Source organism: Macrosteles quadrilineatus, unplaced genomic scaffold (genome assembly GCF_028750875.1).
Source record: "Macrosteles quadrilineatus isolate MER2022 unplaced genomic scaffold, UCM_ALF_1.0 Scaffold_6__1_contigs__length_79288215, whole genome shotgun sequence".
Taxonomy (NCBI): Eukaryota; Metazoa; Arthropoda; class Insecta; order Hemiptera; family Cicadellidae; genus Macrosteles; species Macrosteles quadrilineatus.
Genome location: NW_026542599.1, coordinates 17539981 through 17684159, shown reverse-complemented (window position 1 = coordinate 17684159; position 144179 = coordinate 17539981). Strand labels below are relative to the sequence as shown.

At 28.0% G+C, this 144179-nt stretch overlaps 1 long non-coding RNA gene across 1 annotated transcript; it reads right to left on the bottom strand.

Annotated features, from left to right (window-relative positions):
- Positions 1 to 97519: 97519 nt before the first annotated feature.
- LOC128996258 (uncharacterized) lies at positions 97520 to 98932 on the bottom strand. Its single transcript, XR_008491036.1, has 4 exons — positions 98817 to 98932; positions 98474 to 98591; positions 97774 to 97935; positions 97520 to 97583 (listed from the first exon to the last, which is right to left on the bottom strand). It is a non-coding gene; the product is annotated as an uncharacterized LOC128996258 (long non-coding RNA).
- Positions 98933 to 144179: the final 45247 nt, after the last annotated feature.

The following is a 144179-nucleotide window of genomic DNA, read 5'->3' as shown; positions in this document are numbered from 1 at the left end:
CTTAATTTGACCGAGGTGGTCTTTAGTGTTACTAGTGAACACATGCCACTTATGTGCGAGATCAGAAGGGAGAGGGTCGTCCCAATCAAGACCTTGAGTCCATAGTAATTGCATGAAGCATTTTGCTACCATGATTAATGGGGACAAAAATCCACAGGGGTCATATAGTTTGGCAATAAAGCTGAGCACGGAGCGCTTAGTCAGCTTTTCAGACGGGGGGTTGAAAGCGTAACAGAAACAGTCTTCTTCAGGAGACCAATGGAGACCTAGGATGGAGTACTGGGGAAGCTGAGCGTCTTGCAGGAAACTTGGAGTCTCTAGATGTTCCGAAGGAAATTTTTCTAGAAGAGCAGAGGAGTTGGAGGCCCACTTGCGAAGTTCAAAGCCACCACGATGTAGAAGTTGGATAAGTTGGTCCTGTAGTTCAAGAGCAGCCTCAACGGAGTCAGCACCCGTGATAATGTCGTCCACGTAGGTGTGATGACGTAGAGAGTGAGAAGCCTGAGGGAAGGCATCACCTTCGTCTTCCGCTAACTGCATTAAAGTTTTAATAGCAAGGTAGGGGGAGCTGTTCATGCCGTAGGTGACGGTAGTAAGTTGAAACGTAGAGATTTCCTTTGAAGGGTCGTCACGCCACAGAATCAGTTGAAACTTTTGATCGTCAGGGTGCACTTGTATTTGGCGGTACATTTGCCGAATGTCACATGAAAACACAATTTTATGAGAGCGGAAGTTCAAAATTACGTCACAAATGTCAGTTTGTAATTTACGTCCTGTCAAAAGAATATCGTTTAAGGAGTGACCGGAACTGGTTTTGCTACTGGCGTCAAACACTGTCCTTAAATTGGTCGTGCTAGAGTCCTTCAGTACCCCATGATGAGGTAGGAAGTAGTGTGGGTGTATGTCTTCAACAAAATCTAGTTTTGTCATATGGCCGAGAGTTTGATATTCAGACATGAACGTCTTATACAAGTGTGAAAAATGGGGTTGAGCTTTAAATTTCTGCTCAATAGACAACAAGCGCTTTTCAGCAATGGGCCTAGATTGGCCTAGAATGGAGGGGTCCGTCTTGAACGGAAGTCGCACAACATAACGACCTGATTGATCACGAGAGTGTGATTTTTTATAGTATTCATCACAAAGAAGCTCTTCCTGTGACTTAACCTGGAAGTGAGGGGGTTCCTCCTGTTGCCAAAAACGTTGCAGGGAAGAGTGTAGTGAATTATCACTAACAGAGAGAAGAGAGATCGCAAAACCTGACACGGGTTCCGAGTTAGTTGCACAGGGAGCTTTACCCATCAGAATAAAGCCAAGATGAGTACCTATCACATGAGGCATGTGCGTGCCGAGGGAGTAACTTTCATGAGTCCAGAGGAGGGGTAGCAGAGAACTACCTATAAGCACGTCAATGCCACCAGGCAAGTGAAAAGTAGGATCAGCTAGAACATAGGGCTTGATTTTTGTTAGCACTTCCGGTGATATAGGGGAGCGAGGTAAGTCGACGGAAATCTTATCAAGAATATGGAATTGATGGTCAGTGGCTATTACTCGACCTGAGAGAGTTTCAAGATTCAAGTAAGTTGACCCTTTAGTACAGGAAGCCATTTGAGAAAGACCAGATATTTTGAGTTGAGAAGACTGGCGTTTTATATTCAGGAGATTCGCAGCGCGTTCTGAGAGCAGATCACACATACTGCCAGTATCTAGTAGAGCACGAAACACATGAGAGATACCCTGAGGGGAAGTCAACTTGACCAAGGCGGTGCCGAGTAATACAGTATAATTACCCGAAGTCGTACATGAGTTATTTTGGGCAGAATAATTGCTTACATCCGCGACAGTGGCGGAGATAGAGGCTTGTGAATTAACATCACCAGTCTGAGTGTGAGATGGACCTGAAGTGGTCGGGGAAGTTCTTTGACCTTGAGGTCGAAAAGACATCTGAGAGGTTTGATTATTATCACCAAGGTGTAAGAGAGAGTGGTGTCGCTGTTTACATGTGCGACAAGTGAACTGAGAGCGGCATTCTTTGGAGCTATGTTCACCCAAGCAAGAAAAACAACGATTATGTTTTTTAACAATGGCGTGTCGCTCTCGAGGAGATTTATTTTGAAATACGTCACAAGTGTAAACTTTGTGATCATTTTTGTTACAAACAAAACATTTGTTATAGACATGACTATTTTTAGTCTGAGAGCTATGAGAGGGGGGAGCATTAGATCTCGAAGTAGCTAACATGGCTAGGCCTACGTCAGACCGGAAATGCACCTTTTTTGGTATGGTTTTGTGAGGTGAAGGTTGAACGCTTCTGTGGGCCGATGACATGTTATGTATGTTAGCATCTTCTGTCTGCGAACATTCTTGGTTAAGAAATTTTATTATTTCACCAATTTCTGGTAATGAATGAGTAACTGGATCTTCGGTTTGACTGGAACGGAACGATTCAAGTTTTTTACGTAGTTCCTGGTCCATTTTACGCAAAAGGAGTGCGGACAATAGGGGGTTGTTGTCACTAACGTCACAATTTAATGCCTTAAGAGCTTGTGTGTGTTCCGTAAACAGGTTTACAAATTGGCGCAAACCTTTGAGTGAAGTTGCCGTAATGTTTGGCAGGTCCAACAATTGGTTAAGATGCAATGATTGCAATCTTCGATTGTTGTGATATCTGTCACGTAACAATTCATAGGCGACTAGATAATTAGGAGCGGTGAGATTTAAACTCCTTATTAAATTGAGAGGCTCTCCATTTAAGACAGAGAGTAAGTACTGGAATTTCATAACAGAGGATAATGAAGCATTACGGTGGATTGCAGTGTCAAAAAGATTGATAAAACTTGTCCACGTTAATGGATCGCCAGAGAATTTTTGTAAGTCCAGTTTAGGTAATCGTACTTGTGAGCTTGGATGAGTTTCTGAAACAGAAAACGATTCACTGAACGCGGAAGGGGTTTTTGGTGGTTCTGAGGGAACCAGGGTTTCAATCGTAGCTTGAATGTGAGAGAACATGTCTTCAATAGCATCTTGATCATTGGAAAGAGTCTTATCATCGATCCCTTCATCTTCCAGAACGAAGGCACGTTGAAGGTTATTTTCAAATTCACTGCGTTTCTTTTTTATTTCCAACGCGTAAGCGGATAATTTCTTAAGTTGTAATGGTGTTAGAGGGTCGATTTGAGTTGATAATTCATCTACTGTAGCCTTAAGTTTTTCAAAACGTGATTTAATCAGCGCCGTAGAACGGGTGTAGATTGCGGACTTAAAATCAGATGCTTTAGGAGGCATTGTGAAGTGTTCACTTGAAAGTATTCACACGAAAATGGAAGTTGTGGGTACACAAAAGGCTTGTAGCTAGGCCTATGAATGATATTAGCTTAACAATGTAGTAATTAATTGTCCGCTGAATAATATAGAGATAAAATATTATAAATATCTAAAACATATATCCACCTACTTTGTAGCTTAATTGAGGCAAATAGTGAAAAACACTAAGTTATCAACACGTTAAATAGCAATAAAATATTTTTAAATGAGTGTGGCAGGTTTAATTCGATTTTCAAACTATAAATCAACAATTGAGCTTAGTTGAAAGTATTCAAGTACGGTAATAATAATGCACAATAAAACAAGAGATATGATAGAACAAATGAATGAGTCACATGAAAGTTCACCGTTATTTACAAAAATAATAAATGGATCTAAATAAGTTTAATGAGAGTAGGCCTCATTAATGAAACAGTGTAGAATAATCCTTAGTAAACAAGAATTGCAACATAAAGAGTAAGTTATTACCCTAATAAATGAGAAAGGAACATAAAATTATAACCATCAATGAAATATGAATCACAATACAAATACGCTAGCTAACAGTTTTGTTTATATGTACAACACTAGTAATAAGAACCAGTAAAAACGGTTATTTTGAACTATTTATTAAAATGTTAATTGACAAGATAAAATTACCTTAAATATAATATCGCACGTTTGTCAACCAAAATTACAGAGATGAACTAATTTAACTTTACTTCATTTAAAATCAAAATTCAGAAAGCATAAACAATGTTAAATAACAATGACAAATTATTGTTTATTTAGTATGATATTCAAAAGAGCAATATTGTTTCAAAGAATAATAGTAAATACCTAATAATAACCTAATAGTTGGTTATTAATAATATCAATCAACCTTATTACACAATACACCTTAAATGAGAAAATGTAAACAACAACAAACGCTGTACAGTGAGTGACAGTTGAGATATGCGTCTGCTACTAGTGTCGGCCGTCTGCACGCGACTAAATCCCGCAACTAAAACTAAATCCCGTTTTCGGGATAAAAAAGCCAAGTAGGGAAAAATTGTCTACTACTAGAGAGAACAGCAAATTGTACATGATTGTGACCTGCGCAGACGCGCGAGTGGAGAGAGATTGCTAAACCACGCCCACGAACGGAACGAACGCGAGCCGATATTTTACCAATATGGCGAAAATTGAAAATTGCAGATCGCTAAAAATATGGTTGATGATGAAAATTGGCTGAAATTAATTACCACAGGACTTTAGACAATGAATCCGGCTCGAAGGACCAAATGTTGGGGGCGTAATGGGTGAAAATGAAAATAATTAATAACTCGAAGGACCAGAACTAATTAATAGTTCAAGAGAAAAATAATTATTTTAAAGAAAATGGCGAATCTGCAATTTGAAGGGCACTGAGGTCCCGAGATGGAATAAAATGTCTTGTGAGGGGCAAATGAGATTAGTTTTAGAGTCTAATTAAAACACACACAAAACTTTAAAGTTGTACCTTGAGTCCAATTATCCAAAGGTGGAGAGTATGGCAGCGGCGTCGTCTATGGTGGAGCGATGGCGGATGGCGGAGTCCTTAGACCGAGTGCTTCTGTTTTGTAGAATTTTGGAGAACGCAACGCACCCAAGTTCATAATCACAAAGAGCTCACTAATACGCGGAAGTCGCGGTGAAAACGTACGGAAAGTCTAGAAGTAATACACGGACGCGCACACACTGTCTTGAGGTTTGAAGAGTCTGAAATCACTAGATCACAATTTAAGTAATTTAATCACAAACAAAAGGGGGAAATTAAAATGTATATATAGTTAAATGTACTATAGAGGAGAGGGAGGCCAGATATAATTAATCTATAGCCTAAAAATACGCTTAAGAGAGGTAAAATGGGCAATCAATGTCCCGAGATACGAGAAACGGAATACACCGTGAGTTATGGACGCCGACCGTGGACAGACAGACGCCGATCGCCGGCTTCACACTTTGAAAAATGCAATTGCGGTTTAGAGGGGTCTAGGAATTCGATGGCCAATAGGAAATGCGATTGAAGCAAACGCGGCGTCAGGTGATTCATGGGTATGTAGTACAGGAAAATAGGCCTTACTGTGGCGGGAAATTCGAGCAGGCTTAGCAATCTCATTTGAATATTGAAAGCGGGAGTCTATTTACAATAAATTGTTACTGAGACTAAATAATATTACAATAAATGTGGTGATTTATATACACATTAGCATGATTAATTAACCAGTGACTTAATTAACATAATGATTAATTTCTAAATACTCTAAAAATATGAATACCGAACAGTAACAATTTAATTTATATTTCTAAATTTTATTTTTAAGAAAGTTTTAAAAACCTCTGAAAAATGTATTACAATTTACAACTACATCAGTCAGTCTCAATCATGGATTCAATTGATAATTGTTCTTCCTCAATTAATTATAAAAATATGTGGAAAGAGAATACAGGTTGTATAGTTTTGAATTTAATAAAAAAGGGAGAAATAATCCATAGAATTGATTTTGATGGAAATCCATTGAGATTAGGTATTTATTTTGATACAATGTCTATACAGTTTTTTGATGGTAATGTAATGATTAATAGTGGTATTTCAATGTCAGAAGCTTTAGAAAAGACCAATACCTTTTCTAAATATAAAATATTAGATATACTAATTTACAGCAAAGCTGGTTGGTATGAACAAAAGTCATTTTGGGTGAAGCCATTTAATGATTTAAAGGATTTAGATGGCTCATACATTACATTGGATGAATTAGAAGAGATTAAAATAAATGATGTAGATTTCTTAATTGTTAAATTTAAAAAACCTGGATATAAGTATATGTGTTTGGAGGATAACAAGGAAGAAGGGATTTTGATGAGAAAGTGGAGGGAGAATAAGAAGATTGTCACCATGCAGGGACGCAAATTATTTCATAGATTATTTTTTACAAATATTTAATGTACTCTATATATTATTCAATAACAAGTATTTATAAGAATTGTTGTAGTGACTGGAGTGTAACAAAGTTGGACAAAATGACAGTATCACATCTAGAGACCTAATGGTATTAAATTATGAAAAATTGTTCATTGAAACTCTTACCACAACTCACTACTATATTAGTCAGTCTCAATCATGGATTCAATTGATAATGTTTCCTCAATTAGTTATGAAAATATGTGGAAAGTAGAAACTGGTTGGATAGTTTTAAATTTAATCAAAAAGGGAAAAATAATACGTAGAATTGATTTTGATGGAAATCCATTGAGATTGAGCATTTATTTTGATAAAATGTCTATACAGTTTTTAGATGGTAGTACAATGTTTAATAGTGGGATTTCAATGTCTGAAGTTTTAGAAAAGACCAGTACCTTTTCAGAATATAAAATATTAGATATACATGTTTACAGCAAAGATGGGTATCATGAAAAAAAGTCATTTTGGATGGAGCCATTTGATGATTGGAAAGATTTAGATGGCCCATACATTAAATTGGAGGAATTAGAAGAGATTGAAATAAAAGATATAGATTTCTTAATTGTTAAATTTAGAAAACCGGGATTAGATATGAGTTTAGAGGATGGCAATGAAGAAGAGGATTATGTTGAGGAAGTGGAGGGAGAAGAGTAGGATTTTCACCATACAGGGACAGAGAAGAGTAGGATTTTCACCATGCAGGGACACACATTTTCCATAGATTATTTTTTATAAATATTTGATGTATTTTGTAATCTTATTAAATAAAAAGTATTTATAACCTTACAGTGTGTAATTTAAATTAATAAATATTTACTTGAATATTAAACTAACAAAAAACTATGAAAAATAAAATATTTGGTTTGTTGGTTTTTAAAAACTATCGTATTAATGAAATGTTACAAATTACTTTCTCAAATCATATTAGAGGGAATTGTCCTATATGTTTGGAGTGTAAACAATTATGTCATATTCAGTGTGGTCATGTAATTTGTCAAGAATGTTCAAAACAAATAAATACTAAATGTGGAATTTGTAGAGATACAGGATTGGTTTACTATAATTAAATTTATAATATTAATATTATATAAGAGACTCTTGTAAAATCCATTTATATATTAATTTTAATTTACTGTTAATACAGTATATACAATGGATCTGTACTGTTGTGAGAAGAAGTGTTTTTTGGTTCCTGATGATCAAGTTGATGGTCAAAGTTGTAGCCAATGTAAGAGTTTTTCATACTGCATTTGCAAATGTAAGTCATTTATAGAAAAAAAAAGAAACACAGAATATGTAATATATTAAAACTTTGTACAATAGGTTTCATTTGTTGTTATTTAGTGTTATATATCGTTGAATATTGTAATAATTTTAATCACTTTTTTGATCAATAAATCTTTCATGTAAAATTAACTTGTTTCATTATTATTTCCTTTTCGCTTACTTTCTGGTGATCCATCTGGTGATCTCTCTCGACTTCGTTTACGAGGTACATTTATACTTTCAAAACTTGTACTCTCATTTAGTGATTGTACATCTCGTTTAAGAGGAAGACTTACACCAATTTTTTTCTTAGCAGAAATTTCACTATAATCATTCTGCAATACATCATAATTTTCCTGTAACTCATCAAGGTCTTTCTTAAGTTCTTCAAATTGTTGTGTTTTCTTTTGTATCTCTGAAGATTGGTTTTCTTGAAATATTTCAAGGTTGTATTTTTCTTCTTTTAAAGCTTTAATTTCATCTATTAATTTTTTATTTAACTCTTGAAACTTTATTTTCTCTTGTGATTCAATAGACCACTCTTTTTCATTTTCACTTATGGTTTCAACTAATTTGAAGTTTTCTTTTTTAATTTCTTCAAACTCAGTTGAAAGTTTATTGTAATTCTTAATTCTATCCAAGATTACTTTTATTGAGTTTTTATCTAATTTATCTTTAATTTTGGATTGTTCTACAAGTTTTGTTAAAAATTTTACCAGTTCATCAAATGTTATATTTGGACATAGAACATTAAGTTTAGCCAGTAAGTGTTTATTAAGATATTCTAATTTGTCATTTAAAGTATCTCCTTGAATTAGGTCAGTATTAACTTGACATTCTTTTATAGAAAGTATTAATGTTGTAACTTCAGTTAAAGAAAATTCTTCATCATATATATCTTTGAATCTATCCTTTAATTCAACCAACTGACCATGAAACAATTGCCAATTATCAACACCACTTATACTTATTACATCTTGTATCATCATTGTAACTTCAGAAAGAGAATTACATTTTAATATTTTAATTACATTTAACACTTCTTGCATAGTATTATTTATTGTGTTGTTAAGAGAATCAACATAGCTCTTCATATTTCTATTAAATACAGTTACATCTCCTTCTCCAATAATACTATATAGATTGTTAAGTTCTTTAATTGCTGTTACAATATTTAACACTCCAAATTGTTTAAGAAACTCCTCTAATACATTAAAATTCTGTGATCCAATTAATGTTAAAACATCAATTTTGAATTCAGTTAACTCACTATTGTCACCTTGAGAGTCAATAAAAGTTTGAATTTTTTTAAAACATATCCAATCAGTTTTGACATCTATTTCTTCAATATTTCGCAAATTAGAAACAAAATATTTTCTTGAATATAAATTTATACACTCCTTAAAGGATAAATTTTTAACATCTTCTACATTAATGTTGTAATCTAAAAGTAATTTGTTAAATGTACTTGATAATTTTATATCATTTTCAAAGGCAAATAACTCTTCAAGTTTTTTTATATTAAAAGTTATATTTATTTTTTCTATTAATTCTTTAAGATTTATAAATGAATCCACTTGTATAATATATAATAAATCTTCAGTATATGTATTTAAATGATTTAAAAACTGTGAAAAATCATTATAAACTATTGGAAAACGTGAGCCAATATTTTTTAAAATCATTAAACTGCTATTAAATGATGTAACAAATTGTTTAAAATCATCAAGACTGGAATCAGCAGATAAATTAGTGAATGTTTTTAGAGCATTTAATTTATCTATACAGTCTTTATCTTGCAAATATTCAATATCCATGGGCTGTGTTTGAAATAAATTTAATAATTTATGAATAATTTTAAATAATAATTTCTCATTTGAATATTTAGTCATTAATGGTGATGTTTGATGATAATTACTTAAAATTGTTATAGTTGATTTTAAACGATGAGGAAATTTAATATCTTCTATACATTCTTCTAAATTCTTATAGTATGAGTGCCATGACAAATATTGAGTTTCATCTTTTGTTAATAAGTAAAATATAGCATCAGTTACAAGTGTAAATGATTTAATATGATTATATTCTATATTTTTAATTAAAGAGAGGTGATTAAAAATATCTTTTAAGAATTTGCAAAGTAGTTTTTTTTGCTTTTTTATTTTCATTTTCAATAATAGACCTTAATATAAGAGATTCTATAACAACTTCTTGCATTTTTATTAATGATTTTATGTGTAGATGGTAACATTGCTTGTGGAAAGTCCACATTTTGTAATAATCTTTACAGTTTATTAAAATCAAAGGGGTTTAATGTAGTGTTATATACAGAACCAGTTGAAAAGTGGAAAAGAGTTGGAGGAATAAATTTATTAGAGGTATATTATAAAAATACAAAGAAATGGGCATTTGTTTTTCAAATAAATGCTTTATTAAATTTTGCTGACATTGAAAGAAATGCCCTTATACATTCATTAAATAATTCAATTGTTATTATGGAACGAAGTTCATTTAGTATATTTGAAATATTTTGTAAATATTTAAGTAAAAATATCTTTAATTCTGCTGAGTCTCTTATATTACAGGATTTTAAGAAAATATATTCTAGTATAATAGATAATTACAAAAAAATATTATTTATCTATATAAAAACTGACTATAATGTTTGTTATGAAAGATTGAATAAACGAGCTAGACGTGAAGAAAGAGGAAAAATTGATAAATTATATTTAAAAGCTCTTGAGGAACTATATGAGGAAAGTTTAGATAAACTTCATGTACCTTATATTATTGTAGATGGAATATCTTATGAAAAAAATTCAATTGAAGATGGTAAGATTATGTCTAAAAATCAAAATGTTGTCAATACAATTTTGACTTTTATTCAATCTTATAAGTAATAGGTGTACCTCTTACTAATAACAAAACCATTATTATAATAAACATTATTATTGACAAACTCAATGAAATTGTTCCCAATGGAAAAACTATAATTAAAGCTACAATTGTACATGTTAAAATATTTGGTTTTATATTGTAGATGGAATATCTTATGAAAAAAATTCAATTGAAGATGGTAAGATTATGTCTAAAAATCAAAATGTTGTCAATACAATTTTGACTTTTATTCAATCTTATAAGTAATAGGTGTACCTCTTACTAATAACAAAACCATTATTATAATAAACATTATTATTGACAAACTCAATGAAATTGTTCCCAATGGAAAAACTATAATTAAAGCTACAATTGTACATGTTAAAATATTTGGTTTTATATTATCTAATTTTATATTTTTTATGTTCTCATTCTGAGAAATATCAATATTTTTAATGTTCACATTCTGAAAATTATCAACAGTTTGATCATCTTCCATATATAACTTTACTATGTCAATAAACTTAGTCATTCCACCATATTTTAGGTCATAAGCTTTTGAGATTTGTTTTTTTAGTTTTAGTTTAACCACTTCAAAGTCTAATAAAACTTCTGGAGTAATGTTTTGAATTTGGAATTTATCATTGAAACTTGTATCAAAATTATTCATTAAAGTTTTAAAATCTGAGGAAGTTAAGGCTTTATTTAATTTAAGAGTATCTAATACATCTAATGCAAATCCTATAAAATACATTATAAACAGTTCCCAGTTACCAACCACTTCAGTACAAACACCTAAGACCTTTAATGTATTCAATAATAATGTGTCTGCCACTATATTGTTCATCTCAGCAAGAATTATGTGTTTCGACATATAATCTGTTATATTATTAGTAAATTTATAAAGATATTGAAGGGATAAATTACTAATATGAAGTGATATTTCTGGTATAGAACCAATTATAAAATCTTTAGTCATATTTGCAAACTCATTCATCACATCACTCAAAACTATCTCTGATTTAGTTTGACTACATTGATATTGGGAAATTAAATCTGTTGTTTTATGATAGAAAATTAATGTGGGATGTAGTATTGATCGAATTAATGTTTTCCCAAATGTATATTTTTCAAAAAAACTTTGCACTCCTGGAAGGTAACACTCATTATTATCTGAATTAAAAGATAAACCAAAATATTGACAATATTCAGGAGACATAAAACATTCATTTAGATTTTGATTCCAAATCAGTGGTGGAATTGATTTATCATTACTAGGCTTTAAACAAAATATCTTTTTTGGTAGATTTATTAATTTACATGATTTATTTTTTTTGTCAAAATATACATCTAATGGTTCACTTGCTCTAAAACAGTTATCTTGACAAAATTGTACTTTATTATTATTATAATTTGATTTACAAATCATATTGTTTTGTAGTGATGGAAACTGACAGTGGGGATACACTACACCTTCAATACAAAATGCAGCAATATTATTACATCCATCTTCGTCAAATGAAAATATATAATCATGTGGATAAGTCTTAAGAAAACTATTTGTTGGTGGTCCATTGTATTTGTTGTAATCCCATGGTATTTTTAATATCATTACATTTCTAAAATAAAAATGATTTGACATCTTCAGCTTAATAATTTGATTACTTATTGCAGCCCTCTGTGAATACTTAATACACTTGTTCATAATTATTATTCAATGTTTTTTTTAAATTTAATTTCTCAACTTAATATTTACTTTCTATTTAGGTTGAGTTAAAGTTTTAATATTTCTTTATTATTAATATAAAATAATAAATTAAATATTTATTGGAATTTAAAAAAATTTTAAATTTGAATAAAAATGTCCTATTTAAGTTGACAGCCATGAAATATTTCTCATATAGTAAAATGACTTCAACCTACTCATACATTGAATACCAAAATATACTAGCCAATGAAATAAGTGGTCGATTGTTTAAATTTAATAATCGTCCATCTGCAAATGTAAAAAATGGAATAATTTATGGATTTCAGAGATTTAATAGTAATAATATAAATGGAATATATGTAGAAAATATGTCTTTTTTTGAAAAATCATATGGAACTGATAACTCTAACATTGTAAAATGTAATTTTAGGGGACATGCTGATATTCAAAATGAAACATTAAGAAATATATTGACTCAAAAAATTAAAACAAATCTTTATGATGTTTTGAAAAAACCTCTTTTTACAGATGATTGTAGATTAGTACTTCGATTTGGTGGAATAAGTACTTGTTCAGGAAATCAAGAGGATTCTAGATATCAAAGTATACATTTTAAATGTTCACAAGCTAAAAAACGTTTTGAAGAAGTCTATTCTACACAATTGTGTTATAATAGACCAAATACAAATTTAGTCCCTTGTCTTTACAATAATTTTGTTTATAAGCATAAAGATTTTAATAAGCTACGATTTTATATTGATGAAAGTACGGGTAAATTTATTATGTTCAATCAAGAAGAACAAAATGAACGAAAATTTACAATATCACACCCTAAGATACATCCTGATGAAAATATTTACTTATCATATTCTAATAAATTATCTGGATTAATAAATATTCTTATAACTGGAGTTTACATAAAAGATGATAATGTTTTAAGTGATACAATGAAACTGTGGTGTTTAATACAATCATCTCATATGATATCAAATGTCTCTGATATTACAACATCAAGTGAATATGATGATGAAATTGATGATATTTAAATATTTAAAATGATTTTTAATCATCTAACTAATAAAAATATATAAATTACTTTTAAAATGAAAACTTAACTATTGAATTGTATATATTTATCAACATTTTTGATTTTAAAATAATTAATTTATTAAATTCAAATGTAAAAAGTTCTAGAATATAAAATTATTAGAATGTATATAATATATGAACAAGCAAATACTAGTATCAGTCTAAAAATCTAATTACTCAAGATGAGTTATACTTATATACTGGATTTTCAAGGTTTTAAAGACAACAATAACAATTTTATCATCAAAGAAATTGCAGTGACTGACATCAGCAACAGTTTACTTTTTCATTGGTTTGTTCAACAACCATATGTAATTTCAAAGTTATCACCAACCTACATGAGACAAGCAAACTACAATTCAAAGTTTTATCATGGCATTCCATGGAACTATGGCAACACTTCATTTAAATATGTAAAAAAAGAATTGAATAAAATATTTTCTTACAATTATGTTTTGATCAAGGGGAAAGAAAAACAAATATTTATACAACATCTTTTCAAGAAAGCATATGTAGAAGATTTAGATTACATTCCATCACTTAAGAAATTGAAATCTAAATATATTTATAATAACTGTCCTTTTCATCAATTTCATGTACCCCTTTTTTCTTGTGCTCTTGAAAATGTTCTAAGAATACAAACATATTTACAATTAACTAAGTTATAAATAAATGTTTTAAAATTTAATTAGTTTGTTTTATTTTACCTTACTGTAACTATACATGATATTGGTATCTTTTTTATTTGCTTGTAAAATTGTTTACAAATATAGTTGTTTTGTATGATAATATTTTGTACATTATTTACAGTTTGTAATATATCTAATAATAACCTTTCAAAATATACAAAGAATAAAGATGAAATATTTTTATTTATCATATTTATATTAGCTGAACTATCAGCTTCAATCAGTATTAATGGATTTATATTTATATATATCATATTATCTTCAACTTGTTCATGTTTTATTTTACTATCAATTACTATATTAATGTTATTTAAGTTGTTAGAAATTATTATAAATTTCTCAACTTTGTAGCACAAATTATCAAAACCATTTTGATATTTAATATTATCAACTACCCTATCTATTTGTTGAAGCAGAGTTATACTAAATTTCTCTACATAAACATTTAATATTTCATTAATTCTATTACATTTGTTTTCATCATTATTATTATTTGTCATATTATGTTTTCAACTGATAACTGATTAACTAAAATTTCTTTTATAAACTCATTTTTTAAAATATTAAGTTTATCAAAAGGATAAATAATAACATTTTCAATTTTATTTAAATTTTCTCTGTTATCAAATAAAGCAGATCCTAAAAATATTAGGTGATTTTTTTTTATTTCAATGGAATGTTGTGATTTTACAGTATCTATTTTACAACCATCTTTTTTAAAATCTTTTAGAGAAAAACATTTAGAATAATTGAGTGTTTTAAGCCATGTTTTTAAATTAGTTTGATTAAAACCAAAATAGTAATCTAAAACAATCGAAGGATTTTTGATTTGGGAATCATATGTTTCAATAACTAATATTATCATATTAAAAATGTACTTAGCTACAATATTATGTTTATATTTTATATTTAACTCAATAATTTTAGTTTTATTTCAATCTTGTGATGTAAAACAATTAATACTATATGGTCTAATGGGATTAGAGTTATTATTTTTATACCACCACATAAAATTTAAATATTATTTACTTTATAAAAAGTAAACAATGTTAAAAGCTTTTGTAAAATACCTTAAAGGATCTACCTCTCCTGAATTAAAAATTTACAGTCCAAATTTACATAGAATTCTATCAAAAAATACCATTAATGAAGTCAATATCAAAAACTTTATAAAAGAAATTGAAAACAATAATAATTTTGATAGTGCTTTAAAAAAGTTAATGTTAAATGAAAATCTTCCTAAAAATGAAATTAAACTATTTCAAACTGAACTTGAAAACTCTAAGGGTATAGTTTCTGCAATGGTGGTTCATGATTTTTTTAAAAAATCTCACATATTGGAAGATTTAAATCTACACATTTTACCAAAGAATGCTGATGAATTAAATTCATTAATAAATACAAATGAAGAGTTAAAGAATAAAGTAAAAACTTTTATTAAATTAGTCAATAGACATAAATTAAAATTATCTGTAATAACTTTAACTTTAGCTACTGTAGGAAACTACTTGTTCCAAGCAGCCCACAATCTTTCTGGTTGTTATCGTTATAAACTTACACCATCTGGAGAATATAAATTACTATGTAAAATCAAGGGTTGTGACAAAAACAGTGAAAGTCAATCTTCTATAAATGGAATATTTTGTAATGAAGTCTGTTTAAAAGGTTTATGTACTGAGAATAATTGTATAAAAAGAACAGATGATACTTTTAAGTATGTGTGTGTTGAATTACATTGGTATGATGTTCTTAGTGTTGTTACTAAACAACTATCATCATCTCTAAGTAATTTCTTTGTAAATATTTTAAAATATGTTCTTATATTTTTGGTTGTTTTCTGTACTTTCTCAATTCTAAATAACTTTCACCTTTATTATAGAGTAGTGATTTCCTTTTTAGTTTTTCTAACTCTTTTAATAAAATTATTCTAAAAACAATTACAGTGAAGAATAGATATTTGTAATTTACAAAGATTACAATAATCTAACTTATCAGAAAATCTTTCAAAATATTCACCTTTCATCTGATAAGTTTGATTACATTTCCAACACACTATAGTACTACAATATAAAACATAATCAAATGACAAACTAAAACATTTCTCCATAAAGTTTATATAATACCCTCTAGTTTTATATTTATTACAAATAATATAACATATATGATCTTCAATTAAATCATCCACAATAAAATTAGGTAAGTATAATTTTGTTAAATATTTTCCATTTTTATATATTTTTAATAATTTAAATTTACATAATTCATACAGTGTCTCCATAGGTATTATATATAAGTTTTGTCAAAATTCTATTCAACTAGTAATACTATGTCAGATGAAAATGTCTTATTGTATGTGAAACTTAGTGAATTAGCCCCAAGTCCTTATAAAGCTACTAAAAACATTGTGGGTTTAATTAATATAGCCCAACTTTTTATGAGTTACTACCAAAATCTATAGTTTTAATTATTTTGGATTTAGTTTTTGCATTCAGCTCATCAATAAATAGAAAATTAGTAATAAGATAAAACAAACAAACAAGTAAAACTTAACAAGTTACAGATCTGACTTCAACAGAAAAAATAAAAAGTTTTAGATCAAATGAAAAAAATTATACTTTTTAGATTATTTTAGGTACCTAATTTAGGTACCTCAACAGGCTCTTAAAATACCATATTTAGGTGTTTAAGGCTCTAATTTAGGTTATTTGGTATTATTTTTACCTAATTTATGTATTAGAATCTTAGAAAATATATTTTAAAAATTATGTCAATTGTAAGTTTAATTTAATTTTCAAATAAAAATGTGAAATAAATTTATTAAATGTATTAAAAAATATTTTAAATCTCAATCTATAATATTTCCATTGAATTTTAACAAATTCTAAATATCTTAATGTAAATATAAATATAGGTCCAATATCAGATAAACACATTAACCCATCTATTCTTTGAAGACACAAACTGTAAATATATTTATAAAAACTATCAATTTCTTGAATAATTGTATTAATTGAATCTATATAAAAGTCAATGTCTGTAATATATAATTTATAAAATTGGTTTACTTGGATGAATTCATCTTTAATTGACTGTAGAGTTATATATTGTAAGTTTTGACTAATTAATTTTTCTAAATTTGATTTCATCACTATATTTTTAAATATATTAATAAGTTAATACATGAAGAATTAAATAAAAAATAAATTAATATACAAATATATATTACTGTTTATAACTTTTATGACATTTAATAAATGTATTTACAAATATTTGAAAATTTTAATATTGATTTATTAATTTCATGACATTCCTTTAAAAGTATAAATAGAAAATTATTTTTTTCTGGTTTCCAAACAAATGTTACACCAGTTATACTAGGTGGAATTTGATTGATATTATTTGTTATTGTTGATATATAATTAAAAACCTTTTTTTCATATTTGATCATACACTCAGTACTGTTGTATATCAAAGATACAATTAATAATATATACTCTAAACTTTGATTTTCTTCATATGTATACAATTTTTTTTCTGTCATATGTATTTGAAGATATTCTTTCAATTTTATAACATTTTCTAAAATATTCATATAAGTTTTTATTAAACGTTTATGATATTGACACCATAAACATATCAAGTAAACTAGATTTTGTAATATTTCACTTATAGTTCCATTTATCATTTTTATAAATATACATATATATATATATATAAAACAAAACATATGCAAGAAAATTTGGTCTTGTTATTTAAAGTGGTTTTGATATCTATTGGATAAGGATTTATAATTTTTATACAATTGATTTTATAATAACACTCTTGAATGAAAATGGAAACCCTACGATCAATTATTAATATTTCAGAATCAAATATGATTTCATTACTTACAAAAAACTCCAAAATAATAGATGAAATAATATCATCATATTTTAGAATTATTGAGCGACGTAGTGTATTATATCCTAATCCTTTCAGAGTTTGGTCATTTGATTCTTTTTTCTTTGAAGCTTATTGTCAAGGAGGGTTTCAACGTGTAAAAAAATGGAATAAAAAAATAAACCTCTTCTTGAAAGATATTATATTTTTTCCAATTTTTATAACAAATGAGAGCCACTGGATTCTTGCAGCAGCTTGGCCAAAAAAAGAAATCATTCATTGTGTAGATTCTATAGGTAAATATAGACTAGAAATTGGCTTAAAACTAAAAGAGTATTTAATTTGTTTAGCAAATGAATTAAATGTATCATTCAATAAAGATATGTGGATTGTAACAGGATCCACACCTGCTATTCATCAATTACCAGGAAGTGTAGAATGTGGGGTCTATGTATGTTGGTATGGAGAACAATTAGCAATAAATAAACCAATTATAAACATTACTTTTGACAGTAAGTCTTATAGAAAATATATTGCTTCAACACTACGTTATTGTAGAACACTGAAAAAAACATATTTCAAAAATAAAAAAATTATGAAGCAACTGGTTATAGATGAAGATAATCTTAATCTACTTCCCATCAATCCTAAACTGAAAAATAACATGGAATTTAAATTAGTTAATATCAAGTGTAACATTCGTGGTGAAACAAAAACATTTGTTTCCTCATGGGATCCTCTCTTAGAAGCTTTAAATGAAGTAATTGATAATGATTATAACAATATCTATTCACCAATCACATTTACATCCACACCTCCTTTAAAGGGAACAATTAATAAAACTATAATTAGAAATGATATTGCTGTACAAACTGAATTAATATTAAATGAGGCTTTAAATGAAGTAATTGATAATTACTACAACAATATACATTCACCAATCATGTTTACATCAATATCTCTTCCAAAGGAGGTAATTAATACAACTGTAGTTAAAAATGATATTGCTGTTCAAACTGAACTAATAAGAATAAATATTGAAGATAAAAAATTTAAAGAATATCCATTTTATAATTTAATGGGAAATAAGACTTGTCATTTTAAAAACAAACAAAAATATGTTCAAAAATCACTAATAACATTAAAAAAACATAAAAAACATAAAGTACAAAGATTTAAAGTCTTCTTCCCAGATGGTACATTTCAAAGGATAAATATAAAACATTTACAACAAAAAAAAAGCATTGGCTAACTTTTGTTAAAAATATAGTTAATGTTTAGAGAGTTTTGAATATAGATTTCAAAAGAATATTTTTGTTTTATTATTGCAATTCTATTAATATTATTTTGATGATTTTAACAAAAAATTAAGTTTTTACTTAACCTATATTATTATAAATTGTCATGTACATTTTAAATTCTATTTATATTTAACTAAACAAAATCAAAAATTATAATAATAATTTAAAAATATATTTTTAAATTCAATCTTTGATTATTTAAGGAGTAATAAGTAACCATCTAACTACACTTACACTACAAATATCAATACATGTTCACACTAATACATAATATCTTGTACAAGATAGTTGTTTAGTATAAGTTATTTTTATTGTAAAGCTATTAGGTGATACTAAAAATAGAATAACACAAATATTACTTTAATATTTGTTGAAACTTTTCCATAACAACTATAATTCAATCATTCTAAATCTCCTCTCAAACTAAGTCACCAGTTATTTATTTTTGCCAAAAATAATTATTTCTAATTGTCTATCCTAATTTTAAGTGATATCATCATTTGGAATCCAAAAGTAGATAGTTACTAGTACTCTTGCCTGTGATAATGGGCTTTTTTACTATCTACTTTCAAATATTTTTTTATAAATTCCCCTTAAACTGTGTTGGCGGTTACAATCCAACACAGACATGTAATGATGTATGACTGGTGGACCTTAAAAGTGTCCTACAATCCATCATACTGAACATACCTCCTCTATGTCAGCCTGTGATAATGGGCTATGTCAAATCTTAGAATTCCAATGGTAATATCATAAATAAGCAGTTTTTTTTATTGTCTGCTATTGTGAGTCTTTTTTTATTATTTTGCTATCGAAACTGGTGCTTAGTTAATCTAATTAAACTCACACACACCCAAGAATATAATTAAAAATTAAAAATTAGGTAATAATAATGTTGGTTTTATTTTTACTATTGCCTTATAGTTCAATTTTGTATCTAGAGATAAGGAAATATTTGTCTGAAAAGTAAAGTTAGATGTACACTTTACTGTTCTATAATCAATCAAAGATGGTATATTATTGTAAGTAAACAAGGTTATTATATATTGTAAAATTATTGGGTAATGTTAAAAATAGAATAACATTAATATCACTTTAAAATTTATTTAAACTTTTCTATAATAATTACAATCCAGTCATATAAAATCCCCTTATAAACTTAGTTACCAGTTTATTTATTTTTACCTATAATAATAGGTTATTTTCAATTGTCTTTTTTAATTTTAAGTGGTGTCATCATATGGAATCAAAAGTAGATAGTTCCCCAAACCCTTGCCTGTGATAATGGGCTTTTTCTAATTTACTATCTACTTCTAAAATAATTTTTAAAAAAACCTTAAACTGTGTTGGCGGTTACAATCCAACATAGACATGTAATGATGTATGACTGGTGGACCTTAATAGTGTCCTACAATCCATCATACTGAACACAACTCCCCTTTGTCAGCCTGTGATAATGGGCTAAGTCCAATCCTAGAATTCCTTTGGTGACATCATAAAAAAGGTAGTTTTATTATTTTACCATCTAAACTGGTACTAAGTTATTCCAACTAAACTTACACACACCCAAGAATATAATATAAAATGGAAAATTATATAATAATGATAGTAATGTTTCTATTTTTAAAATTACCTTATAATTTAAAGACATAGTTTATTAAGTTACATATGTAAGGTAAGATGTAAACTATGATTTACAATATTTTATCTTAAGTATACAATTGTAAATAAATTTTATTCTATTTTCAATTTTTATTTCATTTCCTTATTACTTATATATTAATATATTTTTTTTAATATGACTCATTTACAATGTAATAAAATAAAATATAAAGCAAATGGGGAATGGGGTAGGGTTGAATACAAATACTCCTTCAAATACTTACATCACAGAATTGTTTATTTCTTAGATATAAATCAAAAATTATTTTAAATATAGTAAAATATTTAAATATTTTACAGTCATAAATTTATGGGAAATACTATTAAGAGAGTGTTAATATAAAATCTTTAAAATATGTAAGCAAGTCTTTGAATAAAATAGTTTTTAGTGTATAAATAAAATTATGAAAAGATCAAAAAAATCAAAGACTGCATTATGTACATGCATAAAAGTCAAAAGGAGAAAACCTTCTACTGTTGGATATTTAAAATATACTGATGAAAAGTTACCAAAATCATTTACTAAACTTAGAAAAAAAAGATTCCCAAGAAGAAAACAAAGAAGGTCAAGGTCACGTAGTCGATCTCGTTCTAGAAGTAAATAAAGTAGTAATTTAATAAAATAATATATAAAAAATGTCTGATTTATCTGAATGTGTATTCGTAAAATATAGAGATGTATTAAAATTTGAAAATTTTTATATGAATTATCCTGCTATATATTTACCATTTGTGATTTATAATTGGTTAACTTTGAGTATTTTACCAAATCTTTATGTTAATGAGGGAAATGGTATTGAAGCTAGTAGAATAGAACTCCTACAAAATGAAACTTATCTATTTGATGTTTTGACTTTAATTATTAATTGTGTTTTAGATATAGAAATAGAACTAAATTATGATTTATACAAACAAAATATACAAAAGTTAAAAAAAATTAATAGTTTTTTAATTAATGAGTTATATCCATTTGTAACAATTGAAAAATATATGTCTAATGAACACTCTAATTTATTTCTCAATACTCTTTCTAAATATTTCCCTATGGGTTCAGTGAAACAATCAATAGATGCAATTCCAAGCTATGAGCTATATAAAACTATAAGTAATAAAGTAAGTGGAACAGCTATTTGGGGTAGCTCATATTGGGTGGTATTACATTATACAACATTAGTTGTAGATAAGATGACTATATCAAAATTAAAAGAAAAATATCAGGAGTCTTTATGCATTTTAACTGGATTTTTAGATTTATTACTACCTTGTTCAATATGTAGATATCATTATTCAAGTTTATTTAAATTTAATGAAGAAGAAGATTTTAACCGACCATTTCAATTAATTCTTCCAATTGAATCATTAGTTTATGCAAAAAATAATAATCTTTTTGAATTTTATAGTTTACTTCATAATAATTGTAAACCTATGAATGAACGTGAGCAATTGAGTATGGACCAATATAAAGAGCAATATGAAAGGTTTTACAAACTTAGAAATAAATAATATACCAGAGTAAAATTATAATTAGGAATGAAATAATATTTGACTTAAAAATCATACTTGTACTAAAAGGAATATTTTTAATATTAGAATAATGTACAAAATCTACTATACAATTAGAAAACATAGTATGTTTTGTTATATATTTTAGTTCAAAATTATATTCAAAGATTGCTCTATTTGGATTAGAAAACTCATGATTTGCTATATTATAACAAGTTGGAATCCAATGAATAAGATGGGGATTTTTTAATACTAAATCAAGTCCAAATCTTTCTCCTTCAATGACTGCATTAGAACCATGAAAACGTTTAATAACCATTATTTTTAATTTTTTTTAAAAATAAATGAGTGTTAGTTTTTATGACTGGATATTTGTAATAGATGGTAAGAGTAAAATCTTTTCAGAATTATGTTCAATCCAAAATGGTAATAATAATTGTAGAACTATATTACAAAAAAAATTTGATAAAGAAAGATTTAGAAAAAATAAAATTGAAGCATACAATGGAGTAATTACCAAAGTCCTTATAAATAAAATAAAAAAATACAAAGAAAATGAAAAATGTTTTACTTATTTATATACCAACCAAGATATACTTTGGCAATTATTTGGAATTTCATCACTACCCGACGATAAACAAGAAAAATCTAAGTTATTAAAATGTTTTGAATTATACAAAATAATTAAAAATATTAAATATTATAATAACAAACTTAAAAATAAGGAATATTTTTTTAAAGCTATGAATATTTTAGAAAATTTTAATAAATAAAAAAATTATGAAAATTATTTCTGGAATTGAATTATTACAAGACAAAAGAATAACAAAAAATCACTCTATTACTGACAGATTTAAATTATTTCAAAAACATATTTTATTTAATGAAGTAGATGATTTAAGATATTTACTTTATTGTTTAAAATTCAAAAGAATATTTCACTGGTAATAGTTAACTAACCCATAAATTTCTTATATGCAATATAAAGTAAAACTCCAATTACTATCCCAACAGCTGCACCAAGTCCAAGAGACATAATATCAAACATGTTTCTATTTTTTTTATAAATAAAAAAACATTTTAGATATTGAAGTTCCTAACTAATATTATATTATATTTTTTAAATAATTTGGATTTATTTATTTTATCTTCTAACTTGTTGGTGGGGTTTCCTTTTTCTTACCACCAGCTCCACCTCCTGGGGAATTGGTATTACCAGCTCCACCTCCTGGGGAATTGGTATTACCAGCTCCACCTCCTGGGGAATTGGTATTACCAGCTCCACCTTCTGGGGAATTTTGTCTCTTATCATCTTGTTTCTTTTCTTCATTTACATCAGTTTTAGATTTATATTTTTTATATACTAAATATATACCAATACCAAGTACTATAACTAAGAAAATAATTACATATAATGTCATATAATTAATCATTGGTTATTTTTATTATAATAAAAATATGATCTTTGGCAAAACAATTCTTTTTACATCTATTGGGTTACTTTTAATATTATTATTTCAAAATACTGAAAAACCTAAAATTATAAAAAAATCTCTTGAATATGAAAGTGATAAAAATAATTTATCAATTTTTGATGATATATTATTAAGTGATCATAAGTATGAAATATCTGACTGTCTAATGAAAAAGTTTCATTGTCATTCAGATAAAGAATGTTTACAGGTTTGTAATAATAAAATATTATCCTGGACTTGTTCTGAGGGGATTTGCACTGAAAATATATTAAACACACCAAAACCTAAATGTATTTTTGGTAATCTAAGAGCAATATATGATAATAATAAAAAATTGGTTGTATATAAATGTGTTTGTAATTTGTTATATTATGGAGAAGATTGTTCAAAACATACAAGATTTTGTGATTATGTAATTAATGATAAATGTTTTTGTAAAAAGGATAGTATATTATTTAAATATTATGATCAAACTGATGTTTGTATTCCTCAGAAACATTACTTGCTGTTTTTAAAACAAGACCATTTCAAACAACAATGATATCAAAAAGATATGGAATAATTCTTATAGATAGATACTTGAAAAAGACTATAGTCCTAAGTAGGATTAATTATGCACTCTATAATCGATTGAATAATAATAATAATATATCATATGATAATTCTAAAATGGATATGACTTTTAGTATGTATATTGGTTATAATACTATTTTAGAATTTCCAAAAGGTGTACAAGAAAGAAATGAAACACCTTTTAACTGTGCATTGAGAGAATTTTTTGAAGAAACTGGAATTAATTTGAATTTAAATTCAATTAAAGTTATAGATCAAATTAGTTATAAATATGTTTCTGGTAATAATAAATCTTATAAATGTATTTATTTTGTAATTGATATACCATTTACATTTGACAATAATTCAACACAAATTTTAAAACTACATAATTTACCAATACTAAGTGATAATTTTAATATTTTACTTTGTACAGATTGGTTTAATATAAGAAACTATTTTCTTAAAAGACAATTTAATGATTTAGTGATACAATTAGACAAACTGTTTATATAAAAAGGTTAAAAAACTTAGTCACACACATATTTAACCATGGTGCAATCATCAAATACTACAGTATGGAGCTTAATTTCACAAGAACCTAGAGTCCCTCAAGGAGTTTTAACAGATGAATTTGTTCAAAAATTTGATAGATATATAGATTGGGAAATTCTTTCATTGCATTATTTTTTTACAATTGAGATGTTACGAATATATTTTCATCGTGTCATTTGGACTTATATTCTTAAAAGACAACAATTTCCAGAATATTTCCTGACTGAAATTACAAGCATTATTGATTTTAATAAATGTTGGGATGTTATTAGTGAATCTCAAAATCTTTCTGAAGACTATATTGAACATTTTAAAGACAAACTAGATTGGAAATTGTTATTTGATCATCAACATATGAGTGGAAAATTTATAAGAAAACATAGCAACTATATGACATTTATACAATTTAGTAATGAAAGTGACAGTGATATTGTAGTTAATACAAAATCAGGAACTACACAATTATTATTTACCACTTCTCATTTATACTTTTACTATTTTTATGTACTATGTTTATTAATACATAATCCAATATTTTATTTATTTGACAAATATATTGCATTTATTTGTACATGAGAACAAGTTTTTTTTCATTTATCATGATATTTATGAACAACAACAACTCTATTATTATTAAGTATGATTCTGAAAAAGACAATTTACCTAAACATCATTTAATTACAACTATATATATAGATAATATATATTATGGATTTTATTTAAATAAAATTGATATTGAAAAATCTAAAAGCATCTTATTTATTGGTAAGTGTATACAATTTCCAGAAAATTATAAACAACAATTCAATTTACTTCAACATGTTAAAAAATCTCCTTCAATAAAAGAAAATAAGATTATAAATGTCTCAAAGATTAGTGATAATCCTAGAAGCAATTTTATAAAAAAACATTTCCAAACACATGAAGATATTTTTAAAGCTTGTTGTATTTTTCATGTGGATAAAAATCCTAGTATGAGTATAAATTTAAAATTAGGTGTATTTCATTGTTTTAGTTGCAAGACAGGTGGTTCTATTACAAAACTTTTTAATAAAATTAACAAATAAATCATTGAACAACATTTTCTTTTGGTATCCAAGAATTCCACTTTGTATCATCAAACCCTAACCATTTTACAAATAAAAATGGTTTTTTACGAACTTTTTTTTCTTTTATTACCTTTTCCACAACATAAGTCAAGCCATGTGTAGCCAATTTTAGTTCTTGTTCATAGAAGGTTCCTTTAATAGGCTCACATTTACCTTCTGTGTCTTTTAATCTGTAAGTTATAGGATCATCTTCTAATACCACCTCTCTTATTTGAAATACAAGTGGTGTAAAATTAAAAGTTCCCTTTTCAAAAACATGTTTCTTTTTAGATATATGTACATAATCACCCACTTTAAATTTAGGTTTTTTTTTCTTTACTTTTTTTTTTGAAGACAGACGTCTTAGAATAATTTTTTCATTTGTAAATGACACCTTTGAAGGTTCTATTTTAGTTACACTATGAATTGTATTATTATATTTATCTAGTATATCCTGTAAAAAATCAATCCACTTTGGAGAGTTTCTGTAATATGTTTCTTTTACAATCATTTTTCGTAAAGTCCTATGGAATCTTTCTACAAATGAAGCTTTTATTTCTGAATAAACTGAATACATATTAATGTGATGTTTTTTCATCAAAGCTTTAAACTTCTCATTGTAGAATTCTGTACCTTGATCAACTTGAATGTTTCGAATCATTGGAAATACTTTTAATAATATTTTACTCATTGCATCTGTTACCTCTTTACTTGTTTTTGTTTTTAGAGGAACAGCATATGCAAATTTACTAAAACAATTTATTGCAGTTAATATATATATATACCCATCATTAAATTCCTTATACCTTTGCAAGTCCATTAAATCACATTGAATTAAATCATTTATTCCCTTTAATACATAACGACGTCTTGGAAACCTCTTCCTTACATCAGCAAAATAAATATCAATCAAATCATTTTTCACAGATGATCCCATTTCTTTTATTATACATAATAAATTAAATCAATAAAACCATAATCACATATTAAAGGTTTTTTAATTATATTCCCCTTATCTGAGTCTAAAAAAACCTCATTGTTGCAGTAAATTTTTACCATTGTTTCTAATAAACATATTAAACATAACCTATTATTGATTTTAATGTCTTTTAAATACTTAAAATTATAATATAAATTACAATTTTTACAATAGTATATTGCCATTTTTATTAAAACTTATGAATGTATTTTTACAAATTTAAAGTTAAAATCTTTTAGTGTATAGTAATCTTTTCCTCCATTACAGGGTATTAGATAATGTTTCATATCTTTCATATATAGGTTTTCATTATAACAGTTTATTTTTATTGGAATATTCTTATCAATATCAGTGTTGACAACAACACAAGGACTAGTTTTATCTTTCACAATCAAGTTTTGAGTATTTTCTGTACAGTCACATAGGCCAGTATCAACATTATATCCCTTAGTAGGATTGTTTATAATGTTGTTTAAGCAGTAATCCTTAACACAAAATGATATTCCCCCATTTAAAGTAATTTTTATGAGTTTGTTTTTATACTCATCATATAACCCACTACAATCAATTTCATATTGAGATGGATCATTGTAATCAACATGGTTTACAAGCATATTGATATTTGTGTGTGGATATTTTCCTGCTATTTGTTCACCAGATGTTGTAAATATCCCATTATAATTAGGAAGACATTTCCAATGCTTATCAAATACATAAGTCCCAAATTCTTGATTGCAACCCCAGTAATAATGTGGAATATAACAAAAGTAATTTATATTATTTTTATAAATTTTTGCATCTTTATTATTACAATACTCTTGACAGTCACACTGAACTCCTTCATGAGGACACTTCTTTGGTTGAAACTGACAGTTTGATTTTACAAGTGGAGACAGTTTACCGGGAAAATTTGAAAGGTTTAGATATATTTTCTTATCTATGACTAGTATCAGGTAAAAACATATTAAAATAATAATACTAATTATAAAACTCATATATTTTATTTAATCTTTGTAATTTTATATTTACACTCATCTCTAAATTTAAATATTTTAACTTTAAAACTTCCCTTCAGATTATTTGTTTTATAAAAAACATCACGAAAAGATAAATCAAACTCTTCACAATCAATCAAATGCTCACAGTCAAAAACACCATTGACACCACTATCTAAATGATGTATTTCCAATTGAATAAAATCATCAGGATATTTATTGGCTGCTATTTCACTAAATATAAAATATGAAAAATCTTTAGGCCAGTTTATGACATCTAAAAACATACTTTTTGTTGATACAAAAAAAATAAATTTAAATTTTTCTATTCCATATTTATTCATTTTTTTATGTTTTTTCAACACCACTGATATCTTTGATCGTGACTCATCACAGTAAAACATCATGATTATGACTGCAGTTGATTCTCTAAGTCTGCAATATAATCATGCATTGATTTAATATGTTGTTCACCTAAAACTAAAGCATTTTTAAATTCTTCATTTTCTCTTTGGCTGTCTGACAATTCATCATAAATATGTTCTTTTTCTAATATTAATTCTTCTATTATCTTTTCCTGCTCTTTAATCTTTTGATTGCAGTGTATAATATCAATTTTTAATTTATTAACATCCAATAATTCCTTCTCTAAATTTGCAATGTCAGTTACATATTGTATATTATCAGATTTTAACTTATTATATTCTTTTCTAGTCTCTTCAAACATTGATATTCTTTTTTCACATGCATTGAAAAAATATTTCACATCTATATTTAATGGTTTTTGTTTATAAATCCTATTTAGAAAATCCACTATTTCTATCAAGTCAATATTCATTTCATTTTCTAATGATAAAATTGGTTTACATTTCATTGACAGTTGTTCATATGCATATGTTTTAGTAGTAAGTTTATGTGTTAACAACTCAACTTGATCTATATCCTGTTTACATTTTTTCAAAATGTGGTTTATACTTTCTAATGAAAATACCAGTTTAAAATCACACTGTAAAAATGTATCAAATAATGTTTTAAAATCCTTAACCAATTTCACCAAACTGGTATCATTATTAAGAGATAATAATGTATTAATTTGCTCTTGTACAAGTTTATAATTTGAATAATTTAAATTTAATGTTTTAACTAATTTATTTTGTTGATCAATTAAGTTAAATAATGTTCCTTCTTCATTAACATTAAATAGTGTAAAAAGTTGTTCAACGAGATCATTGTTGGATTTGATTTTATTAATTACATGTTTAAAGTCCACTATTTTCAATTCCTCTTGAATAGTTGAAAATTGTTTACACATTTCATCATATTCTAACAATTTACTTGTAATACCAACATTAGGAATATTTTTTTCTTTTTCAGGCGACAAATTCTTTTTTAAATAGGAACGGACATATTCATTTAAAAATGATTGTATCATACTATAAGTTAATGTTTCAAACTCAACATTTTTTAAATCTAAAATATTAACAACTGTATCAGCAAAAAATATTTTACTACCATCTATAGTTAAATTACTAGTTTGGGTAGCTTTATCAAATAGCACATGTATATCTGTGGAAGTTTCTTTATCATGTGTAAATATAGTTGTATCCATTTCTTCTATTTGATTTTCTTGTTTTAAACGAGACCAATTAAAATCTAGCCCACCAAATAATTCAATCACTTGAATAACTCCATTTTTCAATTCATATAATGAAGAAGATTTAGTTTTTAATAATAAATCATTAATTATTTCTATTGACTGCAAAGGAGAAATATCCATATTTTTACTCAATTGTTTTATTTGTGAACTAGTTTTTACTAATGCTTTAATTTTTTCATCAATATTACATTTTATTAAAATATCGAAAACATCTTTTCCACTTTTAATAAAATTATCCAGTTCTATATAGTTTTCAAATATTAATTCTTTACAATTTAAAACTTTAAATACATTCTCACTTAAAAATTGTAACATATCTTTATATTGTACAATATTATTTTCTAATTGATTACAATTTTTGTATTGTCCTGTATGAGGTAAAGTGGTTTGATTAGAAAGTAATGTAAATATCAATGATGTTATACAACTATCATCAGTTGATAAAACAATTGTATTTAAATATGCATCATCATATTGTGATTGTAAAGTCTGTAAAACCTGTTTTAAAAAGATCAAAAGTTTTTTTTTTGCATTTGAATAACTATAGGATTTAATGTAAAATAAAATATCACTCTCATTTGTTTCCATTATATATTTTATTTTAAATTTTATCTACAAATTGTTTAAGTATATGATTATAAAACTTATTAAATAAAATACCATAAGTTCTATTTGTCAAATATATTGTATGATTAATAACAAGGTCAATCCCCTTCCTATATACTGGTAACAAATCACCATGTGCCTCTAAGCGAATGTTTTCAATTTCCTTTCTTATATATTGATTAAATTGATTAAACCCCATCTCTAACATAACTGCATATAGTCCAAGCTCAATTCTATTTACTAAACTAAAATCTGAATATTGAAGAAGATTTGTAAAATAAATTGGTTTAATTGGATCAATAAATATGATTTTTTTTTTATAATCTTCACTTTCTTTTGGAATAACTTTTAAACACCCATTTCCATAATAATTGTCATTTGTAGCAATAATCTTTATCTCTTTTATAAGGAAACATATTTGACCTGACAACTTGGTTATCAATTCAATGTTAGATGTAAAATCTAATAAGTAATCCTTTAAAATTGATTGAAAATTCTGTTCAGTTATTGATCCTTCTAATTCAGAAATTAATAATCCACATAATCTAAAAAATAATGTTTTTTGTACTGATTCAAAATTTTTCTGTTGTAAGTAAGGTATTAAATGTATTTTATTCTCCTGGTCCATTTCTTCTTCATCTGCCCATAGATTTAACACATCATTGTCGTCGCAGTCTAATATGTCTTGCTGTGCCATGGTTGTAAATTAATAGTGAGTACCGATTGTTTTTATATGGTTTAAATATGGTTTTATTTTCTAAAAGTAACTTTTCAGTTGTAAATATTCCAAATTTATAAATATTTTCATATGATATTATAGAGGGAATGTTATAAATATAAGTATCATATGTAAAGACATTCATTTTTATATTATGAATGATCTCATCACACTTATATACAAATACTACCAGCTAAACAATTTACCTGGGTTTCTTACAAATACAGATGACGATTACAATAGCATAACAAAATCAGATGTAGTTTTGAAAATTCAATCATATGTTTTTAAATGTAATGCTTGTATTTTAAAACATTATAATAGTAAAGTAATAGATTATATTTTATCTTTGTTAAATAGAAACATAGATTATTGTATATGTATAAATTTAAACCATTTAGAATTTCATCATGTTGTAATTGATGTTGATTTTAAAAAGCTTCAAAATATTGATACTAGTTTTGTAAAGGAAATATGTGATGATATTTCAAAAGTATGTAAAAATATTTTAGGAAGATTAACTGAAAGTAAAGAGTTTGAACTAACATTATTTGTAAAAAAAACTCTGGGTACTTCTGATGTTGACAATATTTTTAAGGCTGCAAAAGGTGGTGTACATTTTGAAATTAAAGATTTAGTTCTATACAGAGGAGACAATATATGGTTTATAGAGGTACTAAAAAAACTTTTACAACCTAAATACTCTGAACTAATTAAAAATAATATTATAGACCAGCCTACTAATTGGAACTTACCTCTCTCAAAAAAACTAAATAAACAAGTATACATTCCTGTGGGTACCTATAATCTTGCTGAAGAAATTCAATTTTGGCAATCAGGAAGGGAGTATATTATGAATGATGAATTTGATCAATCCTTTATAAAAGATTTTTCAATAATCAAAAATTATAAACAAGATTGTGTTCAATTATTTTTCCCTTTAGATTTTTTAAAACTATCTCATGGGTATTATTTTGGTCAATGTAATGACACTAAAATCTATAAACACTCAACACTTTTTAAAGTGGAAAATAATATTGAGGGTGTAATAACAGTTAATAAAAGTACAATTCCATTTGTTGAATATGCAGTTTCACGATTTTATGAAAAAAACTGTATGTTTATAATAGGTGAGTCTCAGTTAGAAAAGTCTCTTTCTCCATTTAGTTTATCTTATTTAAGAGAGGAACTATTATGTTTTTATACAGATATATCAACAAGTGATATAGTAGGAAAATCACAAGCAATATTTAATACATATATTTTTATAATATTGTTATATGATATAATTTGTAAATCTAACATCTCACTTGTTGAAGAGATATTAAATGAAACTTATAATAGTAATTTTATAAATTATTTCAAAAATATTTCTAATAAAATATCCAACCTAGTAAAAGAAACCGTTAAATTAAGTCAAAATTCTGAAAAGCCATACAGAAAACTCAACCCTTTATTATTTTTAAAATGTTTATTTGTTCAGTCTTATAATGAAATGGATAAAGTTGAATTAATTTTTGATGATTCTACAGATGAAAGTGTATATGTATCACTAAAAGTCTTAACACTGGTAAATGAAAATAAATTGTCTATTTTATAATTAGTAAAATTAATGTATCCAATATATGCCACTCAAAAAGATGGTTCTATATTCTATTATGAAAAGAATTCATGGTCCATATCACTTAATAGATTAGAACATGTGTTTTTACCTTTAAAAATATTAAAAAAATATGGTTGTAATGAAATAGAACTTGAAACTGAAAACATGAATTTAAAAAAGAAGCGAAAATTAAATAAACCAGAAGAGAATCTTCCAAAAATCTATAATTATTTAATACAGTTTTGGGGAAGAGTTAATACTATTGATTTTCCAACAAATGTTGTATCATTTAATGATTGTTTTGTATTAATTAGCAATGAATATTTTCATTTTACACATACACCCCTATTTAAAGGCTATCCATGTAAACTTAGTTGGAAAGGAATGAGGGAAAGGATTCAACATATTAGTAATTCACTTTGTACTTACAAAGGAATATTTAATATGTTAAATGAAAACACCTATTCCAAAAATGAAAGTTCACTCTGTCCCGATGGTGTTATTGATTATTTTCGATATAGTTATATTAAAGAAAACAGCCCAGAATATTCAGTAAATGATTTAGAGAAATGTGAAAATTCAGGTGACTGTCCTGTAAACAGTTGTTTAAAATATTTCCTGACACTGTTTTCAAATGATTTAGAATTAGTATTTTTTATGTTGTGGACACTTAGATTTGTACTTTTGGGAATTAGTATTAAAAGAGCATTCATATTTTATGGGCAGGGCCAAAATGGCAAAAGCTCTTTAAGTTGTGTCATGTATGCTTTATTTGGGAAAGCAATGAGTTTTATCGGTACAGATACAATTCGTGGAAAAATTTCAACACTTGCACCAGATTTATATAATGCAAAAGATGCAAAAATTGTATATGCTGATGATTTACAAAAAATTAATCCAACCACTTTAAAACAAATAGTATCAGGTGCTCATATGTATTTAAGAACATTATATAATAGTGGAACTGATATTCAAATGAAATGGTTGTTTACTGGAAGTTGTAACTCTCTAAGATTAAATGCTGATTTTGCTACAATGAAACGAATTTTAATGATTCCATTTTTAAACTTTTTTCCTGATAATTCTGATTATTATTGTAATCAAAATACATTTCAAATAATAGCAAGTGATATATTAGCTACTATATTTTGGTTGGAAAAATATGCTTCAGAAACAAATATTTTCTTTAATGATAAATATGATATTGTTAATCCTCCCAAGTCAGTAAAATGGTATTCACATGAGCTGATCTGGAAAAATGATTTAACAAGTGGAATTTTAAATGCTTTTAATTTGATTGAATCTCCTAATTTATTTATTAGAATAAATGATTTATATTCAGAAATTAATGCAATAAGAAGTTCTAATAAATGTCCTAAACTTCAAATGAGTCTTTATAATGCAGATATAGAGACTATAGTGAACTTATTAAAACATCGATATTCAGTTGGAACATGTCTTAATAAATCAAAAAAAATATATGAAAAGGTAATAATTGGCATATCTATTGATCGTTACAAAATATTATATGAAGAAGCATTTGAATTAATATAGTATTGTTCAATTTTTTATTAAAGAAAATGGATGAAGATGAATTATCTGAAAGTATTTATCCTGTTGAATTTGTAACTACTACTAAAAAAATTGATCAAACAAATGATTCTATCCTTCTCTCTACAATTGAATATTTATTAAGTTTAAATTGGCCCATAAGTCCACGACCACCACCTGCTATAGATATTGGAACATCTATGGAAAATTTTCTCACAAATATTATTAATAAAAACAAATTAAATATTCAAAATGAGACAGTGGATTCTAGATGTAAGCTACCAAAAGATTTTGAACAACCTTTAAAAAAAACATTGGATTACAATGAATTTCTCAAATCATTACAAACCATTTTAGACCAATCAAAAATAGTTTCTAATAAGATTGTAGATGGCAAAACGTCTTAAATTATCAAATGTATATATGGATGTATAAAATCTTCTAAAGTTTTCATATGCTATTATATCTAATCCATAATATACAGTACCATTATTATAATATAGTTCAGGCAGTACATAACTTAATTTATGTGTAGAGTATCCCATTATTTCAACTCCAGATTTTGAAAGATTTGATCGGCTACTAAAAGCTTCTTGCAGGTATTCTATTTTATTTAATCCTCGTAAACATTTTACAGTCAAGTGTAAATGTCTTGTATTAAAACGATTGTTATTTGAAATCATATAGTGATTAAATAAAGAGTTGCGTGTTGTATTATTTTTTGTCCATTCAATTATAAAATTTTCTTCATCATAACTTTGTAATAAAAATATTTTTAAAATATTATAAAACTCTAAATATGTAAATGTTGGTTTTACAACAGAATTTAATTTTACTAACCCATGTCTTAAATTTTCAAAAATTGTTAAAGCTGTATAAGAATTATTTAATAAATATTTTATATATAACCAATTATACAAATTTTGTTTTTTTATTTTAAAAAAACTAAACATCATTTCTAATTGTTCATGGGTTAGATTAGGTCTTATCTCCCCCATAGCCACAAAGGAAAATTCAGGATTTATTAAAAAAAAACATTCAGAAATTGACATACAACTATTGATTGCATAAATATTTAAAGTATCTCCATCAAAATCTACATTATTTTTCTCTGTTATTGATGTTGGGAGCCCAACTACTGGTGCATCCCAAACAGTTTTCACTTTGTGGAAAGTAAAAGCTCTAGTATCCAAAACAGGATATCTTATTGCCAATACATATTTAGGATAATTCATACAAGCCCATATTTTTTTATTGAGAATTATTTCATTTGTTTTACAATTTGGTGCTGGTATAATAACACTGCGTGCAGAAAAATATGATTTTTTACTCAAAAGTATTTTTCTAAAACAATTATTTTTACCTTGTCCAATAAATGATGAAGGGTCTGGCTTAATATTTACCTGTATCTTTTGTTTTGAATCGTATGGTTTATTATTATGTAAGAGTTTTTGTATTAGTTCACAAAGTACAATATTAGTGTTCCATAGAAATGATGGGGGATAGGTATAATGATTTACTTGAATGCGAAATTTGAAATTATCAAGAGCATTATTTAAGTTATTTTTAAATAATCTTAGTTTACCTTTATAAGAATTTTTAAAATTCATTAAAATACGCTCCATTTTACTTTTACACGTTTTACACTGAGAGATTATTTGAATTTTTAAAATTTTTTGTAAAATCTTTATAAATTGATCAGTTTGGGGCTTATAATAGATTTGACAGTTATAACAATAGTTATGTAAATTTGTACAACTACATTGTAAATAGAAACAATTTGGGCATATTCTATTTAGACGAAATGATAAAGACTTTGGAAGTTTTTTATAATTTGAAAGTTTAACTTTTTTGAATTTTGCATAAGAGGTTAATATTTCTCTTGTAACCCTAATAGGTGGTAATCCATATAAATCATCTTTTAATTGGTATGAGTTAGAATGTGATATTACACACGACCTTATAATACCATGTTTCATATTATAAAATAATAATATTCTTAAAACAAAGGTATATATATATAACTAAACAAATTTTCAAAAGTAAAAAATGAATATTCTTTTCAAATGATATATATATGGAAGATTAAATTTGACAGGTTTAAAAATGGTAGACATTAAAGGTTTGAAACTATTTAAATGGAGGTTAGTAGAAGAACCTTGTTATTGTTCCAGTAATGAAACTGTTTCAAATTTTGAATGGAATATTCGTGAATCATTATTAAGAACTCTACGAGTAGAACGTGAACAATTTGATAGTATTTTCAAAAATTTTCCTAATGTTGTATTTATTTGTGGGTGTAAAAGTATTGACTATTCAATTAATAAACGTGAAACAATGGGTGTGTGTGCAAAATATTTTGATCATCAATTGTTTAACTGTCCTGTTTTAGTTGGTGGTAAAATGTTTTCCTTACTTACAAAATATGATCATATAGATTCTAAGTTATGGAATTATTCCAAGTGGGAAGATTCATTAAAATGTTTACTATGTGGATACAACAACAAAGCAAAACCAACAACATTTTTCATTAAAGGTAAATGTTATACATTAGGACAGTTGGCATGGACAAATTATGAAAAAATTGTTTGTCTTAAAAAAAGAGGTGGAATTACACTATTTAAAAAAAAACCAAATCTTATAGTTTCAGTTAAAAATTGTCCAATTTTAAATGATTTTAACAATATAAGACATCTATTGGCATGTAGTATTGGAAATCGTAAAATATTTCATGGTGGTTTTATATTTACTGAAATGTTAAAACAAACTTTAAGTGTTGTGCAGAAAGTTTATCAGTTACCTAAAAAGAAATTATTTATAAACCAAATAAATAAAACACAAACAAAACGTATTAATACTGGAACTATTGATGCAGTTATTGGTAGAAACACTGTTTTCAATATGCAAGATTCTTTAGACTCAACATTGGGAGCGAATTTAAAATTCTATAATAGTAATATAGGCAGATATAAAACCCTATCAAAACTAGATATAACAACATATTCTAAAACCTTACAGTTGGACATATTAACAACAATGTATTCTAAAAAAATTTCAATTGATTTTAAAATTGAAGATTTAGGATTCATTGACATAACATCTTCAAGTGAGAATTCTCCTGGAATAAGTGGATTAGAATCAGTTTTGGGGACATTTATTTCTTCTGAAAAAGATTGTATGCCTCATGATGAAATTGAAACATGTTTAAGTAGATATGTACATTTAGAATTAATATCTTTTGATAATTATCCTGGTTGGTGTTTAAATAACTCTTTAAATTGGTGGTATGTGATAATTAATCAAAATATTTATACACATTTACCAAAATGTAATTCAGTTAAAGAATGGTCTGATAATTTGAGAAAAATATTTAAATCTATTTATCCTTGTGTTGAAGTTTATCACATCAGCAGTAGACTATATACAATATATTCTCTTCCTTTAACAATGTATAAGATATTACCTGATGGGTTTGCATACTCAGCAATGGAAGTTGCTCAGTCAGAAAAATTATTTATGGATATAATTTCAGAAGATTGTAATTTACATGGTCCCACATCACTATTAATATTCAATATAAATTGTAACAATTTAGTTAGAAACACAATGATAGCACATGCAATTAAACAATGTGTTAGTGGGTTATCAGCATGGCCATTTATAAAAAATGAAAGACTGTTATTAAAGAAAAATGCATATCAACTAATTAAAGGAGTTCCTTTTTATTGTTTAAAAGCAAATATTTTAATACTACCCCTAGAACACAATATAGAAGATTCTTGTGTTGTAAGTGCAAATACTATATATAAAAAAAATCTCTTCACAACAAATAACAAAGCAACTGTAACTTTACACTTGCAAAAAGTTTCAATAATAAAAATATTAATTCAAAAATTTCCCACTTTAATTAAACCTAATATGGTTTTATTAAAATTTAAAAGTGATAAAATATCTCATTTAGGTAAATATTTATCTACAATACCTGATCCTTTAAATAAAGAAATAACTAACTTGATTTGGACTCCAAATCCAGATTTAATAAAAGCTAAAAATGTATATTTAAATGAAATTCAACTTAATTATGATTCCTATGACAATTTATATTGTGATATTACAATTTCCTATAACCAATATGGTTGCTTGGGAACAAAAATTTTTATACTAAATGGAGCACAAAAATCTGTTATTGGGCATATTCTTGATAAAGATCATATGCCAATATTACATAATAGTTTGTCAATGGATGACATAGTACACCTTGATATTGATATTATTCAACATCCATTTTCACTAAAAAGATTAGCTTTTAATTTTCTCTTTACTCCTGAGATATCTGCTCTATATAATGAGTGTTTCAATTATACCCCATATGATAAATTAAAAGTTTTAGAAAGTAAAAAGGATTATTTTGTCAGTGACCCTATATTAAAGAATTTTTATGTAGATACTGATGGAAATCCAATTAAGGCAATACTATATGAGGGTTTTGTGGTTATAATGGGTAAACAAAACCCACATGCATTAATACATAGTGCAGAAATAGAGTCAACACCAATATCAATTTTGACTGGACAACCAGAAGTTAGTTATCAAAAATATAGCAATAAAAATAATCATGCATTTGGGTTGTCTGAAAGTGAAAGAGAAGTTTTAGTAGCTCTAGGGTTAAATAGTTTTATTGAAGAGATGTATGATTTGAGTGACTCAACAAATATAACTCTTGAAAATAACATAGGTGATACAATGTGTATTCCATTTTCTACATCAGCAGCCAGAGTTTTAGATATGTTGTCTTTAATTGGAGTGGATATAAAATTTTCTGTTGACAATACTGATGGAGTGGATATAAAATTTTCTGTTGACAATACTAATTCTGATTAATCAGTATCAAAATTATCCCTAAACCATAAATATAATACATTTAAATATTCATTAAACATATCATATGTAATATAATAATCATTGAAATACATTTCTCTGTTGTCATTTAAATAATATATTTTTTCAGCAAATTCATTGAAAACTATTTCTATTTCTCTAATATTTCTTAAATTAGGTGCTAACATTGTAGTATTAAACTGATCTTTTTCTATAATAGAAATTATTTCCTTTACCCAGTCAGGTGAAGTTAAATTTGGTTTTGTAAATACTAGTAAAATTAAATTTACAATAAATTTTTTATCAATATCAACATTTGATATGTACTCCAAAAATTCATTAATTTCATCAAAGTATAATAAATGCTCAATGTCCTCAATACTGATAGACATTTTCTTTAATAATTTAAAATTTATCATCCATATATTTTACAATTATTGTTGCAATATAAGAAAATATAATCCATAAAAGTAGTAGTATAATATTAGTGAGTGGTGAAGTGCTCTTTAAAGGTGTAGTAAAATCCATTCCAAGAAAGTTTGAGTTAGTTTTTGTTGTCATTTTTTTAAACATGGGTTTCTCATTCCTGCACAGGTATATTTTTATAACCATATTTTTATAACCATGTCAATGATAATAATAAAACTTGTAGAATATATTTTGATTGTACGGGACTATTATATCAAATGTCTTACTCTATACCTACCAGTGTCATAGAAAACAATGTCAATATCTTACTAGATACAATGGCAGAGAATTTATTTTATTTTGTTAACATTGTAAGACAGTTAACTTCAAATTCAATTTTAGTGTATTTATTTTTTGATGGAAAATCTCCAAAACATAAGCTGCATTTACAAAGGAAAAGAGATGAAAAGAATAAACAAATAATAATTAACAATAAAAAACAATTTGGGCTTAGTTTATTAACAGATCGAAATAAACGAAATATAATAATTTCTCATGTTGCAAATAATATTACAAGTAAATTATGTAATTTGAACTGTGAAGAAATTTTTCTGTCTTCGACAGATCTAACAGGTGAGGCAGACATTAAAATTATAAAAACAATTTTAAACCTTAAACCAAATGAGTCAATTCTAGAGGTAATAGTAACAGCTGACACAGATATATTTATTTCAATGAACTCACTTAGAAAAAGAAATGTCTTTGTAATAGTAAAATTACCACATATTGGTTTACAATGTCTCACATCTCAATCTTTAAATAACTGGTTAGATTCTAATGCAATATGTTATAAAAAATTTTTGTTTTACTATGTATTTTTTTGTGGAAATGATTATGAGTGTCCTATTATTTCTGGAACAAAAAAACAAATTCTCCATATATATGATTATGGAAAAAGGTGTAGTTTTAAAGTAACTATTTTTAATTTACTCTCTCTTTGGTCAATGTTAAATATAAAACCAATAAAGTCCATTATAATTTCAGGTTTATCACTAAATGTATTATGTAAAATTGTAAAGCTGAAAATTGAATCTACTAAACAATCCATAAAGTATTATAGTTTTGGATATGATTTGCCCAATAATCATATTACATTACTTCCTATATTTGACAGATGGAAAGTTTTAATTAAAAATATAAATCCTAAAATAATAAGTGAACAATTAAGACAAGTACATCATAGCAAGACTTGATATTTGAGAAACTACTGATGAATATAAAAGAAGATATTTTATAGTATGAAAATCTGATTCAGAATAATCTAAAAAGCAATAACATGAAATCATTATAAAACTAATATACATAAGTAGTTTTGCTAATAATTTATAAATAAACTTTTTTCTTAAAACCGCCTTAAAGTCTGTATTTTTTGAATTTTTTGCTTTATAATGTAACATATTTTTTATATAAATAATAGAAAACAGGGGCCATCTATCATTTAATATGAATCCGTCTTATGGTTTAAAATTTGACCAAAATAATAATATTTATAGATTTAATAACTACCCTGTCAAAATTACAGAGAATGATACATCATATATTTTTAAAAACTATGATACTGATGAAATGGTATTTTTTATTGATTATAACCAATTATTGTATAGAGTTAGTGAAGAAGATGTAATTAAAATAGCTATTATGTCAAATGGAAAACAAATGGTACCAACAATACTTTTAATGCCAAAGAATTTAGACTTATTTGTTCATTCAAATATCAAATCTAATTATACATCATTAAAATATCTATTTGCTTGGATAATATTTATAATAAAAAAAATCAATTCATTACAACCTGAAGGATTTAGACCATTTAATCAATTACAAATTGAACAAATATTTGCTAATTTAAATATTAATGAAATATCTGAAGAAAATAAAAAATGTTTTACAGACTCTGTAAATTTATTTGATTTTAATAGTAATTTAGAAAAGATATATTGGTTTGATGAAGTTTTAGAAAAATATAAAATAGTTATCCCATCAATTGAAACACTCTCTTCAATACATCCACGTGAAATATTTATATTAGCAAATAACTTAATGAGATACATATGTGTTTGGGAAGCAGCTAACAAAAGCATTGACTGTGTAATAGCAAGTAATATAATATTTATTCAATTTTTACAAGATACAGGTTCTTCTACAAACCAATATTCAGCACTATTACCTAGTATGTGTGCATTGGCTGTTATGGCTCTAACACCAACTACAGCAGAACCTTTTCCACGAGATTTAAATAAAAAAGCAAATCTGTTATTCAATAGGGCTAAATTTAATAGAGATGATAATTATGGTTGGTATAGATTTCAAATGAAAGTAAAAAATTCTAAGGCTATTTGTAGTCGAGAAGATTGTTTGGATATTTTACAATACCTTTTCTTTCAATTTAATATTTTTAAGGATCAGGAATTTGATGTAATTTTAGCATACATGAGAAAAGTATTCAATTTTTATGAAAAACCAGAACTTTATATTTATATTATTATTTTTGGAATGAGTCTATCAAGTTTACGTGTAGCAAAACCTATAAAAAATATTACTGGTATACATAACTTGGCTAATTTTGATATTAAAAACATTGAAATTCGAAATGTAACTGCTGAATTAAAACAAAATCTTTATAAACAAATGAAAAAAGATATATCTGTTATTTTTGATTTTATTGATCCTTACAAAAGATACATTTTAAATTTACAAGAGATAAATTCATCCTTTAAGATTGATAATCTTACAGATGAAGTATTATTTTATTTTATGAAAACAGATAATTCATTTTCAGAGCTTATAAACTATATATTGAAAACAATTTTACCACTGGTAACATCTCAGTTAATTTAAATTAATTAAATAAGATTGTAAATTAGAAATATATTTGGTAAAATCAGTGTAAAGAGTGTTAGTTTTTTTCATAATATTTGGCATATTATTTAAGACATCTACACATATAAAATTATGGATTGTATTTTTTAAATTAGTATTTGTATGATTTTTTGAAAGTAAACATGTACCAGCACATTTTTGATTTTTTTTCACTTTTGGGAGCCATTGTTTTTGTAATTTCCATAGAGTTCCTATTGTTGCAAAATAATATATTATGGAACTTAAAAAATGAACCCTATCAATAATAGCATTTCTTTCTATTATACGAATACATATTTGTTTCATTTTTGTTGGGTTATATAATCCAGTATTGGCAATGGTGTTATTACTATTATTTTTAATATGTTTATTATATTTTGAAACAATTGGGTGGAGTTTGTTTTTAAAAATGGTAAATAGTTCTTCTGGAATTGGATGAGTAATTGATACTATATAATTATAAGAAGGTAATAATATATCTTCACTGTTCTTGTCAACTAAAAAAAGATTTTCTGAAAAACAAAATACACTTAAATGATATTTTAATATATTTGTTAACTTATCTAAGTAACTACAAATTACATTTGGATTATAGGGTTCGATTCTAATATACTCATATAAAGTTAATAAACATCTACTATGTTTAAACTCATTAAAATATAAACCACTATAGGAAAATGACGAATTAGTAAATTCTTTAGGAAAAAAGCTTACCAGATACTTTTCATATTTTTCACCCCAAGGTTTTCCATCTCTATCATTTGAAACATTTATTTTATTTGTGACATATAAAACCATTTTTTTATCATCTGTAATGTATAAAGTTGTAATATTATTTTTACTTTTATTGCTATATAAATTTACAAAATTACATTTTCCAATCCATTCTGGATTAATTTGATCTACTAGACACCTAATATAACAAGCCTGAATATTACTATCTATCATTTTTTTTACTAGATGGAAAAAATAATAATATATAAGAGAGCCACAATGTCTATTTTATATTATAATCTAGAGATATTACCATTTCTTATTCCCTATGATTTTATTCTTTTTCATTACAATAGAGTTATAAATTTTGATGATGAAAATATTATTTCAAATATTGACTTTAAAAAATGTCATTTGTGGAATGTTGAAGAATTATTTGAATTAATAATTAGACAAATTACATCAATGAATTTAGACTTTATATTAGTTGATGAGTATGATGATCATTATTTAAAAGATGAAAATGTAAATTTAATATTAAAAAAAATCAAATCAAATATTATTAGACATTATATGGCAACATGTCCAATGTGGGCTTTAAACCATAGTAAAATTATAAAATTTCCAAATCAGATAATTAAAGAACTTTGTATTTTGAGAATAAAATATAAATCTAAGGAAGAATATATATTCAATCTAGTTAAGAGGTCATTAGTAATAAGAGATTTTCTTTTCAAACATGGAAATTGTGTGGAACAGAGAAGAAAAAATTAAAAAACTATCAGATAAATTGTATTTAGTAGGAATGAAACTGTTTGGCAAAAAGGTTTTCAATGAAATGATAAACATTGAAATGAAAAATGTAATTACTAAAATGTGTGGTTTTCCAAGTGGAAGAACTAATATAACAATAAATATGATTAAAAAATATCAAAATATACCCACACAAGAAAAATTAGATTCTGTACATATCTTAAAAACTGAAAGAGTGAATTGTTATAATGAACAGGATCAACGTGATATTAACTTGTATCAACAATTAAGTGATTTTATTGACCTTTTGAAGCCAAAAAATATTGTTGTTATTAAATTTCATGGAGAACCAAATCCAATATTTTGTTCTTATAAAAAAACCCAAACACATCATATTCCCTGGTTAACTATGTGGTATAATGATTACCCTGAATGTGGAATTGAATACTGTACAGATGTTCATAATTATCTTCGTGTAATGGGACCCTTATGTTCTATGATTAATATTTCAAACCTTATAAATAGAATTGAATCTAATGAATTGAATTACACTTTAATACTACTGGCATTGACAATATTTCCTGAAAGTGACATTTCTCCAATAACTAGAAATGCAACATTGGAAAAAAATGAAATTCTTAAATCAATTATGTATGAAGATGTTCAAAGGAAACTATTGCGAACTAACAACAAAGAAGATGGACTGACCTATTCCCGTAGTAGAAATATGTTTAATTTACCTGCTCTTTCTGGTACAAACATTTTTAAGACATAGGAACCACTATTCTTTTTATTTCATTTAAATCTGTTTGAAATGGTTGAAATGTTTTACCAATATTAAATAAAATTTCAGCTTTCATTTCTTTAATATCAGTTTGAAATTTTTCAAACTTATCTTTTGTTTGAAAATTTAATGATTGAAATTTTTGCTGTATTTCCATATTTATTTTATTAAACATTTTATTCATTTCTATAGATAATTTTGAGTCTAAGGTATCAAAAAATTTATTAACAGTCAACTTTTCATTCATATTTATTCTAAAATACTTTTTAAATTCTTCATTTAAAGTTGTTAGATTAAATAACATATCAATTGCATTTGTCATATCTGATTTTACATAATTTTCACGAATATAATGTATTGCATCTGATAACTCTTTAGGGAAAGAAGGTATTTTATCAAGTTCTGTTTTTATTTTTTCATAATCTGGTAATGTTTCTAATTTATTTGCAATAGCGTTTACATCAGTAGGAAGTTTATTAACTATCTTTATTTGATTATTCATTTGATTCTTTATCTTTTTTACAATTGCATCAACACTTAGTTTATGAACTAAAGTTTCTAGTATAACATAATCAAATTTATGTGGCATTGAAGCATTATACTTTTTTAAAAACACTTGAGACACTTGAGGTTCAACTCTTGGTAATCCTATTAAATCACGTAAGTGATTGTCAATATGAAATGGTCTAGAATACTCTACTACGCACAGGTTATTATCATAGGATATTTTAAAACTATTAGGATCATATTTTAATTTTGACCTTATAATTTTTTGCAAATCTTCTAAACGATATAATCCATTATTAAGGTTTATTAATAATGGTTCTTCATCATTTTCATTTTTAATAATTATTGCACCATCTTGTAATAAATTTCTAGCCCCAGGTTTTAGGACATCTAAAACCCTTTTAAATTGAGTTATTATTTCTTCAACATTCTTTTGAATTTTATTTAATACTTTTATATCGATTGATTCGATTTTAATTTTAACATCATCTAAAATAGTTTTCAATCCTGTCAGTAAAACTTTATTTTCAGATATATCATTTATAATTTGAGCAATATCATGTAGTTTAATGTTTTCAATTATTCCTTTTATCGTATTTATTTGATTTAAAATTGAATCCATACTGTCAAATGTTTTGGTAATATCATCTGAATATTTGGTATGAAAATTTGTCAATTCAGTTTTTACACCAGTGTCTAAATTTTGTGGTAGGGAATTAATTAACTGTTTAATTTCACGATTAAGATCAATGATTTCTGACAGTTTTTTTAAGTCTACCCCTATATTTTGAATATCTGCAGTTAGATCAACTTGTTTGATATTACCAACTACTTTTTGACACTGTTTTATTTCATTGCTAAATTTACCAATTGATTGTTCTACTTTCCCTAGTAAAGTCTTAATATCATCAGGTATTTTTATATTAGAAATCTTTGAATTAAAATCATTAAATTTTGTATTCAATTCTGACAATTTTGTACAAACATTATTATTTTCTAAACTTGTTTTAATATCTCTTAAAATATCATTTAATTCACTATTGCTTTGCTGATTTATAAAGCTTTCAATAGTTTCCAACTGTATTTTTAATTTTGGTAAATCATTCACTGATGTATTTAAATCGTCATATATCTGTAGTAATCTTTCAAGTAAACTAATTGTTTTCTGAATATTTGCTATAGGTGTTTTCATGTATTTTTCAAATTGATTAAATCCATTACTACATTCAATAGAAGACAATTGATTTAATGAGGGTTGTTCAACATTATTATATTTATTTTTGGTATAATATACTAAATATGTAATAATACAAATGAGAAATATTATACTAATATATATTATAATCATCTTTTTATTTATAGTTTGAATAAAAATGAATTTAATTTTAGATTTGAAAGGTTATACAAATGATAATGTAGTAAAGTGTATGTATGATAGAGGTCCTTTAGATTTTTTTGCAATTGTTGGAAATGATGAAGTTTTAAATGAACAGTTACAAATCTTAAAATGTGCTTGGCCAAATATTACAAAAACAACATTTTTAGAAGATGTTTGCTCTTCCACTTTAGAAAAACGAATATGGTTAAATCGAAAAAAATTAGTGTTCAACTGTAATTTAAAATTATTTATTAAAGAAATTGATATTGGTGATATTAATGATGTATTAGAATATAGTACATTAGAAAGACCATTTACTAACCTTGTTGATATAAAGGAGTATTTTAATAACTTAAAATACCCAACCCTTGAGGTAGACTTTCTTCCATTGATATTAAAAAAATGTGATCCCTATAGGGCTGGTTTAAAAAAGAACATGTTGTATTACCTATCAAAATCACCAGAATTTCAAGAAATTTAATACTATATGAATAAATATATTTTTAAAGATTATTTACTGAAATAAAAATGTTAAAAATAATACAATCAAAAAAATTTACAATAGGAAGTTATAAGTTTAATTCACAGTGGGAATATAGAATATTTAAAAAGATATATAAAATTCTTCCAATTGAATTTCATCCATTAAAGGTCAATAAAAAAATTAAAGGTCATAATTTTGAAATGGACATTTATATACCAAAATTAAAATTAGCATTTGAACTACAAGGACCATTTCATTTTCAAAATTTAAAAATAATTTATCATGATTTATTTAAATTTAATATTTGTAAACATAAAAATATTAAAATTATACATTTATTTTTTAATAAATATTATAGCAATGAATATTTTCAAAATTTAATTAAATTCCACCTTAATAAATACTTGTTCAATATAGCATCAGCTCATACAACTGCAATGACATCCAACAGTGACAACACTATGTTAAGCTCCTCCACCTTTCAAGATCAAGAAAATACTTACTCTTTAGAAAACTCTCCTACAAGAAAACAAGAACAAAGTCTAAAATGTGCTATTAATAATGACTCTTCAGATCTTCTTTTAGAATTGAATCCACAAGAAATATTAGAAGATTCATATAGTGACAATGATTCTGAAAATTCCTTATTATTAAGTGATACAAATGAAAACCCACAAAAGAAACCCAAAAGAAAGATAAATAAAAAAAATAAAGACAAAATACAGCAATATAAACGCACATTGAATGATCATTATAAGAATATTGAATCAATACAAACAGAAATTTACCAGCCAATTAGTGTTGCTATAAAGATTTTTCGAGACCAATGTCCTGAAACTACAGTTCATGATTCATCTATAAAAAGACATATTATAAAAAATTACAAAAATATATTAGATTGTAAAAAGATTAACAACAGATGGATGTGTAGCAATGAAAGGTTAGAAGAAATAAAATTTGATTTATCAAAATATAAAAATAGTATTAATACTGAATAAATAAAAAATACAGAACAATCATACAAGCAATGGATAATAAAGAGATTCTACTGTACAATGATTTAAAAACAGAATATGAAATATGTGTAAAAACATGTAAAACTATTCTTGCAACAAATCAATCAAGTCAAATAGGTTTTATATTTTACAGATATATTGATTTTGTATATATTTTTGAAATAAGAAAAAAAAATAAAAGTTTAAAAAATTTAAAACAGATTAATATTATTCACCCTTCTTCAAAAAAATACTCTGAACATCCATATAAATCATTTTGGATTGATAATAATAATTCAACTATTTTAAATATTGTATCATCCTTTGCATTAATTTATATTTCAAATCAAATATATCTACACACTCCACCTGTATGGAAATCATTTCTAAGAAAACTTATACAACTATTCCGAGAAGTCAAAGTTAATGATATTAGATTCTAAATTAGACACATTACCATCTTCTTGAACTTGAATTTTTTTCTTTTTTGGATTTAAACTTTGTTTTTTCTTAAGAAATTTATTTTTCTTAGAATTACATTTTATACACATGGCATTTAAATGATGTGTTTCACGTTTCACTATAACAGGATCTTTATTAGCTGTAAAATTTGTACATTTTATACAATAAATTGGAGTATCAAGTACTTCTGGAAGTGTTATATTCTCCATCCTTTTTATATATAATTAAAAAAAATGAGTAATAAGAATTTGTATAACCAATGGCAAAGATTTTGTGCAGCTTCAAATGTACCAAAAGATGAAGTAAAAAGATTATATGATGCTCATAAAAGTGAAATAAGGACATCAAATCCTACATTGTGGTTTAATTATTTAAATAAAAGTACATTTAAAGAAAGAGATGAGGATGACCAAGAAATTACAGAAACAATACCAGATATATTAAAAACCAATAATAATACTCAATTAAATACTAATAAAGATGCTCATGAACAAATTATTAAAGAGGTTTATAACACTCTTACAGAAATAAAATCATTTTTAATATTTCTTATATCGGAGCCAAGTAGACATGTAAAATCTTTTATTGAGCTTGAAGAAAAAACTGATGTTAATATTTTAAAAAGGTGGACAGATGGTATGACTATAATTATGAATAAATTAAAACATTCTGAAGAGTATAGTAATGGTAATTTAATTATAGATTTAAAACAGATATATTCTTTATTATATGAATACATATTTTCTGTACCTAAAATAGAAAAAATAGGACAAGTATCATTCATTAATGTCACACATGAAAGTGATCTTAAAATTAAATTACTCTTTGAATCAAAACGTAAAAAGTTTTCAAATGAATTAATTATACCAATTATTATAAAGAATGCAGTAGTTTTTTTTTATAATTCTAAAGAATTACTCAATTTAATTGACAATAGGTATAGATCAGAAATACTTTACAACAATGATTATATAACAACATCACCAAATAAATCAGTAGAATTTGATTTTTTCATTACTCATATGATATATTCTGTTTTACATGCAATGTTACACTTATACTGCAGTATCATATTTAATAATTCTTACATGAATCATGAAGATCATAATTATTACAAAACTGTTGAAGATATAGTTCCACGACCTCTCTTTAAATATTTTTTAACCCCAAGTATTTAATCTAATTTGATGCAATGTAATAAACACTTAAATAAAGAATCGACAGATGTTTTACAAATCTTCTTATGCTTGATATAGTAATAAATGATTTCCTTTAATCGGGGTAGAAAGCAACTAGTCAGTGGTTTCTTAAGATAGTTTGGTAATTGTTTTTCAATTTCCAAGGTTTTAACTAAATTTGATTTAACACAATGTAGTTTGTAATGAAAACAACACTTTTCTTTTTTATGATTATGATTATCATACTCTTTAATTAGTTGAGTGAAAAAATCTGAATATATAAATACATCAATTAAGTAGCTTGGTTTTATAGAAACTATATCAATCAAGTACCAAATAATAATTAAATGTTTAAGAAATATATTAGGAATGTTTTCAAATTTAATAAATGCAAAGTGTAAATGTTTTAATACATATTCATCATAAAAATTATCATCACAATCATCACACTCATCACTCTCATATGAGATAGAGTTAAAACTATAACAGTCACTAAAATCTTCACTTTCACTCATTTTTTCCATATGATATAAACATACACTTTTTACAGTTACACAGAGAACATAAAGCTTTCATCTGTGACCGTTTATTTCCTCTCACATTTATAGCTACTCTTTTTATATTTTTTGATTTAGTATATTTTTTACATTTTAAACAATATAATTTCAACATTTCTTTTTATAAATGGGATTTAATAGTTGTAAGTTTTATAAGTGTTAGATTTTTCAATTAATTAATAAAAAATACTACTTAAAAAAAATTATTTAGTTGGGAAATTTAGGTTTTATTTATAAATTAAATATTAATAGATATAATTAAGGACAAGTCAATTGTTCTAATATAAGTAAATAGTTAAAATATTTTATACAATTTCCTTATAATTGATAGTTTTTTTATATATAATTTATAACCATTTAAATGTATATATATACATATATAATAGTTACCTTAAAAAAGTTATGCAAAATGAATATGAAATTCGACGCAGTAGTTCCCTAACAATTGAATTGTTACAAAGACTTCATACTCTCCAACCAAAAGAAACACATTTTATAATATATTGGAATAATTTCAGAGCTTATATTAACAATAATCCTCATATGGAAAGAAAAACCCTTTTAAACACACAACCAATATTATTTAATTGGATTACCCTAGAAATATGTTATGAATCAATAGAGGAGCCTGTATCAATTTTGCTGTTATATGATATAATTAAAAATGGATATTTAATAAAAAAAACCATATTTATAAAAACAGAGGGTCTAGTTTTATATATGTTAGAGAATTTAGAGATTAATCTTTCTGGGCTTCAAAATAGGTGTGTAATAGAACTTGAAAACCCAAATATTATAAAGAATCATATTAAAGAGTTATATTTACAAATTGCAATTAATTATAATTTAAACATAGATAATAAATACATATCAAATTCTGTTGAAAATGTTTTACATAATCCATCATGTATATCAGTTAATAAAGTAAAATATCCAAAAGTTGATGGAGAAAGAGGTTTAATTACATTTTATGATAATTATGAAGTTTTTACAAGTAATACCAATAGTTTTCTTATAAAACCACCACTTTACAAAGAATGGGGTAAGGAATATAATTTTTACTTGAAAAATATAATACTTGTGGCTGAACAAACATCAACACATTTGATAATAATTGATCTTGCTCTTTCAAAATATTTTAGTGCTGATACTAGAATGGAGTTTATAAAACATTTAGCACAAAGAATTCGTATAAATCTGCCAGTAAAGAGTGGTATTCTTTTTCAAAGTTTTGATATTGATTATATTAAGGCAAATATAAAAACTGATGGTAACATTTATATAGCAAATAATAAACTCTACAAAGAAAAATATTTACCTACTGTAGATTTAAAATATATATCAAATGAAATGATAGATAGGAATGGTATATGTTACAAGTTGATATGCAAAAACAATGACTTAATTAATAATACTATATATGAATGTATCCTTGATAGGGATCAACAAATTATAGACATAATTCGAACTCGTCATGATAAATTTTTTCCAAACAGTAGAAAGACTATTTTATGTGTATTTAAATCTCTATCCCACTGAAAAAATGAAGATTTAATGCATTTATATCATTTTTAAATATAGAATCATTTTAAATTTTTAAAGTATTTGTAATAACATCTCTGTGAGATATATTTGTATACATCCTTTTATTTTTACAATCAATTGGAATATTATAATATGGATGTACATGGATTGTTTTAAAATCTTTACAAAATTTATCTAATTTTATTTGTTCAGGTAAAGTTTCTTGTAATTGACCCAAGTTGGAACAAAAACTTATTTTTTCATTCTCTGTTATACCCACACTTGGTGATTTAAATGGTATTAGACTATCTGCATTTACACATTCAATATCTGTTACACATGTTGGTATAAACTTATGTAAATAATTACTACAAATATGTATATTATGTTTACCATCAGTAAAAGACCCTTCTCCAAAATATGAACGATTCCAAAAGTTTGGATACTGTTTTTTGTCAATAGAAATTTTATTAACAGGTTTACCATATCTACATGATAGAATTATATTCGAATATACAACTGTTAGAATACCAAAAAAGTCACCAAATTTTTTTATATATTCTTGATATTGAATTAAACATTCCTTTTTGTCTTGATTGTTATAATTTGAATCTTCAAAGTTGGCTTTTTTCTTTAATACTATTTTTTTTGTCACTGTATTATAAACCATGGTTGGTAAAACATTACTTTGTTCAAACATGAAATGATCATTATACACTAGTGGTATTTCTCCATTTTTATAATATTTCTTGTAATCAAAAGGATTACATTTTTGTTCATTTTCATCAAACACCATTGAATCCACATAATGGGGGCGATATAAAATACCTATGTCGAATAAATCTCTAATTTCCTCTAAAACTTTAGAATAGTTATCAAAATTGTTCACTTTAGGACAAAATTTAAAATTCCAAAAATAATCAATACATTGCTTGTACATTGTAGAAGAAGACCATGTATTAGGAATATTCACTGGAATAGATATTTGTGAATTACAGTTTCCATGAACTTTTTTATTTTTATCATCACTACTTTTCTCATCTATAACCTCTATATCTTTTGAGTTTTTATTATAATCTAAAATAACATTTTTAACCCCATTATAACCATCACATTGGTAAAATATATGTTTTCTTAAATCATCTCCTACTATTTCATCCGTGGGTTTGTTTAAACATAATTGAGTATTTGAACACCCATTTTTTGTATAATAAAACCCATTTAAACATTTCCTTTTAATTATTAGATTTTCATTTGAATATATTTCAAATCCATCATCACCCCATTTTGAAATTTTTAAAATTGGTTTTTTTTGTTTCACTTTAAACTTTGATTTAAAACTATCAACAGTAAAAGGTGCATCCATATTATATATAGATTTGAATGTTTTAAGTTTGATTGTTTCTTTATCATTTTCATTAGAAGGAAAGATTATGTCCAATTTTTTATTAATAGTGTATATAAAATATTTTTGAATCATTAATCTAATTACAATAAATATAATAATGAATATAATAGTAAGAAATATAATTGATATTTCACTCATTTTTAATTTTAATAGTTAATTGATTAGAAGATGAATCATAAAATCCTAAAGCTGAATCATATTTAGTATAGTCTTCTTGTGAGTTAATAGTCACTCCTTTAGAAAGTAAATCACTCATCCAGTTACCATGAATTTGCTCTACAGCAATCATAGTGGTTCCATTATCACCCTCAATGCTATAAAAATTTCCTAGGTAACTTTTAAGTGATGCTAAAGGGTATAAATGATATATTTTCCAATTTTTATCATCTTTTTTATTTTCTTTTGCTTTTTCTAAAAGAATTATATGATTTTTTGACCAACTTTTATTTTTAAGTAGTTTTGTGCAACCAACTGTACCATTTGCAAGTGAAATAGGTATAAACCCATCTTTAAAACTACATTTACATGTGGTTTTAGATAAACCCACTTGATCTACTCTTTCAAGGGGAAATAACATATCCCATGAACATAATGTTTTAAGACATGTATGATATTTCTCATTGTAATAATATCCATCATCACATTTCTTTGGTTTTGAAAAAGAAATTAATGTATTCAATTTACTTAAGATACATTTATGTGTAATAATATCATAATAGTAATCATCTTTACAATCACAAACTCCTTCAGTATAGGGATTATGGGTTTTAAAATCAAATAATTTACCATTTGAATTGAGTATTCTTTTACAATTTATATCAACAATCTTATCACAATTACCATTATAGTGATTATTAATTAAAAAGTTAGGATATTTACAAATACAACTTTCACCATTCCAAGTTCCAACAAAATCATCACAAAATTTTATAGTATTTACATTTGGTAAATTAAAATTTATAAAATTTGATTTTAATATAAATATTGTAACAATAATACATAATAATATTATTTCAAACATTTTTATAAATATAAATATGTTGTACACATACTTTTATCATTACTCATGAACAAAGTTGAGAGTTGTTTTGTTACTAAATGGACAAGTAATAAGGGAGACTATGTTGGATTTGATAATAATTTAAACATGCAAAGTGGAAAGTTACACTTGAATAAAGACAATTCTAACTATTTACAATTATTAATAAATACAAATAAAAAGGAACAATTTGAAAAGAACGCCTATTATTACTTTGGTAAACACATATATAAAATAACATACAATAATAATTTAATAAATTTAAGAACACAGTCTCAAATAACATTTGAAGATGTTGTTTCAATTGACCTCCTTAGAGGTTTATCAACATTTATTCATGTGTTTAATGCTAATATACTCTCAGGACTTGAACAGTTTCTTTCTTATAACAAGTCCTTATTTGGTATATTTGATATAAATTTCACCCCTTCTCCATTACAAAGATATTTTGAATTTAAAAAACGAGAAAATAAAGATTTCCTTTATTATGGAATTTTAGAAAATATAGATAATGACAACCAAACACTTGTTGGATTTGACACAATACCAAAACATAAAGTTTGTTCATTTGACATAGAGGTTGTAAAGGAGAGAGAATATAGAATTATTCCTAATGGGGCAAGTTTAGACGAAAGAATAGTTTCTGTTTCATTTGTTATAGGCACTGTTCTTGGTAAGAAATTTGAAAAAGAGTTAGAGATAGTGTTTTTACTCTTACCTAATCCAAATATTACAAATTTTGAAAATAATAGACCAAATCGAGTTTATTATAACTTTTTTAAAGAAAGAGATCTTATTAAATCAGTGTGTGACTTTCTAAAAAATGACTTAAAGACACCATTTTTAGTTGGTTATAATATTTTAGAGTTTGATTTGCCAGTTCTTTTAAATAGAATGATAATTCTAGGACTGGTAACAGATTATTATAGTATAGAAGATGTAAACAAAATGTTACTGGGGATAAAAATGCCTCTAGTATGTTGTGAACGTTTTCAAATAATTGACATAATGATTTATCTAAAGCGTATGCATGCAAATGAATATAGTTCCTTTTCACTAAACAATATAGCAGAAATAGAATTAGACAAAAGTAAATTAGACATGTCTTTTGAGAAGCTAAATCAATATTATCAATACAATGATATATACATGGAGTGGGGTTTAGAGTTCTTGTATCAAATATGTGACTATGTGACACTTGATTCTGAATTAGCAGTAGAAATATATGCAAAAAAAGAAATTCTTCATCATCTTATGCCTCTAGTAAGTATATGTTTTTGTGATACAGTCGATTACATGAGCAAAGCTACTTCAAAAATTATAAGTAAGTTCACATCAATAATGTACCCTTCACAAGGTATGTGTGTTCCTCTAATATCAAATAGAAGTGTTAATGATTATGTATTTTGTGGCAATATGTTTGAATCAGTAGTTAATAAACAATATCGAGGAGCTACAGTTTTAAAAGCTCAACGAACTATATACAACAATAAAAACATTTCAGTTGTTGATTTTACATCTTTATATCCTAGTATTATTCGTGAATTTAATATAAGTCCCAATTATGTTATTGATAATGTCAATAAAAACTCTCCTTTAGTAAATGATTTTTTTAAAAAGACTAACAAAATGGAAAAGTTTTATACTATAAAGAGAGAGTATATAAAATCTCCATTGGCTGTAGTAGTTGAATATTTAATAGAACAGAGGAAAAATACAAAAAATCTTTATTTAAATAAAGCATATAAACTTATAGCCAATTCTATATATGGTCTGTTGGCATCAAAGGGGTGTATGCGTGATCTTTCATGTGCAGCACTAGTAACATCATATGGGAGAAAGATTCACTCACAAATAAAAAATTACATTGAAAACGATTTAAAAATGACTGTTGTATATGGAGATACTGATTCCCTTTTTATTTTACAACCCAGTTTTGATATTGATATTGCAAGTGTATTGAATAAATATATAAAAGAGGGTTTGGGTTTAGAAATGGTCTCATTAACTTTAGATTATGAAGCAACAACAACGATATTTTTTGCAGAAAAGAAGAATTATATAATGAAATTAAGAAATGGTCAAATTAAAATGGCGGGGTTGGCTAAAAGAATAAATCCAAAATTTAAAATCTTTATTGAAAAGTTTTTTAAATATTTTTTACAATTAATTGAAAACTTTTATGATGATAAGGTATCATTTAATAGACGATTTAAAATTTTTATAAAAAAATTTTGTAGTTATATCTTAGAAAATACTTCTGAAAAAGATTATGCATTTGTGTGTAATTCTAGACCATATTATGAATATGAAAACCTGAGTTCTTTTAATGCAACTTGTAGCTATAGAAAAAATGTTCTAGGGGAAGATGAAAATTTCTCTTCAAATGGTGAACTTTTACTTTCTTATGTATTACCTATTTTTAATAAATTTTATAAAGATAATAAAAGAAAGAGGGGAGATGCTGTAGAATTTTATGAAAGAATGATGAAAATCGGATTACCAGTTGATAAAACTGAAGTTATATTAAAAGTATTTAGCTTCATTTCAACTATAGAAAAACATATATTGAAAACAAATGATTGTTTTAAAAACTATTTATATTTGATGAAACAAAATCACATTGAACAATTTAGATTGCCTTTCAAAGTCAATGTCTGGATGTTGAAATATAACAAAAATATAATATTCTACTATGATGATTTATTTAAAAAACTTTCTGAATATAGTATTCATTTTTGGGATTTACGTGATATAAAAAATACATATCAGACTATAATAGAAGTAGAGAATTGTGGAAACCTTAAGCATATAAATAAAAACTTTAGTATTAATGATTTAAATTTATATTTAGGAAAACATAAAAGTGTTCAAAAACTTAACATCTTACTCTTTCCCATTTCTGAGTTTGTAGTAAATAATTTATATACTTTAATTTGGTTTTTAGATTTAATTTATGTAAGACCAAAAAATTTTAATCAAGACACAAATTATCACTATATACCAAATAGAAAATTAATCATATTAAATGGTGATGGGGAAATTGAAATTTATGTTGCCTAAATATGGGATAACACCTTCAAATATATGCTTAATTATATTTTCTGATATAAAACATTTAGAAAAAAACTTATCAGGTCCCTTAACTTCAAAAACTGAATCATGAATACCTCCACATTTTGTTAGAGAGTCTTTGTCATATATATATGGGGTATTATTATGTATTACACCACTAATTCCCATTGGTAACTCCTTAAAATAAATATTATTATCATCATACTTAAAAATTTTAAATATATTTTTATTTTTAGTCTTATCAATTATTATTAAAAGAATAAGTATAAAAATATAATAACATGAATAGTAAAAAGTATTTATTTTCATTTTTATTATTTGTTGTTTTTGCTATTACTATACCAATCCTATTTGAACCGTATAATGAAAGTAGGTTATTATTTATTATCAAACACCTTTCAAGTACACTAATAGTAGAAAAACATTATAAACCAGCTGTGTTAAAAGAATTAGTTTCAAACTTTATAGAAAACTTTTGATAGCATTAAACAAATGCAAATCAGGTGTAGGTTTTGTACTTTTAAATGGCACAATGTTAATTTTAAAATCATATTCCTTTTTAATTTCATTTGTCAAGGCTAAATCATCAATTAAAATAAATTGTATTTTATAAATTTCATTTTCTCTCTTTAGTAAATCTTTTATGAAGAAACAAGATTTGTTTTCACCATATAGTTTAAACGACACCTCACAATCATCTCTTGTAAGTATCTTTTTAAAATAATGACACCAATTAAGTCTTATGAGTATATTGTGTACATAAGTAAAATCAGCTGATGACCAAAGAATTACAATATTACTCTTGTTTTTATTAAGGACTTGTAAAACTGTTTCTGAATATGGCCTAACAAAAATGTCCTTTCCACGGACATATACCAAAGTTTCATCTAAATCAAATACAAAACACTGTTTAAAAATCATTTTTTTATTTATAAAAAATGAACACTATTTTGAATAACCCTCCAAGTTTTTTGAATGCAGAAGATTTTTCTATTCCACAACAACAAGACTTTATTAATAATCCTGAAACATTAGATATATTTGCTGATTTAAACTGGATAGAAAGTAATAACAATAATAATGAGGAGCCTCAAATACAAACTCAACCTCCAGAAAATCCCCCTCCACAACAAATTCATCAACCTTCAATACTACCAGTATCATCAATATCATCTCCTGATTCATTAAAAAAAGATATTATAAAATATTTATATAATAATGGATCTTGTGCTTATTTACAAAGTTGTTTTACAAAATTAGAAGATATTGATAGTGTAAATGATCAATTACTTTATAAAAAGTTTAAGATTGGACTTGTAATAGATTCAGTATTAGGTAAAAATAGTTCAGATAAAAATATGGCCAATTATGTGTTTACATTTTTTGAAGTGTTATTAGCTGAAGCAAAAAAGTTTACTCCTTTAGATATTCAAAAATATATAGATGTATTTTCAACATCATTACAAAAGGATAAAATTACCATATTGAATGATTCTGGATCAAATATTATTTCAAAAATATTAGGAGCTAAAGATGTAGATGAAATTCTTAAATCAGTTCAAGATAATGATTCACCATCAATGAAGGCATTAAAGTCAAGCTTACAAAACATATCCCTTCTTATTAGTCTAACTCTTACAAAAAGATTATTTTCCCCCTATATGGCATCACTTTTCAAAAATGATGAACCCCCTGCTAAAAAATTGAAAACTTAATACAATGAAAACAATTAGACAAGTATAAAAAATAGAATAACAAATTTAATTTTATTTTTTATCTATATAATAAAATGACAACTGGAATTTATACAACCCGAGTAAAAAACTGTGTAGTTCCACACTACAAAAAACGTGGTGGAGAATCAGAAGAATTATTTAAAAATTTTATAATGAATACAATTTTTGAACGTGAAATTTATATGTATAACAAGTATGGTAATAAGTTAAGCTCTGCTATTTCTGGCATATGTATTGCTGATTTATTTACTCAATATGGCCTATCACAAAGAGATGAGTATATTAAGACATTATTCAGCACAATTTCATGTTATCAAGGTAAAGATAGTGTAATATCATTTTTAACAGCCAATAAGCCATATAAACTTAAAAACAATCTTGAAAACAATAATTGTCCTGACAATATAGTATTTGAAAAACATACTCTGATAATACCCAGAGGAGAAATTATGTGGTCACTATTAGGAATACCTGGTGATAAAATAGGAATAAATAGTGATCCAAATAGTTTTAAAATTTGTATTCAAAAAGTAGATGATACAGATACTATTAATATGATATCTACCACTAAGGATGAATTTAAGGAACATAAAAATCATTTAAAACTGACAAAAATTGAAAAATTCTCAGGTACTATAAATAAACCCCAATTATACTATGTAACACTTAACCCTTATATATATACAAGGATTAAAGCTTATCGCTGCATAGACACAGAGGGAAGAAATTTAGATGAACAATACTTTATGTTACATAAAATGAATCTTCTATATTCACAGTCAATTGGAGCTCTTAGTGTCATACAAGTTGAAGCTAAGCGATTGCTTCAATATCCCCCAGGTACAAGAGAAAGTATTTGCTGTAAAGAAGATACTTTAAATATTGGTGTACCAAAGACATTTTGTGATGAAATTGATAAATGGGCAACAAAAGTAGAAGGAGATGTGGGTCAAGCCTATACATATACTGGAAGTATTCCAAAAAATACTATAGTTTTTCCAGAGTGTGAAAATGTAGATGCATGTAAAAGTAATCGTGATGGGTTTCATAATTTTATTCAACAATATGAAAATTCTCATATTTCTAAAATCAGAGAAGAATATGCTGATATTAAACCAGATGAAAGTTTAAAGATTCCTACCTGTTTTGATGATAATCAAAAATCTTATTGGTACAAACTTATTCGAAATACATATCCTAAGGAGTTAAAGTTTAGAGATGAAGTAGTATCATCATTCACTCCAAACTGTCAAATTACACCGATTGGAGTAGTTTCAACCAGAAGAATTTGTGAAGGTGATCCATTAATATTTGAAGGAAATGCTTTGGAAATAGACCAGATCCATAGACCACACACTAGATCTTTGTGGGATTGTTCAATAGAACAATTGGAAATACCCGAATATAAAAGATTGGCAGATGAAGAAAAGTCAGGAGAAAGTAAAAATACCAATGCCAAAATCTCTGCTAACCCACTTTCATATTCTGGATCCCCATTTGTCACATCACTTGGTACAAATATAACAATACTTCCTAGACATACATAGACATGAAACTGGAGTTTAAATGTGTTATGAGCTTAGAAAAAGCTATTGTCTTAACAAAATACCCAACACTTATATTGCAGTATTTAAAAGATATTCATCAGAAAGATATTAATGTATTAAATATATACTACACAAGAAATAATAAAAATTTAAAAATAAAAAATGTTGTATTTTATATTGAGTATAGTTTAATATAAATAAGTTTGTAAATCTTTTAAACTTGATTAAATAATATATATTTTTTATTTTTAGATTTTACTTTAAAAATTTATTTAACTTATTTATTCTTTAATAGTATTTCAAGTGACACTTAATCTATATTATTTGTTTTATAATATTTAAAAATCAAAATGATAATTGATATAATTATAAATAATATTATAAGAAATAAGAAATAAGAAATAAGATATTTATTTTCCCATTTTTTTACATTAAATTGTTTACAACATCACTATTACACTACTAGCCATGGCATGACCTATACTATACTAAGGATGAGAAACATACTTAAAAAAGAATAACTGATAGCTATATAAAACAAAATTTGATTTTCAAGTTAATTACAGTAGCCATATATCTACATGTTCAAACTAAAATATATTACTTTTGGGAAAATTTAGGACCTCCAAGGCCTAGCCTGAATGGAGGCTCCATTTATACATACATTTTAAAACTAAAACAGCTCTTAGACGCTAACTTAAATTAAATGATAACTTAAAATATATACTCCTGCCTCAAAAATAAATAAATGCACTTTCTAAAACATATACTTCTTGCTGTACTACTTTTAATTGATAAAGTATACAAATTTAAAAAAATATTATATTGAAATGTGTTAAACCTGTATAGTAGTAAGAAAATTGATGTTTGTTTGCGTAAAAAGCCATTTCTGTAATCGTTTTGAAAAAACTGTAGAATTAAAGGAACTTTTTATATAATCTGGTATCAAATTATACATCCTTGGTGCCATAAAAATAAAACTTTTAGTAAAGAAAGTGTTCACTGGTTTTGGGACAGGAAAATTGTTTCCAGTTCTTAGTTTTGTTCGGTATGAAGTTCCAAAAAAGTTACGATTGCCACTTTTACTATAAAAATATTTTAAAACCTTATATACATATAGATACTCTAGCGGAAAAATCTTTAAAGAGAAAAACAATGGTTTTGAAGTTTCAGTTTTTACTTTTCTTAAAATTAATCTGACAAAATGTTTTTGTTGTAACAAAAGAGAATTTATATTTGTTTTGTACGTTCCACCCCAACAAGTCAAACCATATTCTAAACGACTTTGGACTAAAGAAAAATAAAGTCTTTTCAAGATGTCCTCATTACACAATTCCCTTAAAAAGTAAAAAATTCTTAACACATTATTTAATTTGTTTTTTAGATTAAAAACATGCTTTCTCCAATTTAATTCACTATCTAATGTTAGGCCAAGATATTTTATTTCTACAGCTTCTCCTACTAGAGCACAAAAATCATTACACTTGGTTTGCTGACATAGACATTTAATACATTTGTAAATAACAAGATCTTCATCTTTTAAAGACTTTCTTAAACTGAAATTGATATACTTAGTTTTTTCCGTACTGAGAACCATATGATTTTGGGTGAACCACCATTTTAGAGACATTAAATCAGTATCCATTGCCATTTTAACTTCTTCCCATGATTCTCCGGCATAGCACAGAGCTGTGTCGTCAGCAAATGAAGTTAGTTTTCCATGGAAAGATGCATCACAAAGGTCATTAATATAAATTAGGAAGAGGATTGCCCCTAAAACCGAACCTTGTGGAACACCATATGAAATTTCTCCCAGAGCGCTAAATTTACCATTTATTTTGACACATTGTTTTCGTCCAATTAAGTAGCTCTCAAACCAATTATAAGCAACCCCTCTTATTCCACAATTGTATAATTTTGAAAGCAGAATATTAAAATCAACTGTGTCAAATGCTTTTTTGATATCTAGAAAAAGACCACTTACTTTAAGTGAAGAGTTTAGCCCATTGTATATAGAACCGATGAATTTTTGTAAAGCCATTTCAGTATTTAAACCCTCCCTAAAACCAAACTGATTGTTACTAAAAAAGTCATTTTTCTCCAGGAAATTAACAAGTTTGAATTTCATTATTTTTTCAAATATTTTTGAAAAAGAAGACAACAAAGAAATCGGACGATAATTTCCACAGATATCTTTTGAATTGGATTTATGAATTGGAATAACCACTGCCTCTTTTAATTTAGCTGGAAAAACCCCACTTTCTAGACTAGTATTTATTAAATAGAGTAGTACATCACTTATCTTTTCAAATACTGATTTTATCAAGGAGGAACTAATCCCATCGATACCTGGTGATGTTTTGTTCTTCAAAGAATTTACCACTTTATGCAATTCTTCTTTAGTCACAGGTTCAAGAACTATGGAATTTAATTGATAAACACTCTTAAAAATATTTTTCATTTCCAGAGACATAAAGTTCCCTGGCTTACTTGTATTTATATCTATTTCATTGACTACATTTAAAAAATATGTATTAAACTCATTACTGACTATTTCAGGATCACTTACATCAGTACCATTTACCAACAAAGATATTTTATCACTCTTTCTACTATCTTGCCCTGTGAGATTATTTATTACACTCCATATGGCTTTTGAATTGCCATTACAATCATTAAAAACCCTTTTATAATACTCATTCTTCAAAACTTTAATTTCTTGATTTAATTTATTTCTGTAATTTTTATAGTATTTATATAAATTTTCATTGTTTGGGTGTTTTTTAACATTTCTAAAAATCCTATTTCTAATTTTTATTTTCATGCAAATAAAGTCAGTGATCCAAGGTTTTAATTTATTGAATACAGTTCTTTTGCCTACTTCGACTTTACTTCTAAGTATCATGTTCAAAAATGATCCAAGAAAACAATCATATGCTAGAGAAGCATTTTGTTGCTGATAAACAAGATCCCAGTCGGCGTTATCAAGAAGAGAATTGAGGGTCTTGTAATCAATGTGATAAGCCGGCGTATCGCCAGCACCACACAACCTTACTTGACCTTGACTTATACCTGATACTGACACACGCACCAAACTATGGTCAGTTATATTTAAATGTTCAACTCTAGCTTGTATTTTAATATAACTCTTATTTACAACTCTAATAAAGACATGATCAATACAAGTTTGAGACTCAGTAGTTATTCTAGTTGGTTCATTGATAAAACATTCCAATCCATTTGCTGTCATAAGAAATTTATACTCATCATTTATGAAAGAATCTTCAATTATATTAATATTAAAATCACCAACTAAAAATAAGTTTTTTAATGATTTTAAGTTTAAATGAGATCTAAAATATTCTTTTAATTCAGTAATAAAATATTCCTTTGGAAATGAGTGGAATCTGTAAAATACAAGCAGGTCATAGCTATTGGATTGTAGTTTGATTGTTACATGCATTATATCAGCTGAGTTAAATATAATAGGATTGAATTGAATAATTTCTATAGAAGTTTTAATAAATATTGCTACACCTCCTGCTCGATATGAATCATTACACTTAAATATACTTGTATAATTAGGTATTTTGTATAAGCAAGATTCAGCACTGCTAATCCAGGTTTCAGTTAATAAAATTATTTCTGGAAAGTCATTTCTGGCTGTTAATTCTACTAAAAACAAATCAAAGTTTTTCCTAATACTTCTAATATTTTGATGGATTATTTCAAAACTCATTTTTCTTATTTACTTTAATTTTATACATACAAACATAGATGGATTCTTATTGTTGGACATAAAATGTAAAATAAATAAACCACAATTGATAAATTGATCACTGCACAAAGAAAATTAACAGTAGGCCTATAAAACATTACCATATGGTATTTAAATTTCTTAAAACATAAAAAATAGTCTGATTGAAAAGTACGCAAAGTAGGCTACTACTTACAGTCTACCAAGGTCAGCCTGGCTATTAATGTTTATGACAGGAGAGCCGTCTTCCTTCCGGATGAAAATTTTTCCACCGCGCACCCACAAATATTTATAGTTTTTATTGCGCTTGATCTCCTTCGCCGCCACATGTAGCCTCCGCCTTGCAGGTGACATAGATTCATTTATGAACACTGGTTGATCCACGGGAAGATTCATATGGCGCGTCGAAAGATTATTTTTTACACGCCGTTTTCTCAACATCTCCTCTTTGTCCAAGCGTCTAACAAACTTGACGATGATCGCCGGTGGACCGCTGGTGCCAGGTTTCCGCCTTAGTCTATGACATGCGTCAATCATGGAATCAGTGATGTTAAAGTCCAATGCTTCGCCTACCTTCTGTACCACTGCGACGACATCTTCAGTGCTTTCATGAGGAACGCCATGTATCTCGACAGCATTACTGCGAGAATATTGTTCTATCTCCTCTATACGGGTTTCCAGTTGTTCCACCTTTTGGATTAGAGCTCGATTTTCTGCAGTTAGCTTCTCAACGATACCTTGAAACTCATTTATCTTATTGGTTTGAGATTTTATTACTTCAGAATTTTCTTCAATCTTTTTGCATAGATTATCAAACGATTTGTTGAAGTCAATTTCATTTGATTTTTGACCCTCTTTTATCTCATTCACAGCTGCCATTATATCATCCAGTGTTAGCTTACCTTCAGCCAATTGAGAATCAAACCGCATACTCTTGCGTCTTGTAGATGCACATGGATCACACCGCCACACGAGATCATCTGACATGATGCAATCTACATCCGACTTGCTCATTTTTAGACAAACACCATGAAAGTTCTTTTTGCAATCAAAACATGACAGTTTTGTCTGATTGGATTTTAACACTTTCATACAAACACCACAATTAGACATATTTACTATTTGGTTGACGTAAATTTTCAAAAAAACACAGCAATTCAGCAAAAACAAATTAAATTAAAACTATATTAAACACAAAAACGAACAGCATTTGGAACATATGCGTGCACTATCATTGAACTTCGCACGGGAGCAGGAAACTGATAAGAGGTCCGTTCCGTCTGAGTGCTGACTCATCACTACTATATTAACAGTGTATTGACAATACCAATCTTTAGTGAATATTGAAAATAATAATGTAAATGTTATAACAATTGATATTACAGTCACCAATGATGGTTGACTATTTGATTCATTTTCTATTTTATCAGGTCTTATATTTTGAATAATTTCTTTTAATCTTACTGGAAAAATATTTTAGATTTTGGTTTATCATTATTGACTTTAACAATTTCCATTTTTTTTATATACTTAAATTTAAAATAAAGCTACATATAAATTTCTACATTCTACAACCATTCATTACAATGTCTGATTCTGTTTATAATCTACAGAGATTAAACTTATTCTATGTGGACAGTTTACCTGGTGATATAAAATTTAATAAAATTGAAGATATCTTAGATAAATATGACCATGATGTTATTCAAAATATTTTAGAAAAACCAGATATTGAAGAAGTACTTAGAAAATTAATTTATATCAAACATAATATAAATATTAAATATATTAATATTGAAAATGCATATGAAATAACGTATGCACATGCTTTAATACTAGTTAATAAATTTCCTCAAGCAGAGATAAATTTGTTTCTAACAGAACATTCTAAAGATTTAATTGAATTAAAAACCCCAAGTATAATTGACACTCACTATAATCTTTTGACATTAATGTATTAAATATATACTACACAATAAAAATTTAAAAATGAAAAATGTTATATTTTATATTGAGTATAATTTGGTATAAATAATTTTATAAATCTCTTAAACTATAAACAATTTTTATTTTTAGATTTTACTATACAAAAATATTCAACTTATTTATCCTTTGATAATATTTTAAGTGACACTTAATCTATAGTATTTGTCTTATAATATTTAAAAATCAAAATGATAATTGATATAATTACGAATAATATTAACAGTGCATTGACAATACCAATCTTTAGTGTAAATATTGAAAATAATAATGTAAATGTTACAACTATTGATATTACAGTCACCAATGATGGTTGACCATTTAATTCATTTTCTAATTTATCAGGTCTTATATTTTGAAGAATTTCTTTTAATCTTACTGAAAAAATATTTTGGATTTTAGATTTTGGTTTATCATTACTAACTTCAATAATTTCCATTTTTATATACTTAAATTTAAAATAAAGCTACATATAAATATCCCTAGAGCTTCTACAACCATTCATTACAATGTCAGATTCTGTTGATACTCCACAGAGGTTAAACTTATTCTTTGTAGACAATTTACCTAGTGATGAAGAATTCAGTAAAATTGAAGATGTTTTAGATAAATATGATCATGATGTTATTCAAAGTATTTTAGAAAAATCAGATATTGAAGAGGTACTTGGAAAATTAATTTATATCAAACATAATATAAATGTTAAATGTATTAATATTGAAAATGCATATGAAATAACATATGCACATGCTCTATTATTACTCAATAAATTTCCTCGAGCAGAGATAAATCTGTTTCTAACAGAACATTCTAAAGATTTACTTGAATTAAAAGCCCCAAGTATAATTGACACTCACTACAACCTTTTAACAATAGAAGACTGGAGAATTGATCAACCGACAACATCTAAAAAAAGAAAGTTTGAAGAAATTAGTGAAGTGAATGCTAAAGATTTACTTGAAGAATTTAAAAAAGAAATAGAATCATTTGATAATTTTCAAGATTCACCATACATTTGATTTGAGTGTATATAAATATGCTATTGATATCTAAACTGTTCATATGAAGAAGACAAAGAAGAATATAGAAGGTTTTATTTCAGAAAAAGTTAAAGAAACCATAGAAAACTATGTAATTGCATTTCATTTGAATAATAAAGATTTCAAATGTTTAGGCTGTTTAAGAATAGATGACAATATTCAAAATATGTTTAATTTGGAAAATAATAAAATATATGATATTTATTTAAAACTCAATAGACCAATATCTGATTGCACTACTCGTCTTGTATTAACTCGAATAACAAATGAAAAATATAGTAATTAAATTTTCATAAATAAACCTATTTAATGCAATGTTTGTCATTATAAGTTTTATTTTTAATCATGCCATTACTATGTGAAGTGTGTGGAATTCTTTATGATCCTATACTAGATATACAGCATGAACATGACTCTACATTTGAAAACCATTTTATAGAAGTTGAATCAGCAGCAAAATGTAGACTTGTTACTCTAAAAGCTGGCAATCCAAATGGTTTTGTTTGTATTAAAACTTATATGGAGTGGTTGAGAGATAATGTAATTTATCAACTAAAACACTATCAACAAATTCATGGAAGTATAAAATACAACATGTTGTTGGAATGTAAGTTTTCAAAATCTGAAGATGAGTTACAAATAAAGAGTTTTAAAACTCAAAACCTTACAGTTTTCAGTTTAACTGATATAAATCAACAATATACAAATAATATAGAAAAATTATTACTTGAAAAATCAAATTTAGAACTACGTGGATCAGGTTGGGCCATTTATACGATAGTTAAACTTGAACTTCGCATAAACAGATATGAACCAGTTTGGGGATCACACTGTTACAAAAGAATTAAACTACCCTCTTTCATAAATGGTAAGAAATCTCTTGTAAATCCTTTTCGTACAAGTAGTATGAAAACTAAATGTTGTAGTAACAACATTTGCTTTAAAATAGCCATAATGGGTAAATTATTAGCAGATTATAAAAAGGATTACCATAATATTTCAAATTACTTCAAATATGTATCTATAAATAATCATTATAAATGGTGTATTTCCTTTCCTGTTAAACTTGACGAGATACAAGTATTTGAAAGTACAAATAATATTTCAATTAATGTCTACACACTAGACAGTAAGAATAAAAAAATAATTCCCCTAAAAGTGACACCACAAAGAAAACATGATCATCGAGACATACTATTGTACAGTAACCATTACATGTGGATAAGAAATTTTGAAGCATTCATAGGTAAACAATTAGTGAAAACATCATCTAGACTGTACATTTGTAGGCAGTGTTTCAAACATTTCTACAAGAAACTCCATCTTCTGAATCATGAAATTGTCTGTATAACAACTCCCTCAGATCCAATTGTCACACTACCAAAAACTGGTACTAAACTGTTCTTTAAAAATTACCACAAACAGTTGAAGATACCCTTTGTCATTTACTGTGACATAAAAACTGAGTTAGTCAAAGAGGATACCTGTGAACCAAATCCAAATACATCATTCACTCATCGTATAGGGACATATTCAATAGTTAGTCTCACATACAACATCATAGATGAATCAAGTAAAATAATACGTACACTTACCTTTCCAGACATATCCACATTCATGATATCATTAGAAAGTGAATGTGAATCAATAGGAAGGATATATAAAAGAAATATCCCTCCCAACTGTTATCCACCCAAACCACAAATCAATGACACCTGTCACATCTGTGGTTATATTCTTGACAATGACTATGTGCTTGACCATAATCATATAAATGGACAAGTAAGAGGTTACACCCATTCAACGTGTAACTTTAACTATCGTCTACCATACTTTGTTCCTATAATAATTAAAGATTTTGGAATAGAACTGTTAAACTACTTCACCAGTGTCAATGCAAACATAAAATTCATCCCATTCAAGGGACAGGTAGAAAAGTTCTTGTGCATATCCAAAAAAATCAAAAACACGACAATGAAGTTTTTAGATTTCTTCCAATTCATCCCCGATGATATACCATTCCAGAAACTAGAAACTATACGATTAATCTGTTTAGAACACTATAATCTTGATATCTTCCACTACCTGACAATAGGTTCTTACTGTTTTGACATCATGCTCAAAGTCACTAAAGTCCAAATAGAACTTTTACATGACATAGAGATGTATAAAATGATAATGAAAGGAATAAGAGGTGGATATACATCTGCAATTAAAAGCTATACAAAATCAAACCACCACACTCTTCCAAACTATAATGCCTCAGATCCAGATTCATTTATATACTTTTATGATATAATAGGTCTATATGCCACTATAATGTCAACAGAACCACTTCCACTTGACAATTTCAAATGGATTTCACCATCAACATTTAACATATACAACACCATCACCAATAATAATAATGGTACAGGTTATATTCTAGAAGTTGATTTAAAATACCCTTACAATACCAATCACATAGACTATCCATTGTGCCCTTACCACGATGAAAAAACAGGTACATTAATATCTTCTTTTAAAGATAGAAAACATTACGTGATTCATTACAAGACCTTAGAACAAGCTCTGTCAATGGGCATGATACTAGAGAAAGTCCATAGAGTAATTTCATTTAACCAATCATGTTGGTTAAAACCCTACATAGACATAAACACCCAATTACGAACAACCTACTCACATGACAAAACCCTCTCAAATTTCTTTAAACTACAATCAAACTTAATCTATGGCAAGTCAATAGAAAAGGTAACTGAAAACCTAAACAAATACTTCCTCTACAACAACACTAAGAAACTCATGTACTTAATAAAACAACCCACGTTCATAGACAGACTAATTCTAAATGAAAACAATTATATAATATTCATGAAAAAGAAAAAGGTCCAGTGCAAGAAACCCATACCTGTAGGATTTTCAATACTAGATCTAAGTAAGAGATACATGTACCACATGTATTACAATAACTTGAAAAAGTACTTCCCACCGTTCAATTTAATATACACAGACAACGATTCATTTGCAATACAAGTATTCACTACTGATACTACTTCATTTACAAAAGATCAACCTTTCATTTCTAATACTCTCTTAGGTAAATTCAAAGATACATCTCCTAATAATCCCATTCTAGAATTTGTAACAGTAAGAAGTAAAACATACGGGTACAGGACATTGAAAGATACCATACCACGACTAAAGAATTTACCCAAATCTTTTAATTTTACAAACTATAAAAACATACTACTATCCATTAAAATGTACAACACCTATAACAGAGTAATTGATAATAAACTATACCAAGTAATACAGAATAAAGCAGTAATAAAACACACACACACACACACACACACACACACACATGAACCAATAGCAATAACAATGACATCATCATCATCATCATGAACATTCACCCTCTCACTCCTCTATCTCCCCTCTCTCTCTCTCTCACTCTCTTACAATACCCCTCTTCCTCCCACATTTTCTCTTACAATCTATCTCTCTCTCTCACTCCCAACCCACATTCTCTCTCTCCATCTTCCTCCCCATTTTCTCATTCACTCTCTCTCTCTCTCTTAATCACACCCACCACCCCACACATTCTCTATCCCTCTCTCTTTCATTTACCTTCTTACACCTACATTTTCTCTTTCATTCTCTCTCTCTCTTTCAATAACCCACCCCCACCCTCAATTTTCAATCACAGGTACCTCTCCAATCAAAAATACCAACACAAACACATCTTCATGAAAATTTTTCATATACATTTCAATTCTCCATAAAATCATCTCCTATCATAACTACTCAGGAGAACCGAGAACACCATAGAGCAGGACTGTTAGCATGTCAACCATATTGTCTTAATAATATAGAAATACATACTAGATGAAATATTTTATTTCACAACAAGAGTAAAAGTAAAGCAATACATATTTTGTAACCATGTTTGAAGTGCGAGATTTATCGAGTCTTATATTCAAAACAATGTAATGATTTTTGCAGGTGATAAACATACAACGAAAACATTTCATTTCACAGTAGTGAACGAAAAAGTATTTTTTGTATATATAAAAAATCCTAAATCATTTTATAATACAAAATACATTTTAGTTTAAAGACTTTACTTAGCGAAACACAACACTGAAAACCTGACTTTAATAGCATTTTTCGTTCCAAAGTTAAGATTTTTTAAAGTCTAAATTAAAATCAATGGCATTCCATGGTAGAGATAAATTTGAATACCCAAGAACTTGTCGCGAATGAATGGCGTTAGGCGATAGGGGACCTTGAAACCGATAAGATAACGGAGCACCTCATTCATGCGTTATCTCTCTACATTTTAAAAACCTACCAATTATAGTTGCTATTATTTTCAATATTCGCAATGCTCCCATTTTTGTTTTGGTTGTCCGTTTGAGGTCGGGTTTGCGCCATTGTATTTAAAAAAAAATATCCTTAATTCGATGTGCATTTCAGCCTATTCTTACCTCACAGATTTACTTCTGATACCTGAGGAGGTACCAGAACAAATTATGATTTAACAAATCATCATTTTATAATGTTTTAAAATGACATTTTTAACCAGTGAGTTTGTCTACCCATGCTGCTTTGAAGCGTTAAAATAAATGTCATATCCGAGAAATAATCTAATTTATGATTTTTGATTGAGTAATGCAGTATCTTGAGCTTAACTGATTTACTGATTATTTTGAGTCCAAAGTATATAACAAAAAACCATAAACAATAATAGAGCTAATGATTTTTAATCAAAGAAAAAACATCTAGTTGGTTGTTCATCTTGCGTTTGCTTGAAACTCGCCCGATTTGAATAACTAATAGGTTTAATGAAGGCCGGTATTTCATTAAAGGTTCTTAGAAAAAAATATATATGATAATTTAATTATAACTGGTAAAATACTTACAAGTAATAATTCGAAAATAAATCCAATTTATGTATTTTTGTTCGATTACACAGTAGATATATGTCTATGCTTGATGTAAAATTTGTGCGTGCATATTTTTAATTTGAGACCTAAATCATGAAAATCGGTCAGATAGAAGAGCTCAACCAACAAGTAAAATAAAAACCAATTTATTTAAATATATAAGATAACTTATTCATTAAAATTAAACACAAAATTAAATATCTTGGTTCCAGATCCTATAAGAATCATCATAATAACATATAAATAAAGTAATCTTAACATAGTAAAATATTTTATGAATTTGTCTAAACAATTAAAAACAAAAATTAATCCGTCTGAAAAAGTTTACATAGCGAATTGGCAGATAAGTAATCATTAGTTGTTAATTTTTCGCGATTTTTGGATCCAAACATATGGCGATTGAACTAAATTCCATCCGTCCCTGACAAGTATATTCCATTAAATAAAAACATTAGAAACATCCATTGGCCTATTTCACAATCATTTCAATAGTGTTTATTGTATTGTTAATATTTTGTTCTAATCATTTCACCTGTTCATTTGACATAATTTATTATACAGGTTGATCTACATCCCCAGAAGTATAAAAAAACGCGGATATCCTGTTGATGACCGGATATGTGTACCATCACAATGAAAAACACTGGCACTCATTGTCACTGTTTTTACTGACATAAAATATCACCGGATCTACGATGTATATTCATGTACAATATTTATAGAATAGGAAAATAAAACCTGAGTTTTTGAAATGATTTTCATTCGTGCGACTCTGAAGAGTCTTTATGAACACACACTTAAAGAAGGACAGCAATGCTAAAACGTCAAATACGAATATTGTTAATAATTTAATATGAGTAGTAATTATATTATCATTTCTCAGCACAGCATTATTAAACCATCCTAAGTAGAAAGGTAGGTCTTAAAAGTTACAGGTAAACGAGTAATACAATTAAATGTTAATATACGAATAATAGTTTAAGCAAAATATAAATTTTCTGTATTCACCTTTTCTTAAAAGGCTTAATCTTAATCAGCCCAACTTTTTTTCAACCCTGTTTTTTGTGAACTTCTTGCAATAATGTCATTCTTTAAACTATAATTATAAACTTTTAATTACAATTTGTGTTTCCAAATATTTTTTATCAATATTAAATCTTTAATTTAAATATCTCAAAGACATATTTGTTAACTATTACTGCCCGAAAAAATAAACGTTAAATGAATTTCAAATGTAATTAGTTATTAGAATTTTTTACACTACGGGAATACTATTTCGAAGATACTTCACAATTATAACATGATGTTTGATTAAGCAGGATGTACAGGCCTACTTTAATCTATCGTAGAAGCAATTAACCATGAAATATGCATGCGATGGAGCAAAGTTTGAAAGTTTTGAAATACCGATGAGACCTTCCATTGGTGGAATATCCTAAAATTTAAATTTGTGTAAACGTTTAATACCGTAGATAAAAGAAAAATACATTAGATGAGTAGCAACTAATATTTTAACTTAGCTACAAACTATTCTTAATATCTTTATATAATTACTCATCATCGAAGTTTTGAGGGCTGGGTGGTTATTTAATAATAAAAAAATATTTGTTGAATAATTTACCTACAATTTATCTTTTATGCAATTTTTTTTTCCTTTGCCATGTGTTGTTGTTTGACGAATTCCAAACAAAAATAATAAGTTTGTATTCGTTTCCATAGTTGAATTTAATTAAAATCTTACAGCTGTCCTATCAATTTACTAATGAGAAAACGTTAATGACTCTGTTGTTTTTCAATAGATTATGATGTATTTCTAAAGTCAGGACATCAAGAAATAAACTTTCAGGCATATATAACCATAACAGTAAAAAATGAATTTAATCCAATGCTTTGTTCCTAAGTGGGATTTGGTTTGGTGGAGACGCCTACGGTCAGACTTTGTTTTCGCAAACCTCCTTTTTGTTAATGATACGCCTAAACAATGCTGTATAATGCTGCGACAGCAAAAGAAACATCTGATTATTTTCAAAAGTGAGCATCAATGGAAAAATCTTTTCAAAGGCGACTTAAAGCTAGTAACATTTTATTATAAGCCTTTAAGATTTCAATAAAAAACATACTTTATTCTCTCAAATAGTAGAGCTTGAGTAAATTTGAAAAAAATGATGGCAATGGGAAAGCCATCAACATTTACATGTCTCACGAGCTATGTTAGTGCAAATCCAATCACGCAAATGGAAATTCCTTTATTTTACATATGCACTAGTAAAAGCTGGACGGGATGAACATTTTTAAAGTTCTTTAAGTTAACAAGTCTATTGTCGTCTCGTCCTAGTTGAGTGCAGGTAACGTCGGCTCTTATCACTTATTGCACCTATTGTTTTCTGGTACAATTTCTGGGCCTGTTTAGTGTAGGCTATGGTGTATAAGTTTAGGACGATCCTTCAATACAATAATTTGACCCCTTAAATTAATCCATCTGATCACAAAACTTTGAATTTCAATTATCAAATAGCTTTATTTGACAAACATAATTTTTTTTTTACTAAAACATGTTTAATTAGCTTAGTAGTGTTTATTGAAGAATCCTCAATGAAATCCTAAACAAATATGGTTATGGATCAACGAATTTTATAACATCATTGGTAAATCCTAATCCATCGTTCTCATTATATTTGAATGTAGTTGATATTTGTAGTTGATATTTGTAGTTGATTTTTATGATTTTTCACGTATTGTATAGTAGGCTAATAGTAAACCCAGAGCTCTACTCAGCTGGACAACTTGTTGTTTTAGTGTTCAATATTAAATAGAAAATTGTTGCTTTTTTGGGAAAATTTACTGACAAAAGGTTTAGGAAACAAAGAGAACAACTTTAATTCAATAGAACACCTGCAGAGTTAGAAGATTGTGTCTTTTATTTGATTTAGGAAACGAGTAAAACGACGCACACTAAACAATATTGGACATTTCTTGTTGAAGGGAAATTGTTTATATAAATATTCTTGCTAAAATCTTACATTAAGATTAACACATAAAAAAGTAATATCATAAAAAAATTTATTGTTCTATTCACATCGTAATCTTTTATTAGATAAGAATAGTGCATTTGTTTAACATTATTACAAGGGTAAATTAAGTGTATAAACCACTCTTTTTGATGAGCATAATGATGCAAAATGTCACACGGCCAGCGTTACAAAGGTAAAACTAACCAACAGATAAATATATATTGTTTATATTGGTAGATAGGTGAAATAGTTAAGACACTTAGGTAAATTATTTATTTTTAAGTTAGGAAAAGTTAAGTGTATAATTTGTGTGAAAGCTACATTTGTTGCACTTATTTGCCTTCGGCCGTGCAAACAACAGTTTCTCTTGAATATACTGTAGTTGTAATTTGCGTATAAATAACCAGACGAAACATTTGTATCCTTTTTTACTTAATACAATTACGGCATACTAATATATAATGACGGTTTCAAGTGTTAAAATGGTAAAGGTAAAGATTATATTGTTGATTAATACCTTTCTTTTGACTTCCAAAGTTCTGAGGTGATGGTTTTAAAAGTAAATAGTGATTGTTCTTACGAGTACCTTATTGTAAAATTGACTCATATGTTCCACCTTTACTTTGTATTTCAAGTAGGTGAAACCTACGGTGATAGCTTCTCTCTATAAGGAACTTTACTAGAATAGTAAATTATTCATACATACCTACAAAAGTGAATCGGATTGTCAATGATTAAAGAAATAAACTTAAGTTCCTACAAAAGGATCGAACAAAATTAGATGAAAACTGAATTGTTTTATTTAAAGCTTAATAATTCTCTTGAGGTTTAAAATTACGGCAATTGCATCAGAATTTAAACTTTTTTATTTGAAACGCAAGGATTTATGTTTAGATCGCATATAAATTCAAAAGTAAATGTTTAACACTACCTATTTGTTTTACCCATGATTAGGACCTCTATTAGTAATAGTACACTGTAAGTAATATACAATGCCAGGCTCGTAATTTAATCAAGTTACTAGGTATATTTAATTTCATGTTTCTTTCCATCTAGCTTAGCAACTATTGTTGACTGTTATTAACCAACAATGTTGAATAAATACATTTTCATTTATTTGTATACGTTATAATAGCTTTTTAATAAAAAAAAACATTCCTCATTAAAGATTTTTTTTGTATAATGGTGTGTTAAAGATGTAATTCAAAACATATTAACCTTGCACATGCCACATCTCATTTTGTCATTTCCTATCCTTTCCTCACATCAGAAGATATTTTAATTAAACCACACACGGTTAGCCTGAGGTTTGCTGTAGCAAAGCCTTCTTTTGCAGCTGGGCGATTTGTGAGGTAAATGTTGATGGATGTACCCTCATATAATTTGGATAATTAAAACAAAATGTACCAAATTTATTATAAAAGAAAAAAAAGTGTAACGTGCTACTGTAAGCTGAACTTATATATTTTCTCTACACCTGTGTTTATCTCAAAACTTATAGTTTTTTTTTTTTACTTACATCAATAAACAAATTAAAGTAAAAAAAAAAAAAAAAAAAAAAAAAAAACAACAACGCCGATGACAGTCAAACTGCAGCCTCCAACGTTAAAGGCTGAAGGTAGTGTTTTAATTGAGTGCTGCAAGAAAAAGTGGAATTGACTCTTAAACAATTATTAATAGTTAATAACTAGTTGTTAGAAATGTTCCGATATCAAGACAGCAACTGTTGGTAAATGTTAAGTGTTTTACCCATGGTATAATGAGTAATACGTTTGTTCTAAATTCTACTCTGAAAGAAGTTACTGTAGTTCTAATCCTGCTACAATAAGCGTTCAAAATAATTTCTAAACTCTCCAAGAAAGCTTCCAGATTAGCGTAGAATGTACATGAAGCGTATAATCTGTTATCACGTTCAACTCCGGAGGTTACCGTTGTACGGACATAATATTAATCACTCTCCTCATGTTTTATTAGGAAATGAAGCGTTAACCTTAATGAAAATAGATTATGCATAGCCATAATTTCTTTGCCCCAAACAACGATTCAGGTACAATATGTTTGTCACAGGTTAATATTACAGCTTGATTGATTGAAGGTAAAGTTGTAACGTTCTGATGTAGCAAACGAAATGATATCGACAGAGTTAATTTTAATTCTTCAATAGGATTTTGAAAAACTTTTTAGTAGCTTAATACTATCAAAGAGAAATGCAGACACTTGCACAGACACAGTTCGAGAATAAGTCATATCATAAGCATATTTTGGAGATCTCCAATTTGATATTATTCAACATGTTTAAGGAAACAGTTTATGAAAATAACGTGTTGTCAAAATAACTATAGTATCAATTTAAAATATTTCTTGTACCTTTGAAGTTATCTAAACCTTAAGCTTTCATATACATTCACCCTTTTAATTGATAAATATAGATTTTTTTTATTGATACAGATCGTTGGTCAAACAGAAACTACCATTTGTATTTTTTTTATTTTTTTCCAGTTCCATTTACAGTTTAAATTATTGATTAATTTTCCATGGTGTGCTTTTTGACGTGCTCTTTAGACATTTTCTTGTAAGAAAATACAACTCTTTTTTAGTTATAGTGACTTGGCCATTTTCAAATTATTACTAAACGGCTCAATAAATCTTAAATCTTTGATTGACCACTGCAATGCCTATGTTTTGCAGTGTTATTTTTTGGAACCACGAAAAACGTACAATGTTAAACCTTATTTTTTATAAAATATGTTCAGGATATAAGCATCAAAGCTTTGTGATATAACCACTGCATTGGTGCAGGCTTAAATTTAAGTTTAGACATTTATCCCTTAAACCTTGTTACCAGTCAAAAAGCTTAGGGAACTTTGATATATTGGTGGATATTGTTTCATGCTGTGCTGTATTTTACATAGTGGTTATATTTTTCTTTGAGTTTTTAAATTGTATTTTGATCTTATTAAAACATGTTTAAGCTAAAATGATAACCAACGATGTAGCCATAAACAGCATGTCCCATAAATTTTTAAATTAATTTATCGTTTTGTTACTATGTTTAAACATAAAAATACTTTAAAAATAAGGATTATACTACTTATCAAAATATATTGATTACAAATTGTGTATTGGAAATAAATTATTATAACCTTCATCAATAAATCAAAATATCTTAGAAAAAAAATATATATCCATTCAACCGCTGCAAAAAATATGTAGACTAAGCAAATTTAAATTTGTCTAAATATATTTTCACTAAGCTATTCCCATAGACAAGACGGATCTGTTTCTTATTTAAATGAAGATATTTTGACTTTATAATTGCGTTATCTAATAAGAGATGTGAAAAGTGTTTTAGGTCAAACGTTAATAGTCTAGTATAAACGATATACCAAATCTTGCTAAATAGTCCAGTCAATGAATGCTCAAAAGGGGGGTGTAGAGGACATGGAGAGGGGGAATTTTTTTTTCTGCGGGAATGTGTTCGGGGTAGTTAGAAGATAAAAATACCAAAAGTCCCCGCCCCTGGCCCTACTGCTTCAGCGGGGGGAGGGGGAAAAGACCCCATTTTTTAGTTTTTTACTTCTACACTGAAAACCGTGCATCGTACGGAAAAAAATGTAAATTACAAAAAGAAAGATGATGAAATTCTCTACAAGAATGGTTGTATTCATTTATTACGTATATGCATTAGTTTAAAAGATATTCTCAAAATAATATAAAAATTCTTAAATAAATTGATTTTTCACGCGTTTTTTGTCAAATAAGTTTATATAATCCATTAGCCTGTTGTTGTTTCACATCAATCAGGATAGAAAACAGGTTTTTGAACACTAACCTATATAATATAATATATCAATCGTATATATTGGGTTAAAAATAGTTTATATAAATTTAAATAAGTTACATATATTTGTCATGGAAACAAGTAATTTTGGCATAATTATTACATTAAAAATTAAAAAGATTGTGTTTGTAGCTATTTTGTCCAGGTGTATTTATATGAACTACCGAAACCAAGACTTAATACTATTGTTCATGATCTCTCCATAATCCAATTCTTGTTCATCAGACTCAATATCTATACTGTTAATACTGTTCTATGAAATGGCAACCATACAAAGTCGGTATTTTAAGCCAAGTGTGAATGGAGATGAGTGTAGGATGAGTGGCGCGATCTTGTAGTCTTGTTAGTGACTAAGACCGACTTATTCCTTAGACACAGCTGTTAATTAATAGCCCATACAGCTAATGGCAACTAAGGGACCTACAGTTTATAGTGGAATCTGAACCACATTTTTGCCTTGGTAATTACGAATTGGTCTAATTATCAGGAAAGTACTGCGGATAGTCATAGTACTCACCCGTGCGGACGTTAATCCACACCAGGGAGTATTGCATCCACCTTTCATGCCTATAAATATCCACAATTCGTATAAAAGGGGAGACATAACCGTATCTATATCATTATTATAGATATTTTGAGGTTAATATAAATAATATTTATGCTTAGAACATAATAAACTCTTTAATTATACATTACCCTCATACATGAGCCCAAAACGTTTAATTTGAGACATAAATAAGGTCTTTCGGACAATTACTTCAAAAGATACAGCATGAAATCTAAATTCCAAGATGGCGGCAGTTTTTTTCAAAATGGCGGCCGTTCCCCAACTGGGATTTCTTGGGACTTTGTGTGGGCCACTCAGGACATTGTTTTGAACATTTCCACCAATTTTCAGCCTGTTATCAATTTTGTCCAGGTCATAACCTAATTGCACTGGATTAATAAATTTAAACTATACAATATCATATACAAAGATAGTTTCTAATCAGAACTCCCCCCCCCCCCAGGGACCGCCTCTAGTCAGTAAGATATTCATTTGAACAGAGACACCAAAATTATAGTAACCAGGAACAGTTAATCCCTTAACCAAGTTTTTTGCAAATGTACTCAAGATTATAACAGAATGCAGATAACAGATAACAGATGTGCAATTTGTGCATGCAAGAAAATGTCCAATAAGTGTTCTCCGTTATGCCAGAACTGCTAAGGGATCTTTTTACATGAAATGCCCATTCTGATGAATGAGGAAGATGAAGAATATACAGGCCTACGCAGAATTCTCACTTTGATAGCCAATATTGAGTATAATCAACAAGAATTGAATGATGGAAATGTCCTAGATGGTGGTTTTCAGTTCCAGATGGCACCAGTTTTTGGGACAGAAGTCGGACCCTCTCGTCCCAAGTGAGCCAGACCATGAACAATAATATTAAGTCTTGGTTTCGGTAATTCATATAAATAAACCTGGACAAAATAGCTACAAACACAATCTTTTTAATTTTTAATGTAATAATTATGCCAAAATTACTTGTTTCCATGACAAATATATGTAACTTATTTAAATTGATATAAACTATTTTTAACCCAATATATACGATTGATATATTATATTATATAGGTTAGTGTTCAAAAACCTGTTTTCTATCCTGATTGATGTGAAAAAACAACAGGCTAATGGATTATATAAACTTATTTGACAAAAAACGCGTGAAAAATCAATTTATTTAAGAATTTTTATATTATTTTGAGAATATTTTTTAAACTAATGCATATACGTAAGAAATGAATTTAACCATTCTTGTAGAGAATTTCATCATCTTTCTTTTTGTAATTTACATTTTTTCCGTACAATGCACGGTTTTCAGTGTAGAAGTAAAAAACTAAAAAATGGGGTCTTTCCCCCCCTCCCCCCGCTGAAGCAGCAGGGCCAGGGGCGGGGACTTTTGGTATTTTTATCTTCTAACTACCCCGAACACATTCCCGCAGAAAAAAAATTTCCCCCTCTCCATGTCCTCTACAATCCCTTTATTGACTGGGCTAAAATTTGATCAAAATATATTAGAAAAACACATCCTTTGTCATTCTTTTGTTTTGAAGTGCAAGTTTAATAATTCAATTTACACTACACTATTGTGTTATTGAGAAACATCCTGCAACATTCTATACCTAAGTTGGTTATTTAGGGCACTCTATACAATCATGACGTTACTTCTATTGTGTATAGACAAAGAGTATAAACAACTTATTACCTTGTTGTAATTGCTGTATGAAAATGAAATGAAATGAAATGAAAAAGTGCTTTATTGTACAAATTACATAATACATCTACCTCCATATGTACAACATATACAACACTAACTTGCACATAAAATAAAATACATAGGTACTGCTAAAATAAAAACCTAACACTTATTAAACAATGGTCAATGTTGACCGTCTGTTTGGTTGGCAACATACAGACCTTCTCCTTAACAAAAAAAAACAAAAAAAAACAATTCCAACTGTACAGTAATATAAAAGAAAAATCAATCATTTATACACTTTTAACTTCATTTACAAACACATTTTTTTTTATATACATATACATAAGGAAAAAACAATTAAATAAGTAACGTCTAACTATGGTATAGCAGCAGAGAGTCGTATTAAAAATTAAATTCTTGGATTAAATCCCATCTATAAAACCAAGCCTCCCTTAAAAATTTACAGAAAAAACTCCAATCCACCCCATTTAAATATGAAATAAACTCAGCTTGAGCCAAGAAATGTCTGCCCAACCATTTAAATCTAATGTTTTTTAAAATTGGACAATCTGCTACAAAATGAAATACTGTTTCATCTTGATTTAAATTACAAAGGGAGCAAAGCCCACTTCTATCATTCCATGGTTTATAATTCAAATGAATCAGCTGAGCTCTAGCCTTAATAAGCCACGACACAAGTCCAATGTCAGCCTTATCAGTCAGCAATCTCCTGCCGCCGCGGTCAAGGTCAAGGAGCAAGTAATTGCTCTATGATTTACAATGAAAAACACGTATAATTTTGAAATTAAATCAATAAAGATTCACCTGTTTTGGTTGTATTTTCATAGGTTGAAAACTACTTAAATGAACCGACATAATATTATAAACCTTGTGTTATTCTTAAGATTAAAAATTAATTAAAAATGTAAATACTAAACCATCAAAGATTACATTTAGAGTTGTCAAACAAAATACTTACTTTAAAATAATTTTTTTGTTTACAATATACTAGTTAGTCATGTAGGTTATATTCTGGTAATAAATTATTTTTTTTCATTATAGCTAATTGGTGGTCAAGCTGCAATTCAGATAACAACATCGATCAATTCTTTTTATAAGATCTTGGAATCTAAAAAACAAACGAGGGGAACACAAGACAAATAGCTCTCTTATCTTGCTAAATCCTGAGCCAAAGATACTTTACATGCTAAATGGGTTTGCTTGATGAGTTTTGTTTTGCAGGGAAAATATATGCATGGAAGTATTTCTATATTGTATATATATCTTATATACACAATAAGATTTGGTATAGATCTACTTATTTGGTTCAGAAATTGGTCTGGTTACTCCTAAAATGCTGTCTTTGTTGGAAAATTTTATTTAAGGAAATATTGTTAATAAAATGGAGAAAATTGTTGACCTGTATCTTAAAAGCTACTAGCTTACCTACACAAACTTAAAAAAATACCGTCTACACTAAAAGTACCCAGAATCCAACAACATTATTTATATCCAAGCAGTAAAAAATTGTTTTAAAAACAAACGCCAATGAAACTTTAGTGGTCCCTTTTGGAAATCTCGATCCTTTACATGCGAATTTATATCCAACTATATTCCTAGCTGCAACCACGTGCGGTTTACAACTGTATATTTTGTCTGAAAAGAACCTTGTTAGAAGTTTATGTATGTTTACAGTCTTGTTACACAGAATTTCTAGTTTTGTTACTGTGATTGTAACAGAATATCAGCTTCGAAATTTCTAATATTAGTGCATGCTGATGTGATACACTGCTACGAGTTAAAGATTTGGATAAATTTCCTTTTATTTAAATACGGAAAAACATTTGTGTTAATAATTCAAGCTTGCTTTTGGTAACCTTTCTCTTTTGAAATTAACAATCAAATATTATTCTTCGTATACTTAATTGACGGTATCAGCAATCTGACACATACTTTGTCCCTTTAGCTTGTCACCAAAAATCCTTATCATGGACAAATGGTAGAAATAACTATGGTATTATACGGATAGGTACAATCCTGAAACAGTTCACAAAAAATGACTATAATATTTCAATAAAACCAGTTTCATCTCTTTTTTCAGACTTTCCATTAATTGATGGGTTTTAATCGGAAAATCACAGTTAAATGTCGAAAATTAAAAAAAAAAACATGAAATTAACTCCTGGAGAAACTATGGCTCACATACCAAATTTAATCACAATCAAGTATTGACAAAGAAATAGGAGGAGAAAGTAAAAATATATCAGGTATTTAAAATTTTTGTTTTTATTTTAGTTAATTATATTTTTTTATCATTGTTTGCGAAATGTTTTAAGGGATAAGAATTAAATTAGCCTAGGTTGTAAAACAAGTTTGACTTATAGTACAGTAATGGCTTCGGTTACTTCTTAAACACCCTCCATTTAAAAAAAAAATTCATAGGGTTTAGCTATCACTTCAATTATACATATGAAATGTATTGCTTTGCTGCTGTCTTTAGACCTAGGTTCAAATTTAAAGTACTCAAACAAAAAATAATATTGCACATATAAATATGTAGAAAACATTGTAAAAATTCTTCCTAGTTGATTAATAAACATTATGCTGTTGGACAATTGTTTCAACTCGTAAAAGATTTTTTTTTCAAACGAACACTTTTTGTTAGTATATAAAAATATTATTTCCCCATCTATTAATTGCAGATTATAACTAAGTTTTGGCAAGAGACATGTTTTGAAGCCGCAAAACAGTTGACGCACTTGTCCAAACATCTGGTGCACCTTACAAGTAGAGATATTGTCATGTTTAATGTATATTAAACCATAACAGTTGAAGGATTCTATAATGCAATGTCACATTAAGTCGATCATCATAAGTTACTTCAGGGTCTTCAGTATTTATATGTCTTTGGGGAATTTAACCTTTGAATCAACCAACACACTCCACTCTTTGGTTTGTAAATACAATGAATGAATGTGAGTTTAACTGCAGTACAGGTCGGTACAGTTTGGTACGGTACAATATTTTGTAGGGATGGATCGAAGTCAAATCACTAATCCACCGAATTTTTGGAAAAAAACTCTAATATGAGATTCGATCGGTGAATTTTGACTTTCGAATTCAAATTTGCAGATAACTTAGATGAACAATATTTTCCCCCTAACACTCCCTAAAAACACAGGGAAAACTTTTTAATAAAGACTAGCTGTGTGCCCGTTCTACGCACGGGGATCGTTATTCACAAATAAATTAGCCATAATTTGTTTCAATATATTACAAAAAATACCTATATGGATTTATTTTCATATGATGATGATTACTGCGAATGTTTGACATAACATGTTTAGTAGGGCACAGAAGGGCTATTTTACGTTTTAAGCTACAATAAGGTTATTATAGGGAGTCACTTGGTCTAGCATAATGAGCTTTCAACACGTCAAACACATCAGAATTTATACACAAAAAACTACAATAAACACGAGACATTTACATACACGAAACAATAACACGATAGTGCTATCATGAAACGGTCGTCGTAGGTAGGTGGACTATCCAAGAATGGTATGAATATTATGAAATTACATTGTTTTGAAATTGAGAAAATTTTAAAAATAGTGCTCGAGTATTTAGGTTTTCCTAAATTATTCGAAATACTTACATTTTGCCTTATCCTTTGATTATTTTTAGCTCTAGTTTTACTGGGTTATCGCAAGTTTAAACGTATGTGATCTAAGATTGTTTATGGAACTTCTTACGATAAATAGTATTAAAGCAATGACAGGCTGATAATATTTTGCTGATCTTAGACTCTGAATGTGCTTTGTGCTGATCGGTGTGATTGGTCAAAGTCAATCAAGACGGAAACCTGTTTTATACATAATTCCTGTCTTCAAAGTGAGTGTAGCTTTACTGTAGTTATATACAAATCTTTGTAAGGCGTAATTTTTATTATCATTGGACTAGCTTTTTTTATTTATTACTAGGTTACAGTCCAGAATTGTTTAACCAGGTTAGAGTTCAAAGCTTTGGTCCTTAAAATCCTGCCAAACGCCAAAAAGATTTTATCAAAGTGATAACGCCACTACTTCAAGGACTAGCCAAGTTCTGTAATAAACAATTCTGGACTGCAACATAGTAATTAATATAAAAGCTAGTCCAATGATAATAAAAATTACGTCTTACAAAGATTTTGATATAACTACAATAAAGCTACACTCACTTTGAAGACAGGAATTATGCATAAAAGTGGTTTCCATCTTGATTGACTTTGACCAATTTCACCGATCAGCACAAATCACATTCAGAGTCTAAGATCAGCAAAATATTAGGCCTATCGTTTTTTTAATACTATTTAACGTTAGAAGTTCCAGAAACAGTCTTAGATAACGTAAGTATTACACTTTTGATAACCTAGTAAAAGCAGAATTAAAAATAAATCAAGGATTAGGCAAAATGATAGTATTTCGAACAATTTAAAAAAAAACTAAATACTCGAGCTCTATTTTTACACTTTTCTCAGTTTCAAAACAATGTAATTTCATAATATTCATTCCTTTCTTGGATAGTCCACCTACATACAACCATTGCCATGTCATGATAGCGCTATCGTGTTGTTTCGTGTATGTAAATGTCCCGTGTTTAGTGTACTTTTTTGTGTGTAAATTCTAATGTGTTTGACGTGTTGAAAGCTCATTATGCTAGACTACATATACATAATATATGATGCAAAATGGCTATTTTCTTAAAAAACGGCTTATAAAACATATACGAAGCGTTGGAAATGTTGTGTCTGCAGAGCAACAATCGTCCAATGTTGTAACCTTTTTCTCGTTTGAAAATCAAATAAAAGGATCAATCTTCTTTCTCTGCAGATATTTTATTGAATTTAATTTGTCTTTTTGTCCTCGTAAATCTTTTATTTGTCAAAATATTGTACTAAGAAAACAGTTATCAGTACGTTTTATTTTATATTATTTAATATACTAACAAATATTTCAGCTAGTTTTACACATATTATAAATAACCTAGTATATTATTTTCGTTGTTAAACTTAAATGTAATAAAATTATCGTCACAGATACAGTAATGCTGGGCAGTGCATTTATTTTAAAATAAGAAATTAAATAGTTCAACATTACTGTATTTTCATTCTTCTTGCTCTAAGTCAAATAAAAATAAACAAATCATCCTTACAATCCAAACATTAACTGTTTGTTTTAAAGCTGATCTAGTAATAGCCCAAAGTCAAATTTCATCCACAAACCAAATTCCTGGCGGATTTAAACCAATTAACAATAATATACTAAATTAAAAATTAAATATTGTTAATATGTGTAAGGATGTACGATAACGTCTAATGTAGAAGGAAATGAAAACTTGTAAAAAAATATAGCAACGCAATCAAATTTAACAATAAATTTAACGAGATGTAATTCCATCGTGTTGATAATACTTTTAATGACAATTTATTCCGAATTCTTGACCATACGAGGTATTTAAAGCCAGTTAGGAATTGAGATGAGTGTAAGATGGGTGGCGCGATCTTGTAGTGCTGTTAGTAACTAAGGCCGACATGTTCCTTAGACACAGCTGTTAATTAATAGCCTATACATAGTATGATGGTGATTAAAAGAGTAAGTCTATCACGGCAAAGAAAGGAAGTGAAAATTAAGATTTTCTCTCACTTAGAAAGGAATTAAAAATTATTTTCAGATAAAACGCTTTGAATAAGATATACTGTCAAAGATATACATAATATATACTGTAAGATATACATAAGAGACTAACCTAGGAAATATAACAATAAATGTAAATTATATATAGCGTGATAAATAATACTGTGGTAACAAGACAAAACAATAAGAAAACAGTACATGTGATGGACGCGTATGAATGAGCTAGGAACTATGAAAAATAAATAATACAGTGAAATGGGATACCTAATAATACAGACATTTAATACTGATACAAGGTGTAATTTGCAAGAACTTTGTGCTTGAATGTTGCAATCGACTCATTAAAGAAGTCTAGGTAAGATGCAGCATCACTTCCAATCCTCAGGAGACGTGGTAGTCCAGCATGGTAAGTGTAGTATGTGGAGTGGTATTTTCTCCTGAAGATAGTTCTAGATCTGGTTCCTCTGGGCGTGACGAAATCAATGCTGCTAAGCAGCTCGGGACAGTCGAGAAAACCATTCACAATCTTGTGCAGGGCAACGAGGTCGAAGTAATGACGTCTTTGGATGAGGGGAAGTAAACGGAAGCGTTTTTCCAAATCAACAACAGGAGTGGCTCGGTAAGTGTAACCGATTCTTGAGCCCAGCAGCCGCAGGAATCGATCTTCTCATCAAGGAATCGATGTCTTGTGACTCATATACCTCCTCTAAGAGCGGGTGACGATCGTTCCTAGTCAAAAACATAAAACTCCACTCTTGATGTGGTCATCGAAACATTAAATACGCACACACTAACATACATACAAAACATAAAAACATAAAATATTTGACTACTACTGTGGAGTATGCACTCTTCGGTTAACATGTCCTGACTGCCTACAGTAGTAGTCAAATATTTAATGTTTTTTTTTGTTTTGTATGTATGTTTGTGTGTGCGTATTTAATGTTTCCGATTACCACATCAAGAGTGGAGCTCAATGTTCTTGACTGGGATCAGAAGAAGGAGACATGGTCACCTACGACCACCACACCCCAGCGATATGCATATATAAGGTGGTACTTTTAACGTTTTTTTGTCTTTATGTTGTGTTGTGTTTTCACTGATTGCAGAATTAATTTTTACATGGTTTGGTTTATATAACTTCTTATTTATATGTTATTTACTCAAGCAAAAATAAAATTAAAAATAAACGCTATTCAAAAAATGCTATTCCTTGTAAATATTTTAATCTCACAAGTAATTACTCAGCTGGAAAAGAAGGCTTTGCCAGAGCCTCTCTAGGCAAACCATGTGTGTTTAATTACATTCTCTCTGACATGATAAATGTTTGATATTACAGAGTGCGATGTGAACCGTCTATAATTCCATTTGTAATAACACATCCTTACTTGGATACTGGGAAGTGGGTAGTGAGGTATATTTCCATGGTAAATTGGAATACAAACAAATTAACTTATTCTTCGAAATTTTGACAACGAGCTTTATTATGTTACCAAACATATTTAGTTGGTTGATAAATAAAGTGGGTTTAGTGTTCGATCTTTTATGTAGAGGGTGTCCCGTATGAAAAAATTATATTTTCGTGGTCATTAATTGTATTACGACTGAATACAACTTTAAGAAAATAGCTTAATAATCTACAACTGCCTAATTAATACGACACAATTTTGTTTATTTATTTTATTTGACCGCATTTATGCATTTCATTTTCTTGTTGGTAGAGTCTCTTAAAAGCACGAAATTAGGAAAATATATACTTATTTTGTGACCTTCCTACAATGCCATCATAATTATACTAGGTACAAACCCCGCACGTCTCAATAATGCCGCATATTGCGGAGGAATTTTAATATGTACTGCGTTACGTGATGCAATACTAGGATGATGAGCTATTTTCCCTGACCTAGAAGATATCAAACGTAATTTAGTTTAAAACGTTGTCTATAACAAACGGTCTTATTTATAAACTGTCCTAAGTAAATTATTATGAATTGTTACTGGGTTGTTTCAAAAAATTTGACATATATATTTATTAGATGTAATTGATTCATACCCACCATCAAATAGTTAGTGAACGGATCAGAATTTTTTTACTAACCTGGGTCACATTTAACTTAGTTTGTAGAGATAGTAATGAAACTACCCACATAAAAGAATTATTCATGAAAATATATTTCAATATATTAAAGTTTCTCCAAATATAATTTATAAATATAGTTGTAAAAATGTATAATTCCATTCCATACTCTTAATATAGTATAAATATAAAAAAAGGCATTATGTGTAAATTTTATACTTTAGAACATATATTGGAATTTTTTAAAAATATAAATCTAATATAAGTTTATTATATATTAATCATATTTCTCATAATGCATTTTAAATATATTTATTAAAATATATTGAATGTATATATCGTATTATATATTTATAATATATCTTTGTAAATATATTTCACATGATATTTAAATATATTCGTTCAATATACTAAAAATATATTTTCACATTTACATTTCTAATACAATATAGATTTACATCATAAATATATTCCACATATATATGCGGATATATTGATTGAATTATGTTCAGTTGAGCAGTGTTGTGCCAGTGATAGGTGTGTGTAGAACTGCGTCTGTAGGTTATGTGTTGTGGACTTAGCAGATATAATATGCGTATCTGCTGAATTTTTGCTGAAGCAAGAAGAAAGAGCATGAGTGAAAGTGTCTAGTGTTTAAATGTGTGTAATTATTAGGCTAGGCAATAAAAATGAGTGCTAATTTGGACCTAACCTCAAAAAATTAGTGTTAGTTCTTCGGATTATGGTCTAGTTGCACGATTCTAGCTTAATGCAATATGCCTAATATGCGTATCTGCAGATTTTTTGCTAAAGAAATAAGAAAGGTTATGAGTGAAAACATTGCCTTTACCTTAATTACTGACCTACTCCAAATAATACCTTTTTGAAGGATTATTGCAGGGAATTAAATGTAAATATCTGCAGTGTAATCTTTTAAGTAAGCTAACAAATCATGTATTAAAAATGTGGAACTTAAATCTTGAATATTGTTCATTAGAATGGTTGTGCTCGAAGTGTCCGATTAACAACTTGTAACATTGGAAACGCCGGTGATTGAAGCCTTTAATTAAAACGGTCCCTTAAGTATGCCTATACATTGAAATAACATGTTTCTCTGAGAGTTTATTGTACAAGGACGAAATATAAAGTTTAAACCAATTACTTAACCTATCTTGTATTATTGACAGCAACAGTGAGCCAAACTAGCAACCTGCCTTGGAACGAACTATAGTCAATTGTAGAATGCAAACATAGTTTTTGGCCTTTCGGGAAACTAAAACGAAAATAAACCGGTCCCGGGTCAAGGTCTTACCATGAGACCTACTGTAATAGCTTATTCCCTATATATGAAATTCACTAATATAATTCATATAAAATTACTTGACATTACATTTTCAGTTTATACAATCTCTAAGCTAAATACTAATACATTGTTTCCTTTTAAACTAGTATTTACGCTGACTTGAACTCATGAATTATTATAACTTCTTTCATGAATATTTGCTAACATTTGTCTAATAACAAATTGTATACATTAGAACTTTGTTTATTTTTTCTGTGTTCTAAACTTTTAGAAGTGATTCATGAATCGTATCGGCCACATTTCGTCTTCCCTTTACAAGCAAGATCTTGTTTAACACAAGTTTTACCACTTAACGTTCAAGCTTGTTGAGGCCCTTGAAAGTTGTGTACAGCTTGGTAACAAGACAATAATCTAAACTCATGTTACAAAACACACTAACTATTATAATAACATGTGTAATATACAACTGGTGGCCAAATCTACTTTATATTTTAAACCAATTTAAGTCATATAAAAAAGTAATAACTACAAAATTCTTCAAAGAAAAATATTTCCAACGCAAATCACATGGATTCAAATCCCAAAAAAGAAACATTTAATTAACTTCCTCTAGTTTTGGCAAATTTATATGTAAATTGGATACTGCAAGATGTCAGAGAAAATTAATAAATTAACTTACGTTTTTGAAAGTTTTCACAACATTTTTATGCATTTTTAAAGTTTGTTTAAAGATTTTAGTTTTCTACAACATATATATTTGTTCAACCTCCTTAAGTAGCTTATCTAAAAAAAATTGAATTAAACTGATTTACCCAAAGACAGTTTGTATATCCAATAATTTTTCAAACAAATGGCTGAATATTAATCTTGTTTAAGGTTTATCAAAGCTTTAAATAAAATATTACAAAAAAGTTGAAATATAAAATGTAAGCTTTCTGCTGAGTTATCCTCAAATAAACTATTATTAATAAAAAAAAACAATAAAATATTGTGGGACCCTTCTAAACTAACACTAAACATTCTAAATTAGCCACTGAATTAAAAACAAATCTGATTATTTTTACACAAATTGCATTCGATTGCATTTTCTGTAAATTTTCGTTGCACTATCAAATAAAGTATAAAGAATGTTTATTCAGTAAACATAGTTTCGGTTGATGTATAAACAAAGGACGATCCCAGCAGAAAATCTTGTGTTCACAAACCAGACCAAAACCCCATTACCTAGAGTCAACAACATAATCCTATAACTGATGATGCACCAAACTATAATGGCATCTGTTTATTGACAAGTATGCAACCTTCATAATATCTGTCCAATATGTGTCAGCAATAGTAAACACATGTTATATGCTACTTGCCGTTTCGAGTGAATATCAAGACAATAGACACTCGGAGTGAACCAGTTACTAGATGCGGAGATTATTTGGTATTCTTAGAATATTTGAGAATATTTGTACATAGGAAAACTGTTATTCTTTGTTACTAATATTAGTGTTCAATTTAACTTTTAATTACTTTTATTTATTGTTTAAGAATACATTGGATTTGTTTTGAGTAATTGTATTGTTTTTCATTAGTCTTGTTATTTTCCCCAGTCATGTTCGACATTTTTAACTATTTAGGTAAATGTGTGTTTTAGATCTTAAAGTAAATACTTGCTTCACTATATTTATTTTGTAAATCATCAAAAAGTTTTAACCGGAATGATTAGTTGATCAGAAATCGAGTTTGAGACTTTGAAGAGCAATTTACGAGCTGTGATAAAGTCAGGTTATTGCAAAACTTTGAAGATATCTAATTCCTTAGCTATTTAGTAATGTAATAGAGGAATACTACAATTTTCAAATTTATAATGGTCATTAAAATATCACTACTTAACATGGAGGACATGAATTTGAGTCGAATTTTCAAAAGCTTTCGTGTTTTTAATACTACAGTTTTTTGTATAAAAACTATCAATTTATAATCTATTTAGTTTTTAATATAATATTTTGTTCAACTTAAAAGTGACAAACAAAGTAATGCAGTGTGTTTTATATAAAAAACATATATCCTCAAACCATTGCAAAACATAAAATTGGATGAATTTGTATTCATAACATGTTCATTTTGATCATACAAACAACTCTAAATGTATCACTCTCTTCTAAATAGTTTAAAGTACGAAAATAACCTTTAGAAACCATGAACACTATTATGTATTCCCTCTGGTCAAAGCAGCATATTGCAATGCGTTATTTACCACCTCTACAAAGCTAATATGCTTTCTGGTTTACAGATGACCACTTCTCATGTAAAATTTTCATGTTCATTATAGTGTTGGCCAGTTTTAAATAGTTTATAGTAAAAAGTTTAAAATCTATATAAATACAAGTAAAAGAGCATTATTTCCACTCTGAAGGTAAAATTGGATACGTTAAATAGGACGAGAGCTGACACATCATTTAACAGTATTACATTTGCATTGAAAGGTAATTAATTAATCCAACAAATTGACTGATGTAATTGAATCAGATTGACCACAAAGTGCACCAATTGTTTTCTATTGATAAATTAACTCAAACATTACAGCCTTTATTTACAGAAAAAATATAATGTAAGCCAAAAAAGTGGCAAAAAATGTTATAAGGCATGATTATTTGAATTCCTGTTTTTAGGGGGGTTCATGCCATTAAGTCAATGATCGTTTGGCAGTTTAAATATATTTGACATCTTTAAATAAATAAACAGACACAAGAAAAGCGCTCAAAGGTTTATTATGTTAATACCGATAAATTGTATATTAGTTCAATAAACACTATTAGGATTGGGAACTATAAAGGATATAACTTTAAAGTTATGAGAGATACTACCTAATTTGTCGTGTGAATTTCTAAAATTTTTGAAGATACAAGTTTTTATAGTCCTCACCACCCTAAGTTGGGGCAGCCAAAGGCCGAACGGCGTATATCTAGTGCGGCCTTTGGCTGCCTCAACTTAGGATGGCGAGGACTATAAGTATTTTCCGACGTTTGAGACCACAAACATTTTTAGTTCTGCCAAAGAAGGTAGTGTATATAATAGAATAAATACTTTAGACAGGAAATTGCTTGATATTATATACATTCCAAATTAAACCCACATATTTTAAATTTATAAAATTATAAAATAAATATTGTGTCAAATTCCATGTTAACTAAAATATTCGATTGATATTACAAAAATGTAAAATCACCTAGGTAACAACAATGATCGATTAGACTTGTAATACTGGCATGTTTAGAAATTTTATTTAGCGAGATATAAATAACACGTTGGGACATATTGTATGTTGGACAGTGTTTATAAACAATATTTTACATAAAGCTGGTAATGTCAGGGACAGTGGCAGCGTCTGGTAATCCAGCTACTAAGAGGTCATGATTTATTGTGGATATTTATAGGCATGCACTGTGGATGCGATACTACCTGTTGTGGATTAACGTCCGCATTAGTGAGTACTACGACTATCCGCAGTACTATCCTGATAATTATACCAATCCGTTAATTACAAGGCTAAAATGTGGTTCGGATTCCATTATAAACTGTAGGTCCCTTAGTTGCCATTGGCTGTATGGGCTGTGTCTAAGGAACATGTTGGCCTTAGTCGCGAACAATACTACAAGATCATCTCCATTCATACTTGGCTTAAAATACTTACATTTATATGGTCTCTATTTTAAACTATTAAATTACTATTGCTGACTATAGCATTTATGTGTTTAAAATTAGTCCCTTTATACAATTTGATACCAAATTTGCATAGCCAATGAGTCGTAAAACATTTAAATCGCACAGTTAACATCAAGAGAACCCCTTGTATGTAAATTAGAACAATTCAACCTTCCCAGTTGAGTTAGAGCCAAGTGTATTTTATTATTCTACGAATCGCGGTGTAGTCTATGGAAAGACTTGCAAACTATTACACTGTTTAAAGCTTGTTATATATATATTATTTAAAAAAACCTTTGTTTTGCAATTAATAATGTTTTATGAAGTAATAGTGCTGAGTACAATATTTTTTTCTTTTTTTTTGTATAAATTATAAGTTCGAATTTTTGCTTATAATATTTTGTTTGGTAAAGCCAATTTAGGAACTAAAGTAATAAAATAAGTAACTTGAAAACTATAAGGGTTTATGCTTTGACTTGTATTTTTCTAACTACCGCATCTCGTAATTATTTTCAAGGTTATATGAAATCTTTTTCCAACTGACTTTGGTTGTATATTGTTTAGTTTGAAATGAGCTGTAACATTCCACTTAATTTTAATAAGTTAGAAAGTCTTTGACAGGTTATTGTTCTGCTAAAACTAAATGCTTTACATGTAAATTTTTTAATGTATATTTGGCTTAGCTGAACCAAACTATATATTAAGAACACATTAAGCACAGTTGGAGTAGCCTACTTCAAGTATCATGTTTGACAAGGGTGTTTTCCTGCAATTTTGTTAATCCATTAGTATTTTACGTGATTTCATTTGCGAGTGAGATTCAAAGGAAGAGCAAAACCAAAATAAACACTCTTTTATAAAACATTCTGTTACTACTGTAAGAAAAACCTCTTAAAATAAATTTCCGTTTAGGTTTTTCCATGGTTTCATTTATTATTTCATACTTTTTTTGAATGCCTGTCGGTGTTGTTTATTATTAGAGTAAACGTTAAACATATTGGCCTCAAATAACAAAGACATAATAAAAATTGTGATAAATAATAAAGATATATCATGCGTTTATGTATATATTGGTATTTCAAATAGCAGATTTGCCAGATTATGTCTGTTGTCCAAATTTTACTAAAACAATATTTTACAGTTTGAACTTAACTGCTTCACCTTTTTCTAAACAATATAATTCAGTTGTCTCAAACGTCAACTCATAAATTACTCAGACAAGTGGAAAGAAGAGATGACATGTTCATTGTTCAGCCTAACCTCATCACAACTGTCACATAACTTTGAAGTTTGTTAAAAATAATGCTTGGTCTCCCAGTTTTAACTTACTTTTTATCCACACGCTTGCTGAATATATCATCTCAACAATATTAAAAAAATATTTAAACGTTGAGACTCCACTTACAGTTGTAGTTAACTATAGGCTATAAGTTAACTCTAGTTTCAATATTACCTGTGTATAAAGACACTTTGGTATTGTCTTAATCCTTGTTTGCATTGAACGACATCCAGTAATACTAGTAATTTTATGATCAGGTTTCCTCGTGTTAATTATTATACTGTATTTGAAAAAATATTAGCAGCTCTGTTTCATGAACACGTTTACCACATTGGGCAAATAGTATGAAAACGTATGAAATTATATGTATAGATCATCTGATTATAGCAAACATTACCAGGCCAAAGAGGCATATATATTGGATACAAAATACAACATCACCATTTGTATATACATTTACAGACGATTCTTACACTAGTCATATGGAGAAAAGCCAGCGTTAATTTAGACTTAAACTTTGTTAGGGCACACAATCAAAAAGCGCATCAAGAAACACACACCAAGGAGTAAGGATACAGTATATAAATAAAATTGTTTATGGAAAGAAGGAATTTTTTTCTCCGATTTGTGTAAATGCATGTACGAAGTTGCCTTTTTTACATAAGGATGACATTGCTACTACCATACAACTAAAACTCACAGTCTACGAACCAGGAAATCTTTAGACGATGATTAGAAATGCACACAGTATTCCAAGTAGAATTCAGTTGGTTATACCCGATTTTATTATATTTCTGTGCATTATGTTATGTGTTATGAGTTAAGTTTTGCTAACAGGTATTATAGTGTGTTTCGAGATATCTACCTGCTACAACCCACATTAGAACTAGTAAACTAATACTAACTTGTAATGAAAAACTGTTTGTAACTTTCTCAGCACCAATTGGATTTTTCCAGTTTACTTTATGAAAACAAAAACAAAATATGAAGATCTTCTGTTTTTATAAAATGGCAGAAACCCAAGATGATTTTTTAACCACCAATGCGATCCAGAACCCTGCAGTAGCTCCAAAGCACCAAAAGTATATAGAGTTTTGCAGCTGTAAAAATATCATGATTTTTAATTTTTTTAATAACGCCAACATTAAAATTTTTTTTTTATTCATCAGTTGTAAATATTTACAGAGTTTTATAAAGAAAAAAACTTATTGCAGTAAATTGATCCTTATGTGTATTGTGACATACCTTGTTCACTCTCTGTTTATTAAGATATAACTTTTGAAATAACCTATACCATGTTTAGTAAACTAAAAATAACTATCCCTGAAACCATTAATAAAAAAAAAATGTAGTAAGAGTCTCTAGGCATCAGACATTCTTACTGTTGTTAAGCCAATTTTTTTTTATCCCAACATAATTTACTGAACCGCACATTATCGATTGTTAAATAATCAGTTCAACCCCTAAAGCAAAATTTGGCTTATATAAAATATATATTGTTCACTGATATATCTGTTTGAAACACAACTGTTCCTAATGCGAAAATTTGCGTAATATTTATAAAACTTCATTTTGAAACAAGTTTATTCCAAGGGAAATTTATTGAAACATATTTAAATGCAATATAATACACTCACCAATGAAGAAGATAACTCTGACAACCCGCATAATAGACGTACAATGTAGTGCAGAAGTCGCCACCATTACCATCAAAGATATGCTCCGAAATGTCACTATAGAAGTGCAAATCTTATAGCGCTCAGAGCTGTTCTGCAACATTAAAAATTCTAACTAAAATCTAGAAAGAATAAATAATCTATTATTTTGTTCAAGTAATTGCTAAAACGCTTTTATCTACTTTGCATTAAAATATAAAGCCTATTAAGGATGGATAGATAATAATCTAAGGGTCTTTTAAAAACACTAACTGTATGATAGTGAATTCATAAACAATAAAATGCTCCCTCAATATTCTTAAATGTTCACTTTTGATTTATTTTTCTTTGCTTATTACCTTATTATCCTATATAATTGAATGGACTCAGCAAACAAAGGAAAATTTCAATGTAATACAACTTTGAATCTAGACTTGAGAAAATATAGTATATGATCCACATTTAAGTCATAAATAATTATTAGATTAGCCAGCTGGCACTGGTAGTACCTTGGGTATTTATTTAGCTACGTTCATTGAATATTATTCTATCAATGTATATTACATAAATATCATATTTTATTAACTGTACATATAATAAATTATATTCCGTACTTACATCGTCGATGGCAGTGTAAGCAAGCAAACCGACAATCACCATCAATAAATTCTCTGATAGTGATCCCATAACTGCAAGTTAAACACATCGGTTACACAAAACCATCAGTTACAACTTCATACTGAACAAATGCTAATTGTGTCAGTAATAATAAGTTTTGCTGTTGTCTATATATCGACGACAACAGTACACTAAGACCTCTTTTGAAATAAAAAAATAGATATAAAGTTCTCTAGAAGTGGAAACAGTAAAGCAACTTACCAAATGGATTGGATAGTTTTACATCAGTGATATAAAAGTTAAATATTATGGAGGATAGTCTTGGTCTAGGTTGATTATTCATGGCATCTTCAGCATTAGTTTGGTCGACATTTTCCTGATTTCTGTTTTGCCGGGAAGCGTCGTCTCCACTCTCTGTGCCACCTATAATCAAAATCGTTTTGCTGTATAAAAAAAATACACTTTAATATATTTTCTAGTATTGGCTTATGTTTTTTAAACAGCTGATTACATGTTAATGTATAGAAAGTAAATGTTTTCACATATTTTTTGTTTTGTTTTGCCAACTTATACATTGTATAGCTGTGGTGGTACATACATAAGTAACTGATTTTTTTATTATCTAGTATATCGAAATGGTAGTATATGCGAAGATTAACCTAAATCTATTTCGGTATGTTTTATCATAACCATTGACATCCGCTATACTTTTTGTAGAAGAATTTACTTACACATATTGGTAAAACTGCATTAATCAATATACACCATATTTTAGTATATATTTGCCCTAGATTATAGAAAGGAATTATGCACCGTCAATATTATCTAAAAAAAAAATACTAAGGTGTTTATGAAGACAATGATAAGTGGCAACTTAGTAATCCATGCCAAAGTTTAATTTATATACTTTGTCCTCAGTTAAACTATTACAAAACTACTATGCAATTCAACAAATAAATACCAGAGAGAGAAGTTGCAGCTTGTCTATTCCGTAATAAAGTGCGTTGAAAAGTTACAAATTTCTTTAAACAGGTCAAACTGAATACAAAGATCATCATGAAGCAGATTATGTTCCACACCTGTAAACAATGTTATTCTTATGAAATATATAATGATCCTTAGGAGACTTATTATGTTTGCAAACAGCATGATATCGAGATATTTATGTGTAAACCTTAAAAACTCTTTTGAAATTTTATTTTTGTAAAAAATTGATTAAACGGTTTATAAAATCATCTTAAATGGGTAAAAACTGAAATGGGTCCATATAATATACAAACTTTTGAAACATGTATCATACTTACAATCAAAAGCAAATATATAAACGACGTACAAGTTTCCAGTGGAATAATCCATAAACATTTATCAAGTAAAATTTGATCAATGAAAGGACTCGACGAGCTGTCATTGTACATTTTTGTTTGATCCATATTGAAATTTAAAACCCAAGATAACAATTACCAACGTATCATGTACTCGTAAATTTTAATTGGGGCTTTAAATAACTAAGTTTTGTTATTTTCAATACGGTTGCTTCGTAACCAGTAGTAAGAAATACTAATTGAAAAGGCTAATATTTGTGGAAACTCTGATTTGCATACGAATCATGCTTGTCTAATAACTAGTATCATAACTCGGGGCTTCAGTATACGTGGTCCCGGATCAAGTCCTGCTTTTCATCACTAGTATTGTGATAACCGCATATGTAATAACGCCATGGCCTTCTAGGCCTTGCATCAAGCAATGTATAAACCGTTCTGGGTTTGAACCTAGTGTTTTAGAATGTAACTGTGAGTAATACTGACTATATACATCTATATCTACAAAACTAAGATTTAAATGAACATATACCTTTGTAATATTGAGTCCCTATTCAGTGATTTCAACTGATATTGTTTGAAGGGGCTCACTATCATATATTACATGTATTTTAGAATAGAAATCTGTACATTTATTACTATATATTAATGTAAGTAGTGAATGGCATTAGTTTTATCCTAAGAAATTCACTATAGCCTAAACATTACGATGCTAATCTTAGTAAAAAAATATTGTTATTGAAACCACTAAATTTAATTAATTCATATCGGATGCTCGCTTTAAATAAAACTATAAAAAGTGTGATAACAGCAAAACTATTGTTTTTACTTCACATACTTTTTTTTATTTATTTTAAATGTTTATACATATTATTGTATCAATGTAACATCAAAAAATTAACAACCCAAGCACCGGAAATTTAAACGAGATTTGGAAAGAGCATAAAATAATATATCGCAATATGCCGCTTGGACTAAAGAGAATATATAATAGCGGTGTTTTATGATTGTGTAGGTTTTTACTTAACGTACAGTAATCTATTCTGCCCTTTGGTGTGTTTTAATTTTTACCTTTGAGGAACTTTGATTGAACACAAACATGCACATACGAATTTTAAAGGGTTAGTGGTGAAACATATTTTTTATTTACAAAAGAAACGACAATACTTTAACTATAATTTCCAGTGGACACTAAGAGTTGATAATAATTCTCTACATGTTTTAGACATACTGTGCCGAGTAAATGTTATTTCAATTAATATAAATTGTCCGTCACTTAAAAAATGATCCTGTCTTCTATACGGAAACAGAGTGTAATATGTGTTTTCTAGAGGGTAATCTGCATAACATTTATTAATTGCTCGTAAGTTTGTTGACCTAAGCAAGAGATAAACTTTTTTACGTATAAAACATTCATTATAGTACAAGTATACCTTTCATGCAAGTTACTAAGCTGGTTTAAATTGTTCGGACTTTTTGAAAATATGAAACTATTGAAATTGTTGGAATATTATTTATACTTATTAATTACCTGTAAAGGAACACAGTTAGTTAAGAAGTATTGATTTATTTATACTTAAATATATTTCAGTGCTTCCATTAATTCACTTACTGTTTGTATTTAGTTTTAGTATTTAATAATAAAATTATGGCTTAAAAAAAAACTGGAACACACACAATTAGCTACGGAATTAGATATTCTCAAAGTTGTGCAATTAACCTGTCGCTATTACAGCTCCTAAACTGTACTTGAAACAGCTTCAAAGTCTCAAACCCATCACCAGGACTAAGGGGTATTTATAATCTTTGAATAAAGTATTTACTTAATCATGACAAAGCCATTAAATCCTCTAAATGTAAATTAGTCTACTTTTATAGGCAGATTATATCATTTTAATGATATAGCAAAATTTAAAAAAAAATCGTTTGTATACTTATTATTTATACTCACGGTACAGTTTAACTAACTTTACTTACAGTTGGAATTATTTTCAACTTATATCAGATAAAAAATATATTTTCTTAAAAATACAATAATTTGTAAACAATGGTTTATAATATCTAGGTCTTACTAAGTTTACTTTTGTAGGAACGTATACATTGTTAAATATTTAGTTAAATTCATAGGAAAAACCAGAAAATTTAAGTTAGGGGCCAATTTTAACCGCACAACGTTACACCAATCTACCAAATCTAATAAACAGTAATCTACCAATTTAATAAATTCAATAATTCATTCGACCTAGTTATCAGAGTCAATCTTATAAAACTGTAACTTAAATCTAATATTGGTTCAAATTACAAATATTGCTAAAATACTCATACTTTACCCCTAATAACAAGTTTTACTACAGAGTCATGTGATTTTTGTATTTAGGCGTACTAAAATGTGAGTTATAAACTAAAGTTGTTTACTATCGTCAATACTTTGAACAGATATTAATGAACTTGCGTATTTGCTGACCAGCTTGTGTATTGTGTGAACAGACGCAATTATAATACGGTCAGTGATTATGAAGTTATGATGTTTGCATAAGGTAATACTAAGGTTATGTTTGTAAGGAAGATTTACTACTCATGCCCTGCTATGTTGATTCACCATATACAGGGTGTCCCGGAACTCTCTACCAATATTTTAGGGCATTGGTCCTGGGTAAGAAACATACCTAAATATCATATTAAAATTGTCAGGAAGTCCTTAGTTACTCACACAGCCACCATTTTGTTTTTTCAGTTATTAATTTTTTTCTAAAGAATGGTTAAACATACGAAATGGAAACTTTGCACAAACATTTATGACGACTAGAAAAAGCTACAAAAAAATTATAACGATTTTTCAAATTCATAAAACAAAATGGCGGCTGTTTAAAATATTGTTTCTTAAATTACTCGAAAACCGTTGATTTTTAAAAAAATTTTACAAGAATAACTTTTTTAAGGACCGTTTTTTAAGTGACCGATGGAGGTTAGTTGCAGCGCATGCTGAAAGCGGTCACGTCTCACTAAAACTGCCATATCTCAGTTAATACTAGTCCGATCTTAAAGATTAAGGTGTCGATTGAATTGTAATAAAATTGCCTTAAAAAGTTATTTTTGTAAAAACTTTTTTAAAATCAACGGTTTTCGAGTAATTTAAGAAACGATATTTTAAACAGCCGCTATTTTGTTTTATGAATTTGAAAAATTGTCATAATTTTTTTGTCGCTTTGTCTAGTTGTCATAAATGTATGTGCAAAGTTTCAACTTCGTATGTTTAACCAATTTTCAGAAAAAAAATAAGTAAAAAAAACAAAATGGCGGGAATCTGAGTAACTAAGGACTTCCGGACAATTTAAATATGATATTTAGATATGTTTCTTACCCAAGAACAATGCCCTAATATATTGGTAGAGAGTTCCAAGACACCCTGTATAAAAAACCTTAGCATGAATTAATTTTGTCTTACATCACCTCAACATAATATACAACATAATAATGTGAAAATATAATGTTCATCTTCAGGTAATACTCATCTTTCAGAGATATATCACGTTAAATAACTTCATCGTTGTTCTCGTTGTAAGGTAATTTGTGGATGCACTATTTTTAATCACTTTTACATCTAAAGATAAAATAACTAACCGATGTAATTCCAACTGGCTAATATTTAAAAGTGTAGCTTAAAAATGCGGTAAAGCTATATTTGGGAAAATAACTAATAGCCAGTATTTAATCTCTTTGAATGGTTGACCTTTTAGCTCCTAAGTAAGCTTATAACTATTGGAAACATTCCCAATTTCGTGTGTGATTTGTAATATGAATTACCGAGCATGTTGTCTGATTTGCGGTTTCAATTGATATGATACAAATCCTTTATTTTAACGGATTAACTTAGCTTCCAGCTAAATTTGAGGTATATATTTAATGGTTGTAGCTAATGGATTTGTTTACTAATCCTGTTTTAAATGCGTACACAATGTTGGCGATAACCTTTAAAATTGTAATTTTCTACTAATAAATAATTTGGTTTCCTACATTTATTAAATAATTTATTTCCTCAGAGTAAAATAGTGGTTAAGTGTAACTTGAAGAACAATTGATATATTGAAGGAAACTGTTTAAACGGAACACATAAATCACTCTGTGGTTTTCTTAACCTTTGTTTTTACTACTTGTGCTCTTCAGGCACATTGACTTAATTGAACCACTTACGAACTAATTCGATTGAACAAAATTCCTAACCGTTGTGAAGTAAAATATTTTGTTTACTTATTAATTAATTATTAACTTCTTTGATTAGGGAGTGAGCTGGGGTAGTGGTTAAGAGCGCGGGACTTCAGTCCCTAAGGTCTGGGGCTCAAATCCCGACAAGTCACCAATGGATTTTATCTAAGTGGATTCCGCGACCCCTAGGTCTAGCCTGAAGTAAAGTGAAAAACAATCCCATTCTGGTTCCTAGCGTCCTAGGACCAAAAAACAACCCATTTTCCCGTGTCCTTTATTAAAATTGTACTGTTCATCTCACACTTTAAGCTCAGTGATGCAATCTGTACTGTACAATTTTAACTGGTAAACTTATTAGGACTGTATTAGCTGTTATTAGATAATATAAGTAGGACATTTCAAAATTCAAAAAATCTTATTTTTTGGATGCGATAAAGCGTAAAGAGTATAGTTTGAAGTAGAAAATGAACAGTTAAGTGTAAGAAAGTACTCTGTTTTTTTTTCTCTCTCTTTTAGAGAACAAGGTTATGGAGGCCTACAACACTAACTATGAAGACAAAGACATTGTTGTTGGTTGTGAGATCCAGGTTATTCAACATCTGTTGTAATTGTTTGGTTATTTTCAAATCCTCGTTAGAAATTTTTCATAAGAGTACGTTATAATTTTATGTTTGTAAACCCCAACACTGGCCTAACACAATTTGATTAACAGTATTAAGTACGCCTACTGTTAATACACTTATATTTGGTCTATGCCTCACCTCATTCTGGCATGTGCCAAGATGACTACGCCATGACCCTCCAGGTCAAATTTTAGGTATAAATTTAGGCCTAGATGGTCGTAGCATGAACACAAGCCAGTGCAATATTTGAACGCAGGAACTGAAACTACACGATCTACTAGTAGACCAAATCACTCCCTGTTGTATTGATTAGGTTATTATTAAAACTTTTAAATTCAACTTGTGGCTTGTAGGGACATAAGTCCCTAAAAAGCTCAAATGTAAAACAACATATTGCAATTCCGGTATTTAAACAAACTCAGAATAACATTACATAACATTACATAACTATGTGTCAGAATAGGCATCCCTACACCATATCTTTTGTGTAAAAACCAGTTTGTTGTTCTTCTTTGTTTGCTTTTGTTGATGTCATTTTCAATAAATAATTTGAATCACTCCAGTGGTTTAACATAAAAAGGCAGCAAACACATCATTGTTTGTGAATAAATACTGGTTTACTAAGGTAGCTTTAATCTTGTGGTAAATAAGGATAAATACAAGCTTCCCTGTTTGGAATTTTAAAAATTAATTGAGGGTTCGCCTTCAGATGAATTGAAGACGCCTGCAATTTAATCTGCTCCAGTAGGCTTATTATACCTACGACGATCCATATTTATCCTGCCTACAAACCTAAGTTCTAATTCACTGTCACCTTGTACAACCATTTCTTTCGAAGCTCTTTTTTAAATTTGTGAAAATGGATTTTCTAACAGAATTTCAGCTAGTTTTGACAATATTTAATGTTTTAAGTCACTATTTTCTCGACGCCTTTGACGAATTTCTGTTGCTGTTGATGTGTCAATAATGTACAATTGGCCATACACCTTCATCATGTTGAGGCAGAAAATCTGAGATTGAACGATAAATCTGTCCCTGAATTTTGAAACAGTATGGTCCTTTTCCTGGAATATCTTTCTTACTGGCTGAAAAATAAGCAAAAGCCAGTTGTATTGTCGAATGAATTTATACACTTGTGGGCTCTCTTCAAACAAAATTTTAAGTTCTACATTAGTTTTTGGCTGAGGAAGTTAATAAGTCCGTTATGTCAACATGTCATAAAATGATTATTCGTTAGTTCTTCTCTAAAATGAAGAGCACTACATTGAATGCTGCACTCTTGGTCCAGTAATCCTGCATCATGAATATTTACATTTCTCTCTGGGTCTCCTAAAAAGGGGTTGTAACATATCTTGATTAAGTTCGTCATTATCTACTCTTGCTCTTCTAAGTGCACTGTCATTCCTATAAACAGTTCCCCGCCTTTGTAGTCTTCCCCTGGCGTTCATATTAATTACAGTACTTATAATGAAAATAATATAAATCCAGCAGCCTACATACCAAAACATCTTGAATCCCTGGTGGTTTTATAAAAGTATGATCGAATATGATTACTCTACGTTGTATATTCACTGCACAAAAAAAATATTTACTTACGATGGAATGCAAATGCACCATTTTAGAACCAATAACATTTATAGGTTATTTTAGTTGTATATATTAACACAACCTTAACCTTAAAATGTGTAGAAATATAAAGAAAACAACATCATTTAAAATAAAATTGAACATATGATTTAAAAATAAAAACAAAACAGAAGTTAGATTTAATTTATTTCGACTCTTTGATTATTTATACAGAATAGTAATTCTATTTCGTTTATTACTTTAACACAACAATAACGTAAAAGCATGAAAAAAATGAAACTTGAGTATATGATTTAAATATAAACAAAGAATGCAGACGTTTTTCCGATTAATCTTCAAGATTTCAGTTTTATTATAGTATACATTTCATAGTTCACTGGCTAAAAGTAAACCAAATGCGTGTATTGATCACTGTTTTCAAAATATAGCATGATCAGCTGTATTGAGGTAAACAGAAATCAGCAGTAAATGACTTCTAATGCTATTCTTATGGAGAACATTTTACGTTATATCTAATTTTGTATCAAGATTTGTGTAATTTCACTATTTTCCCGCCGTCACGGGGTCGAGACCTTTAATTTGAGCCATCTCCCGTCCTTCTACGACTTCCCAGTTGCCCACAATTTTGACGCAAAGAATCTGCTTACGTAATTAATATATACATAGACATAGATAATACACACGTTTTTTTTAAATTATTGGTAAAAATAGTTCTTCTTTCCAGTCATACCAGCACGTTTCTTGGTATTAAAATTCCTACGCAATATGCGGCATTGTTCGTGGGACGTGACAGTGTTAATATATTTTTACCTGGCGTAGTAAGGATGGCAATGAAGTCAGGTTTACTACAATATATTTATAAAAACCACTGCATCATAAAGTATATTATAATCAATGTATCCGTTGAGATTATTGTGATAGGTATTTGTTGTGGGTGTAGATTAAATTAAATATAAATTTGGCAAGTTTTATAAAACGGTATTGGTTTATTAGACCCCTAATAGGTCATTTATTTTGTTCCTAAAACAGTAGACCAACAGATTATTTGCACTATAATATACCATTTTGAGTCATTAACAGTAATTTGTTGTGTTATACTTGAAAAAAAAAATCTATTTTAGAAACCAAAGTATTAGGAATATATTTTGATATTTTACTTGTTTTCCATCCTGCCTTCATAAATTTATTTCCTTAAAATAAAATATACCGTTTCAGTTTGCTTATTCAGGCATTTAAAGTAAAACTTCTAAAAGGGTTGACACTAAGTGTTTCCTTGGTTCTGTCTTGTAGCAACAATTGCAAAGATTTTTTTTTTATTATTATATAACCATGACCTGTTTTCTGATAAAATCCACATTTGATTTTTCCCTTGAGTTGGAAATACTCCAAGGATGGTCCTTAAAAGCATTCTCTGGCGATACGAGACCTGACTTCTGTTTAAGTTATAATTTTAATGGCTTTATCTAGTACGAAGTTCACTTCGCTAGAGTTAAAATTGTAAAATGCTAGTTTTATCTTTGAGATAAGTCTTGAACTTTCAAAATTAAATAGACTTTTTTCAATGCAAAGAAGGTTTACTTTGCACTAATTTTATCACCGGTATTTTTATTTTACTTTGATAACATTTTCTACATCGTTTAGAGAAATATTAGGGCTATCGAACGTTTATTTCCCAAAGTCTTCTGATATTAAGTTGGCATAGGATGATTTATTGTATTAAAATTTATTTAAAATGTAATAAATATATGATAAAAATTATATAAAATAAAATATCAATAATATCTTCGTAGCCTACAACCACCGTTTCAAAATGTTAGTTATCCTAAAAACCTTAAAAAAACATTTATAAAGTGTTATCACTTCGAAAGAACTATTTTAGGTATCGGCTAATTTACTAACTAGAATAATAGTAACGTTGTAGTAAAATCTAAAGGTTTTTTGTGCTCTCACTTCATAGTTGAACAATCTTAATAAGTACGTGCATTAGAGTTGTACATTTTATTTTATATTTACAAAACCATTCTATATTTAACTTGGACATGAAAATCAATATCTGGTAGTTTTACATCAAAACAGTTTTTAATATGATATATAATAAGGTAACTTAGTATTGATTTACATACTAGTATTCATTGAGCTGTTTCCTCTAAAAGCTAATTGTAAAGTTGTATGTAGAACTTCAAATAGGAAAGACAACTTTGTTGATTATCACAAAAGCAATTTAGTTTTTTTATTCTCTAGGCAGATAGTTTAACCTGATTACTCTTCATTGTTCCCAATGACTGCATAGAACTATCTGTCGTTGGAAGATAGTAGTTTCGCAGAAGATTTAAAAGAAGATATTTGTTCTAGATCATTCATTATGGTTTTGAATTTCAATAATTTTGAAGCAATGAGTTAGACATTATGCACAGTTTGCGCTTGGAAACTCAAGTGAAAATTACCATAGAAGCTTTTGTATCCATCCAGAGTTTTTAAAGCAATATTGAGAAGAAAAAACCCAAACGAGAAAGAAAATAGATCAGTGGATTTGTTAAATAGATGTTGAAAAATATCAATAGAGAAACTTGTTCTGTCAACTAGAAACTTTGGCTGACATTACGTTTCTTTACCTCATTTCACAGTTTAATATTATTAAAGGAATGAAATATTGCTACGGCATATGTATTGGGTTGCACCACGGATCATTCGTGGTTTCATCATTGTCTGGATATTTTTAGTCTGAAAAGATCAAAAATATTTTAAAAATAAGTAAATAATGAGTTACTTTTTATGTGTGTGAAATTTGCGAGTAAAAGACATAAATATAAATAACTGCTGAATGTGAAATGTATTAGTCACAAACCTTTGTTTTCTGAAGCCGATTTAACCACGGTTGATACCACAATCTCCTCTGTGCGATTTATTAAGGGATTTGAACAAACAATTATTTGATTTGGTTTGCAACCAACCACGATATCTGATTAGGTTTTTGGTTTACCCTGATTAGAGGTTACATAGTTAGAGTTTACGTTAATTAAATGTACGGTTATGTTAGCCTAAAGTTAAAAAAAACTATGCCTTATTAGTAAAATTGGTTGTTACTTTGGTCTGTAATATTCGTAAGATTGTTAATACGACAATTTCATTATTGTGATTTTGAATACACTTTTGCTAGGATATACACAGTTTTACATGAGGCAAATCTTATTTTTGTCGGTAAACCATCAAGTCCAGCCAGTGATGAGTTTAGTAGAGTACAAAATATTTTAATCCGCCTCGGTTTACTTCATTTAAACAAAAAACTAAAATATATACGTCTAATAACACTAATAATGATATATTTACACTTATACTGTTGATTTACAAGACGATAAATACATATAAAAAGTGGTGATCGAGTTCTATTGACAGGTCTGATGATGATTGGACCTGTATTTGATTTGGACCTGGACCAATAGTATAAGTGTAAATATAATATTACTAGGGTTATGAGACGTATATATTTTTTCAGGTAATGTAATAACACGTACGATGCTGATCAAGAAGTTATTAATTTATTCAAACTCACACTACATTTACAATTTGATGCCGTAGGTAGATCGAATTACTGTAATGGTCAGTTAGTTGTTGAGTCAATCAAAAGCGTGTCCTTTATAAATCTTGCGTCTCCAACGAGAATATATTGCCTTGTCACAAACGTCATACAAAGTAGGGCGTACAATTTTCCTGTGTTAGTTCCGAGACATTCAACCCAGTTTGACATCCGTAGTCAGATTCAATTGTTGTGTCCGAAAACTTTGTATTTATACGCTGGACCTACTATCGTATTCTGAAATTGCTATTTCTATAATTTGTATGTTTGATTATTGTTATCTCTAACATTTCCTACTATTTACGTATAGACAATTCGTGTATGTTGTTTTCCATTATTAAACCTCCACGCTTAAGTCATAAGTCAAAAGTGATTAAGTAAAAACGATTTTTTCACTTAATTTCAAACATGTAAAATTGGTTTAACTGTGGTAAATAAATAAATAAACATAGATGTAACTTCTACTGTGCTAACGCTACTCTTTGTGTAGCTGAATCTTTGGTCCCTTCAACATTTTTTGACACAAAAAATGTTTAATTCATATTTGTTGTAAATGAATTGGTAATACTCATTAGCATTATCGTGCTTAAGAATGAATCATAGTTGATTAAATCACATACTAGTCATAAATTCATTATTGAGCGGAATGAACGATGTGAGTGAGCTCTTATACTTCACTCCTGCTTTTATTTTACAAATACTCCCCATGAATGGCTGAAGCTATCATAAACTTTTCAAAGAAGATTTAGTTTTCAATCTTTAAAAAAGAAAAATGTGTTTATCTGTCTTCAAATAATATAAACAATTTATTTCTAAGTTCTTCTAGACGTTTACAATGGTATTTGCTGAGTGGTCTAATTTTTCAAAAGAGGAAAAGGTAAATTAATTCCAATGCAATGTGTCTGAGTGGGATTTTGTTTGGCCGTAGTGCCCGAGGTAAGACTTTGTTTTGTGATACTCCTCTTTGTTTTTGCCACACAAAGGTGTGACAGTAAATTCATCCTCAACTCATGTTTTATTATTTATTATGTGATTCTTTAATTTCTCCTAAAAGATGTCTGAAATGTGTTATCTCATTATTCATATTTACTACAGTTTTTGAGTAGACTATGATGTTTTATACCACCAAAAGTCAAGTGACTATTCACTTTCACATTAATAACTATATCTTTTGCTTTGGATCCAAGAATATGATCTATGGTAAAATATCTTGTGGCTTTCGGAAACCGTTTTTTTAAAGTAAATACCCGTTGTAAAATGTATGATTTAACTTAAATACGAAATTCAAAGTAAAAAATCTTATTTTTGGTTTGTGCATATTAAAATATATCGTTAAGAAAAACAGCGTTCTATTTTTTTATGGAATGGCTAACTATTTTCATGAAGTAAAATACAAAAAAAAAAAAACATTTAAATGATTGGACTTTAATTTCAAAGCTTTAAGTCTGAGAATTTGTATCAAACTATTCCAGATCTGTTTTTGTCTAGTATTTTGCCTAGATGGTTTTCAATGTTGTGAGGTATGTTTTTATTGATTGGTCTCCATGGAAACAACTGGAAAACTCACAATCTTTAAATTTACATTTCGATTTAAGCAAGTTAAACTGTGTTTCATTTAAACTAGGAAGTTTTATACGAATTTCTTTGGCTATATTACTTCAGGCTAGTATAATACACCTAAAAGGATTTGTTTATATAACTAAGAAATTACTAAACTAACTTAACAAGACTAATAGAGTTCTGTTAAACGTTACTAAAGAGAAACACCGAAAGGAATTCTCTAAACAATTTTCTCACTCATAGAGATTTGTAGAACTTAAACAAGTTGTTCGTAGCAGAGAAAGCTCTAAACAATTATTGGATACAATGAAGAGTAAACAAGTAAACTATTCGCTTCAATAATTGCAGAATTAAATTGCTTTTCTGGTTGGATTAAATGTATGTTTGCATTAGAAGTTCAAGGGACAACTTATTTATATGTTTATTGGATTTTTAATTTAATATATCTTCAGTAAAGTTTTAAACTAATAAAGTAGAGCTGAAACAGGTATAACATCATTATATCATATCATCGTTGGTAGACACCAAGTAATCATGTTTACTACGCCTATAAATACCATTTCGTTTTAAATGGGCGTTTGGTATTTTCCTTTTATTTAGCACAATCATAAGATGGACACCTACACAATTTTCACATTCATAAACGTACTAACAGGAGATCTTGTGAACAAAACTGACAAAAGATTAATCATCTTAATTATTATCATTAATTATGATTAATTATCTTATATACTGCCACAATCTTCTGGTTTTTTTTTTTTTTTTTTGTTGCTTTAATTAAAATCTAATTCAACCTCTAGAACAAAAAAGGAATAATCATTCTTAACTGTCAGTATCACCTCCAGGAATTGTAAACAAGTGATTTTAGAGAGGGCTAACAGTGATACAGTTGTCCTAGTGATAAAAGAAACCTCAATTGTTACGATGATCTTACTAGCACATAATTAAAAATATAAATTTTTATTTTGACATGCAAATAAGAAATTTAAAAAAAAAATAAACTTATATTTATATGTTTTATCGTAATAAATGGAATATTCTTTTTTTTACTATTCTGCGACAGTACTTTTCTACTCACCGAAAACTTGTTTATAAAACTCATTCATAAAAATTCTTTTTAACCGTAATATCGTGTTACTTACGTATCCAAACATGTATTATATTTTGCTAGCTAATATTGTATTATTTTATGTTTTTATATGCTGTATTACCAATATAGGTTTTACACCCCTATATAATCCCATAGAATTTGGTTGGTCAAAATTAATTACTATACGGTTAGGATTTGTAACCATCGCAAAAGTTTCAGTTTATAACTAACCCGTTTCCTTCGACGACTTTTATTATTAAATTATTTACAACAATAATGTTTTTATTAATTTGTATGCTCTAATCTGACATAAAAATTTATACAAACCATTAACACCCAAGATAAATTGTTAACAATTAATTCAGTTATCTGTTCTTTGTTGTACCTGAAGTAAAATTATTTAACATATTTTTTTCAGATACCGTAATATTACAATATGCTTATAGCTTTTGCTCGTGATGGTAAAATAACCTATAAATAAAGCAGACTTAAATGGACTAGCTTATAAGTTGAATTGAAATAAATCTACCAAACTAGTAAAAATGTCTGAGTTTATCTGATTTATAGGCAATAACAGATTAGCATCAAATACTAACCTATTTCATTATATCTCCAACAATGGATGTAAAGGTAATGTGACACTCATCATACAAAGTAGGACGTACACTTCTCTCTGTGACAATTTCGTAGCAATCAGCTCCGTTTGATATTCTAGTCAGACTAGCTTGTTATGAAATGTACTTACATATTTGACCTACTCACCTATTCTATATTTTGATGTTTTTAACTTTCTTTTGTAGCCTATGCCTTTTTATTTCAAAAGGCGCACTGGGAAAGAAGTTAAGGCATAGTTAAGTATCATATATTATTTTTATGTCAGGAATGATTTTGATTTTATTATGTAGAAATTACAATTGCGTATTATACAAACATGAATGGAATATTAGAAAACAATAGACTTATTGTGGTTTATCAAAATTGTGAGAATTTAGTTCTAATTTTTCGAGTATGCTTTATCTTACTAACAAGAACGAAGTGTTTCTGAGTAGCCTAAGTTAAAATTAATCACACTGATAATTCATTTGTTTCTAACCAATCACATAATTTCAAAGGAAAACTTTTAATGAAACGTAGTTAATCATTAAGCACATGGAGGTGAAATCTGAGTTGACTATTTGTTGTTAAAATTCAATTGCTGTTTTTTTTTCACTTAAATTATGCAGTAGATCACTTAACAACTCAATGATTCAATTATCTTTGAATCCTATGGCTACTTTCATCGTTTTCCTCAGGTTTGTAAAAAAATATATAACTGATGATAACATGATGATCCATACGATATTCTAAAAACAAACAATTCAGTCAGAAATGAAGTTCCCACGTAAATGCGAATTAAAAAAGAATTACACGTTTTACAAGGTTGACAGTTTTTTTTTTTTTTTATTGAGATTAATTAGCTATAAAGCGAAGCCTGCATAAATTAGAGCAAGCAATCTCATTTGGTTGGCTAGAAATCTACATTGAGATAAATGTACCTCTAGAGAATGGAAAACAATTAATTCTATGGACAATTAGATTTTGTTTCATGTGTTTTAATCGCCGAACAATTTCCCTAATGTACCATATTTTCAATGGTTGTTCCAAATCTTTTGATTTTAGTGTTATCATTTTATAATAAATATATGCACACCGTTTTTTCGTTAGAAGAAGAATAAATTATTTACTAAATATCAGTTAACAGAATAATTATTTCCGGCTGTTTCCATCGTCAGGGTTGAAACGTCTACATATTTTCATATTTTTCTAATAATTTATTCGTTATATTGGAGCGTTCATTATATAGTGTTCCTAAGCTATCATCAAAACATATTATAAAAACACCGTCTGCGAATGCTACAATATTTGCATAAACCCTAGTGTTGACCCTTTATTTTTTAAATCAGTTGACCCTTTGCAAATTTCCTTCAAATGCAAATTTCGCCTTCAGGTTGAAAGAGGTCACCAACATCTTAAAAAAAAATAAAAAGTAAAAAGTGCAGTACTCTTATGAATATTCTTTATCTAATATGCATGGAAATAAAAAAAAACCTCTTCAGCGAACCTCCACAATAAACCATTTCTGATTCTACATTCGTATACAATGATAGTGTTGCTAATAGATCGCTATTTATAAGCATTTATAATTATTTAAAAGGTTAGGCACATGCAAAAGTTTAAGTAACCTTGAAATGATTTACCACAGTAGGATCAGCGTTCTAAGGTAATATTCTACTAAGAAAGGATTTGGTTTTAATTTTAATACAAAATAATCGTTAAAAACAGTTTAACACTTCACAATAATGCTTTAAGCTATGTAAGAAAGCGTATAATCTGTTTTCGTGTTTAAAGCCAGAGGTTACCGTTGTACGGACAAATGGTTAACTATTTTCCTTACATTTATGTGGAAATAAAGGCTAATTTCATGCCTAAGATAGATTATGCGTAACCATAATTTATTTTCTTCTGAATTAAGTAAATTTTGTCTGGTAGTGGTTCATATTACAACTAGTTGGTTCAAAGTTAACATAAGGTTTAATTGTTAAAAAGTCATGAGAAGACGTTATAGTAACTAATTGAAAAAAGCAGTTTCTGCAAACACAAAGTGAACATATGATTCATGTCATGGAATGGTTTTACCATATGGTATTTGCTGTTTTAGGATATTAACCACACACGGTTATGAAAATAATATGGGAAAGGTTCACTTGCTATAAAAGCGAAATCATCATCTTTATCATTTATTCTTGTTTATTTAAAGTTGTCTAGACAAAATTAGTTATACTAACCGGAACGAAATCGGTTTTAACTTACAAACATACACACCTATAAAATAATTAACAGTTTTAAAAAATTTCGGTACTATTCCATATAAACCCAGACCCGTTAATAATGGTCATATTATTGTTATAAAGGGGTAAATTTAAAATGTATTTGGAACCACTTAAGCCAGCACCTGTTAAATGTCATTGGTAATCAAATAATTTTTCAGAATACTCTCATTGAAGCCTTATGTTCTATTAACTAAGTTTAGGCACTAGCTTTAATTTAACGCTTACCAAAAATCTCCTACACCTTTTAACCAGTAAAAGGCTCAGAGAACTATTATATAATTTCGTTTAATGTTGTGTCTAGTGTATTTCACAATAAACGTATAGCTTACTTTGGATTTAGAAGTAATGTGTAATGTATTTGCTATAATATTAATTTAGGTGAAATCAATCATTACCCACCATCCACTATGAAAATCTACCATCTTGTGAGTTAACATTATAAGCTTAAATATAACTATGTTTTAAGTGTCATTAAACTATCTTTTATTTATTTACCCTCCGTAAATTAAATAACTCGTTAAATGCTGATCAAGTTATTTAATATTAATTTGTCACATTGGTTTGATTAAATAATTGCATTGTGACAACACACATTGCTTCAGGGACAAAAACATACCGCATTTTTTTACAAATAGAAAAGAACTTTCTGTAAAATAAAATCAACGAAAACTAGAAATAGCCTTCAATAGTTCTTGATAAACTACTAAAACGTGTACTGAAACAAAAGTTTGTACATTACAGCAAAAGCAATATATTGTAATCATCGATCTCTTGTAATAGAGATCGATTATTGTAATCAATGGACCAGTTGAACCAAAACATACAGTATGTGTAACGAAACAACAGTCAACACCTAACTAAAACGAATAACTATTGCGTTATGGTTTCTACATAGGAACACGTATTTATCTATTGTCAATAAATTCTACCAAGGGGACATTTTAAAAAGACTGAGATTAACATAATATAAATTCCACCCGTACTCGTCGTTGTAATAATGTTCAGGTAAAAGGACGAGGAATGCTTTATATCACAACAATTCAACGTGGTTAGCTTTGAGCCAGGAGTTACAAAACATGTCAGTCAAATGTTTTATACCAATACTTAATTAAGTATGTGCAAAAATTACTCTGAAATATAATAAAAATCTAATATTGTTGAGGTGTAATTAATTTCTATTTAGAAAAACTAAGTCCAATCTTAAGCATCTTAACATTAACGTCAGTATTTACATATGATGATTTTCGATTTGTACCTATTCGATAAAAATGCAGTTACATTAGAAAATATTTTGTGTGTGTTTTTTTTTTATATGTTTATCATAAAGTCTCTAAGAGTTATTAATAAATGAGTTTTCAAATCATATATTTTTATAGTTTATTTTGTTTGTGTTTTTTTGAAAATATGTTTATTGTAAATTGTCTAAGAGTTATTAATAAATGAGTTTTCGAATCATGTATTTTTATAAGTATACTTTAGTGTTGAGGTCTACATTCTTACCATTTCAACAATCTATTATCAGGCTAAATACTAAGAGTCATCGATGGAATGTCAATATTAAGAAATACAAAAACACTGGGTGGTTGGTAGTCAGTGTCAAGGATTTTAAGGCTATATTATGTTTGCAAATTACGAGTAAAATTCGTAATTTGAATGGTTATATTGCAGTCCTACTCCTGGAAACAAAGTTTATTTTTTTATTTTTCGAAATATCTTGAAACTGCCTGATAAAATCTCGTTTTCTCATCTTTTAGCAATATAATCATATTTTTAATAGAATTTGTATGATCTGAATGAAATATTCGATCAGAAAACGTATATTTTGTGACACAACAAAATGTAATACCTTGTAAATTTGACTTGAATGACAAATTTGGAAACCCAAAAAAAGGCACTACAATTCTCTTAGAAAGATTTTTTCATACGTCGTGTTCAACACTGTAAAATAGTATAAAAACTTTTTCAAGTTCAATATCTTAGATTCTATAACAATGTGGCTAAAACATTAATAAATAAAAACTGTTTTATTTATTTATATAGGTAAAGTTAGGGCCACATGGCCCTCTCTTACACTTAACCTGTGTATTACACTTAAACATGTGTTGTCAATAAAAATATTCAAGTTTGGTTGTAAAGACAGTTCTGTCACCAAGTAAAGCATAAAAGTATAAAGCTACGTATGCAAAGGTATGTTTCCTTTGTCACCATAAATTCTAAAATGGCGGTCTTCATACAAAGGTGTTTATTTATAGAGCAGTGTTAGTGACAATGTCACCTACACTTATGCAGCGTTTCCAAAGGAAAAATATCTTGCATAGCAGTTTGTGGTGCAACACGTTGTATCAATATATTTAACATCACTTAAAATGATAATTTAACTTCTATCACAAATTATTAACAAACTTTTGAGGGAAATAGTTTTATTTAGATTCGGATTAAAACTATTAGCCTTTTTTTTACATGAGCCACAAAAGGACCCAATTTAAGTTTTAAAGTGTATTATGTAATGTTTAAAATCCCGGATAAATGTATAACAGTGATTTTGATGCACATATCATCTTATCTTATTTCGATAAAGGTGCTAGTATGTTAACAACACATTAATGGACACCCTTATTATTGAATTGAAAGTTAAAAGTAAAAGTAAATTCAAAAAAAGGTTTGATCCTTTGTGAGAAAAAATTACATTCATAACACATTCCCCACTACCACGTGAAGTTAACAACCACACACGTTGTCTAAAAAGAACCTTGTTAGAAGACGATGCAATTTTATAGTCTTGTTACACTGAAAACACATTGCTTGTTACTGACATTTTTTTACAAACTACAAAAACTCTAGGACGAAGTTTTAATTGTAGTTTATACTTTTAATAGGCCAATTTAGGAAATATATTTAATTGTCTGGGTAGCCGAGTAGTTTTAGTGCTCGCCTTCAAATCTGTAGGTCACTGGTTCAAACCCAAGGAAAATCGTTCCCAGACCCAGATGCTATTTGTCATTGGGCTATGAATTAATGATGCTATCTAACAAAATGTTGACGTCCTGGTAACAAGACCAGGATTTGGACCGTTTCCTTTCAAAAAATAAAATTATCACTGGTGTAAAAACACACAAACAACATATTGCAAATGTGATTTTAAGCTTTATTAAAGAATAAAGAAGGATGGTGGGTCATTTATTGATAAAGACAACGTTCACAATGTTACGTTGGATTTACTTGTTAAAACAGTAAATAAAATGGTATACACATTACACAGTGTTGTAAGCTATATTCAAGTCACCTTATACATATGCTTGGCCAACATCACGTTATGTGAATTTCAGACACAAAACCTTGGGTCCGAGATAAAGTCAGTTCTGCAGACAAAAACGTTTAAACATGTTCAACCAGACGAGGTGGTCGTGACTGCTTCTAAACGTGGTTTGAATATAAAACTTTGTCTTTCTTCACATTTATATTTAGCTCAACTAACTACATTCGATTTTCAAAGGGTTGTTAATAATTGTTTTCAAATGTTTGGATAGTTAGAGCTGTTAACCATAGAGTGTCTAAGAATCGTTATTAAATAAATGTTCATAATATATTTCTAATGAATTAAATTTTGTGTTGATTCAAGTTTTTGCCTGTAAATCTTATAATGAAGGTAAATATAATAGGGAATTTTCTATTTTTCAAAAATTATATTTTTACATTAAATTACTAAATTTTAAACTCGGACTAGAGAACATTAAGTTTTTTCCATCACCTTAATTTTTTAATCGTTCGATTGTCGGTTATGATTGTATGTTTATTTTCTTTTTGTTTGAGGAAAATCTCAGCTATGAGACCTGAAAACGCATTGCAGATGGTTCATCTTTCTGAACATAATTTCTTTTCTCAAATTCAGATTGTTCTGATGTAAATTCAGCTTTAACACATTCACTATCAGGTAACACAAGAGTCCTGACACAGAGGGGTGACGGCTGGTAGGCAACGTGTTTAAAGATCCGTGATTTCCGGCCGACAATGGTAACACTACGGTCGTTATGAACAAAGACTTATACAAAGACAAGGTTAGCAGAAAAGGCAATGAAGATTAATAATGTTTGTCAAAAAGCATGTAAAATAGTTTACTATCCGCAACTAATTTTTGTTCACACCATAGTCTCAGTCATAAAACCTATATTAATTTATTGAAACTACTACAATGTCACCAACTCGTTTCTTTTCCTATAAAAGTGATAACAGAGTTTATAAAATACAGTATTCCAAGATGATATTAAATATGTTGTGATAAAGTGCCAATATAAGTCTGGTACAGTTTGCTTCCATCACATAAAGAAAGTTCCGGATTGCCTTTCTGCTACCAAGAAAGTTTAAATCGCCTACTATTCCAAGTTTGATGGGCTTCACACATGTCTTGGTCCTTAGAGATTTCTTCGGCTTTAGATTGATTTGAAGTACAAGTGATCAACTTTTGCACCTAATATAATAGATTGAATGGTAATAGATTGTTATCAACCCACACAACTTCTTTCCAGTATCATAGAAACTTCAGGAAAAGTTAACAACTACGCATTGCCCTATTCTTTTATGGTACTTTTAATTTTTAATTGAAACTTTGTGCTAAATACACACTTGAATTGAAATCAATTGAATGAAATTTCACTGGTTATTGGTTTATTGTTCAAAATATACATTAGTTGGGTAGCTGAAAAATTTTGTTGTAGTTACATGTTTAACAGAATATTCCCACAAATCCAATTGTATTGAATATTCGGTTTTATGGCACTGTAATATTTCTAAATCTACTATTATCTTGAAATCCCATATTTTCTCTAAACCATTTAAAGAGCTTAAAAATTAAAATAATTTAGTATATTTAAGTATTTCTGTGCGGTTATTGGTTAATAAGAAAATACAAAAAAAAAAAATTTAAAATTCGCATGTTGTTATCATAGTGAATATTTTAAATATTGTAGTTTGCTTGTTTATAAATATACTGTATTTTGACCAAACTTGGCAAATGTATTCATTTTATACTAAGTTAATAATATTTTACTAAAAATCCCCTTTATTACTCTTCCTGCAGCAGCAAACCTAGGTACTCTTTTAACCTAATGTTATTTAAACAGATTTTATTGTATATCAATTAAGGCAAATGGAAATTCGCTTAGTCTGCAGGTTTGCTGCGGTGGGGGTATCTGCTGTATTACAGTAGTTCACTGAGGTTGTCTAAGCTTAAGAAGACTTATTACAAATCTAAATATGCTTGAAGAACAACCTTTCCCAGGAATATAATTGATAGGTGATTCTGGTTTTTCAAACTCCGTTAACCTAATTCGGGTGATTTTTCAATGTGAATTAAAACAAAAACTTCAGAAATTCCTAAATAAGAATGATCCTATGTTCAGCTCTATACATCCTCATTTTCAGCTATTTTTCCTTCGTTACTGGAGATACTGTATATCATACGGTGCAATGATTATGCGGATATTACCAGCATTAATTACCTCTACAATATTACATGTCTCAGATAGTATCGGCCTATTATGTTATGTATGTAGTAATGTCGTGTCCATTAAGTCTTAACTTTATGTTTAGGGATATCTAGTGCAAAAAAGGTTTCACCAATAATGGCTATGATCTTGAACAAACACTGATGTTTCTACTGCAAAAACGGCGTTTACTGTGAAAGTACATAAATAAATAATATCAGCGTATAATATATATCACTTAGAGTGAGAAAACTTGCTTCGTTGTTACTTTTAGTGACGATAGGTTAGTATTGTAATAGCCATTTATGCGTAATGGTTAAGCTTTTATTGTAGTTGTTACTCTTTATAAATAAAGATAATGAGACAGTTCTGAGAAAGAGAAGATTGTTAATGAACTCATCAAGACAAATCTATCGTACTCTAATTCAAGCGAAACTTCTAATTTAAAGGTCACTTCTTTTTCTTTTAACCTTTTCCTTTAGCAGCCTTCTTTAGCACTTGCAATTTAAGTTATAGAAAAAAATTACAAATTGCTTTTAACGAATATGAAATAAGGGTTCTCAGAATGTCAAATTAAAGTGTTAGATAAATGTTGCGTTTAGAACCGAAAAAGGAAGGGAAAGGAAATACTTTGAAAACCTCTTGATAACATTTTGCTTATAATAAAATGGCAAATATTTTTTTATATTTTGTACTTAGGCTAGCTTATCATGATAACGTTCTATTGAAAGCAAGCAAATCGGTAACTTATTTAAATCTATATTTTATTCATGAAATGCATATTACAATTTTTCTATATGAGAAGTCCATAGAAATAAAAAGGAAAGGTTTTTTTCTCGGTATGCACTTCATATTTGTTGCCATCTACAAACTTTCTATTTATAATTTATAAATATTTATATTGTTACTATTTATTTGTTACCGTTCACTATTTGTAACAACTATTTACTATTTATTTCTGTTATTTCAAGTTGTAAATGTATTTTCACTGTAAAGTGGCTATGCCGTTGGTAAATAACAAGAAATAATTAAATAAAATATTACAAATGCACGCTAAAAAGTTCAAATTATTAGTTGTTTACCATTTTAACAGACCTATAATATTTAAATCTTGTTAAAAAATTTACTTCGTGATCTAGTAATGTTCGGTTTCATTTTGATTAAAGATTACAACAAGTTCGTGATCGAATCACTGGTGAATGTTCCTGCACGTTTTAATTACTGTCGTCCTCTCTAGTTTAATTTGTAAATCGTGATTGAATTTTTCCAACTTTTACTTTAACGACTGAAAAATCTTATTAAATTAAATAATTAAATAAGTAATTCTAATGTTCTTAAATTTAGGTGGATAATGGTAACAGTTTAGGAATGAACAATTTTGTAACATGAACATACGATTTATGTGTTATTTGATTAACGTGTCAATTAACATACGTGTTTACACTCTTTAAATCGTTGAAGAACTTAATCATACCAGGGAAATTATTTGATGATTGAAAATGGATACATTATTGGAAATTATTGAATAGGATAGTAAATAAAATAAAACTAAATGTAATACTCAACTCTTTAACATAATTCATTATCCATCAAGTTTTTTTTTTTTTTTTTTTTTTTTTTAGTTTTATCCAGATATCTGTCTTTTCCATAAAATACTGTGTGCAGTTTTCTTAGGAATATTATCAAATGTAAAATAAAAATATAATTTAACCACTGTAAGTGTATTGATTAATAAAAAAGTTCTAAATATTGTCTAATGTCAGCTATCTCGCTATTCAATATTGATGTTAAATGACACTTTAGTAATACTGTAAGACATCATTATTTGTATTTATTAGTTTGTCCCTTTTATAATGTATATATTGTATTTAACACCATAAGAATGTGTCATAACATATCAGCCTTTGGTATAATATAAGTTATTGTACATTTCAGCATATAGACCACATGCTGCTTGTTTCTCTTGTTTAAAAATAAGTTATTAAATAAACAAAATGAGTTTTTCGATTTCATGACAATATTTAACTGTCCTTTAAAAACTATGCTTGTAGTTTCACTAACATTCAGTAACCATCGGTTATTTTTAACTTCAGCTTGGAAAAAAACATAGATCCTTGTAAATGTATCAATTTTGGTTTAAATATATTACATGTATTACATATATTCTTACAGATAAATATGTTAGTTCTAAATATAAATACTATAAATTTTGTAATTACTCGCCTCACTAAGGATACCTTCTTTCATATCGAATTGCTTTAAAAAAATAACGCAGATTTACCTGATTACCGAGAAAATGAACTTTTGTAATTGTTTCAATAACTTTTGGAAAAACCATAGTTAACTGCTATCTAAAAATCGAGGAAGTTTTGAATACATTTCACAACACCTAAGCGGTAAATTTTAAGAGAAGTATTAGCGTTCTAAGGGTTCTACTTATTTTCATAAAACACGTTAATCTCGGACTCGTATGAGCTTTAGTCAACTTTACCGTGCCACGGCACCTATAGTTTTTAAGGTTACATTATAAACTTTAAAGTTATTATATGTAACAAGAGTTTGGGTGGAGATTAGAGATTACAATTATTGTAAAAATCTAATAACATAAGTTAAAGATTTACATGTTTAATCTAAATCTTACCATGGATGAAAGGTTTTTTTTTCTTTTTAATAAAATCCGTAAACTAACTTCTAAAGTATGTTTTATATGGACAATTTATATTTTATAAAAATGTTGCAAAACATTAAGTAATTATTATGCAAAATGTGCAATAAAATTCAAATTTTCCATTTCTACACACCAAAATTTTTAATTCTCATCGTTGGATATTTTAAAGGACATATTAAAGTTGGTATTTAAAATAGATCATTTCTTTGATAAATAATTTAATAAGAAACTATAGTTGATCGTCCGCTATATTGTGAAAGATAACATTATTATGTAAATAAAATAAGGCTGAAATCAGTTTCCCAGCTTTAATAACTCCCTTAAATAAACGGGGAAAGAGTTTAAAAAAATATGAAAATGCAGGAGAAAGTTTCAATTTATAGTTAAAATACAATTAAGAAACGCAAGTAGCCAGTAGTAACTAATTGTATCTTTAACAGTAAGATTCTCATTATGTCTGAATATTCTGGCTCAATTTACTAAGTTAAAATAGTTATAATTTTTAAGATTAATCTTCATTTTAAAAGGAATAGTAATTGAAATATTTTGTTAATGCATATCAACAAGTAATTTACTATAGTTTAATTTCAAATCATTTAATAATTGATAACCTAACGTAGTGAGTTCAGGACAAACCAATATTTCTGCAACTATTTATGTGAGTGTGTTTACCTAAATACAGTACACAGTACCATGTTCTTTTACAGTAGTATCTGTAATAAATCGAAAAATGCTAACTGAAAGTAACATAGTTTCTATTACTTATCAGCCAAACCTTAGCCCGAAATTGTTTGTCGCGTTAATTCAGGCAGGATGAGAGGTTGTAGCATTATCACTCAAATACAATTCATTGGTAGTTGGTGGTATTTGAACCAGGAACCTTAGGAACCGAAGTCTTTAACTCTACCACTAGATTAGCTCGCTCCATGTTGCTAAACTGTGCGATTGTTCCATGAACTTACTTTTTTACTGAACCTGTAACATAAAAGAAAAGATGAAGGCAACTTTGTCTTTAAGCTGTATTCCTTCCACCATTGACGATTGGACACTGAAGCTTAAATCTGTAATCATTGTTGTTGTGTAATAATTATTGTTAATGTTCAAGAACATTGTAAGCTAAAACTGATAAATCCTTCGTTTCATTTGGTGTTTTGTTTTATTGCAACATACATAATTTTTTTACATGCGGATCAATATTGTAGAGTAAACCATTTTGACAAGTAATTTCAGTTTAAGGTAAATGGTATATCGATAATTTACCGTTTAAAAATTATTTTCAATAAGTCTTGGCTAGTTAAAGGTAATTAAAGACGGACGAGGGAAGTTTGTGTTTTAGTCGTTAACAGATGTTCTTTCATTTTATGACTGGTACAAATGATTGTTAGTCACGTGAATTTACATAGGTTAGACAGAAATATAACGTGTTAACATCTAAACAATGCAATAAATAACTGTCGGTTTTTACTACGAATAACTTAAATATGTTTATAGTAAAAAATGTTTTAGATACAGTTATAACAATGTTATCTATTGTATTCTTAACGATATGATAACATTTAATATGTAGTGTACCCTGTCGGTAGGGTTTGGTACTGTTTAAAACTACAAACCAAATGACTGAAAGTATAACGTTTATCCTAATTACTGCTAGACAATAACAGCGATTGAAATGTAGAAGTTTGTATTAATTCTTTTATTTTAAAGTAAAATTACTAGAATAATAAAATGAGGCCATTAAGGGGCCGAAACAGCTTTTCTGAAAAGAAGCTGATTGCACCAAATTACCGGAGAGAAAATTTTTTGACCTACTTTATTTACTGCCCATTTAATAAATTATGCATTTGTTAGCTTTCATTTTTGATTATAGTGTATTATAACGCATATATACTCGTTATAAGGTTGGTACTGGACTAATCATTTACTTGATTAGTGATACTGTAAAATAAAAGAAGAAAAAAATTATCTAGGTAAATTATAAATCAACTTTTCTAAAATTCTAAAGTCTAAACATAACTAAAATATGTGTACAAAACAATTTTACTTAACCTTGGATTAATTTTTAGTTTATATGATGGATTAATTTATTTAATATCCAGTTAATAAAAGACGACCTAATAAGAAAACACAGTGGTATCAATTTACAAATAATAATACCCCAACTGCAGCCTCCCAAATTCTATATTTATTTAAGATTTCCTAAAAATGTTAGATTTATTCTATATTTAAATAACATTAGGTTTAACGAGTACTTACGTTTTATACTACAAGAAAGTTAGTAATGTGGGCTAACTAATAAGATTGCTTACCATGATATATAAAATTACCAAATTTATTCAAAATGTATCTCTGTAGCCTACACAAACAAACTATAACAGTTGACATATTCTCCTGTAAAAACAAGTGTGAATTTATAATTCACAGTTATTTTGCAGATTTTTCTGCCACCTTTAAGCACACAACTACACCCTAATTTTATTAAATAGTCTCAAAGAATGTTGCAGGATTTTATTTTTGAGAGTAAAACTTCGGAATACATAATTTGCTTCAAAATAGTTATTTCAATGATTCTATGGTAATAGCCTAAATGAAATGTTCCTTTAAAAAGATGTTTTCAAAGACTAATACAAGAAAAGCTTCCTTAATATGCTTTTGCCTTGAGTTCCACATCGTTAAGTAAAGTAACGTTAAGAAAACGGGAAAAATGTATACAGGAAAAGAAAAACACCCTAAATGTATAAGAAGTAGACCCCCTTTCTATTATCTAACAAGTCTAGTAAATTAACAGTAGTAATTTATAAATTGTTTAACTTATATGAAGATTTTTTTATTTATGTTGTAATCATTATAACGTAAATATAAAAAAAATTGTACAAAAAGGGTATATAATTTTGTTGATAGTTGGGATGTGTACATTTTTTACGAAAGTGATAAAAGGAATTAATTGGTAGGTAGTTTCAAAATATTTTATTTAGCATGCTATAAGTGCTTGGTATTATATTTTAAAACATAATCTATCATTAGATTTTTATAATTAACCATTTTTGTATTAAAACAATCAAACCCTAATGATGTTTATAACACATATTTAGTTTTCCTCACACTCTTGTTTTAGATTATTAGTTAATCAAGAGCTTTGATTAACTTATGTATCACAAGCCTTGTTTATATTCATACAATAATCCTTTGGTGGCCGGGTTCAAAGGAAACACCCCAGAGAATATCAATAAAATCCACGTCAATAAATCACGTAACAGTTCAAAAATGTTTAGCAATGCGGAAAGTTGCATAACAACATGTATGTATTGTTTATTCCCATACGCATTGCTATACGGTCTAGTGGTTCGAGCGCGGGACTCCGGTTCCTGGGGTCCCGAGTTCAAACCCCACCAAATCACCAATGGATTTTTATCTAAGTTATAATGCCGTAACCCGTGGTCTAGACTGAAGTAATGTGAAAAACAATTCCGGGCTCGTGCTTAGCGTCCTAGGATAAGAAATATGCTATGTTAGAATGTCAAAACAAAATCATCACTTTTACAGAAAACATTACTTTCAATTAAGAATTCCAATTTAGTCTAACGTTTTAAATCGAGTTAGTGTTAATTGCGACACCAGTAAAACTGAAATGTTCCCCCTAACGAGTTTGTTAATTCGTTTTATTCCGTGTTAAGAGTTATTTCGACCGCTTTATGGACATCCTTTAATCAGTTTTATTCGTTGCAATCTCAGAATATTGAATAAAGACAAATAAACAGGTCTCTCGGTGATAAAAAAAACATTTTATTCAAACGAGTAATACAATTTTTATTATAAGTCTGGAACGAAACCATTTTATTCGGATGTCCATTTGATAAAAAAACAGTTTTAGTGTTTTATCCTTAAAAGTCGGCCTTATGTTATTGTTTGAATTGAACTTCAGCTGTTGTTTAGGCTGATATTCTTTGTATATTAAAAAATATATAAACTGATTAGGATATTATGTCACTACCAAATTGTTTTGTTAAATGCGTTCGGTTCTAAATTTAATATGAAAATCATGACATTTAATATTATGGATTTTAAATATGAATGTTTAGTTTATGGTATATACTGTAAGATGTTTCAACCACTCCGATTATTATCACAATAATAGTCACCAACACAACATTTTAATGGTTTTTCGTCAACAAGAGAAACTACTTTAAAATTCATAACAGTCTACAGGATACCAGACCTAAGTCAATTAAAATGAAATCTTAAATAAACTTGATTTTTGTGCGCTACTTGTTGTGAGTTCTAATTTTTCTAAGATCACTATGATTATTATTGTTTGGTATACAATATATTTATACTAATTAAGCTATAAAAATAACATTTGTAGCTATGTTGTAATAAAAAAAAACATTTTCCCTCTTTCGAACAATACACGGACTATAGCACATTGTCATAAAATATCATTTATTTTTTTATTTTCTTGTTGCAAGCTAATTTTACTTATATAGACATTAATTCCTTCCGTAAACTATTTTCTATAGTAATTGAAACGTTTTTATATACGCTTGAAACTTATTTCCAAAAGTGTTATTCCTTTTATGTCCGTACACTAACAAATACTAACAAATACACCTTAATACGGTAAAGTATATAGGATAATTTAAGTACTGTATTGTCATAGATTTATTTTATCTCTGTTTTGGTAGATGTTAAATTGACTTTGAGAGTACATTGCCAGTTTATTGGTTAAAATTATTTTACAATATAATCAAGTTAATTGTTATTGCTGTAGCATCAGTAAACGGACTAGGTTTTGAAAGTATAATCTAACAAATTTAAGTAACTCGTTCCTAATTTATAAACCTATATTTAGTTTTGACTATTTTGCCTTTAAAAATCGTTAGAAAATGTATACTGTATTCTGTGAACAGACATATTTAAACAAATATCGCTGTATCAGAGGTTTTTTTTAAGAGGATGGTGGCCTCTTTTAACCTTGCTTTGCCCTCCCACAAAGGCTATGGACCATCGAGTAAATTATAAAAGTTGTATTATTTTATTATAAACTATGGACCTGCGTGGGGAACGTATCCAGTGAAGCAAGGGGTGAGCTGGTACAGTACGAAGGTGAAGTGTACTGAGAAAAAGAAGTGGCAGGTACCAGGATCCGAACCCACGTCATCGCTGCCTTGGGCCCGTAGTCCGTGGCGCTGCAAACTGAGCCACCGACTCACCATTTTCATCGGTTTTACACTTAAATTTCAAATATCGAGGAAAATCAAATTGGAGTAAACGTTAAAAGTTAAAGTTAAAAGTTTAAAATAAAATGTATTAACTATGTAGATAAATTGTTTTAATTCCGTTATTTTATGGATTTTTAGGGGTAAATACCATTCACAAACAGTCTCACACACACACAGCGAGATCACTTCGAAAACAACTTTTTTGGTTCAGGGGAAACAAAACGGTTGCTTGCATCTAAACTCTTTACTCAAAAATGTATACGAAAACAATACTTTCTCCTTATACTTTTCACTGAATTGAGTAGGGAACATCTGAATGGCAGCACGAGGATTGACCCGGCTTATATTTTGTCTTCGGCTAATCATTACTAAATATCATTAGTCATTCATCTCGTTCTTGCTTAGTAAAGTGACTTGCAAAGTGACATTGATTAATTTACTCAGTGTTAAGCTGTTGGCCTAATGGTAGCTTTCAGCAAACTTAATAGATTTACGTTAGACAATACAGTACTTCAGCATCAAATATACTATACTGTCCAAAAGTACTCCTAATGATACCAAGCTTCTATTGTCACTTGACAATAAATTTAATTTGACACTTTTAGAAAAAAAATTAATTTTCTTTAATTTAATTTTACCTACGTTAAAGATAATAAAGTCAATTTTAATTTTAATTCAAGCTAATATACAATTTATTCTTGTAGAAACCCCTAAGTCAGTTAGATTTCGGCAAATTGTAAACAGCTTACATAAAAAACTTTGTCATCTATAAAATTTTATTAGAATTAAAATAAACTCTTTCTTTAAGGGTTTCAAATTTTCAAAACAATAAGATACAATAAAGAAAATAACATTACTTGATTATAATATAAACTAATTGTTTAATGATTTAAATAATATTGGAACATGATAAAGTTCCATGATGTATAATAAATTAAAAATACCTAACACAGATTACATAGCAAACAATAACTTTTCTGTACAGTAATAAATACATCCCAGTCATAATTTATTATATCTCTAACCTTAATCGAATACTTAATATGTTTGACTTCAATCGAAGTAAGACGGATAAATCCTCTTGATATATATAACATATATATATTTGATATATAACACCTTCGACTGTAAAACTTCTCCAGTATTATAATACTGGAGAAGTTTTACAGCCGAAGGTGTTTACAGGGAAGGGAGTTGTTGTTGCTATGTGCAGAAGAAGCGTTAATCAAATATCGACGCTTTGGGATTTACAAATTAACTTCTGAACACAAAAATCATATTGCATTAGTTTTCAACTAATAATAATAGTTTTCAATTTAACTAATAATAATAACGACCTATTGTCTTTTTTTAATTGCTATTCCAAAATTCAACAATTTTCTTTTTTCTATTTGACAGCAACTTAGCAGACGCACAGGTAGCACTGCCTATGTCTGCTAGTTCCTTTATTTTATTGTTATAATTTTTGGCTTTTTAAAACTCGTATAAAATATTTTAGTGACAAAAGTCTCTGTCTATTATACTTTATTTAGTTATAATCACAGCTTGTATGTAGCCTATGTTTTTTTGGAATAAACTATATTCATTCATTCATTCATTCATTCAAATACGTTGTGAGATTAATTTCGGCTAATATCATATTTTGTACTGAATATTAGCTATTTTTTTTTAATATATATTTTTTATTGTAATAAAGTAGCACGAATCTATTTATCTGTAAGCATCAATTTAAACTAGGCATTATTTTTTACTGCATGTACACAAAACAAACAGTAAGGACATTTACGGCAGAAAAAAATAATTCAAATGAGTGTTAGAATAAATATACTTAACTGAATTATTATTTTTTTTTTATAAGATAATAAAAAGGTAAATTAACTTATTCAGTTTTTAAAAATATAAATATAAATATATATTTTTATCATTAATTCTTAAATAAAACAAATAATACTTTTGTTAATGTTCGGAAGTGGAAATGGAAAAACCCACCAAGCGTAACAAAACATAAAACTTTTAATTCATCATACTTTTTTTAAGCAACAGAATATTTTGATCCTAATTTGTTTACACAATTCTGTATGTAAACATGCGATAAGCGTTTGATAGAGTGTGTCAAAAGGAAGTACTCAAGGGAATACCGATATTGTTTACTCATCTCTCGCAGTCAGATGAATCGATAGATACGATATATTGATGATTCGGTCGTTCAAAGCCCGTGAGAGCCTAGGTATTTATGTTGTTTTGGGAAGTACTCATCATTTTCAGTCAAAGCTATATTCTTTTAAAATTCATTTGTGGTCTGAGAGTGCAACTCCGTTTGTTTTAGAGTTTAACATTTACCTTACTAGATTACATACCATAGACGACATTATTTTGTATCTATTTCGTTGGATACACTACTTTCAACTTAGTGTTTAACTTAGACTTTGTTTTTTGGCAAGTATCAGGGAGAAACAGGTAAAACAACTAGTATTATATTTAACAAACAAATAACCAGATTTATTTTGGGAATTTACTAATATCTTCTTGAGACATCTTAAACAAATCTTATGATTAAATAGATTTGCAGAAACGTATTTAATCCCACAAAACCAATGGATAAATTAAACTCATAGTTGTAGAAGCCAATTAAACATAAGGCGGTAAAGTAGCTTTATGGTCCAGTGGTGAGAGCAAATTGAATCCTTGCAGTAGTAAAGTAAACCTCATGCATTGGTGATGAGAGCTACAGCTGCTGTGTGGCTGAGTTATTACAGTCAGGTAGAAACTTCTTAGCCTTAAACCTTGTATAGATAGATATTTTTATGAAAAATCATTTTGCAATTGAGTAGTTTTAGAATTACTTTTGATAGCCCTGTCAATTCAGGGTGTGATCTTATTCATGATATTAAGCTTAAATAATGTAAAGAGTGTATAACTGTAAGAAACGATAATATTTGTAAAAGCTAGAAACAGCTTTAAATTTATAAATATTTATTTTATCGTGACGAATTATTTGTCACTTCACTCAAATAATTGTCCTAAAGTTTTCTTATACCACCTAAAAGATCAAAATTACCTTGCCAGCTTTAAAATATGAGTAATCCGAGAAGGTAATGTGTTTGGTTGGAATGCAACAGATAGATATGTAATGCAGTTTAAAAAACAAAACAGACATTCAAAGATTCACGATACATGAATAATATCACATACTGCTTCAAGTATAATATGTAAGTAGTAGGTAATTGTTTGAAATCCAAACATCTGTTCGTACGACAGTTATTCATATATTGGTTGAAAGTATTTTCATAAGCCACCCTAGCAATAAGCAAACACAAGAAACAGTGACACAAATTATGAAACCCATTTGAAAACAGAAGTAATCTTCAGTATAAACTACTAATTGACTTCACCTTAAATTATCGTTAGTTATACGTCACATTACGACGTGAGTCACGTAACTCTCTGACGTTTACTCACGTAAAACTCAATTTCATCTCTCAGTTGTATTGACGTAAGTAGATATATCTCGAGCTTCATCAACAAGACAGTCACGTCTTTCGCAATGTCTTACTCGTGCGGAAATTATTTCCAGCCATCAAACCAGCATTGACGAAAGAAAAGCTTACAATCGTTCCTTATAAAACCAGTATTTTATTTTGTTAACTTTTAATTGCACACGATAATAAATGGTAATATCGCAATAGTAATGCCGTTAGGCCAGTGTAACGACCGTTGATAAAATTCTGACAATTTTATTTTGCAATAGACGTATAATCAACCTAGTAACTGAAGAAATACAGTAAATACAGCTGGCTTTTGTTTTTTTATTTTTTTCGGGCTGTAAGTATTAGTGTTTAAGCCCAGTACAGTTAGTCATTATGAATACCTATTGAACATAAAACCGGTTGGATTCATAAAAGTCACATTAAGAAAGGAGATTACAACTAGCTGTTGTACCCGTGCTTTGCAACGGGAAGAGAACACGAAATATAAACATTTTGATCTTTATATCGGTTGATAAAATAGTTACACACAAGCCTTTTAATAACAAAATTTAACCTTTATGACCTTTATAGGCTGCTAGCTGGCCCGACAGACGACGTCCTGTCCTATTGTGGTTTTATGTCACATGCTCGTTCATTTTCAAGATGAGCTCGTTCGCATGGCTCAATCACGTCCTGGTTGAAGTTCGTTCGCTACGCTCACTCACCTTTAGGTTGGAGCTCGTTCGCTGCGCTCACTTGCCTTCAGGTTAGCTCGTTCGCTACGCTAACTCGCCTCCAGGTTGAAGTTCGTTCGCTACGCTCACTCACCTTTTGGTTGCAAATTAGCTGTTCTCATAAATTAAAAAAAAAAATATAGTGCTGCACCCTATTGGTAAACCTATTAACTTTTTAACGCTATTGAACATCACAGAATCAAATTGTTTAGCTGCACCAGCTGTTAAGATTCTTTAATTCCATTTTAATATGAGTACTCATAAGGTTAACATGGGAAACTCCAGAGCCACTGGGGCGGAGCCCTATTGACGGGTCTGCACCAAACTTCACACAAACCATCCTTGAATAATGCTTAATAATGCCTAAAAGTTTCATTACAATCTGTCGAGCGGTTTTGGAGTCCATAAAGGACAAACATAAAAATATACAAACATACATTGGATTTTATATATATAGAAGATAATAGATGTTGTCATAAATGTAAAAAAATAATAGTACTGCACCCTGTTGGTAAACCTTGTAACTTTTTAATGCTATTCAATATCATAGAACCAACTTGGATAGTTGAAACAGCTGACAAAATTCTTTTATTCCTTTTAAATATAAGGTTAACATGGGAAACACCAGAGCCACTGGGGCGGAGCCTGAAAGGACTTTAGAGATAAGAATGCGTCTATATGTTAATCGGGAATGTGAGCTATCATCATGCCACATTTCAGTCCAATCCGACCAGCATTTTTCGCGTTTACTTGTCACAAACATACATACATACATACATCCATACATCCAAACTTTCTCATTTATAATATTAGTAGGATATATCCAGTAGTAATTGTTTTTAAATGGTACAGAATAAAGAACCCACCGTTAGTAATGTATAATTTCCTACTCATTACTTGGTAAATGTTTACTTTGAAATAAACACAGTATTTGTCGGCATTGTAGATGAATCTTAAGTTGGTAAAATCGTATAGTTTCAAGAATTTTCAGAGTTGCTTTAAACCGAATATAAAATTTCTGTATAGCTTATGATATTTTATGTAAGAGCCAAAAATATTACTACTTTAATAAAATTGCATTGTTTCGTAATTGACACAAATAATTTAAAATATTGAATAGCTCGTAGGCTATTACTTTCATTCATAAATCATTCTAATTTGAATAATGATTATTACAGTTTGTTTGACTATTTTTTTACAGACACAGACTTGCAAGTGACCATGGAATTACATCCCAGTTGGAACAGCCTATTGTGCACATATTGTATAGTTTGTTAGAATCATTTTCAAAGCTAAATAACTAGAGTGGGAGGTGAAATTGAATAATTCTAGTACTAAATTACTAAGGGGTTTTCATTCGTAACGTAACAATAAGTTGATTCTTAAAAACTGGAATTCACTTGTTCATTCTATTTCAGCATTAGTTATCCATTTCTCTATATTTCAGAGTTTAACTTTTTCTTTAGCTATTTTAGTTTAAATATGTCACAGTTTAATTTCTTGTAGTTGAACAAATTATCCCATCATTGTTTTAAATACGTTATGGTACACACGCAAAATAATTTAACACATTAACAACTTAGCAAAAACGCTACTGTATTGTCCACAAAATACATCACAAAAACGTAAAATATGTGTTAGTATTAAACTTTGATGCTACTAAGTAAGGACGATCGCTTAGTATTGTAACGTAAAATGGTCAATCAGATATTATTGATTATGTTGAACACAACGTACTATTAATTAATACATTTTTAGGCTTATCTTTGTGTATTTTGTTGTGTTTTAGACTGAAACACAAATTTCTATATTGGCAATTGCATTTACAACCTTTTTAAAACCTAAATTAAACTACAACGTATATTTAAGGCATTCACATTCGTTATATCAGTGCTATTTATTTACAATAGTCACCACGACAATACAACTACACCCATGAGGACAGTTATACAGATCTATAGCAGTAATCCCTGATATTGGGTTGGATTACAATAAATCTGACATTATATCTATATTGGATCTATATTTAGCTATTTGGTTGGATCTCTTATTTCATCAACGATTTGAAAAACAAAATCTATTAGTTCTTTTAACAGAAGCAGTGGGATGTACTGAAACAATAAAGCTAAAATGATTGGTGTATTTCGTTATACTAAAACGTCTGTTTTGCAAATAAAAAATAAGATTCTAGGAATTATATCTAAGTCTGTTTGCTAACCATTTTAAAAATATACGAAATACTTAAAGCGATTACGATTTCTTTTAAATAAATGTATAATGTTCTTCAAATTCGTGCATCAATTACTACACTTAATAATTGTGCTAAAAATTCCATTGATTTATACAATGGATTTATATACTAATGAATAGCGCCTAATTCTTTAGGAAAAGACTTATCATTGGCCTTTGGAGGCTTCTTTATCACGAAAAAGTAGCTCCCTGTGAAAAGGGCAAGGTCCAGGTTGTCATTCCATCAAGGGCTTATCACTTACAATGACAGACCACAAAAATCACAAATCGCCTTAAAGTACAAAATATTACACTAAAATTAAAAATTCGTAGCAACGATTTGTTAGATTATGTATATAACTATAACTTTTTAGAATAAATATTCAATTACAGTAATATTACAAATTTATAATTTTTGTGAACCTGTAAATGTAAAAAAAGTTGTTAATTTAAAAAGCTAAATGTATAATCATACAGGTCATGGAGATGTTTATTTGTACTATACAAAATATTTTGTATACTGACACTTATGTGGCACATTACCGTGGCAATACTTAAATAGGAAATTATAGTTTATGATCTTAAATAGTTTTAGAAAGAAAATTTATTTGTAACAAGATAAAATGGGAGATATGTTATCATTTCAACTCAAAAAAATGTTGTGGAATATTTTATTTATAATTTGATCGTACACCTCAGGCTTAGAGTATACACAGAGCGTCTGTCATTTTCCATAAGTTTATCCCTCAAGTAATCACTCATCTTCAAAAGAAGACTTTGCCAGATCTGCCCTCGAGTTATATTTAATTAAATTATGTCTGACGAGGAAAATATGAGATATGAGAATGTTATGTGACACCTTTAGACTTGACATATGTCATATTAAGTTTTACAGTAATTGAAAGTATCATTCATAGTTTATTATACACACTATATCTCAGTTACGTAATATATTTATTATTTTATGCATTTCCCTTTACTAAAGGGCCTATTTGTAGAATCAATAGGGCTTTTCTCTTGGAAAATAATTGTCTACTGAAGTAGAAGAAAAAGCTACGATGTAAAAGACAATTTAGGGTTGAAAACGGTAATTTGTAAGTTATTGTACCTGAAAAAGACAATTTTTCGAAAGTTTGCACGTATTGCATTACTAAAATATTTGTGTTTAAACTTGTTCGGACATATTATTGGTTGTATTTGGCGAATGATAATGCCATCGGATGCAAATGGTAGGGAACTTAAGGTATTGAAAGTCCCTCGGGTATTTTGAGACAAAGAACTTTCAAACTTGGCTCCTTCTCATGCATATTTCATGGTTGATTGCTTCATGATAGATCCTACAACTTAAGCAGTTTATCATACTATTAGGCAACTTGAATTAGTTCTTTTGGGAAAATAGTACTGGTAAAGACATATTATTGGGTATTATAATATATGGAGAAATTACATAAGTAAAACGAGATAAGGTATACGGTTTTTAAAACTGTACTACTATGGACTAATATACCACTTATGGTATGTAGTCAATGGTACTAATTATTTTTAAAATTTTCAAATATAAAACAATACAAAGGGGGTATTTCATCAATACTCAACAATATTCTTCATCAACAATCATCGGTGTTCTTCATCAATACTCATTGGTGTTCTTCCTTCATCAATATTCTCTATCAACACTCAACAACATTCTTCAACAATAGTCCCCAATATTCTTCAACAATAGTCACCAATATTCTTCATCAAAAGTCACCAGTATTCATCATCAATACTCGTCAATAATCATCGTCAATACTCATAAATTATAATCAATATTCTTCTTTAATATTCTATATCAATATTCTTCATCAATACTCATCATCAATATTCATCATCAATGCTCAACGGTATTCTTCATAAATATTCATCAATATTCTTCGTCAATACTCATCAATATTCTTCATAAATACTATATTTTTTATCTATTGGCCCAAAAGGACTTTAATGATAAAAATTTTTCCAGGAATCAACAACATTTGACCACAAAAAGTTTTGAGAATTCAATTTTCAAAACAGATTTTCTAGTTTAACTTTTTGGCACGTCAGAAGACCTAAGACACTCTGAGGTGAAAAAAGAAACGATCCCTTCTGGTAAATACTCATCAATATTTCTTTATAAATTGTCATAAATATTCTTCATCAATACTCTTCAATCTCTTCATCAATACTCATTAATATTCTTCACTACTTTTTAGCAAAACTCTACTGTTCTTCATCAATACTCAACAGTGTTCTTCATCAATATTCTTAACCAATACTCAACTTTCTTTATCAATAATCATCATCAAAAGTATCAATATTCTTCAACAATAGTCTCCAATATACTTCATCAATAGTCACCAATATCCTTCATCAATAGTCACCAATATTCTTCATCAATTGTCAGCAATATTCTTCATCAATAGTCTCAATATTCCTCACCAATAATTAACTTTCTTCATCAATAATCACCAATATTCTTCATCAATTGTCCTCAATATTCCTCACCGATAATTAACTTTCTTCATCAATTATCATCATCAATATTATTCATCAATGCTGAACGGTATTCTTCATAAATATTCATCAATATTCTTCGTCAACACTCATTAATATTCTTCATCAATACTTAATTTTTTTATCTATTGGCCTATTTTATCTATTTTTTTATCAATATTCTTCATCAATAGTCACCAATATTCTTCATCAATTGTCACCAATATTCTTCATCAATTGTCATAAAAATTCTTCATCAATAGTCATCAATATTCTTCATCAATACTTCTCTTTCTTCATCTATTAACACCAATATTCGTCATCAATAGTCATCAATATTCTTCGTCAATACTAAGCAATATTCTTCATCAATTTTTTCATCAATAGTGACCAATATTCTTCACCAATAGTCATCGGTGTTCTTCATCAATACTCATCGGTGTTCTTCATCAATAATCAGCAATATTCCTCATCAATAGTCAAGAATATTCCTCATCAATAATCAATGTCACTCATCATCAAAATTCTTCATAAATAGTCACCAATGTTCTTCATCAATAGTGATCAATATTCTTCATCAATAATCAACGTCAATGATCATCAATATTCTTCATCAATAGTCACCAATATTCTCCATCAATAGCCATCAATATTCTGCATCAAAAATCACCAATATTCTTCATATATTCTTCAATAGTCAACAGTATTCCTCACCAATAATTAACTTTCTTCATCAATATTCTTCATCAATAATCAACGTCAATAATCATCATTATTCTTGATCAATTATTATCATCAATATTATTCATCAATGCTGAACGGTATTCTTCATAAATATTCATCAATATTCTTCGTCAATACTCATCAATATTCTTCGTCAATACTCATTAATATTCTTCATCGATACATCATTTTTTTATCTATTGGCCTATTTTATCTATTTTTTATCAATATTCTTCATCAATAGTCACATCATTACTCAACAGTAAGTTTGTAATATGCGTTCAATTACAAGTTCATATGCGTTTTATTGGAAGGATATAGTCTTGGCACAAGTACAACTGTGATAAATAATATAAGTACTTGCCAATAAATTCATAGTAATTTAGTAGTTTGCGGATATAATGGTCTAGTGGTTCCTTAATAGTTCAAACAAAAACATTAACCATAAAGTAAAATCATTGGCTAAATCACATGATTAATCATTTAAATATACAACGATATTTTGTATATCCAAATATATTAAATATATTTCGAGAGTACTAAACAAGGTGGTATCCACAACATGATTTAACTACGCATTCTTACGTAAAAGTTATGAAGAAATACATACGATTTGTTGCCAAAAAGCAAACACCAAATATAAATAAATTGACAATAATGAAAAATTTACCGCAATTTCTTTTTTTCTTTAACAGACAAGAGGCGAAAGCGTGGCATTAAATGTTGAAATAAATTAGGTCTTTGTCTTCGTTTGATAAAAAGCAAGTTACTGACAACTTAAATTGTCATTTGAAACGAAATTGGGAGAACAGAGTCGGATGTGTCTTATAACTGTAATACGAAAGAGAGAAATATATTAAATGACGACCCTTGTACTAACATAATATTATGTTTATCTTTTATTAGTTCTTGATCAGCATCGTGCGTATTATTAAATTAGCTTAAAATACAAAAATATGTCGAATAACTATTGTAGTAAGATATTTACACTTATACTGTTAACTGAAAAGACAGTAAATAAATATAAAAGATTTTAAGTAGTGATCGATTTTGATTGGATACTCCAATCTCAATGGCGTCCCTTATAATTCTATTTCATCTATTATCTAAGGGACGTCATCGTGTTTCATGTCATTCGCCTATTGGGTCTGGTTATGATTGGAGTATCCAATCGAAATCGATCGCCACTTTTTTATGTATTTGCTGTCTTGTGAGTAAACAGTTAAAGTGTAAATGTATTATCCCAAGTGTTATTTGACGTATTTTTGTACTTTCAGGTTTTTATTGACTGCCCATATGTAATCCTTTACATGGGTTTAGCAGTTATTGTAAAATGGAAATTAAGTCAAACTACATGAAATTCCAAATACACGAATATACAAAACAGATACGATGAATCTAAAAATTGTAGAGTAATAAAATACTAGTGTACCTGTTGCTCGAATTCAAGCAATGGCTAAGTATTGCGGGCGTTATTTTAAAACGAATAAAAGTCATAATTTCTTATGACTTTAAAAGATTCAACTCAAAGATGATGGAAATACTCAAGATTTGCATAACAGATCATTATAAACAACATTTCTTGTAAATAGTGTTTTCTACAAATAGCCTTACTGATAGCCGCTTTAGGTTGTCGATAATAACGATTATAAAAAAAAAAACATTATTTCTATTTCTTCTCCTTGATTGTGTTCTATGACTTTCCTATGTTTCCATCGTTTGCAAATCGGCTCTTTCAATGATTACAAAGAAATGCAGTACAATAATAGTTCAGTTTTCTTTTTAGTATACCAAATTATCCAGGCTCTCTCTCTTTTTTTCCATTGTAATATTTACGCCCACCCAAATTCAAATAGTAAATATTTCATTTTAACCAAGTCAGTATATGTTTGTAGCAAACTCCTCGTTCCCCCCACCTAAGGCTTAAGTCTGGGACTTATTTGCCAGGCCAATTCCCCGTGAAAATCTTCTTTCTTTTTTTAGGCTTCAGCCATTTTCAATCCTCATCCAGACACATTATATGTCCAAAAGCATAACAGCATTACTCCCTTCCCCATTACGCCCTGAACGATAGGGATCATTGCGATTCGCTCTAACCTTTCCTCTCCCCTTCATGGGCAAGTTTTCATTCCTTTTCTTTCTTAGTTTTTCTTTATTTCTTTTTTAAATTAAAAAATTGTATGTATCCCTGGTTTTTCCTTAGCTCCTTTTCTAAACTCAATTGTTTCCTTCAGAATTAGAATCAGAATCAATATTTTATTCTATTAGACATGTACATGCATTAGGATACGTCAATAAAGTTGAATACATGCTGCAAAAACACAAGTCAAAGATAAATTACAGTACATAACAAATAAGGCATAAACAAAAAAATCAAGAAACAAAGGTCATTTAGATGGCACAGTGAAGACTACGGTATACTTAGAGAAAAAATAGATACAAGATATCTATACAAGATATCGATTGGAAACATCGTGTAATAATCAATATTTTTACTAAGTTTTATCAATTAAAAAATTAAACTGTCATAACCTGATAATGAAAAAATGTAATGAAGGTTTACTAATCGAATTGATAGTTACAATCGGTATCAGCCTAGCCCAGTTAAGAAACTGTGCCCCTGTTTACTAAGCAGCATTGACTTTTTTCTTCATGTGCACAATGTTTTCAGCTAGTATCAGCTCCTAAATTCTAGATTCAAGAAACAAGTTTAGACTAAAAATGAGATAAATATTTCTGTTCGTGACATGATTATTAGAAATCTGACAAAGTATAAATTGAGTAATCTACTAACAGAGTTGCAAAGTATAGGATGATTGACATTTGAGCTTAACATTTCAGTTTATATTCCCAGAGAGAACGGAGCTTTATAACTGTTGTAAACGTGCTGAATAGAAAATAACTTTCGATTTGAAAGCGTTCGGAAAAAATCTAGTTATATTTCACCATTGCACGGCTCATAGAGAAACGAAAAATAAACTGCTGCCGTTTTAGCTAGAAGGAAAACTTTTCGATTCATTGTACACGATATTTTTACATTCCTTTTTTCCTTTTCCTTTTTTTCCCGATCTATTTTTCTTTTTTGGTCAAATACGGAAAACCTTGTGCCTAACTTATATAGTAATAATTATCATTTCTATGAGTGTATCAATATGCTATACTATAAAATATCATGTACAATATTTTAATGTGAAACAAAAAACGGTTTAAATGTGTGTGGAGACCCAGACGATTGCTATATAATTGAAGATTATTTTGAATGCAAAGGGTTTCATTGCACTTTATACGCCATACTAGGACATTAAAGTACGTTAAACATTCAATGGCTTTAGTATGGCACTTTAGTATATTAAATGGTATTAAATGCTAACTATTGCTAAGATTTCTTTATTTATTTTTTTGTAGAATAAATTATAATAAACGTAAATGTATTACAAACCTATTTTATTTTGCTGTTAACATTTTACTATAGGTGCTTAAATACTTTTCAATATACTTTTAATTAAAAAAGCCTAAATTTTGGTATAAAATATAATTTTAATTCAATATTTCAATATTCAATGTGTTTGGTTTTAAAATCAAAATGTGTATACCAACATCAGGCAACTCTGAATATATAAACCAAGAATATATAAATTTAATAAGCATAAGTTAAAGTTTACGGTTATTTTTCTTTTTAGGGAACAGTATTTTACAGAAATTAAACATAATTGCAAGCTTAAAAGTTCACATAACTTAACACCTTCCATACTCCACTTTCAAGCTTAAATCTCATTTGAAGCTCATAAACTAAAAGCTTTTAAGGTTCGTAAAAGCCGTTATTGAAGGCGTAGTTAAATATAATATTTGATCTAACAAAGATTTTCGATCCCTTACGTCAGTTTTGTTAGTTTTGGAGGGGCTTGTGCGGTAATAAGATATTTTGTACGAATAATGGTCCCAGGCCTGAGTCTTACCATTATAATTACGACAATAAATTAACCCGCATTTGAGAAATTTGCTAAATTACCCTACAGATATGGCTATGTTAAGTTAAAGTAGCAAATATACATGGTATACACTACGTTTTCAAAAACAAATATTTGTATATTGAATCCAACTGTTTTAGTCGGTACTTTCCTGTTAAAGGGAAAATTCATTATTATGGATGATTTCTTTTGATATCGATATTTTTGTTTTTCATCCGATATGTTGATAGTAACAAATTGAAACATATCAGCTGTCAACTACGATAAGGATACAGTAAATACATATTGTTCCGTATCAACAAACAATTAAAAAAATATTATATTGAAATGAAACTGTACTAAAATAACCTAACCAACCAAACTTGCTGTAACATTTCAAAATTACGTTTGAAAGCCTATTCCCCATATGCCTTTTCTGTTATCAAACGGAGTTTTAAAACGGTAACTTAGCCTACAGCAATGTTGATTGTTTAAGTTAGTTTAGAATAGTTTCATTTCCTAATCCAATATATAGACTATTATTTTTAACTAAACAAGGTTAGTTCTTAATTTGTAATTTAAATGCGATTGAAGATACTGTATTAAAACAGAAGGAATGCCGATCGTGAAGTAAAACAAAATTATCGATATATCGAAAAGAAATTATCGATAATAATATATGTTCCCTTTAACAGGAAAGTGTCTTTTAGTCATTCATACAATCAACCTCTTTGAAAACTAGTTTAAAATAGATAAATGTATATCTTTCACTTTGTAAATCCATTTTTTTCTAATAATGTGAGAAAATATTACAAATTTTTTTAATCATATATTACCAAATATATAACTGCTTACCATTCATCAAATTACTATTCAGTTTCATCAGTGTGAGCAGAATACCTTACCGAATGAGAGTTTCGACGCTTTACATTCACATAAGCGGCTTATCACAGTATGAGAGGTAATATCGGATTACTTCTTTGCTTTGGTAAAACTCATCTAACGTTCCAACGCTCAGCAAAGCGTTTTTTCACACCCGTTGTATGAGAAAATGTATTCCTGAAAATAGAAATCGAAAATGTTTCCTTAGCCTAAGCTATACACTTATTGTTAGTCAACCAATTTAGTTATTTAGGTTATCGTTTGGTTATAAAAAGTACTAAAAACACCTTATGAACATAATTTTTCTTTATATTTATCTAGAATAATAAATACATAGCTATACATGCATTTTAAAACTATGTATACTCCAAATACTTTATATAATTACAGCTTATGAAGTCTTTTTACTATTATACAATGATATAAATTAATTAATCGATGTATAACAATTATATATACAATTCCTAAATCGTTTGGTAATAATATAATACTGAAGGAAGGGTACAGAGTAACAAAAGAAAATGATATTTTACTCTGGCTATTGTAGAATATTATACTGTGGTAAAAATATAAAACCCATTAGAAAAAATTCAAACAAAGTTAAAATCATCCTCAAAGTATTTATTTAGGTATGCATTAGGTAAGATCAAGTTAGGTATTGAACTTATTTATCCTATTTTTTCATTACATTACGTAATATATGTTATGCATAAATTCTTATGAACGCGAATAAGATCTTCTTACCTTTTCTTGTCTTATTAATTTAAAAACGTTTTAATAATTGACAGTAGTAATTATATTATTATTAGAAATTATTTTTTCGTCAGTATTAACTAAAGAATTATAAAGTTACCATTGCTTAAGGATTTAATGGAAGGACTTTTCCATTTAGTGGGTAAAGTTTCTCAGGACACTTACAAAAGTAATCATCCTCAAATACTCTTAACTTTCCCAATTGAATTAAATTCAGTGATTTCATTTTGTTCTGTTCTTACTTTTGATTTTATAACTTAAGGAAAAGCAAAAAGAATAATTAAAAGTTGAACTTGATTGGTTTGATAAAGAAAAAAGCTTCTACATAGGCCAATGCTATTACGTTGATCCCGTAGCGAATTCCTCTCATATTTAACTATGCAGTATTATATATAATTTTTACTAAAGGTTAGTTTAAATTTCATGAGTTATGTTTTAAATGTTTCAATTGGATTGAAGTACTTTTGTTTGACTGTTTAATATTTAGTTTTTGAACTATGATTTATAACTGCATTCTTTTAAATTGTTATAAACAAAAAATAGTGGAAAAATATGCTATGATAAACAATTGTATATTAAAATTCTTAAAAAAAACTGTGGTTCTCCTGCCTCTGGTAATATAATATTAATACGCAATTTTATTTTAAATCTAAATAAACTACACTGTTCTCAAAACATCTTATTGTATCATAATACATATTTGTAACATATATTACCCTATTTCAATTTTGAATATTCTCTTCATAAATCATTTTTACAAATATTCGCAACTCTCCTAGAGACAGATCTTGCTGTACTGACGGATGTTCTTTGCTCTTTTTATTAAATTTGCAATTCAATGAGATCAGATTTGTAATTCGTAGGGCAACCCTTCAAAATTTTCCAGAAATCATAAATCTGTTTTTATAATTTTTTACATTTTTGATTTGTTAAACGTTTTGTTCAGAAATACTCGTATACCTGCAAAATATTTATCACAATTAGGTAATAATTTCGTAAATTACGTACTTATCCTTTATAAAAGTAGGCTTGCTGATTTTATTACAGCTATAAAATAAATATGTCCAGGTTAAGTCTTGGAAGGTTTAGGATATAACGGCAGGTAAGGTTAAACAAGATTCAAGAAACTATTAATTTTTTTCGGACAACTTTGGTAAACAAAAATAAAAAAGATGCGATTATTTCAATAGATTAAAATCATCTTTGTTAAAAGCTAAACAATAACAAGTAT